At 46.3% G+C, this 144,179-nt stretch overlaps 1 protein-coding gene across 4 annotated transcripts; it reads right to left on the bottom strand.

Annotated features, from left to right (window-relative positions):
- Nucleotides 1-32,474: 32,474 nt before the first annotated feature.
- Nucleotides 32,475-115,134, bottom strand: MIIP (migration and invasion inhibitory protein). Of its 4 annotated transcripts, XM_085609930.1 has the most exons (11): nucleotides 115,024-115,098; nucleotides 95,130-95,203; nucleotides 94,005-94,208; nucleotides 63,297-63,848; nucleotides 60,507-60,609; nucleotides 59,977-60,088; nucleotides 57,773-57,837; nucleotides 54,221-54,347; nucleotides 35,799-35,895; nucleotides 33,820-33,936; nucleotides 32,475-33,432 (listed from the first exon to the last, which is right to left on the bottom strand). In XM_085609930.1, exons 3-11 carry the CDS (start codon nucleotides 94,191-94,193, stop codon nucleotides 33,301-33,303), a joined length of 1,494 nt encoding a protein of 497 aa, XP_085466056.1. In that variant the 5' UTR covers nucleotides 94,194-94,208; nucleotides 95,130-95,203; nucleotides 115,024-115,098; the 3' UTR covers nucleotides 32,475-33,300. The 4 variants fall into 4 exon arrangements, with proteins under 4 accessions (XP_085466056.1, XP_085466055.1, XP_085466058.1 ...); XM_085609929.1 differs by lacking the exon at nucleotides 95,130-95,203 and having other exon boundaries at nucleotides 115,024-115,134; XM_085609932.1 differs by lacking the exon at nucleotides 95,130-95,203 and having other exon boundaries at nucleotides 114,968-115,046.
- Between the last annotated feature and the right edge of the window lie 29,045 nt (nucleotides 115,135-144,179).

The following is a 144,179-nucleotide window of genomic DNA, read 5'->3' as shown; positions in this document are numbered from 1 at the left end:
TTAGGGGTCACTGCAGGGAATAAGATCATAATAGGAGGGGTGAGAACGGCCATGGATTTAGGAGAAGACTCCCTTCTTATAACATAATTTTTCCCTCCCTGCCTTCTAGGACACATGATATGAGTGTAGTATGGAGCAGTAGGAGGGGAGACATACCCATGTTTTTGGATCTGAGCAACAGATCTCTGGGGTAGATGGAATCTCCCTGCTTGCATGCACCAATCTTCAAACCGTACAGGAGCCTTCCTCAAACCTAAATTTTGCTGGGACCATATTAAGAGGGCAGCCTACGTGTGGCTTTCTTTTACAGTAATATCCCATTAGGATTTGACAATGTAATAGTATTTGTAATGGAATTAGATACCGGAAAAGAAGATAGTGCCTTTTCAATTGCTGCAAGCTGAAGATTTTACCATACAAATCAATAAACAAGGGTTCAATCACTTGAGTAACAATAGATGTAACTGTTAATATGGAAATCGATGCGTTCATTGAAAAAAATAAACTGGCGTCCTTATTAATAGAATCGCCCGTTCTGAGCTCCACATGTATATCGACGTGCAAATATGTAGTCAGGCAAGCCATGAGACCTAGGCTTGGGATTACTAACTGATGGGATGCTTTCTGCATCACTTATAGAAGCAGCAAAACACCATTGCTGATTATTTTTGTGCAGGAAGATGTCCCTTTCTGCACAACAACAATGATGCCTGCGCTAGTGCTTGGCTGCTTTTTTTGCAGCGGCGCAGGGGTAAGTACTTGAATGCACCATATTGTTGTAAATATGGTGCAGTCCTGTACTTAGAAAATGAGACCGCTCTGTGCAGCAAAATTGCTTCCAGCACCATGCTGCACCATTTTCTTGTAAAAATGCCACTAGGAACCCCAAACAAATAAAAATAATTAATACGTTTTGCCAAGAGTGGAATCCACAGTCAAAGGCACATGCCTTTCCCTGGCCTAAGGAGGGAACATTTGACACAAAAATAATTGAACACACTGAAACACATATAAACACCAAATAGGGGGGACAGAAGAGATACAAAAGAGAATTACAGTTATGGGCCATCTTCGAAGGGGTTCAAATCGATACACCCACAATGCCGATAGCGGGTAAGGCGTCGGCACCTCTCCCAACAAATGCAATGATGAACGCACTCACATCAGCTCCCCCTGCATAAGGATATTCAAACCCAATAATAGTAGAAGCCGAAGGGCCCCCACTGGAAGAAGGTCAGTTAGATCTAAGCCAAGAAAACCAAAAGGAAGTGAGCCCATGCACCACTAGCGAAGCCCAAGTTCCTAGGGAAGGTCCCCAAAAGCTCTACTTCCCATCCATCACGCTCAACCCGCAGCTCCTCAAAGTTATGTTATGTTATGTTATTTAGGATTTCTATAGCGCACGGCTACTCCATTGGAGTGTCCCGGCGCTTTTTATTGGCAGCTTGAAAACATAAAATCATAACACAGAAAGACAAAAGAAAGACAGCAAAACTAAGGAAGAAAGCATGCTAAGAGGCAAAGAGCCAAGTTTTAAGGCCCTTCCTAAAGGTCAGCAAATGAGACGTGCTACGTACAGACAATGGCAAAGCATTCCAAAGCTAAGTTAAAATACACATTCCCAAAGGTTCAGGCGAGCGTAAACATGTCAGCAAAGTTTGTGGCAGTTCTCGATAGCGACTCAGCAAGTTCAGGAGATGAAGGGAGCGCCAGTCCCCCGGGAACCGATGACAAGGGTGAGGCTACAGGTTTTGCCAGGTAGTCGAGGAGGAAACAGAGAGCGAATTTGAGGGTGAAGACAGTCTAGCGAAAGCAGTGCATAGTTCTGAGCAAAAGGGACAAGCCAGACGGGGCGAGGAAGAGAGGCGTAAACGGAGGACCGAGAAAGAAAAGGTACGCAACCAGAAGTTAGAGCGATAGTTCAGGACAGCGCACTCTTCTCATGAGGAAAGCTGGGCCAGGTACAGGACACAGCATTGGGAAGAGTCGGAAGTAGATGAAAGGCTACTAGCAGTGCTCAGAGCCAAAACGTTCAGTCATCAGAGGAGAGATGCTGACCAAGAGATAAAGGAACAAGGCAACCTGGTGCTTACCCACCTGCGATGCAGGAAAAACTAAATGGCACCTGTGTGTGCACACGAGGAAAGTGGTGACGAGGATATGCGTTACTCCTCATAGGTGCATGACAAAGATAAACTAACCCTGAAGGAGAAAATAGCTAAAAAGGAGGGCACAACTTTCATGCAAACTTTTTGCAACTTATTAGCAGACTGGACTGAGGAGTGGGACCAATATGAGGTCTTGGTTGAGGGGACCCGTTTGAGCCAGAAAATATGGCAATAGCAGAGGATTGCATCAGACATGAAGGAGGAAACCGTAGTTGGGACTTCCTCCACATGTTGCAATGCCTCGAAGGATAGGAACACTATGTTGAGGAGAAGTCCATAGAGTCAACTAGAATGAGAATGTGCCATCTACTACAGAAGGGTGTGACGGGATTGTATACATGCCATGGGCCCAAATGGACAAGGAGGGGTTGAGAACAAATTTACTGTCATTGTTGGATGGGGCAGAGAAATGGATTACAAGCTTCGAAAAAAACACCACAGAGCAGCCTAATTGGGGAACAGACTAACACGGTGTTCACCCAAGCTTGCCCTCCAGCAATCCCGCTAACAAATACTCAGCATGATGGGGTCATGTTTAATATGCAGAGGCACCGAATCAGGATCGCCTGGAGGGTAATATCCCCTGACTGCCCAGATGTAGGAGGGCTTATGGCAGAGACCATGAAGCCAGATGAAAGCATAAACTATTTCCTGACTACAATGAGAGAGACATGGGGCCAAGAAACCGGACAGCCATTGACCGATATGTGCCAACATGTCACATTATTCTACAATATTCTGAAGAAAGGGTTACCGACCGATATACAAAGCGGGCTGGACAGTGTAGCTGGGTTAGATACCAAACCCTGGCATGAGATGCAAGCTCATATACTCCACTACCATAAGGAAAAGCAAAAAAAAGCAAAGAGAGAATCAGGAGCAGACTCATAGAGACACAGAAAAATTGGTTCAGCATAAGTTGAAATAGACTGCCCTCGAGGGGGCAGTGATGGGCACAACCATGCAGACGACACCAGTCACATTGGTGGCTCTACTAAAAAACTTTATAGGGCTCCAAACAGGTAATCCAGGAGCACGAACAGATTATGGTAGTGGAGGCCAGGGAGGCTAGTCGCATTAAGAAATGAGAGAGTGCTAGCATTGCCATAGCCAAAGTCACCTGGTAGAGAGATGCCGGACAAAGGCATACCATGAGCAGCAAAAGCAGGAGAGGTTAGAGAGCCAGGGCTAGCCGTCATACAACCCCCCGACCATACTTCTCAGTACCAAGCACATGGTAATCAGAGCGTAGCTTATACACAGTCGCAGGGAGATCCCCAGGTCACCACAAAACCGCAGCAGCGATCAAGCAATTGGGTGAACATGTGGCAGCCGCACCCACAGACAAGGAACCCAGTCCAACAGGGACCGGGGCCACAACCCCAGCATGGAGGGTTTACAGTGTGGGGAGGTAGTGCTTTCATGCAATCACAAAGCCAAAATCTACAGTAAAATAGGCCCCCTCAGTAAATACAGATAGAAAGTAATAATAACCCCAACGACCTAACCTCTGGCAGTTCACCTCCGATAATAAAGACAAACAGCATCCCCCTTCCTCCTTCTCAGAAAGGACTACAGACAACATTAGGGATCCAAGAAGTTTTCACTTGCTTCCAGGAATTCAGGGTTTCCGTAGCCTGTGTCAATCAGGTGTTCACACTGAGTTCGGCATCGACTATGAATCCGTGGGAGCACAGAATAATCTGGTTGCCTAAAGCACCTAAAGCAACTAGGCCACACTCTGCTACTGATCCCCCAGGGCAGAGTTCATTGGTCACACCCCACGGGCAGGGCAGTCTGACGAGGGGGCGGGAAAGAAACTATTTTAGGTCCTGCAGTCAAAGTTTAATGGGACGCATTCCAATCACCAAGCCATAAGGTCAGCATTCTTCCGAGCATCATACCCAAGCTTAACAATCCCTTCATGACCTGTAGTCCTTACAGCAAAACTCCCAAATGCACTAGAAGCCTCCGACTCCATGGAGGCCTCCCTTTTCGGTCATGAACAAAGCCATTCCTGATGGCAGGAACCAATGTTCTTCTTGCGCCTAGGATGGTAAGATCCAAAAACTTAACAGCCTACACACGCAAGAGTCAATAAGCCTAGAAGCCTTAGCGTGGGGTGACCAGACGTCCCAGATTCACCCAGAAAGATGCTGTTTTTTGGTTATCTATCCCAGTGAATTTTGGTCAGTAAAAACACTTATCACAGTTTTTGGAGAGACCCCACTGGACTAGCCTTTAGGAGTTTCAGTGCAGGAATAGGTGCCAGTCTTTTTTTTATAATCGGTGTAATAGCCATAGTTAGTTTTCCCTTAGTGCACAAGGGTCTGCGATTCGCTCCATTGGTGAGCACTGCCTTCATGTCATCCTGTTCCCCTGTGCAACGAGAAATTGTAGTCCTGCTCCTATGTTTGTGAAATGTCCCGATTTTTCGGTTTAAGAAATCTGGTCACCCTCCCTCGGCATAATAATGAGCTTGAGACTCCAGTGGAGGTTCTCTCAAACTTTGAAGGTGGGTGTGATCAGAGGGAGAGGGGGTGCCAGGGACGGAGGCTTCTGAGCCTCTAGCCAAGCTCCACATGGCACGCACGGCACCGGGTGCTCCCCTTCCAGGTTCACCTCCATTCCAAGCATAGTCCACTCATGAACCCCCCAACTTAGCAGGCACCATCTAAGAAACAGTTGACCCTGACTGCCAGCTCCATAGGGGGCGGTACAGGGGAGGAGGGAAGAACCACAGAGCAGCATCTCACTCTCTCCCCAAGGGGAAAGGGAAACAATGGAGGATGCAACTCAAGGAAACGACCACATTTAAAAGGAAAAAATGCCCAAAAATGTGCCCAAAAAGAAGATTCAACATAAAAAGGTGGGGTCTAAGTCAGCCAAAGCCAGGTAAACTGAGGTTACAAGGGAGGGCCACGTTGTATACCACGTGCCGGGAACAGGGAGATGCACAAGCATAAACAAAGGTTCATGGGGCATGTGACAAGCACCAGCAACACCAACGGCAACAGGACCCCTCTTCCCACCTTTTCACACGCATATAGTAATCGCATAAGGACTGAACTACACAATTTATAGCAAGAGCAAATGGGGGTAACGTCATAAATAGGCAGCCTCCAGAAGGAAAATGGCCTCAGGAAAGGGGCCATACAGCCACCAAGCGCTTAGATACGCACTGAGCGTGATGCCTCTGATAAAATGAATTTCACCCATAGAATTTCTGCTAAAAGGCAATTTGATCCCTCCCTGTACTCATGAGACAATTTCATAAACATACCTAAACTGTTCTGGTCACTCAGAACCAAAATACCGGAGCAGGTCCAAAAACGTCAGAGTAGGATTTGGGGGGAGGGCTCAACAGCTTATAAAAATAAGATCTGCCTATGTAATAATAATCACCCTTACTCCCCAAAATGACTAAAAACTTATCCAACAGTGGTCACCTCCCGGTACCTCACTAGCAACTCCCATTACTGCACAGCGCCGTTTAACATAGCACATGTTATCAGCACATGACCACAGTTGGCTCTCAAGTATCAGCCAGGACATGTTATGTCTGCTCATTAATCCCATATCTGTAAGGCACAGATAGGCTTTACCTGTCCCAAGAGAAAGCAAAATGCCTTATTCACCATGAAGGATAAGGGTCAAGATCCTACCCAACAAGATAGAACCACACAGGGTAATTGTAAACTTGACCCGATACAACACCATTCCACAGTGCTATACCTTTTCTCTGAACCCACTGATATCCAACTGAGCTGGACAAGATGCATAGGAAGGGCACCACAAGGGGAGATACCACTTGGCTCCAAGATTTCCTGGAGAAGAGATTTTTGGAGGTAGCAAACTCCCCAACTCAGGGCATAAACATCTCCGCTCCAGCATCCATCTGTGGACCGAGAGTGGCTCTTGGTATTTCTGGGGCAGTCTTTTTAAACAGCAAGGGGTTTCCCGACATGGAATTCCTGTGTAGGGCCATCCAACTGGGGGATACAAAGGGGAATGGATCGTATAGGGGAGGGTTTAATGAAAGTATGACTAACCCATGTAAGGAAATCTGGGTAACCAAGGTGGGTGGATACACTTGGTTAGGAGGGAAAAGATAGCCCTTGATTGTATGGAAACTTGCACTGTATTCCTTATGTTTCAGAGGAAAAGGAATGCTTCTGATGGGCACGAATGCTAACTGCGCAGTGATCTTATATATTACGAATATGCACTGGGGCAACTGCATACAGATGGATTATTATTGGCAGTGAGGCGAGCAGGTTATACTGAACTGGAGAGGATTGTGTTCCTTGGTCACCATGCACACCCTGACCCTAATTATTCCTAGAGAACAGCTAACAGATTTGTACCAGCACCAGTTAAAGAGAAAGACCACCTTGCTGCAACAAGCTCGTAAAAGGAGAGCAGAGGACCATTATGGCGGGGCGCAGTTTAAAGTAATTCCTGAAACATTTAGACTGTTCACAGAAGCACAGCTGGGGGCATGGGGTTCGATACCCTTCTTCACACTGCTTACAAAAGCTAACACCTGCTGGCTACAGATTACCTGGTGGGAAATGCTCAAAATGATGAACCGCACTAAGCTCAGCCTCAATTCGATCAATGAAGAAATGCAAGCCATCCGCCTCATGGTAATGCAGCACTGATATGTACTGGACCGAATGATCGCAATGGAGAGAGGGGTCTGTGCCAAGATCAGCACCGCCTGCTACACATTCATTACAGGGAATGACATGGACAATGGAACACTGATGCTTGCCATTTCAAGCACTGCATAATTTATAAAGAAGCATGCGTGAAGAGGGACATTCCCCTGAGCAGGAATGGTTTATGAATTGGTTCTCCTGGCTCCCACGATGGATATCTGGTTTATGTAAATCCCAGTTGCAAGTTATCATTGTGTTTTTATTGATATGCGGGGTTATACATTTGGGGATCGCCTGCTGTAAAAATGCAGTCCTCAAACTGGGTAGAATGCAAGTAATTAGGAAAGATGTCATAGTTAGAAAAGAGCATAGGGAACAAAAGGTCCAAATAAAATAACTGTACAAATGCACGAGTTAGATAGCGTAGTTGAACAATCAACTAGAGGGGGGAAATGTTAATATGGAGATCGATGCATTCATTTATAAAAATGAACATTTATCCTTATTAATAGAATCGCCCGTTCTGAACTCCACATGCAGCTCAACGTGCAAATATGTAGTCAGGCAGGCCCTGAGACCAAAACCTGGGATTATGAGTCACAGGTGGGTGGGTGCATAGCTGGCAGGCAAATAATTGGGCAGGTAACTCTTGCTCAATCTCACAGATAGGTGCAGTGACATTACAGTGGTCATGGGAGAAAGCCCCAAGAAAGCACATATAGCCGGAATGGGTACGCACACTCCTAAAAACACCATAAAGTCAGGTGCCACATGAGTTAGGAACATACAGGTAATGAGGACCTAGCACACGTAGTGATCACGCACTCTCCATGCCGCACATCTGGACACATTTCCCACTGGCCACATTCTGTCCACATGAGGTCGAGACCCACCTGTAGTAACCATTTGACCATTAATTTATGACTCCAAAGGCAGCAACCAACATTCCACACCATATGTGGTACGCCAGAAATTATGACCTGGTATGTTTTTGTATAAAAGAAGGACACAAACCAAATGTAAATTGAGACAGTCCTCAGACCTCTTGCCTGTAACTGTTCTCCTGGCCATAATGTTTAATTAAACAAATGGATCCTGTTTTGCCAAACGCCTCTTGTCTTTTGTTTTTTTTAAAGGAATTCTAACCTGAGCAACGTAACAATAGACATAACTCTTCCATACCCCTCCCAGCACTACAAGAATATACTTGAGGACAATTCCTGCTTGCTCTACTTGATTGTACGTTTCTTGTGAGCTGGTGGCTGAGAAGCAAAGGATCGGTCCACATTTGGTTGATGAACCACTGCAGAAACTGTTTCCGAATGACGTTCCCCAGGTACATTGAGTCCTTCACAGTGTTCTCGTCATTCAATGAGGAGCTGGGGACCAATTTTCCTTGTGGTTTCCCATGAGGTACGTCCCACAGGCCTTTCATTAGGCCAAGTTCCTCCTCAACATTAATACTTTGAGTCATTAAGACCTCCACATCAGATGTCAAAAAGGACATGACGGACGAATTCTGGCGACTACCTTTTAGTAACAGACGCTGTGGGGACCAAGAGCGCCTTGAGTAGCACCAGCTGGAAACAACCTGTCTCCTCCAGCAGGTCAAGCGCCCAAAAGAATTGTAGGTATTTGAGTCCGTGCAGCCACACACTCGTAATGTATGTTAATTTTGTGTGCTTGAGAGTGTCGATGAGAGCAAAAGAGTGTGAGAATCAAGGAGTGAGTGTGAGACTCAGTGTGAATAAATGCAAATGTGAGGGTAAGGGAATGAGTAAAGCAATGTGAATGAGTTAGAATGAGTGAGATGGAGATTGCGGGAGGGAGCGTAGTGAGTTGGGGTACAGCTATTAATGATGCAGCAGGGGCAGTTACATCAGGGCCCTGAGGGACGGGGAGGCTACAGAAACCTATTTATTAAAAGCAGAGCACCTGTACCCCAGGAGTTCAAATCGGACCCTCTATTCACCAGTAGTTGTGAGTGTCAGTGATTGTGAAAGAGTGAGTGTGCATTAGTGCATTTGTGAGTGACAGTGAGAATCAGTAAATGTGAGTGTATGGGTACATTTGCGAGCGAGTGAGTGAGTGGGTGGGTGGGTGGGCATGGATTTGAATCAGAATAAGTAAGAGAGAGAGGGTGAGTTTAGGTGGACAGCGAGAGAATGAGACAGTATGAGTCGGAGTGAGCATGAGTGAGTAAGAGTGTGTTTGTTAGCATGTTTATTTTTGTAAGTCTGATGCTGGTCATGGCATACTTGAGAGAATATTTGGCTTATTGGGACACTCAAGATAACATGCTGTTGCTGGCATAGTAAAGGTAATCCTTGTCATTAGGGAGGACAACTGTTGAAAAACGTAGGCCCTGAGATAATGGTGGTCAGTGCTTCGTTAGTAAAAAAAAAAACAATAAAACAAAAAACCGTTTACACCACTCACTGACTGTGCAAGGGCTGCCAATGACAGCACCAACACAACTATTAACCATTGGACTCCTACAAGTGTGATAATTCAGACTATTCCAGGTCCCAAAGTTATAAGAATGGCTTGGGTGGCAGGTTATCAGTCTTTTTAATGTATATTGAAACAATTAACAATTGTTCTTGTGCTCATCCCTAAATTAGACAGACGGCGCCACCATGTGGCAGACTGTCATCAATGCTGGTGCTGAGAACTAGAAATACTGGCTCAAATTAAGCACTGCAAGTTCTAATTCGTGCCATAAGGTGACACCTATGGCAAAATTATGGTGCTGGCATACTGGAGGTAATACATGACAACCATGGCACAATGGGTTTTCTGGTTTGGAGAAGCAAACCTTGAGAAAATGCTGGCTCTAACATACTGGGGGGGGATTTTTGACATATGGATCAAACAAGGTACATGGGAGACATCAATGGCAAAAGTCTGGTACTGACATTGTAAGAAATTCTTATAATATGTGGGTACCCATGACAAAATTCTGGCATTGGCACATTGAATGTAATTCTTAACACATAGTGGCCACACAGGGCAAATGTTGAAAACAATGAGGTGAACCCGTGGCAAGTATTAAGCTCCACACTTTCAGGGTTAACCAGCTACCTGCCACTCCAGTTCAGTGATCTGTGTACTGCATGCGCCTGCATAACAGTGAGACCTCATCTCCTGAAGCATTTTTCACACGACACAAGTGACCAGCCTTCTCTCACTGTCATTGTTTTTTCGCATGGCTGGTCACCATCACTCCTGTACTGGCGCGAGGCAGCCTCACTTTGCTGCCAGCACAAATTTACGAACTTGACATGGCGGTGTATTGAAGCACGCCTCTCCTCCAGTTACTGAAGAGTCACAACAGGAAGCATGAACTTCTTAAGGGGCTGACGCGTTTCCTGCCTCCTCACCAGAGCGGTTATTGACACGTACCATGTACTAGATAGCTGTGATGATATAAAGATATCAGCAATTATTAGCAAGCGCTTCCCGTTGGATGTTTGTAGCTATCTGTAATTCTGTTGTTGTATAAGCTTTATTTGGATAGCTTGCGTCAAAAAAAGCTATAAAACACCATTCTGAATAAGAAATAAAATAAAAAGTACAATCGTATCAATGGCATATTTCAGTCAGGTATATACAATCAGTCTCTCCAAATATCCTGCTGCTGCCAAAGTACAGCGTGCTGTTCAGCAAATAGAGCTATAAATGTCGTAATTATACAACATGACAGAATAAAAACATACATAAAATAATTCTGTACTGATATTAATCGGCTAGTAAATTAGTTTATGCTGTGCAATTTCAATTGGAAAATCACTGATTTGCACACTATACTGGGGCAACAATAGTTTAAACACTCGCACCGCACACTGTTCATTGATGTATAATCGAAACACACCAGCAGTGTGACATGTTAGTTGAACCTGTTGCTCTATTCCATAGTTTCGTAGCTGGTTATTTTTTTTCTCATTTGTTTTTTTGATCTTTTCTCGGATACAGTTTCCATTCTCGAGATGCAAAATGTTGCACCACCAGCACCATTCTTGCAGGATCCAGAGAATGAGCCAATCCAGGGCAGCATTTGATTTAGATCCTGCACTGCCTATCTGGGAGCAATATATGGTCAAAGGTGTAAAGTTGTGAGCTCTAGGCCCACATGCTTAAAGTAATAAACGACACAGACACATTATTCATGTGGTTGCAACTGGCCCAGGGCACAAGCGCCCGGTTTAGCTGACTGATGACGCCTGCGATGGATGGATGTGGGGTGGGTGTTAAGACAGCCTCTGGCGAGGGGCTGTGTCTCTACGTGTTCAGCAGGACTCCACATTCCTCCCAAAATCCAAATGAAAAAGGACAAATCCAACCTATATGAATAAAACAAACAAACTTGATACCACACAGTCCATCAGACTCTAGAGTCAAATCAGCAGGAAGGCGTTGGAGGTATGGATTGATGATGCTGGCTGCATAGGACACCTTGCCTCACCTTCATAATTCAGCCTGTGTGAGAAAGGACACAAACGCTGGTTCAAAGAAGTCCAAAAGCCTTCTGACAGCACGCCAGCTGAAGTCATGTCCACAGAATGAAAGTTAGTCTGCTCTGCTTATGCTCCAGGTGGTTCGTAGTTGGTGTCAACTGTTCAAGATAGAGTGCGTCATCAGTGCTGTCAGAGTCAATCACTGTAGACAGTCCTGTCATGCTTCTTACAGTTGAAGTTTCTGCTGTAAGGCATTTCTACCTCCTGGAATCCGTAGATGAGGCAGTGTCTAGTCCAACTCTCTTGCTTTGGTGACCCCTTGGATTGTTTGCCATGGCACTGTGTGTGGTCTGCTCTGGGGCTACGCGTGTACCACGTCTGGGCTGCTGCAAAACCACAGAGGAGCATCTCCCCAGTCGTTCGTGCAATCTCAGGAGTATATGGGTCCTGGTGAAGACATGCTCTCGCTACCACGATCAGGGTGAGCAGGTGGTCGCTTGTTGACTGATTCTTTAGGTGGCCATTGGAACTTCTTGCCTGTTGGTATAATGACTGTATTGGAATCCACTTTAGTTGTTTGATACTCCATGAGTGGCAGTGATGTTGCACTAGACAGGTGCTGGCATTATGGTGTTTCCAGTTGTGGGGTGAACCTGTGCGATCTAGAGCCATGACTTACCTTGATGGTTGAAGGCATTCCTTCTTGGGTCGTTGAGTAGCTTAAATTGATGGTGGCTGGGTGCATGCATTCTTTCTTTGTGGAAGCATCTGCAATCTTTTGCCTGGATGTTTTGGGTTACTGAGCCATCTGTTTCTGGAAGTATAGGCTGGGAAGTGTGGGGGCAGAAATTCGGTTAATGCTTGCTTGTGGCTTACTCTCAGTTGTCCCACTGTGCTGTTGCAAGGTCGTCCTCATTTCACCTCGTTGGCTTGCTGCTGAGACGGATACGCTGGGATGTGTGGAGCAGAGACTAGGTTCCCACGTGCGTGTGGCTTATTCTCGGTTCTCCGCTGAGCTATCGTCAGGTCATCCTTGTTTCAGCACGGTGGCTTGCTGCTTATGTGTCTGATTGCACTCCGTCAGCAGTTCGAGTCTTCTTGAACATGCCTTTTCAGGCCTGGCCTCTCTTAATCTTCCCTCTTGGGCTTGATTGGTCGGCAGGTTTTCCAGTTTGACCTGGTAGGCCACACATACACTTTCTCCTCGGTACTTCGTTATGCACCTTCATCGGGACCAAGCAGGTGAGACTTCTAGTCACTTGAGTCTCTTCCGCTTCTGGGTGCAGTGACATGCACCCTCTTCAGAGCCGGCTAAAAGGGCCTCTCATGGTCGACTTGCTCTGTGTTCCAGCCACCGGCCTCAGGTGTTGGGCTCAAGCTTGCTCATGAGCAGGGAAGCAGGGAAGTCACTTATCCCGTTCTCCTTTTCTTCTTGAGTGCAGAGTGGCATCCAGTCAAGTGTCGTGTGTCCATCTTTCAGGACCTTCTTGGAGTTCCCACTCCATGGGTAGAAGTGTGCAGATGGCCCTCTGCCTTAAAAGTATTCCTGCTGCCTGACCTTGTTCTTCTCTCGATTGGTGTGGCATCATTCCACGTGTCACACATTCTATCCTCAGGGACTTTCTCTGAGCTCCTTCTCCGTGGCGTTCCCTCTTCTGGGACCTTCTCCCGCATGCAGTAGGGAGCGGTGGTTCTGAACCACTTTCTTTGGTAGGAGCAAGACTAACGTCTTGAGAAGTAGCTCCCATCTGGCATGGTTGATGTGGTGTGGCACTGAGTGCCTTGAGGTTGCAGGATTATGTGGTCCTAGTGTCTAGACCAGTCTCTGCATCATGTGCTTCTGTCCACCTTCTGGTCCGGCCTCTCTTTCTTTCAACTTCTCCTGCTTGGGGCTGTGTCCATGTGGCAGGATTGGACAAACAATGTGGTGGCTTTGAGGTATGTAGACTTAGTCCATAGATGCCAAGTTTCCAAGGTCCATGCGTGATGTGCTACTTCAGTCTAATGCTTTTTTTCTTTGAATTGTGGAACCTGTAGTCCGGTTTTATAATGGAATGACATGACTACAAGTCCCAGAATTCAAAGAAAAAAAAAACACATCATACATGGACTTGGGAAACTTGGCAGGGCTGTTAGTCTCTTTAGTAGGTGGCACCGTTTGGATTCTACCTCTTGCTCTAGGTGTCCTCCTGTGATGTTGCCTCTCCTTTGTCGCAGGGAGGCCAGGGTTGGAGTGCTCCCCTCCTTTTACTGCTCATCACATCTACTCCGGTTTCCTTTTGGGTCCTTGTCATCCCCTGCTGTGCCACACCTCTGGTGTCCTTATGTCTAATGCTGCAGTTCCTTGGTAGCTAGCATTTTTCATTGTGAGCGTGTCGCGGTGGGAACCTTGCAGCGTGACTGTAAATCGCCACTATATGGATGATACCATGTGTTTTCATCCTAACAGGAGGGTTGCAGGATACTGCATGGGAATGATCCAGGACCTGGACAGGATCCATTCAATTCAGTCAATAAAACTCGCTCTGCTATGAACCTGACAAAAGGGCTGCGTCCGCTCCTCTGCAACAGTGTCTCACACAGGTAAGAGCGGTGGGGTGGGGTGGGAGAGGGGCGGGGCGGAAGTCGACAGATGACGGGATAAGTAATATTAAATCAATAAAACCACTTACTTTGCGCGCGGCAAGCGCAAAGTAAATGGTTTTATTTATTTATTTAATATTGCTTACCTCATCGTCTGTCGACTTCCACCACCCCCAACCCGGCACACCACTCTTACCAGTGCGAGCCACCACTGCTCGACAGCGCTGCTTCTTTTGTTGTACTTGCATTTTATCTCCCAGTTTCCTCCTGGCTAGGTGCTGTCTGACCAAATACCAGTGCGTGTTTATTTCAATTTCATGGCATGACACAGAGGGTAACATTGTGCAATTCTCCTTTATCGCCAGCTCACGCAGCAACAATTGAAGAAATGTAGAACTTCAATAACATTCTAACAACTTATAAAATCCAACAACACGTAGCATTCTCCCGTCTCTGTTGCTGCAGCTCACAGGTAAGTACACTTTCTTTAGCCTTCCTTGTTGTTAACATTATATGCTAATTTATTTATGTACTGAGCTTACACCCCACCCCCTACCTCTAATACCTCTCCTTAACCCTCTTTTATTTTGCATTCCAACCCTTAGATTAGGGTGGGTTATGGGAGGTAAACTAGGAGAGGGTGGATAGTGTCCTCTTTCTTAGCGTAATTGTGTCAGCTCAGACCAGGGGTGCCTCCCACCCCAGGACCAGAGGTCACACAGGGTCTCTTTTGGCCCCTTCAGGCCCCAATTGACTGAATAGAGCACTTCGTCTCCTCTACCGAGTCTGACCTCACGCTTTTCCTCAGGCCTGTAGTCCGAGCTCGCAGGCCTTTAAAAACAAGCATTGACATAGCAAATAGGTCTCGCATTTGGGACCTTATAAGTGTTTAGCCATGCAACAGTTGCATAACTAAATACTTGTAAGGTCCCAAATGCGAGACCTATGGGTGGCCACGAAAGTGAAAGTAATTGCGGTAAAACGCGGCGCGCGCGCCCGCGCACTTGCACTGTAGCTCTAGGCTGGCCTGGTAGCACTTTTTGGAGCCCTCTCAATAAGTCTCGCCAGACCAGCGCATGCGCTGGGTCAGGCGAGACCTAACAAACAAGTCCAGTCCCGCTGCTACTGCAACGGGACCTAACGCAGCGTTTTTGCACGAATCGGACTCCGGAAGAGATCGGCTCACAGACACAAACATCTAGTGGCCAACCAACGCGCAGAGCAACGCAGCGCATCTCGCCGGCCTAGTAAATTATGAAAGCAAGGACGACGAGACTAATCAGCGAAGGCAGCAAACACTAAAGATCACTTGCTGATTCAAAAAAGAAAAAAAAAAATAATACAACTACATTACCTCACGTGCTGGTCCCAAGGTAATTATTCAGCATCTTCCCCACATGCAGCACAGCGCTAATAACGATTTTTTTAAAAAGAAGAGACAAGAAATAGATATCAGAAACAAAGGAAGGACTTTGGAGGAAAGGCCCTGAGAGACACTCAGCGGCTATCCTAAGACATTGGGAATATAACACTAAGAAGACTACAACTGATATTTAAATAGATTGGGAAGCCAAATGAATTCTGGCAGTTGTAGTCAGACCGACTGACAGAAATTATTTCTTTAGAAAGAATTCAACAGCACTGACAGCTACTTACTTACCAGCATGTCCCTCGACCCCTCAGTGAGGAGGATGGAGGATAGGATGGATGGGTTGATAAAGCCATTAATAAAGTAATTGTGTCATTAGATAACACTATTAATAAAATATACTGAAAGTCCTTTCACAAGGATGCTGGGCAACTGCCAGCTCAATACACCCTGAAGGGGCAGACTGGGCAAATAAGGCCCCAAGGAAACGGAGCGCTGGGGAGAATACAACAAAAGGGCTAAAAAATAAAAAAATAAAATAAAAGAATCGAAACACTTCAACCTAATGACTTCACGCATTGGCGGTAACTCAGTGGGTGCCTCTAGAACTCCAGATGGGCACCAGAACGGCCCAACAACTATACCCATTGAGAGCGACAATAATTCAGAGGACGAAATTGACCTGTCCTACTCATCTGACTTACATGCGGACAGTTAAGATATCGAACAGGAGCATATCGATAGCAATGATGAGGCATCAAAGGCCTCTGGGTCAAAGATGGGCATTATGGACCCATTTGGAAAAAGCATGTTTGACCCACTCCTGATCAAACACCCCTTATGTGCAGAATGGACCCCTGTACAGCATATTGCAGAGTATCTCTCCTTTTTGCTTCGCAAAGAAATATCCAAAGTCATATCACACCTGAGATTTGAATGTCCACACCCCTCCTTACCAGACAGTTAGGGGATACAAAATATAATTCACTGGTACCCCAATACAGAGAAGAATGCCTCTGGAAATGGTTTTCTCTCACAAGGACTCAATACTAGTATCACAGGAAGTAGAAGAACTATTAACGAAAGGTGCAATTCAAGAAGGAACACAATGTGGGTTCCTAAGCAATATCTTCTGATTAGAAAAGAAAGACAAATGGTTAAGACCAGTGATGAACCTAAAAGAACTTAACAAATGGGTGGTTTACCACCACTTTAAAATGGAAGGAGTACACCTTCTAAGAGACGTGTTAAGGAAAGGGGACTGTCTAACCAGTCTAGATCTCAAAGATTCATCTCTTACGATCCCAATTTGGCCACCACAACAACAATTCCTCCAATTCACCTGGGGAGGAAAGGTTTGGCAGTTCTGCAGCATCCCATTCTGTTTATCCTCAGCCCCCCGGTGCATCGCCAAAGTTCTTCGCCCCGTAGCGAGATTGCTCAGGTCACCTTAAAATGGCCTAGTCCAAGGAAATAGTATCACTTCACACAGACCTTACCATAAAGCTGTTAGAATACTTAGGCTTTATCATAAACAAGAAAAAGTCCTGCACAATTCCAACCCAGGAAACACAGTTCCTAGGCTTTGTTATAAACACAACACAAGCAGAATTAAGATTTCCTGGGGAAATGTTAGGAAAACTCTGCAAAGAATTGAGAAAAATATTAGGGAAAAAAGAATTCCATCGAAGAGCCCTAGCAAGGATTGTAGGTCTCCTATCCTCAACGATCCAAGCTATCTACCCAGGTCCCTTATACTAATGAGCTCTTCAAAGGTTCAAAGCCAAAGCTTTAAGACCAGACCAATCCTATTACCAAATAATAACCTGGACTCGGATTCAAGGAAAGAAATACGCCAGTGAAGCATGGAATGGGATACGATTTTCGGGGATGAACAGGAGATAGTGATAGACTCAGATGCGAGCTTAGAAGGATTGGGGGCGAAATGCTGCAACTTAACAACAGGGGGCCGCTGGACAGAACAAGAGAAGGAGATACATATCAACTGTTTGGAATTACTGGCAGGCTCCTTTGCAATTCGCTGCTTCACCAAAGTCATGCTACGAATGGACAAAGTATCTGCAGTCAGATATGTCAACAAGATGGGGTCCCTAACTCCAAAGGTCTGACGGATTTAGCCAAATTCTTCTAGGGTACTGCCTGAACAAAGGCATCTCCGTAGTAGCAGAACACATTCAGGGCCTGAGTAATAGAGTCGCGGATTGGTTCTCCAGGAATTTCAAAGATTCCAGCAATTGGAAGTTACACAAGGGTATTTTCTATACCATCCAGTCAATGTGGGGACCCTTCGATGTAGACCCCTTGCAGACAGATTGAACACTCAATTATCGAAATTCTTCAGCTGGAAACCAGACCTTCAGGCATTGGGGGTGAATGCCTTCCTTCAGAATTGGAAGGGACTAATACTTTATGCTTTCCCTCCATTTGTCATGTTATAGAGACTAGTAGTGCGCAGGAATAAAGAAATTGCATTGGTAATAACACCCCTCTGGAGATCCCAAGCGTGGTTTCCAATACTACTGGAAATGAGTATAGACCTTCCGATCTTAATACCAACATTCAAGGAAATAATACCAGGCCCAGAAGGAGATCCCCACCCTCTGGTAGAACAAGGTCTTCTGACACTGATGGCTTGGAAGATTTCAGAAGACCGTGGCAGATCGCAGGCCTTTCGGCAGATGCTTTCAAACTCATATCAGAGTCTTGGGCACCTGGCACAAGAAAAGCATATAGACTGGTTTGGGAGAAATGGGTTCTTTGGTGTCTTCAACTGAGTTACAATCCCATTTCAACTAATTTAGTACATGTAATAAACGACTTATCCGAACTATTCACATCAGGACTCTCTTACAGAACAGTCAATGTTTATAGGTCAGTGATTGCAGCAGGCTACTGCCTTGTAGAAGGAGTCTCTGTGGGACACAACTTACTGATCAAAATAATTATGCGAAGTATATGGGTCCTAACCCCCCCTTCTTCAAAATATGACGCTCTATGGGACCGAAGAGATGTTCTGGAAGTTCTATGAGGTTGGGGTGAAAATTCTAACTTATCCCTAAAACAAATATCCTACAAACTCACAGTTTTACTCCGCCTGGTATCTTTTAGATGAACCTCAGACGTAAAGGCCTTAGACATTAGCAGAAGTGCCTACCAACCCGAAGGGGTTTGCTTTTACTTAAAAAGAAGAACCAAGACAATGTTAACCTCTATTTTTTACCCCTTTTTTCCCTCAGAATAGAAGACTTTGCGTGGTGAAATGCTTGCTGGAATATGAGAGAAAGACTGCGAGCCGGAGAGGAAACACAGATCAAATGCTATTATCCTATAGATCACATCATAAGGCAGTCTCATCCCCACTTTAGCCAGATGGGTTAAAGAGGTAATGAAAGAAGCAGGTATAGACACTACTATATTTAGTGCACATTCCCTTAGGAGCGACTCAGCATCCAAAGCTTTCTTTCTAGGGGGGAGTCTTTAGACCTATTGCAAGCGCTATTGATAATGTATTAAATGCACTTTAAACTTGTATGTTAGCCTCCATCTCATGCCATGAAATTTAGATTTTTCACAGCCTGATGGGCAGAAAATCTGGATTTTATTAAAGAAATGGAGGCTAAGATTATCCCACCACTGGAAACCCTCCCTAGTGGAGTAAAGATTACTGACTGTATTTCAATTTTGATTTTCAGATTAGAAAAAGCTGCGCTTGAAAATCCAGATTTTCAGCCCATCAGGCTGTGAAAAATCGAAATTCTCTGCTCAGTGGTGGTGTTCACTGGGTATCAGGGCTGCAAATGTCCTCTGCCCACTCTCTGTGCATGCTCAAAATGACTAATGCGGTGCTTCTTTGCTGTGCTGGGCTTCTGAGCAGGGCCTTGCAGTGTTTAGAGGGCCGCCTGAAGGAACAGTATTACACTGCTGCCCTCTAGTGGTGCTCTTTTGGTACTGCAGGGTGTGTTTACATTTCATGTCCTGACAGGAAGCTAGCATTATTTTATTGCTACTCCATGCAGCCAATTCAAAGCCGCCCGTCACCAAATCTAAAACTCTAGCATTAGAACCAATAAGACAGTCTATATAAACTCTAGCCCAGCAGCCATCTTCCTCTTTTGTTTGCTGATCCATGTCAGTTAAGTATCCACATTCGTTATTCAAGTTTGTGGATTGTAATGCTTTATATTTAAATATAGTAGTTTGTAGAAAATTGTTTGCTTAGATTCCTTTATTTAGTAGTTAATGTCCCAATTTACAGGACTTTTTTTCCTTTCTAGGTTAAAGATCTTGATAGATGTATTTTACATGTCTGGTAACATTTAGTACCGTTAACATTTTTTATTGTGATCTACTGGGCTGTGAACCACTTATTTGCCATCAGTTTGAGCTTGGGCTGACAGTCTGAGTAGGCGGAAAACGGCCTACAGCGTGAGGAGTCTGAAATTGGCATTGCACTGAAGTGCTATGCGTGCTTGAGCGCAAGCCGGTTCTGCATTATTATCGTGCAGGGCTGCTGATTTGCAGCTGGCAAGGCATGCGCAGTAATGTTAGCATGCATTGTATGCGTGATGATGCAACTGCGTCACATCATGGGCAGCCATATTGTTCCAGGCAAAGAATTGGAAGGCAATTGAAGTCTACAGTGGCCATTTTAGTAAATCGTACTGCGCATTTTTGTTTGTTGTCAGCATTCCTAAAGATTTTAGAGAGACGTACAGTGCGGTACACTTCCTCAGGAATGTTTACGTTTTTTTTCTGGTGAGAAGTACTTTTAAAAAAACAGAAAGGTGTTTTTTGATTAAGTTATCATATATATTAAAATAAAATATATGAGTAAAGAAGGTGAGACTTCTGGATAATTTACTCAGGAAAACTCAATTAAGAGGATGGTACAGAAAGAAGTGAAGGCTGAGTTAAGGAAGTACTAGAATCAATTTTAAGGAGAAAAAGGAAAGGGAAGGGCATGTGAGATAAGGAGTTTTGGTCACTAGATGTGGAAGATTTTACTAACAAAAAAGGGTCGGGTAAAAAAAAGATGAAGAGAAAGAATATTTTAAAAGATACAAATGATGGTGTTATCTTGGCAGAGAGGTGGTCTAAGCATCACAGAAGAAGAGGATGTCCAACGCCGCACAATGGATGGAGTCCCTTGCAGCAAAATAGAGCTTCAGGCAAGACCTAATGATGGGGATTCTCACAGTCAAGATGGGGCTAGTTTAGATGAATTTGTGTTTGACACTTATGGGAATTATTGTTGGTATCTGGACTATGATAGGGAAATAGAGAAAATGCAAAAGGAAAAAGGCATTGTAAGAGATTCTCAGAGTGTTGAGATGTTTAGCCCAGATGTGATCAGGCACTCAAGGAGTACTGACTGATGGCCTCTGGCTCAAGTGCCTGAATTTATAAAGTTATGGATCAGAAGGCCCTTAGAAAAGGAGACAAAGGGTGTTGATAAGGGCGGCATGCTCTCGTCTAGTTATTGATAAAAAGGCGTGTGTAACACAAGATCTAAACCCAGTTCTTATTAGTTTTTTGTTTAAGTTAGGGAGACCCTAGAAAGAGTTTAGAAAGGGCACTTAAACAGTGCCAGGATAGACTGCTTGATTCATAGGTCCTTTCACAAGGATCATGGACATAGTGGAGGAAGCTAAGTCTAAGCCCATATCAGTGGGTATACATTTCTTAAGGGGTTGATCTCAGAAAGCGGTTTGTTTCCTTGGAAATGCAACGCTGCTTTGATGGCGGAGAGAAGAAAGGCTATCCTTATGTGCATTAGCCCAAAGCTAGGGGATTTCACAAAGAAAGAGCCAAATGTGGATCCTAAGGGACTTCTCTTTGGAGATGGCCTGGTGAAAAGTGTTGGAAAGTATGTTGCTACTTTTACAAGTCTGGATAGAGCCCAGAATTCCCTGAAAAGTGTGTCTGGGGTGGGACTTGTTTTTGACACAGCCAGAGTAAGGGGATCTTTCTCTGGCCGAACATATGGCAGGTCTCATTATCGGTCTCAAGAACGTGCCTACAGCAGGTCCCATTATCAGTCTCAAGTATGTGCATCATAGAGAGGATTCTAGTCCGCTACCAGCTCTATACTCAAAGAGGAAGGGTTAGCAGCGGTCACCAGCCAAGAGGAAGAGCTCTTTTCTTCAAAGCAAACCAGGGTAAGTATGAGGATGTGTTATGGTTCTTTCGTAGATAAAACCGGAGGGTGAATAAAGTATTTTGTGTACAATTGAAGAGTTTTGACAAATGATCAATGGGACTTGGACTCAGTCAAGGGTAAGGTAATAGAGTTCAGGGAGACACTAGTCCAGACTTAAGAACCATTGGAGATGGTGTTTCAAGTAGATCAACAAGAGTTGGTGGAATAAGAGGTTCAAGAAATGTTGAAAAAAGGTGTCAGATAGAGTGCCAGAGGAGGAGTTGACATTTGTGAGCACAATATTTTTGGTCAGAAAAAGGACAAAGGTTAGCATCCTATAATATATTTAAGAAACTTACATTTGTTTCTGGTGTACAGACATTTCAAGATGGAGGGCATCCATCTTCTAAGAGATATTTTGTAGAGAAGCAATCGGATGGTCAAGCTGGATTTAAAAAATGCTTACTTTCTATTCCGATAGCGGAAGGCAGTTGCAGGTATCACCAGTTCAGGTGGTTACTAGACCTATATCAGTTCATCGGTCTTCTTTTTGGACTAGCATCAGTTCTTTGATGTTTTACAAATATTCCGAGACCAGTTGCTGCAGCAATTCTCAGAGAGGAGAATTCGAATGTTTATGTACCTGGATGATTTTTTGATCATGTCTCAGGATCAGGAGGAATTGAAGACACAACTTCAATTGGTGTTAGATCTGTTGGAATCTGAGATTCTTTGTCAACATGTAGAATCGGTACTGGTTCCTTGCCAGGAAGTAGACTTCCTTGGGTTTCAGGTAAACATGGTGCTTGCAGTTTTAAGTTTACCGAAGAAAAAAGTAGGGAAGATAAAGACGGAAGTCAAACATGTCTTGAAGAGACAGTTTGTTACATTAAGGACTTTAGCACGGATTATAGGATAGTTTTGGCCTTCTTACAGAGCCTTTCAGATGTTGAAGGCGGAAGCCTATGAAAGGGTTTGTGTCATTGAAATCAGGTAAATATTACATTGGAAGTACAGGAGGAATGGAATTGGTGTCTAAACAATTTGGACACCTGGAATGCCTGAGCAATATTTGGAATATGTCCTAATTATATATATATTTGAGCCTTTTTGGTTGGGGAGCATGTTTGAATGAACAGTAGACAGGTGGCCGATGGTCAAGGGAAAAGAGTTGGGAACACAGACGGATTGGAGATGAGCAGTTTTTTGTACTGAAAACATTTGGAAAAACTATAAAGAATTGCAATGTTTTATTGAAAATGGACAATATTTCAGCAGTAAGTTATATAAATCGATTGGGTGGCAGCAAGTCCAAGAATCTGAATACAGATAAAGCGATTTGGAATTTTTGTTTGGAACACAGGAAAGGTTTGCAGGCGGAGTATTTTTCAGGCTTCCTTTTTCTGCAGGAACATCATCAGTTAGTTGAACAGGCAGTGGGGTCGTGGGGAGCAGCCTACAGTCTCCTCCTTAGACCAGTTTTCCTGAGGGCTATTCCCTTGAGTATTGGTTTGTTGACTAGAATGAGTGAGCCCTGTAGTGGCTGGCTGGCTGTGAGCGCTGCACAGCTTTCCTGGTTCACAAGTGCAGTCAGCTTGAGGGCTGTCTATAGGGTGCGACTGCCTTCCTCTGTCTCATCTGGGCTGGTTGTACCCCGCGACGCCTATCCTGCCCCAAACCTTTCACCTGCAGTAGCCTCACTGGCTCCTGCATATGCCGGGCGGATTTCTCACATTAACCCATTGGTAGCAGTCTTGGTGCTGGTGTAATGGATTCTTAACCCTTCTGGAGGCTGCTTTTCAGCCATTGTATAGCAGATCTTAATACAGAAGAACTTCCATCTGGACAAAGTCAATTTCTGCACCGCTTGGCCTCTTTTTGCCCCAGAGAACTCCACAAACTTCTGATCATATACCCAATTGTCTTTGGTGTGATCAGTGTAAAAGATAAGTGCTCATTTGGTGTCCAAATGATGGAGTATCTCCTCCTCTTCCAAGGGGTGAAGTGGGGCAAGAATCATCAAAAGAGAGATGGGCTGCCCAAGTTAAAAGGAAGTTACATATTTTTTTTAAATGCTGCTCTAGTCATCCACACCAGTTTGTCTGGAAAGGTGGTGGTGTACGGCAGCTGGACTAAATAAGCTCATTCATGTGAAGTGATTAAGTTACTGCGAAGAGAAAGAATGTCCACAGGATCAGGAGACGTAGGGAAAAAAAGCAGTGCAATGGCTCAAAAGGAGTACAACTAAGGAAAGTAAGGACCAAATTAGGATTCCACTGTGACATTACAAAAGGTTTTGATGGAAACAAACACAACCTTTCAGAAAATACACCACAACAGCTCATTTGAAGAAAGAACAAACAGTAACATAACCTATAATTTAGATTGGAACAATTCTGTGCTATAGGTGTCATACCAAGTTACAAACGTGTCCCAATGTCCACTGTAAACATGTTTTGTAGAAGGATACCTTGCTGCCAGTATGACATCCACTACTTCAGCAATAAACTGCTGCCACTCAATCTCCTTCCATGGAGGTGTAGTATGTGCAGGCCCGGGTGAAAGACTCTGCCCTGCTGCTGCAACAGAAGCTCCTGCCAAAGGCATGTTCGGAGGACAGATAGGTCATGCCAAAAGGTTTCAGCTGCCACATTCTCCAAGCCTCATTCGGAGCCACTATGATGACTTGGGCTTGGTTGTTCTTGATCTTCTTCAGAACTTGCAGCAGGAGTGGTAGTGGCTGGCAGGCATACAGTATTTACATGGTCCAATCTAGGGGTAATGCATCTCCAAGAAAGCCTGCTTAGGAATGTCAGTGAGCAAAAGTGTTCACACTGCTTGTTGTTGCAGGTGGCGAAGAGATTGAGGCAGGGCTACCCTCATTGCTGAAAGAGGCCCTGCGCCACCTTTGGGTTGAACTGCAATTTGTGATCCACTAGGCATCACCAGCTGAGTTTGCCAGCCTGGCAATTAAAGATCATGCCAGGTGGTGGACTATTCATCCCAGTCCAGAGGTATGGGTCTTCTTTGTACAGAGCCCATGTCCCCGCCACACCCTGATTGTTGCAATACCACATCGCGGTAGTGTTGTCCGTGAGGACCTGAACCAGCCTCCCCTTGGACAGCAGGAAGGCTTTCAATGGCAAGCGAATAGCCTGTAACTTCAACAGGTTAATGTGGAGTCAGGTCTCTGATCGCCACCTCTCCCAGGAAAACTCCACCACCAAGAAGTGACCAGTCTGTCACTACCGCCAGCTCTGCATGAGGTGGGGAGAGGGTCAGTCTCTGATCCAACAGTGGTTGAGCAGCCATGACGAACATCAAGTTCCAATCTCCTAGACAGGAACTAAACAATGGCTCCTTTATAAAAAAAAAAAAAAAAGCATGAAATTCTTGCTGCAGATTCAACAAGTGGTCCTCTGAAAGCTGTATTGATGTACGGGGAATGGACAGTGGGGTTGAAATTAATGGCAGGGCATAGCCCCATTCAACTATGGGAGAGAGGATGTGGTTTAACAGCTAGGGTGGTCAAACTCAAATCTGGGGAACAGAGTTCGAGTCTCGGCACGGACGCGCAACATCCTGTGATTCTGGGAAAAATCACCTAATATTCCTGTGCCTATCAAAAATGTATGTGTCCCCATGGAACGCAACTGGTGCTGGTGTAATGCGCTATCATACCAGATACCTTTGGGTCGAGTATGCGCTATATAAAACTCCATAAAAAAAAAAAAACTATCTGCAGATCCCACCGGTCGGTCGGATGTTATGGCCTGCCACCCATGAAGAAAAGGAGTGATCCTGCCTCTCACAGGGTGATAATGTGCCACTACAGATAAATTAAAGAAGCTTGGAGGATGTTGCTGGAGAGGGTGAAGACTTGGGAGTTCTTTGCCGCTGCTGGCTTAGATGCAGTCTGTCAGATCCCCTATTCCGTAAGGACTGGGGTTCCTGTTGTTGAGGTGGTTGGTCTTGATACTGTACGAAGGCGAAGCACCTAGTTAAGTCTTCGAAAGGGGCGAAATTGATGAGGATACTGCCTTGCAGTTGTGGAAAGACTGAAGGAGTGTGCAATAGCTCTGCTCTCTTTAAAGTGGTAGAGGGCTGAGTCGGCCTTCTCCCGAACGAGGCGAGACCCATCAAAAGGCATATACATGAGTGACACATGAATGTTACCAGAAAAGCCTGTGGGTCTCATCAACACACGGCGTCAGAGCACCACACTAGTGCTAACCCCTCTGCCTGAGTGGTCGGTCATGTCCAGACTGGATAACACATTTGGCTTCAACCTGACAATCTTGAGTAGTCTGCCCCAAACTGAAGCGAAATTCCTCCAGGACCTGGTAAGATCCCAGGAATTGATTCCATATTGCATGGGAGTGCCATCCCAGCAAACAGCTAGTGTTGGCTGACCTGAGTGTGAGGATAGTGGAAGACACCTTCTCTTTTCAAATGCCTCAATTATTTTGAACTCCGAGGGGTGGGAGGGTGGCATGGGAAAAATAAATTGGGATTAACCTTGCTGTTGGAGGCTGTACCACTAAGCTCTTCGAAATAGGTTGTTGAGTAAAAAAAAGCAGGGTCACCAGGAGTGGGTCTGTGCCGATGTGCCACCTGTCAGTTTACTGGTGGACAAGAACAGGGTTTGGTCCAAGTGACCATGACAGTCTTGGTAGGGGCCTTGGCAGTAGAGGTTCATATGAGGATTGTCCAGAACACAGCGCTTCCATGAGGACACTGGTTTTACCTCAACTGAAGGCAATTATACATTCAATAAGCATGGTGGAAGAAGCAGACCCTTCCATAAAGGCACCAGGGTGGTGGACACCAGCCTCATGTAAGGGGAAGCATCCCAATCACTGGCCTCTTATATGTCCATATAAAATTAATCATATTCATATTGAAAAATGTGTCAACATCATCACCAAAAACTGGTTGGCTCTGACCAGAGTCTGATCCAAAAAGCTGCTCAAGCACAGGAGCACAGCTCGTAGGCAAAGGCACAGACTCCTAATCAGAATGTATGAGGGCGAGCACTTAGGAAATTAACTTGTGTGCAGCTTCACCTGACGCAGAGACATATTTGGCTAAGAGTGGGAAGAGCGATGGGCTAGACATCCTCCTCTGGCATCAATGGGATTGATGCTACAGTAACCAAGGCACTGGGTCTGGTGTGTGAACCGAGTCCAAAGTCAGAACTAAACCCTAAGTGGGTTCAGGCGACTTAGCCAGCAACAAGGATAGAGCCACCGAGGTGTAACCCAGTTAGAGGTCTCCACGAATCCATGGGGCTCGAAGGCACCCCAGGGGGAGTGTGCCGAAAATGCAGTGCATGGCCTTTTTTAATGCCTGTCTGTTATGGTGTTGCAGATGCACCTGGAAGTTTGGGGTACATTGGAATCAGCTGCAGAATCTGCTCCTCAGTAGAGGACAAGGAGCATGATTTGGGGGTACACTTGGACTTCTTGTGTTTTTTTATTGACTTGGCATCACACAAAGACTTAGAACACAACAGTGAGTAGGAACGGATCTGTGCCCTTGACTTCAAGTGGGAGAGGCATTTTCACAACTTCAGCCAGTGGCCAGCGATGTACTTCTCGACTTTGCGGTATCAGATCCTGTTCGGATGCATCAAGGCACCCTTACTGCATGACTTGGAGTTGAAGCCTGACCCCAAACAGCCATATACTTGGTGATGATCTGTCACAACCATGTGTTTGAGAAAATCCCGACCGGGCATAATTCTGCTGTGTTAGGAGGGGGCATATTCCTGTGAACACTGGAAAGAATTTAGAGAACAAAGTTAAGCAGCTTACGAGAAAAAGTAGAAGCAAGCTCTGGATCCACATGCAAAGGCACAAAGAATGGAACTGACATCAGCATGCTTGAGAGGCTCCTAAATGAGGCTCTAGTGGACTAGAAAAGAGTTGAACCGGAGTCGCAGGACTCCACCTACTGGTGGCTATACTGTAATATCTTCCAGAACTAGTCTGGTGCCAGGGGATGTTCTAAAGGTGAGGAATCTTTGGTTAGAAGTATTCTTCAGAAAGTGCTGTTGCCACCCGGTATAAACATTGTAGCTTTTGAAGAAAGCAGGATAGACTTCGATGATTACTTCAATGTAAAGATTACCATCAAAGAATATGAAATCACAGAAACATTTTATGTAGCAAGGGCATAAACGTGATAGGATGGTGGCATCAAGCTGAATTTCATATGGCATAAAGGCCAGGGCAAACAGACAAATTGTCCTTAGTATTTAATGTCAAGTTGGGTTTGGTTAAGAGTTGGAAAAACCAACTGTGCAGCATCCCTTCGAGCGCGAGGGATGATTGGACAAGACAGAATAATGGCATGCTGGATGCTTGAGTACTGTATAATTGAACTAGTTAATGCCATAAAATGGCTTTCTCGAATAGTTTTGGTTTTAAAGAGTTCAGGAAAGATACACAAGTGCAATCACCTTAGGAGTGTGCATCAAGCCATTGGGGTTGAGTTTCCCTTTGCCAAGATTGGAGGGCCTCTAATGTGATATAGGTCAGCCAAATGGTACACCAAGCTTAGTCTACGGACAGCACATCACCTAGCTTTTAGGCACCCGACTGTATTAATCACAGGTGCATCAAACATGGTGATATCAGTATTGCCATATGCTATTTGGCCTGATCTCTGCCGCTTCTGTGTTTCAGTCATCACTAACATGTTCAAAGGTATAAAGAACGTAAAGATCTTGCAGGATGACATTCTAGTTTTTTAGTTATGATGTGCAAGACCACAAAATGACCCTCAACAAAAAGATGAAAGTCTTGTTTGATAATAGAGACAGAGAACGAAAAGTATGGGTTTAGAGTGCAAGATTTTCAGTATTTTGTGAGTTGACAAGAGGTGTTAAGCTATAACAGAGTCTAGTTGAGAGCATGCTTAATGTACCTCTGTCCAGGGATAAGGAGCAATTGTGATCCTTTATTAGATTGTGTGAATTTTTCCCAAAGTGTTTTAAGGACTTCTCAGTGCGGTGTGGACGTAGTGTGATGAGAGAACAGAATTTATTGTGGAAATTGCATTGAGGACTTAGACCGGCAGAATATAGTTGTTGAAAAGGAGATGATGGCCTGTGTGTTAAAAAATTCCGTTTATTTATGGGGAAGGCTATTTGTTTTGAGGACAGACAATCATCCTTTAGTTGATTTGCTGTCTGGTCAGAAAATGAACAAATCCACAGTGAGACTATCCAGGCTTTCCACAAAATTATTAGTTTAATTTTAAGGAAAGTCATTTTAAGGAAGTATACGTTCGTGTTGAACATAATACAAAGACCAGTTGGTGATCTAGATTAGGACCTGTCTGAGGAATTGGAAGAGTGTGTCTTTGCAGAAGTGGGTGTAACTGCAGTTGGGTGAAATTACATTTAAATGGTAAAGAAAAATAGAAAGAGATGGTGATATACAAATATTGAAATTAGTGGTGAAGAAATGGCCAAGGAAAAGACAAACGAGAGCAGCAACTTTTTTGAAAAGTAGCAGATGAAGTGTTTGAAATTGGCGGATTGATGTTTCGAAGTGAAACATTAGTTCCTTTGATGGTCATATGAAGGGACATTGTTGATGTTGTACATGGTGATCATGTTGGAGCTACTCTAAGAGATACATTTGAGAGGACTATTGGTGTCTTAAGATGGGTTCCTATGTGGAAAGGAAGAAGGCGGAGTGTTTCCTGTGTTGTGACATCTAGGGCTACACCACAGGTAACTGGTTCGATGTCCTGAAGCAGGAAATGAGATAGGGTTGGATTTTCTTGGGCCATTTCAGATCCTGCTCTTGTGTTTAAGGTAGGTTGCTGTGGTAAATAATTATCAACTATTCTTCAAAAACTGATTTTTGAGCAAACCCACCATCAAGTTTTCGAAACATATCTTTGAAAGCAATTAAATTCATGATATTATTCAGACAGATAATCAGGGTGACCAGAATTTTAAAGTCAAAAACAGGGACATTTCCCAAAAATAGAAGGACTAAAATTTTACTTCAACTGAGTGCACAGAATGACAGTGCTCCTTAGCATAGAATTACAGAACAGGCAGTTAAAACATAAATACAATGCTGTTTTAAACCCAGTAGCATGCCTGTTAATTAAGGTACTTTCTTATAACAGCTGCTAAATATCCCTGCTTTGCAAAACATAAAAAGGTACCTCCCACTGTTTTCAGCCAACCCGCTCTTAAAACCAGGACAGAAGCTTAATTTCCTGAAATCTGCCGGGACAGCTGGGGGAAAACCAGGACTAACCGGGTAAATCCGGCACGCCTGGTCACCCTACAGATAATGGAATTCAGCTCCATTCAAATGTCTTGATTGCTTGTGGAGTTAGAAGACTGTTATATAGGCCACAAATCAATAACATATTATTAGCGAGATTAAACAGAGCTTTAGTAGAATTTATTCTGATAACTAACAGCTGTGGAGAGGACACTGCTGCAGCCATCAAGGAAGTGGAACTGTTATGAACCTACATAACGACTGCCCACTTGGCTACAAACATCTACATTTGAATTGAGGGAAAACACTGTGAGCAGAAGTCCAATTTAAAAAAGTTTTGAGAGTTAGTATGAAGAGAGTGAAAAGAAGCATGCCAGTAGAGAGGTATTTTAGAGTTGGAAATTGGGTGAAGAGCAAGGAACCCCTTGTTAAGAAAATACATTCTCCAAGTTCTGGAATCTTGTACACGTGTGAAGTATGTCGTTTTGTGGTGAGAACTGATGGTGAGCAGAGCTGGCATGCTGGGATAGTAGCACAATGCAATGAGCCACTATGACAAGGAAGCACTTGCCAGCCGCCATCTCAATACGTACAGCAACAAGATATTGGCTCAATGTTGAGTGTTGGGTCAGGTGCCAATTGGTCTTAAGCCCAGTGATATAAACCGCAGACAGTCAAATTATTTGGAGGCGTATTTATTGCAGTGCTAGTTTCTGACCCTGTCTAGTCAAACCAAACACTGTTGTTAAATATTCAAAGTATGTTTTTTCCTTGCAACTTTATAAAATTGGATTTGCAGTAGTTTCTCAGTTGTAATATTAAGAGTTGTGAATATTACCTGATATTCGTACTTCCAGCATAACGCTCATATGTCACTGATCTTTTTTTCCTTGAATCGAGATATGTTCTATGCGTCATTGTCTCATGTAACTGATCTGTGACCTTCTTTGGGTACCTTGTAGGCTGGTACGTTGATGCAACTTTGGCTGCAGGCTGGTAGGTCGGCTGTTGTCTGTGTCCCCAAATAAACTTACAGTTGAAACTCCTGAAAGTGACTTTGGATTGAAAATTAAAGGCTACTTTCTTTTTTTCCCTCAAACCCACTCTCCATGCTCCACCCACATTGGAGTCCTTATTGTCAGTGAACAAGAGGAGTAGGTAGGAGAAAGGCATCTATTTAATAACCCACAGAGCCACTGGAATGGTGTGATTCTGCGGCTGCAGCATTGTTGGCATAATTAAGGATTTGCCACACTTCCCACGCAATCTATCTGCTGCAGAATTTAAAGATTTTAACAAAAAACAAAAAAAGTTCTAGCTTAAATGGATCAAAAGATACTAAAAACAAGTGATGCTGTGCAGTGATAGGTCCTTTGGAAAGGTTATCAAGTCACCTTTCTATTGCCGACTGCTGTATTTAGGTATTACTGGCACTGTTGAGGTCAAACCTTTGCACAGCGTTAACCAGCTTACAAAAGGTATCTTAATGACACAAAAGTGACGCATTACTCTAAATAATTTGCCTTTTACCGTTATGTAATTTAGTCAGCCCAGCTGCATTCATTTTATTCTCCCTTGCTGCTGAATTCCTGTGGCCCTCACACATGTACATGGAGCCTTCAGGAGCTGGGACCATCCAGCAACTGCCAGGCAGTCTGGAACCTCCCTCACACTACATTCTACGCGATGCCAGCAATGCATGGTATCTACACAGTACTAAAACATCCAAGTCTCGATGAACAGTACAAAATAACATTATTGAACTCTTCAAACAAGCATAAACTGTCAGTACATACTAGAAAAACACTTCCATTGCCTTAGCATCAAATAATAGGTTGCTCTCAGAGAACAGACAAGACATTACACATCGTCCTCAAACACACAGGAAGCACACTATACACCAACAACATATCACCCATTTTATCGATCTCTTTCTTGTGAGCTTCACTCAGTGGAATAGCGCTTCCATTTGCAGCAAGCATAGTCAACAGTAACCATCTCCTTGTACAGATGAGAATATGCCAATACCCTGAAACACATGAAGCTACACTGCACAGCCACACTTTCTCAATTCCACATAACACGTTACACACCCACAAGCAACAGAAATTATTTCCCACGATGGGATTTAATTATATGTATCTATGTATTTTCATATATATTTAGTGGGAGCGTGGCTAGATACCAACGGTGTGCAGTGCCTCAATTAGGAATGTACACATTTGCATTTCACAACGGCATTATATTTCACATGTTATCAGTTGTATTTCATTACATTTCTTACACTTTTAGACACCAGGAGTGATTCGCCTAAATTTGTACAATTTACAGTTCAGTGTTGGAGCTGTGATTGGAGCCCAGGTCAGCAGCATAGCCACTACACCACATCCACATATGTGGCAGTCGGATGTTCTCAAAGATGGAGGATCTGTGGCAGACAGAGGATGTCACCGCTGTCTTTGCTAGATCTAGTGACCGCTTCTTACACCACTCAATAGATCTAGTCCTTTTTCAAACTGCCTCTCTCAATATCACCAGTGATTTTCCTCACGGCTAATCGCGCTTGAAACAAGTACACCGGTGTCTCTGTACCCTCTGCCGATCTATGGGGTGGGCAGGGGGTTCCCATCACCAGTGTAACAAAGTACCAACCATACACGTGTATATAAATGAGTTTCTTGTTTTCCAACAAAGCAGATAAGGTGATACTTATGGCCCCACCATAGGTAGGAAGCTCTTGCTTCACATTCATTCGTCAATTGGCCCCTATACTGTCAGTGCACAATGAATAAACACAATTTACCTTCAAACTTGTGAATACTTCTAATTTCTTACATATTTTATTGTAAAAATACACACATAAATTAACCATCTGTTTCTTTAGATTAAAAATAAACTCACATAAAACCACCCACCACTCTCACCCCAACAGTAGAACAAGGTTTCAGATATTGGCTGCAAAGTGATTTACAGCAAAGCAGAGAAATGCAACCTCAATCATCTCCTCTGTCTAGAGTGGCCCCATCTGCTCAGCCACCAGCTACATTTCACACTGCCAGTTTCCTCATTTACCTTCATGACTCCCTGCCACGATGGTCCAAGACTCGAACTAGACTAAAAAGATAACTTGTCCCCTGGTGAAACTGAATCCAAGCACTCCAACTGCAATCCTAAACAATCCTGATGTGAACTGCTTTCTCAACTGCCCCTTTCCTTTACCATTCCTGAAAACACACAGACGATGCCTTGTATCGCGAATAGCCCGGACAAGTCACTGTCGATTTTTCCAAGTGATTGGTCAATTGTCAGTTTGACTGCATGAGGTGTATTATTACATTTGGCCCCTAATTTATCTCCCTCAGCTCCTAATGATGACTCCAGCTTAAAATATAATTCAAGGCTGCATAATTACAACAGTGAAGCTGCTAGAGGTAAACAGAGGACTACAATAGAGGGGGAGAACAGAACAGTAACACAGAGTGCCGTGTCCAGGTTATTAACATTGCTAATAATTCTTTGTGTCCAATCTGTATCCCAGGTTATGGTGCAATAGTTCAGATGCTACGGCTGTTACTGTTTCAGAGGTTACTACACTTCTGTTTACTTTATGAAGATTCAAGTTATCCACAGAAGTTTCAGTCAACTTAGGCCACTGCGGAATCCAACATAGGGAGAAGTCCAGACCTTGCTGCCCTGCTTAACTGGAAATATGCAGAACGGGACAAATTCAAAAGATGATCTGACTTGGAACTGCCGGATACCCGCGACACCAAGTCCTAGAAAGGGAAAAAAGACATCTTTAACTCCACGTAGTGTTGGGGAAAAAAAAGTCCCCCCCATCTCATGAACAGGACAACATGTCACCCTTGCTGCGCAGTACTGCACTCCTCAATATTTTGAAAAAAGAACATACGACAGGGTGTAGGTGAAATGATTCATTGTGTCGCATGTTTAGGTCATTGGTTCATGGACATTTTGAACATCCATCAACATGTCATTTCATGCCTTTCAGTTGCCCCTCTCTCTGGCAGACCACTGAAGAGACATTTTCGACTCTCATTCATTTTGCGGGTTAACCTACACTTGCAAGGTCATCTGAGAGAGCCCTCCCCAACTAGCCCAACATACAAGGTTCAACAAAAGAAGAAATGCCAGAAACTTACTGGGTTAGAGAAAGTAGTGTGATCCACAGCTTTGGGTTCCACTGAAGACCGCAGGTCCAGACCAGTGACCGCAAGCTCACTGGAAGGGACAGTGTTTTCCCAGCCAGCCAAGCAATGCTACTGACACAGCAGGGAGCAGGGGAAGGAGTATACAAGTTACAAATGAGAATGTTGACAAAAGTATAGTAAAAACTAAAGAAAAAACATGCTCACAGATCACACAATGCCACTGTTTCGCACCTGGAGAACACTCTGGGGACATTTTTTATACACCTTCCTTCCCTCAATCCATGCTGCCTGCCTGCTGCTAGATATCATGGGATTTACCGGGTTCCAACCCACATGGCTATAGGAGCAACAGTCACACCACCAAATCAGATGTAATCACTTTCCGGGTGTTTGGCTCCCAATTAATGGAAGTTCATGGATAAGAAGTTTGCGTGTAATCATTTTAATCAGAAATGTTACACAACAGTCACAGTGAGTGGTGCATAAGAACATGTACAAATGGCAGAAGCTGAGCAATTGGGAGGGAGGAGAAAGACAGTATGAGACATTGCATTTGATAGGTCGAAGACAATCCGAAGATCAAAATGCATCAAGTCAGTGCTGGGGTTTATGATGCTCGTGCCTACATGAGTTGGACCATCGCCTTAGCTTTGTTCATTCAGATGGGAAACAGGTAGCATTTTGGATTCCTTTCGAAGAGGGGCCATGGCCACCTGTCCTGAAACAACTAACACAAAGAATAACAGATACTTGGTCAACATGTATTTTCCACACCTTTACTGTACTCTTCCTTCCACATTTTCCTATTCATTCAGCCAGCATGAAATGCCACCCTGGGCTACTGGGAGAATTTCACACTTGCTGTAATAAATTGGGAACCGTCACACCGCGTGTGTGGCAATGGCGTTAAGCACCCTTGCACCAATGTTAATCCAGGTCACACAGCCTGTGTGACAATAACTAAGCACTCTTGCACCAATATTAATCCATGTCACACCACTTGTGCGACAGTGACTTTAAGCACTCTTGTACCAATGTTAATCCAGGTCACACCACTTGTGTAACAGTGACTTTAAGCACCCGTGCACCAATGTTAATCCATGTCACACCGCTTGTGCGACAGTGACTTTAAGCACTCTTGTACCAATGTTAAACCAGGTCACACCACTTGTGTAACAGTGACTTTAAGCACCCGTGCACCAATGTTAATCCATGTCACACAGCCTGTGTGACAATAACTAAGCACTCTTGCACCAATATTAATCCATGTCACACCGCTTGTGCGACAGTGACTTTAAGCACTCTTGTACCAATGTTAATCCAGGTCACACCACTTGTGTAACAGTGACTTTAAGCACCCGTGCACCAATGTTAATCCAGGTCACACAGCCTGTGTGACAATAACGAAGCACTCTTGCACCAATATTAATCCATGTCACACCGCTTGTGCGACAGTGACTTTAAGCACTCTTGTACCAATGTTAATCCAGGTCACACCACTTGTGTAACAGTGACTTTAAGCACCCGTGCACCAATGTTAATCCATGTCACACCGCTTGTGCGACAATAACTAATTACTCTTGCACCAATATTAATCCATGTCACACCGCTTGTGCGACAGTGACTTTAAGCACTCTTGTACCAATGTTAATCCAGGTCACACCACTTGTGTAACAGTGACTTTAAGCACCCGTGCACCAATGTTAATCCAGGTCACACAGCCTGTGTGACAATAACGAAGCACTCTTGCACCAATATTAATCCATGTCACACTGCTTGTGCGACAGTGACTTTAAGCACTCTTGTACCAATGTTAATCCAGGTCACACAGCCTGTGTGACAATAACTAAGCACTCTTGCACCAATATTAATCCATGTCACACCGCTTGTGCGACTGTGACTTTATGCACCCTTGTACCAATGTTAATCCCATTCTTTGTCTTCACACCTCAGAAAAAATGGTAACTTACAGAGGGAAGGGCCAGGCTGTCCGAGGGGTCGAAGCTTCTGCGACGATGAATCTTATATTTATGTGGGGGAAGCAGGGTCGACCTGGGAATGCTGACTCTGCAAAGAAACCAACAATAGTTCATTTTATTCTATTCACACCCATTTTACCTACCTGACTCAGGAAAGCAATACATTCCTGTGGTGGGAAAAGAAAATCACACACGGGGACTGTTACAAAGAGCAACATCTAAGTTAATGCGCCCTCTCTGCGGTTTAACAGAAGGCCCAGTACAAAAAGTGTTGAAAACTTTAATTGGCAAGGTTGGGGACAAAGCAACTGACCAAGTGAAAAGTCATCTAGGTAAGGTAAAGGAAGAATTCCCAGTTTTCATTGATAGCCCAATAAAAGAAATAGATGTGCAAAACCTGGGTGTATCAACCTCGAGTCGATGGCACCAAGTACAATGCGGTCTTTAAACAGGAGGATGCAACCCTTCTTGCTCCCTTCTCTTCGCTTCAGTTGGTCCCTCTACGCGCCACTCCAGTGCCCTTTCTATCCCAGCTAACTGCGGTCTGTGTTCGTAAAAATAAAAAGGCGGTATAGTAAACCCAACATGCCATTGTTTGGGTTGTTGATGGCAAGTTCTGATGAGAAGAGGAACCACCTAAATGAAACAGAAGCTGCATGCATGCCTGCTTATTCTGTGGTGGACTACTTTTCTTAACTACACTATATGCTTAAAGTGCAAACTACAGTTTCTGTCAACCGTTCAGCCTCTATTTTGCCTGGTAAGAGTGGTTGTTTAGGACATCTGAATTGCTTTAAAAGTACGCCAACAACAAATTGCCAGGACACGCTGGTATCATGGGGTGAAATATTTGTCTAGTGAAGGGATGCTTTGCTCACAAATATTTTTAATTCCATTCTTGATACTGTTAATTTTAAGCACCTTGCAACAGAGCCGTTTTTACCACATATTCTGGAAAGGAAATTTGGAGGCGGGATCCAACTTATTACCAGCCTTTCTCCCTTACCGATAACATAACTAAATATTTTTGGAAATTAGGAAGCTGCATACTTGGGTTAAAGCTAAGGATCGCAGGATGGATGTGAAATATGGGTTGTGCGATGTCTGGGGAATCTTCAAAGAATGAATGCTTATCTGCTGTGCTCCAAGTAGGTTTTTATGTGGCCGACTACTTATTGGACACATAGGAAGAGATTGGTTCAATCCTCTTATTATTATAGTTGGCCGGCATGGAAACTCTTAGCGGTCATTAGATGCTACAGACATGGCAAATGTATAGAGATCTTTGAATCTGTAAGTGAAGATAGGCAGGGATGCATCTTGGAAACAATTCACATTTAATGGATACATCAACTATGGATGCTGAATTAACAACTGCCTATAAAGATAGTCCCAAAGCAGGTGTTCTGCTCCTACATGAAGATAATGCAGGGCCTCTTTCTTTAGAACCGAGCCTTGTGCAACAACTGCAGACATCTTGCGCCTTATCACAAAGTGAGCACGGTAAGTGCTAACTTGAAACCAGTGTACTGCCACAGGTTTGTCTGACTGGTGCATTAAATAGTTGAAGTGATAGAGCAGTGCTACTTTACCATCTTAAACAGTGGTAAATGGCTGTCAGTCACTGGAACTTTCAAGGCAAGTGGTGGAAATATAACCGCATGTTAGCATATCAAAAATAAACATAACAGTACACAAAAACATACAGAAAGCAAGATAATTAAAACATACGGTTGTATGATAGAGGTACGCATGGCTAAACCGCGTGTGCCTCTACCACGCAGGCTAAACCACAAATGCATCTAACCACGCATTCCTTTACCACACATGCCTTTACCAAGTCATTTCATGGTAAAGGGGTATGCGTGGCTAAGGTCGCCACACTCCTTCCCCCGCCCTTAGCTGCAAACTCCCTACCTGCCCCCCCCCCACCCTAAGGTCCAAATACCCCGACCCCCTCCCAACCGCCACGCTGTCCCTAACCCTTAACAAAAACTACCCAACCCCCTCCAATTCCCCTGTGCTGTCCCTGAAACTAACCCAACCCCTTCCACTGCCCTTAGGCATAAAACCCAAACCCCTATTTTAAAAAACGACCCGAACCCCCACCCCTAAAAACTACCCCACCCTCCGCATTGCCCTAACAACTACCCATTACCCCTACTCATTCTCCCCCCCCTTACCAGAGGCCTAAAGAACAAGTTACTTACCTTCGCTAACACTTTTTCTGGTGGATACAGTATCTGCCTGTGGATTCCTCACCTTTTGTATTATCCCATTGCGCAGCATTCCATGGAAACCTTTCTCCTCAGCTCTCCCACGTCTACGAGGACTTCACAATGGAACGGCTCCTCACGCAACTCCACGTGACATCATCAGAGTCATAAGACCTCGTCGGCGTGCTGATGTCAGTTCCACCCTTTTTTTCCCGTGCGTGCGAGGCGAACGGGTGAACAGACAACATTTTCACAAGTATACAACACAGTTAAAACTGGAAATTCCTCATTTATAGACATTTCTAGAGCCAAGCATCACATGACTCCAACAATAAATCACACAAGATATACTTTGATTATTTTCTGGTATAAGCAGACAGGCAATGGGGAGGCGGGTGGGCGAGTGAGGAATCCACAGACAGATACTTTATCCACCAGAAAAAGAGTTACCGAAGGTAAGTAACTTGTTCTTCTGATGGATACATCAGCCTGTGGATTCCTAACCTTTTGAATAAAATCTTCAAGCAGTTCCACTCCCGGAGGAGGGTGCCTGCCTACACCATACCAAAAAATCCTGAAACACCGTCCCTCCTCACTTCCGAATCCAAGCAATAGTAGTTCGCAAAAGTGTGGAGGGAGGCCCAAGTTGCCACCTTGCATATGTCTACCACAGGGACACCTCTAGCTAAAGCCGAAGAAGACGACATGGCTCTGGTAAAATGAGCTTGAATACCTTCAGGAGGCTCCTTCTTGGCCAAGGTGTAGCAGATCTCGATACAGAGGATGATCCACCTGGACAGCATTCTTTTGTGGATAGCCTTGCCCTTCATCTTGCCAACCCTGAAGTCCTTGGTTCTGTCCAGGTAGAAGCCCTCTTGGGGTCCAGGCAATGAAGTCTCTCCTCCGTCCTCCTTAAAAGGGGGAGGGAAAGGGTAGAAAGTGGGTACGGTGATGGACTGCACTAGGTGGAAAGGAGTGACCACCTTAGGCAGGAAAGCAGCTCTCGTCCTAAGAACCATCTTACCCGCATGGAATGACGTAAAAGGAGGCTTGGAGCTAAGAGCCTGCAACTCACTCACCCTCCTAGCAGAAGTGATTGCAACCAAAAATACAGTTTTAAATGCTAGGAACATTAAGGGACAACTATGTAATGGTTAAAGGGTGAACCCATCAAGAAAGGGAGACAAATTCAAATCCCACCGAGTCACGATAAAAGGAATGTGAGGAAACCTATTTGTGAGACCCTTAATGAATCTCATAACTATGGGAGATTTAAACAACGAGGGTTGATCTGGTAAGCAGAGAAAAGCCGACAAGTAGCCCTTAACAGTATCTATGCACAACCCTGTGGTGCTAGGGAAAAGAGAAACTCAGAATATCAGACAAATAGGCCTGCAAAGGATCAATCTCTCTCCACACCATCTAAAAAAACTTGGCCCACCTACCAGAATAGACAGATTTGGTGGAGTGTCTCCTGGCCGATAAAATAACATCCACCACATCCAGTGGGAGAGCTCAGGTTACCCGTTCAATTTCCAAGCATGAAGGTGCAGACTCTGGAGGTGGGGGTGTAGAACCTGCCACTGCAAGAGGACATCTGCCCTGAGAGGGAGACAGAGTGGAGGATGCGATGAGAGGTAAAGGAGGTCAGTGTAACACATCCTTCACGGTCAATCCGCAGCGATCAATATGGCTTGGGCTTGGTCTTGGCAAATCTTTCTCAGAACCCAAGGAATCAAGGGTATGGGAGGAAACGCGTAAAGAAGCTGTGAGCCCCAATCTAACTGAAACACGTCCCCCAACACTCTCCGCATCGGATACTGGAGACTGCAGAACGACAAGCAGTGTGCATTCTTGTGAGTGGCAAACAGGTCCAACTGAGGAAACCCACACATCCTGAAAATGTGCAGGACCACTTCTGGATGGAGACACCACTCGTGATCGACCGAATACTGCCGACTGAGACTGTCCGCATGCACGTTCAGTTCTTTGGCCAGATGATTCGCGATTACGCAAATCTGATGGCCCTGAGCCAAGGACTAGAGTCGCAGAGCCTCTCTGCAAAGAAGATACGACCAAACTGGGAGGAGTAGGATGATGTACCAAATCGCGGAAGTGTTGTCAGTCAGTACCTAAATCGACAGACCGCGGAGGGAGGGAAGAAAGGCCTTGAGAGACAAACGTATCGCCCACAATTCCAGAAGATTTATATGAAACAATCTTTCCTCTGGAAACCGAAGGCCTTTGACCTTCACATCCCCCAGATGAGCTCCCCACCCAACCAATTTGAGGCATCTGTTATCACTGCGGCCACCGGAGAGGGAGGATGAAATGGCTTCCCCTGAGACAAGTTACCTGGAACACCCCACCATAACAGCTCTGCTGCAGTGTTTATGGAGATCCTGACCACCTCTTCGAGATCTCCGTTGTGTTGCAACCACTGCCTGCGGAGGCACCACTGGAGGGCCCTCATGTGCCAACGTGCATGTTTGACCAACAGTATTCAGGAAGCGCACAGACCGAGAAGGTGCAAGACCTTCAGGACTGGAACAGCTGCTCCATTCTGAAATCATAGCCGGATGTCTTGAATCCTCTGTAGAGGCGAGAAGGCATAACTTACAGTAGTGTCCAGTACTGCCCCTATGAACAGGTTGTGCTGAGGAGGAACCAGGTGAGATTTGGGTACATTTATCGAAAACCCCAAGCTGAACAACAGTTGTGTTGTTACATTCAAATGATGCAGCACCAACTCTGGCAACTTCGCTTTGAGCAGCCAGTTGTCCAGATAGGGAAACACAGGAATCCCTGACCATCTGAGATGTGCTGCCACCACTGCCATCACCTTTGTGAAGGCTTGAGGTGCGGAAGTAAGGCCAAACGGAAGGACCGCCAACTGTTTTACAGTGGGGTCTCAACACTAACAAAGATACTTACGATGCAACTTCAGGATGGGAATGTGAAAATACGCATCCTGCAAATCAATCGATACCATCCAGTCTTCCTTCTGCAGCACAAGAAGAACTTGAGCCAGGGTCAACATTTTGAATTTCTCCTGTTTGAGGTAAAAATTCTAAACCTTGATGTCTAGGTTTGGCCTCAAGCGACTGTCCTCTTTGGGAATCAGGAAGTACCGGGAGTAGCATGCTTGACCCCTTTCCTGCTCCCAAACCACCCCTATCGCACATTTTTGCAGTAATGATAGGACCTCCTGCTGGAGAAGGAGCTCTTCCGAGCATGAACCCTGACGAGGAGGGAAAGGAGGGAGAAACTCCTGGAAGGGTAGGGCGTACCCATTCTCCACGTTGTTCAACACCCAGAGATCTGTAGTAACAGACCTGCAATGTTGTAGAAAATGGGAACACATGTCCTACCATGGGACAAGCATGCTGTAGGAGCTAGAGCTGCTTCCCTGAAGCACCAGTTGGGGGGGGGGGGGGGGGGGGGGACTGAAGAGGAGGAGGAGGAGGAAACTTGCTGTCATGCTGCACCCCGCAGACGACCTCTGCCCTTTCCCCTGTAAGATCTGTACAAGGGATTTGCCTGCTATTGCTGCTGTCTGGTACGAAAGGACAAGTTCCTCCCAAAGCCACGAAACTTGCGATATTGTACAAAACCCCTGGGCTGAGATTGAAGTCCGAAAGACCTTGCTGTGGCTCTACTGTCTTTAAAGTGCTGCAACGCAGAGTCCGCTGTCACCCCAAAGAGGCGAGATCCATCAAATGGCAGATCTAACAAAGTGGCTTGGACACCAGGAGACAATCCTGTACCCCGCAACCAAGCATGCCTCCTGGTAGCCATAGACGATCCCATGGCCCTGGCAACCGAATCAGCAGTGTCCAGACCAGACTGTATGACATGGCGGGCTGCAGCTTGGGCATCCGTCAGTACCTCTGAGTAATGCCCTTGAACTTCCTGAGGCAGTTCTGGAAGCACCTCCCTGGCATAATGGGGTGGATGTAGCGACCCAAAAGGCATGTGGCATTTGTTGACTTGAGGGCCAAACTGCCTGAAGAGAACACCTTCGCAGATTGCTCCATGCATTTCGACTCCCTATCTGCAGGTGTAGATAGGAAGTAACCTGCAGACTGCCTCGAGGAGCACAAAGCTTGGACAACCAAGCTTTTCGGCTAAAGATGGGTGGACAGGAAAACAGGATCCCCGGAGCCACCTTGTACCACCATACCACAGTCCTAGACATCACTGGAGCAGACATAGGCTTCTGCCAAACATCAAGAATGGGCTCTGTCAAAGCCTCGTTAAAAGGTAGTAAAAGCTCTGAGATAGAGAAAGAACACCTCCGTCAGGATATTCAACTTTAATTCTGCTGTGGGAAAGGGGAATTCCAGCAGATCCGCTGACTTCCTGGTCACATGAACTGAAATGGGGTAACCTGGTGTTCCTCAGAACCTGGGTGTTTGCAAAATGTACTACAAATGGTTCTGTCGGGTGGTCAATTTCTTAGCATTAAATCATAAATATATAACATGAAACACACAAAAGCGAGTTTTTCAAAGAGTAGTACATTATAATTTATTTTTGTATACACGTTCATATTTGGGAAAACAATTACGTGACTCAGTGGTGAATAAGTGACAGAGTGGCAAAGTGAGTAAAATATATACAGTGTGAGCTTTTAAAAATTTATAAGATGTATGTATCAATTAACATCCGTCTCAATACAAATGTATCTCCAAAGGCCCTCATTTTAGGCCATTGACGCCTGTTCCGAGGGTGAAGGCTCGGAGAGAGGCACAGAGATTACCAGAAGAGGAAGCATACCAGGTAGAGCATGGAGAGGAAGGGGAGTTTGTGGATCCTGATCCGGATTTCGAAGGTTTGCAGCTCTCATCTCAGCTTGTTGCTTCTTGGCCTTGGCCATGAATAATTTGGCTTCCCTCTCCTTCAGCACTTTGGGATTCATGCGCCTGCACGAAGGGTACTCCTCGACATTGTGGTCTGGCGAAAGACACCATAAACTGTCTTCATGGGGGTCAGTGATAGACATCTGGCCACCACATCCCCTGCATGGCTTGAAATCCTGGATACTACAAAGTCATGACAATTTGCAACAAAGAAACTCCTAGAAATGGAGATCCTTGAGGAAAACTGTTAAGCGTCGACAGCACGGAAAAAAGGGCACGGACGTCAGCACACTGATGAGATGATCTTATGGCTCCAATGATGTTACACGGAGTCACATGCAGAGCCATTCTATTGTGACGTCCTCGTCGACGTAGGAGAGCGGAGAACAAACGTTTCAGTGGAATGCTGCGCATTGGGATAATTTAAAAGGTGAGGAATCCACAGGCAGATGTATCCATCAGAAAAACACCATAGCTTGTGCAGCCCCTCATGATGTTATCTTTGTAGCTGGTTTTGTGTTTCTGTGCCATCGACAAATTACAAGTTAGGAGCATGGCAAGTGGCACAATTTATGGCATGTGTTGTGTACGCTGATAACTACAACTGGCAAATTACAGTGGTTTTTTGCATTTGAGCCTGAACCATAACTCTCAATTAATTTATTTAGGAAATTTCTGTTTTTTTTATGCTGTACCTAATTGCCAACCCCCACTGTGCACAACCTTTGGCCCTTGTCCAACCTCTTGCAAATTTTCCACCCCTTCTGAGAATAGCCTTTGTCTGTGAACAGCAGGGGTTGGGAGCAGGACCTGGTCTGCGAACAGACTGTGCACCTGATCCGCTACAACCATACACTGCTCCGCTGCACACACTTTTTGGCCATGCCTGGCACAGGTTAGTTAGCACCCAACACATCATAAGCGTGCAACTCCCCCTGCCCCCCTGCACAGGGCAAAAGGCTTGTAACCAAGCACTGTGCCTGTTAGAACCGGCGGTCTCTAGTTGGCAGAGGTATACACTTCTGACAAATAGGGACCCACCAACTCTAGTCAGGGCAAGGGGATTACACACTCAAGATAACCCCTGCTACCCCCTTGGTAGCTTGGCAGAGCAGACAAGCTTATCTCAGAGGCAGTGTGTTAAGCATTTATGACCACATACAGTAATAAAGTGAATACACTACAAATGGACACAACACAGGAGTTATTATAAAAATAGTATTTTTATATAAGGCTTAGCACAAGACCAAATAACGACAAAAACATACCACAATCTTAATAAATACTCTTTGGAAGGAAAAATAATAGTTCAGGTAAAGTTTCTTCATAGGAAATAGTTTTTTAGCAACAAAAGTAAGTATTCTTCTTAAAACACAGTTCTTGGCAACAATGTAACCCCCACAGGAGTCACACAACGTCGAGTTTACGATATTCCCAAGGTTCGGCGTCGACTGCGAGGAGCACTACGTCGAGCCTGGAGTTGCAACAGAACCCACAAACACAGTACCTTTGGAAATGAAGAAAAAGATGATCCACGGCGTCGAGATGTCGGCGCCGAGGTCGGCGTCGATCGCGCCTCGGATTCGGGTCGATCCGCAGCGGCGTCGAGAGGTGTCGGGCCGGAGTAGCGCTCACGGCGTCGAGTCGATGCGATCAGCAGCGGCGTCGAGACGGGGTCGCTTAGAGCTGGAGCCGATACTCACTACTCAGCGGCGTCGATACCGGCGTCAAGACAGGGTCACTTGGAAATGGAGCCGATACTCACTACTCCTGGCGTCGCTACCGACGTCGATCGGGCCCGGCGTCGAAGGCTCGGAACACTGGAGCCGTTACTCACGATGTCGAGCTGGATTCGGCGGCGTCGGCGACGTCGAGACTGCAGATTTCCCCTGTGCACTGGAAATAACACTTTTCAGCAACCAGCAATTCAGCAGAGGGTGAAGTCCTTTGGTCCTGTGACTTCAACAGGAGGCTGGCACTCTTCCAGCCCTTGGAGATTTTCTAGCAAGCTTTGGAGAGTACACACCAAGTTCCTCTCTCCTTGTTCCTTGGCAAAAATAAAGAAGCAGCTTCAGGTTCCCCCCAGCAAACAGCACACTGGCAGAAGGGGGGGGCAAGTCCTTAGATCAGCAGGCTTCTTGTCCTTGGTAGAGGTTTCCTTGTCAGTAGTGATCTGAGTTCTTGGTTCAGGGGTCCTTCTCTTATACCCCTTTTCTGCTTTGTTCCCTTTGTCCAAGCAGGGAAATTCCCCCCATCCTGGGTTTGTTGTGGGTGTTGCCAGGCAGAGGCACCTGGCCTATTCACTGAGCAGGGCAGGGTCCTCAGCCGCCCAGCCGGAGGCGGAGCCAGTATTGTCACTGGCAGGAGCAGGGCTATCAGTCGCCCGGCAGGAGGTGGAACCAGCATTGTGTCAGGCAGGGCAGGCTATCAGGGACTACTCTTCCCCCACTCTAAGTGTAGATGCCTCATTCACCCCACACCGACTCATTCAGACCTCTGGAGCCACCCAGCCCCTGACACACACACACCAAACCAGCAGAGACCGGTGGATAGTTGGACAAGAAAATAGCCACTTTCTAAAAGGGCTATTTTCAAACACAGAACTTAAAAACCATCCATCCTAAAGGGTGTGTTATTAAATTCTGAGTTCAGGTATACTAAACTCGGCCTGCTACCATGCTCCCCGAGTCAGATAGATTATAATGGAGTTAATAATCAGTCTGCCCAGTCTGGCCTATTGGAGGCAGGTAGCCCTTCAATAGTGAAAAACGAAAATGGCTGTAATTCACTATTAGGTCATGCCACACACATCAGGGCATGACCTACCTTTTACCCACAATGCACCCAGCCCTAGGGCCTACCATAGAGGTGTCTGAAATGTGGCAAAGTGAAGGTTTTAGAGACTGGCAAGTAGGTTTCCTTGCCAAGTTGACATGGCAGTCAGGGACTGCACACAGGCTCTGCGATGGCAGGCCTGAGACACATTTTACACGCTGCTTCTGTGGGTGGCACAACCAGTGCTGCAAGCCCACCAGCAGCAGTTAACTTACATGCCCTTGGCACACGCGGTGCACTAGACTAGGGTCTGAACAGTAAGTCAACCACCAATCATGGTAACACCAATCAATGCATCAATTTAACATAGGGAGCACTTGCACTGTGGCACTGATCAGCAGTGGCACAGTGCCCAAAGCAATATTCCAGCAAAAAAATCGTAAGCAGAGGAGGCAAACGGAAAAAAATGGAGGAGAGACTCATGCCAATGATGCCAGGTCTAACACGTGTCCCCTCCAGCTGAAATGTGGGGAGAACTACCCTTCACCCAGGGAGTCCTCATCACTAAGGCGGAAAAATCTGGACAGACCATCAGCATTGGCGTGATCTGTACCAGGGCGGTGTTCCACCGTAAAGTCCATCCCCTGTAGGGAAATGGACCACCTCAACAGCTTTGGGTTTTCACCCCTAATCTGCATTAACCACCTGAGGGGCCTGTGGTCTGTCTGAACCCGGAAGCGAGTCCCAAACAGGTAGGGTCTTAGCTTCTTCAGCGCCCAGACCACAGCAAATGCCTCACGCTCTATCGCACTCCACCTTTGTTCCCTGGGAAGTAACCTCCGGCTGATGAAGGCTACAGGTAAGTCTCGGCCCTCCTCATTCATCTGTGCTAGAACAGCCCCCACACCATGCTCTGAAGCGTCTGTCTGGACAATGAACTCTTTTGTAAAATTGGGTGCCTGGAGGACCGGTGCTGTACACATTGCAGTTTTCAGGGCGTCAAAGGCTTTCTGACAGGCGTCAGTCCAGATCACAAGTCTCGGCTGCTTCCTGGAAGTCAGCGAGGTCAAGGGGTGCACAATGTTCCCATACCCCTTGACAAACCTCCTGTAGTAACCCGTGAGACCCAAGAAGGCTCTCACCTGAGTCTGGATTTTGGGCGGTTCCCAAGCCAGGATGGTATCTATCTTGGGTTGCAGGGGGGCCACCTTGCCGCTCCCTACTTGGTGCCAAGTACACCACTGAACCCTGCCCAATCTGGCACTTACTGGCCATGATTGTGAGGCCTGCTCTGTGCAGGGCCAACAACACTCCCTGGAGGTGGCGCAAGTGTTCCTCCCAGCTGGCGCTGAACACTGCTATGTCGTCCAGGTAGGTGGCGCTGAAATCCTCCAGTCCAGCCAATACCTGGTTGACCAACCTCTGGAATGTGGCAGGGGCATTCTTCATCCCAAAGGGCATAACCCGGAACTGGTAGTGCCCATTTGGTGTGGAGAATGCAGACCTCTCTTTTGCCCCATCGGTCAGGGCGATCTGCCAGTACCCAGACGTTAGATCAAACGTACTAAGGTACCGGGCAGCCCCTAACCGATCTATGAGCTCATCAGCTCTGGGGATGGGGTGCGCGTCAGTCTTGGTGAACGCATGGAGTCCTCGGTAATCCACACAGAACCGAAGTTCTGGTGAAGCACCAGGCGCTGCAGCCTTTGGGACCAAGACCACCGGGCTGGCCCAAGGACTGCTGGAGGACTCAACCACCCCTAAGGCAAACATCTTGGAGACCTCCTCCTTGATGTATGCTCTGACTTTGTCAGTCACCCTGTAGGCCTTGTGCCTCACAGGAGTGCTGTCCCCGGTGTCCACATCGTGGACACACCACTGAGTGACACCAGGGATTAAGGAGAACAGATCAGAGAATTGTCCCAGCAGATGGCGACAATCTTGCTGCTGCTCAAGGGTCAGTGTGTCAGCGAGGACAACACCATCCACTGACCCATCTTGCTCTTTTGCACACAGGAGGTCAGGAAGAGGCTCACTCTCCTCCTCCATTCCAGCATCTGTGGCTAGGAGCATGCCCACTTCGGACCTTTCTAAGTGGGGCTTTAACCGGTTGACATGCAGGACCCGCAAGGGGTTCCTGGGAGACTTCAAGTCCACCAAGTAGGTGACATCGCTCTTTTTCTCCACAACCTCAAATGGTCCAGTCCACCTGTCCTTGAGCGCACAAGGTTCTACAGAGGCCATGACCCAAACTTTCTGACCAGGTTGAAGCTCAACCAGAGTGGCATTCTGGTCGTACCACCGCTTCATCTCTTCCTGGCTGGCCTCCAGATTTGCCTGAGCAAGATCTCTGAAGCGCCGAGTCTGGTTCCTAAAGGCCAGCATGTAACTGTATACATCCTGGGGAGGTTTCCTGGGAGATTGCTCCCAGCCTTCTTTGACCAGACTCAAAGGCCCTCTTACCGGGTGTCCATACAAGAGCTCAAAGGGGCTGAACCCAAGAGACTTTTGTGGCACCTCACGGTAAGCAAACAGCAGGCATGGCAAGAGGACGTCCCATTTACGCCTCATTGGTTCTTCAATACCCATAATCATGCCTTTTAGGGTCCGGTTGAATCTCTCAACCAGCCCATTACCTTGAGGGTGGTAAGGAGTGGTAAACTTGTAGGTTACCCCACACTCCTTCCACAGAGACTTCATATCCTTCCACAGAGACTTCATATAATTAGAAATGAAGTTGGTGCCCCGGTCTGACACCACCTCTCTGGGGAACTCCATGCGGGAGAAAACACCCATCAGTGCCCGTCCCACCACGGGGGACGTCACTGTGCGGAGAGGGATGGCTTCCGGGTACCGGGTGGCATGGTCCACCAAGACCAGGATAAACCTGTTGCCCATGGCTGTCTTGGGGTCCAGTGGCCCCACAATGTCAATCCCCACTCGCTCAAAGGGGGTACTGACTACGGGAAAAGGTTGGAGGGGAGCCTTCTGCTTCCGCCCACTTTTCCCACTTGCCTGGCAAGTTTGGCAGGTCCTACAATGGATGTCTGAATCCTTTCTCATCTGGGGCCAATAAAAATGGGTGACAAGCCTGTCATAGGTCTTGTCCTGCCCCAGATGTCCAGCTAACGGAACGTCATGAGCCAACCCCAGTAGGAAGGCTCTGAAGCGCTGGGGTACCACCAGCACACGGGCTGACCCAGGCTCAGCAGCCTTAGGCTCGCTATACAGGAGGTCGTTCTCCCAGTAAATCCAATGTGATCCTGACTGATCACCTGTTGTTTGGGCTGAGGCCTGCTGCCTCATACCCACAAGAGAAGGGCACACTTTCTGTTCAGCACAAAATTCCTCCCTGGAGGGACCACCATCCTGCTGCCAATGGGTCAGCTCGGGCAGGTCTCCCAGTTCAGCCACTTGTTCCCCTGTAGGTTCCAGGGCATCCCCCTCAGTGTCTGCTCCCTCCTGGACCGTGGGAACGATGGGGGGACGGTTTCCCGCGCCCCCTGCCTCTTCTCTTTATGGTTGGGTCCTGGGCCATACTTTCAGGCTCCAGGACCCCATCAACACCCTTACTAGCTGACATGGACCGGGTTGTCGCACACACCCACTCCGGCAGACCCAACATTTCCAGATGCGCTTTTCACTCCACCTTAGCCCAAGGGGAGTCCTCCAAATCATTGCCCAGGAGACAATCAACAGGCATGGCGGGCCTCACAGCAACCTGAAGAGTACCTGAGACCCCCCCCCCCCCCCCACTCAAAAGGAACTTGAGCTACCTCACACTTACTCTGTGAGTTGTCAGCAGCTACAACGGGGTAGAATGCATGAGGGACCACCTGCTCTCTGGACACCAAATGACACTTGACAGCTGTCACACTTGCTCCGGTTTCTGAGAGCTTCCACCCTATGGCCATTAATGGTCACCCACTGCCTATATTTCTTAGTGTTACTAGGCAGAGGGGTTGGAGGGACCATCTCCACGTCTCCTAAAGAGACCAGGGACATTTCTGCGGGACTCCACCCATCTTGCTCCCTCCCAGGGCTACATTCGCTACCTGACGGGGGGGGGGGGGGGGGGGGGGCGCACGCGGCGGTGCATTCGAATCCTTCATGGGACACTGGAGATCATAATAACGGTGTCCCACCTGCTTACAAACGAAGCAGGTCATTGGGCCCCTGGGAACAGGTTTACCTGTCGGGACCTCTGGCTTCTTTACAGGGGGAGGCTGGGAACCCTTCCCTTGGGGATTACTTTGGGGCCCTTTCCGAAACTCCCTCTGTTTACCCCTGTCCCCCCCACTCTTCTGCTGGGAACCCTGCCCACCTTTGGATGAGTCTCCCACTGGACCCTTGTGGACCCTGGTACTGACCCAGCGGTCCGCCTCCTCAGCTGGGTCCGCCTCCTCAGCAAGTTTTCTAGGGTTAAATATCTTGCTATCAATAAGGTGCTGGTGTAGCTCTGGAAAACAGTTATTAGACAAGTGCTCCCATGCAAACAAATCATAAAGAGCATCATAACTATCCACCTTGCTACCCTTTACCCAACCATCCATGGCTCTGCAAAAGAAGGACACATATTCAACCCACGTAGTACCAGGCAACTTCTTACATTCTCTAAAGGCTTGTCGGTACTTTTCTGGAGTTAAGCCATATCTCAACAATAAAGCATCTTTCATATGAGTATAAGACATCCTATCCTCAGCAGGCATGCCCAACAAGGTATCTCTCCCTTCATTGGCAAAGCGGCACCACAACCCCGCGCCCCAATCTTTCTCAGGGACCCGGTGGGCCAACAATGCTAACTCATATGCTTTAAACCATTGACCAATATCCTCATTTCTACTGTAATCTTTTATCTCATCTTTGGGAAAATAAAACCTACTTTCTGCAGGCACAGATGGAGTGCTGCCACCAGAGGGATTCAACTCTAAACTCTTAGTTTTAAGCTCCATCTCCCTCACCATCTTCTCACGTTCAAACGCTAATTTCTCTCTTTCAAAATCTAAACTTTTGCTCTCCATTTCAGCTTCTCTCTTGCTTCTTGCATTCTCTAATTCCAACTGCCCTCCTAATTTAAGTTTTGCCATCTCTAACTTGTACTCCCTCTCCTTCTCCCTGTCTTCCAACTCTTCAGGATAAAGGCTCTTAGAGGAAACACTGCTGCCGGGAGATGCCACGTGCCCATTCATGGGCTCTTCTACTTCCTCTTCCTCTTCCGGTACCACCCCCGGATCAGAGGGATTTCTGGCCTCTAACCAGGCCTTCAGTGCTTTGAGGAAGTCGTCTCTCAATCTGAGACCTGTGGTAGGAACTTTAAACTGCTTGCAATATTGCTGTAGCTCCTTTAACTTGTACTTATTTATCAATTTCTTATCAAATTCCTCCACAACAATAAGAGAAGGGGTAACAGCTCCGGCATCCTCCATGGTCAAAACTGGCAGTGTTTAAAAAAATAAGCTCCAGGAAAGCGGAGAACAAAAATAGAAGATCCTACCAAAACAGATTGTGGCTGCGCTATGGTCTGCTTTCACTATGTAGCGTACACTAATCACTGCACATGAGTCATAAATGCAAAGTTCAATCCTCACCGCTGACCACCAATGTTAGAACCGGCGGTCTCTAGTTTGCAGAGGTATACACTTCTGACAAATAGGAACCCACCAACTCTAGTCAGGGCAAGGGGATTACACACTCAGACAACCCTTGCTACCCCCTTGGTAGCTTGGCAGAGCAGACAGGATTATCTCAGAGGCAGTGTGTTAAGCATTTATGACCACATACAGTAATAAAGTGAATACACTACAAATGGACACAACACAGAAGTTATTATAAAAATAGTATTTTTATATAAGGCTTAGCACAAGACCAAATAACGACAAAAATATACCACAATCTTAATAAATACTCTTTGGAAGGAAAAATAATAGTTCAGGTAAAGTTTCTTCTTAGGAAATAGTTCTTTAGCAACAAAAGTAAGTATTCTTCTTAAAACACAGTTCTTGGCAACAATGTGACCCCCACAGGAGTCACACGACATCGAGTTTACGATATGCCCAAAGTTCGGCGTCGGCCGCGAGGAGCGCTACGTCGAGCCTGGAGTTGCAACAGAACCCACAAACACAGTACCTTTGGAAATGAACAAAACGATGATCCACGGCGTCGAGATGTCGGCGTCGATCGTGCCTCGGATTCGGGTCGATCCGCAGCGGTGTAGAGAGTTGTCGGGCCGGAGTAGCGCTCACGGCGTCGAGTCAATGCGATCAGCAGCGGCGTCGAGACGGGGTCGCTTAGAGCTGGAGCCGATACTCACTACTCAGCGGCGTCGATACCGGTGTCAAGACAGGGTCACTTGGAGCTGGAGCCGATACTCACTACCCCTGGCGTCGCTACTGGCGTCGATCGGGCCCGGCGGCCGGCGTCAAAGGCTCCGAACACTGGAGCCGTTACTCACGATGTTGAGCTGGATTCGGCGGCGTCGGTGACGTCGAGACTGCAGATTTCCCCTATGCACTGGAAATAACACTTTCCAGCAACCAGCAATTCAGCAGAGGGTGAAGTCCTTTGGCCCTGTGACTTCAACAGGAGGCTGGCACTCTTCCAGCCCTTGGAGATTTTCTAGCAAGCTTTTGAGAGTACACACCAAGTTCCTCTCTCCTTGTTCCTTGGCAAAAATAAAGAAGCAGCTTAAGGTTCCCCCCAGCAAACACCGCACTGGCAGAAGGGGGAGGCAAGTCCTTAGATCAGCAGGCTTCTTGTCCTTGGTAGAGGTTTCCTTGTCAGAAGTGATCTGAGTTCTTGGTTCAGGGGTCCTTCTCTTATACCCCTTTTCTGCTTTGTTCCCTTTGTCCAAGCAGGGAAATTCCCCCCCATCCTGGGTTTGTTGTGGGTGTTGCCAGGCAGAGGCACCTGGCCTATTCACTGAGCAGGGCAGGGTCCTCAGCCGCCCAGCCGGAGGCGGAGCCAGTATTGTCACTGGCAGGAGCAGGGCTATCAGTCGCCCGGCAGGAGGTGGAGCCAGCATTGTGTCAGGCAGGGCAGGCTATCAGGGACTACTCTTCCCCCACTCTAAGTGTAGATGCCTCATTCACCCCACACCGACTCATTCAGACCTCTGGAGCCACCCAGCCCCTGACACACACACCAAACCAGCAGAGACCGGTGGATAGTTGGACAAGAAAATAGCCACTTTCTAAAAGGGCTATTTTCAAACACAGAACTTAAAAACCATCCATCCTAAAGGGTGTGTTATTAAATTCTGAGTTCAGGGATACTAAACTCGACCTGCTACCATGCTCCCTGAGTCAGATAGATTATAATGGAGTTAATAATCAGTCTGCCCAGTCTGGCCTATTGGAGGCAGGTAGCCCTTCAACAGTGAAAAACGAAAATGGCTGTAATTCACTATTAGGTCATGCCACACACATCAGGTCATGATCTACCTTTTACCCACAATGCACCCAGCCCTAGGGTCTACCATAGAGGTGTCTGAAATGTGGCAAAGTGAAGGTTTTAGAGACTGGCAAGTTGGTTTCCTTGCCAAGTCGACATGGCAATCAGGGACTGCACACAGGCTCTGCGATGGCAGGCCTGAGACACATTTTACACGCTGCTTCTGTGGGTGGCACAACCAGTGCTGCAAGCCCACCAGCAGCAGTTAACTTACATGCCCTTGGCACACGCGGTGCACTAGACTAGGGTCTGAACAGTAAGTCAACCACCAATCATGGTAACACCAATCAATGCATCAATTTAACATAGGGAGCACTTGCACTGTGGCACTGATCAGCAGTGGCACAGTGCCCAAAGCAATATTCCAGCAAAAACATCGTAAGCAGAGGAGGCAAACGGAAAAAAATGGAGGAGAGACTCATGCCAATGATGCCAGGTCTAACAGTGCCCAACACATCTGCAGCCATGTGCAGCAGGGGAGGAGCATATGCCTGCACCCAAAATGCTGTGGGCGCCCTACCCGCTTCGCCCATGGGCCAAACTAAATAAATAAAATGAGCCCCTCTCTAGCCAGCTACGTTTGAGCAAAATTTTAAATGGAATTGACATGAGTTACGATTCATGACTTGCAATTTAAAACGCGAGTACAAAAGTGTTAACCTTTTCAAGTCCACATGAACATTTTCTTAAAGGCTAATTTCTGAAAAATTATTGAGCGTATTTACATCAAACCAAATCTATTCAGTAGTCTTGGCTGAGAGCCTGAGCAAAAATTCCTATAGGAGCCAACGCCCTTTAAAAAAAAATTCACCTCCACAGATCTGCACAAAAATTGGCATGCCAGAACTCAGAGAACCCTCCTCTGTGATCTGCTAGATTCTATGGAAATCTGTCTAGGATGTTTAAAATAGTAGACAAATTGAAAAATGACTTTACAATGGAAATGGCACTTGAACCATAATGAAACAGTGGCGAAGAACCCTGTGAATACACACATGCATATACATACATAAACAAACACACACAAAGGTTAGGTCAACTATTTTATACACGCTAAAGAGTTTACATGTCCAGCCAGTCCAGAATTAAACTGCCACTCAGCTACACATACCTTACATAAGCTGGCTCTTCTATGCTGCTGGATTGTTTGGGTCTTCGAGTTTTGCAAACAGGACAAGCTGCTGCTGGATCCAATGGGACCGGGAATAAACGCTGGTTGACCCTATAGCAATAAACGCCTGGCACATCGGGTAAGAAAAATGATTACCCTCCATTCCAATATGAAAACAAACTCTCCAAAGATTCTTACCATTCACAAACAATCACAGTTATCGCTTCTAAGTAAAGGATGGTTTAACGTTTTAAAACACTTCTAAGCAGGTTGAAAACAGCATGTCTAACTGACTGACCAGAATTCAGTGGCCAGATGTACGACCATGTTTTGCGGCCACAAACGGAAAATCGGCCCATTTGCGACCACAAAAAAGAGTCCTGGCATGTACAAACACTATTTTGCAACACGGTGACTCGCAAAATAGCGTTTGCGACTCTCGCTATTAGGAAGGGGCGTCCCTTCCTAATAGTGAGTCACAATGGAATGTACCATTGGTTTGCGACTGCATTTATGGCCGCAAAACACTCGCAGTTTACCACCTACTTCAAGTAGGTGGTAAGCCACTCGCAAACGGGAAGGGGCCCCCAGGGGACCCCTTCCCCTTTGTGAAAGGAAGCGAAAATATTTTTTAAGAGCAGGCAGTGGTCTCAGAGAACACTGCCTGCACTTAAAAAATGAAACAGAAACGTTTCATTTTAAATGCAGCCCGTTTTCCTTATAGGAAAATTGGTTGCATTTTTAAAAAACTGCGTTATTTAAAAAGCAGTCACAAATAAGTTGGTGGTCTGCTGACGCCAGCAGGCCACCATCCCTGGGAGTGCTAGCCATTCCTAATGGGGGGTCGTAAATTGCACCTACCTCATGAATATTAATGAGGCATGCAGTTTGCGACCCGATTAGGAAACGCACACAGTGTCTGAGACACTGTGGCACATTCCAATTTGCGAGTCGCAAAATTACGCAATTGGCGACTCGCAAATTGGTAGGGTCGTACATCTGGCCCCAGATGTTTAGTGGAATACGTTAGAGGTTTTCTTTTTCTCTAAAGAAAAGCTTCATTTTTAGAGCTGCTTTTTTTTCAGGCTTTTCAATTCAGGTCTGATTAAAGATATACAATCAGAAGAAAACCTGCGCACTCAATGTACTCCAATTTATAAATAGTTAAACAAAATTCCACTGGTTAGGGTACTCATGGGTATCCCCCTCTGCTCATATAGAAAACTGCATACGTTCCCTTAAGCACTCCTTCAGGTACTGCGAGGAGTCTCCACTCTTAATCAATATTATTGTAGTTTCATTCCATCTGTCTTAATAATCAGAGTTTAAATTTTCATAAATCATTTTAATAGCATTTCATTTCCAAAGGGTGACAAATTTTCACATGTGTAACTACTTCATTTGTTAAATTCCATCATTAACAAATGGCATTACAATCCTGTCCTCCCTCGATAAAATACACTGAGATTTTAGGCCTGGGAGGCCTTTCGTCAGGGGTAAAGTGTACTAAAATCAGAAGAAAATAATAACACCATTAAATATCTTGTATGGGGTATATTTAATCAGTAATTTTCAGTTGTAAGCTGAGATTAGCACATAACAAATCATCAAAATCCACACTTTATATCAAAAGCACATGATTATTTCTTGAATATCAGCATTATTTCTAAATCATCAATTTAAATCAATCTGACACAAATAATCATGTACTTAAATCAAGTGCTATCCTACAACCTAAGGTATGTGTCCATAAAGGTTGCCTACTATCCAAATAGATACTGCAAAATACAAAGACATCCTAGGGTCTAAACATGTATCAATAGTATACATAAATCAAACAATACTCCTTATATAAAGAATGTGTGTGAATAAACATATAAGTTTATGAAATCATCCAAGGGCAGATCCCTTGATTTCATAAACTCATATGTTTGTTCACACACATTCTTTATACAAGGAGTATTGTTTGATTTATGTATACTATTGATACATGTTTAGACCCTAGGATTTCTTTGTATTATCTCTTAGGGGAAATAATCCTTAGTGGTCTTTAAAAAAAAAATTCCCTTGGACCCTCCACCTTGAACTACATTGTTTTTGAGTACTATCCAAATAGCCATATGAATATATATGCTTATTTTCATATCGGTAACTTTAAAATAATCAATAATGAAGCGTTCTTAAAACACAGTACTCATGAAACATTGTGTTAGTACCCCGGTCCGTCTTCACAAGTGCCAGACTATTAGAGATGTAAACCCATATAAAAAAAACATGCAGTTACCAATATGAAAATAAGCATATATTCCAGCTGTGTGGATATTAGGCAATTTGTAGGGAGAGGTACCTTGGGTTGTAGGATAGCACTTGATTTAAGTACATATTGATGTGTGCCTGATTGATAGAAATTGATGATTAGAAATTATGCTGAGATGCAAGAAATTAGCATTTGCTTTAGTATAAAATGTGAATTGATTAATTAATGTATGTGCTAAACTTATGATTGGAAATTATTGCTGAAACGTACCACATTCAAGATAATTGTGTTTTTGTCCTCTTCTGATTTTAGTACACGGCCCCCCTAATAAAAGGTCTCTCAGGCCCGAAATGTATTGGGGATCGGGGTAAGCACAGGATTGTAAAGCCATTTGCTAAGGATGGAACTTAAGGAATGAAGTGGTTGCATATCTGGACGTTTGTCACACTGTGGAAATTAAATACTAACAAAACGAATGATTCATGAAAATTTGAACTTTTTGGTCATTAAGATGGTTGAAATGAAACTACAATAATAATATTGATTAAGAGTGGAGACTCCTCGCAGTACCTGAAGGAGTGCTTAAGTGAATGTATGTAGTTTTCTATATGAGCAGAGGGCGATACCCATGAGTACACTAACCAGGGGAATTTTGATTAACTATTTATAAATTGGAGTACATTGAGTGCGCAGGTTTTCTTCTAATTGTATATCTTTAATCAGACCTGAATTGAAAAGCCTGAAAAAAAAGCAGCTCTAAAAATGAAGCTTTTCTTTAGAGAAAAAGAAAACCTCTAACGTATTCCACTAAACATCTGGGGCCAGATGTACGACCCTACCAAAATTGGAGTGCATTGATGAGTGCGCAGGTTTTCTTCAATTCTATACATCCCTCCTTCCCCAACATCACTTTGTCAAACTCCTGTCTGCATTTACAATTCAAAACAATCTAACTATACTTCAGTGTCCAGCTCAGGAAACCCCATTTAGGAACCTTGTCCTTCAAAGGATAACTTCCAAGTGAGAATGTCTTCATGTCTAACCTGAACCTGCTCAGCAGAAACTGGCAGCCTGTGCATCTCATTGTCTCCATGCGAACAACATGTATCTGCAGAATACACAATCAATGTGGCGTTCCTAAGAAATGCTCCTCACCAACTCATGCAGAATACACTCCTGTTTACCAAATTCATAAACCTAGGTAATCCCAAGTGAAACGGTTCATTCAACCCTGCAAAAGACATGCAAATTATACAGCTGTGGTGAATTGAATTTAATGAATAATCACTTCTTACATTCATGTGGCTCAAGAGAAATTTCTTTGTCCTCCTCTTCAGAAGAAATATTCAGGACCTGTGAACTACAGAAGGAACAAGAAAATAAGACAGCGACAACAGCAAAAAACAGATCTCAAATGATTCAAGGAATGTACATCGATAGATTAAGTTCTGCTTAATACCACAAAGGGTAGTTGTGACACCAGAGGATTTTAATCTGATTTAACTTTTATACAGCGCACAAATGCCCTAGGGCATCTAGGCGCTTATACCAGCAAGTCCAGTAAGGTGCCGAAGGAACTGTATAAGATCTAGTTAATTGGCAAAGAGACAGGTTTGTAATGATTTCCTGAATGCTAACAGCGTAGGTCTGTTCTTTATACTGATTGGAAGTGAGTTCCATGTTTTGACCGTCCCCAACAGAAAGCTTCTTCCACCCCATCGGGTTTTCTTGACCCGGGGGGTTTGTAAGAGTTTATTGTAAGCGGATCTTAGATTTCTGTAAGGCGCATAGCAGATCAAGTGTTTCTTCAGAAATTAAGGACCAACGCCATGCAGGGTCTTAAACGCTAGGCATAGGGATTTGAACTTGATCCTCTTTTCCACTGGGAGCCAGTGCAGAGTTCTAAGAAAGTGGGAGACTGGCTGGGACCTGGGTATGTCCAGTAGTAGTCGGGTTGCGGCATTTAGGAGGCGCTGTAGGTTCTGCAGTAGCTGTGTTTAGATACTCATGTACAGGGCATTGCGATAATCCAGTCTGGACAGCGCTAGGGCTGTTACCAGTGTTTTCAGTGAATCGGGCGTGATAAAAGGACAGACCTTCCGGACAGTTTTTAGGATGAAGAAGATAGAAGTGAGTGTATTGATCTGGTTCTTAAAAGTCAGTTTGACATCGAAGATGAAACCTACGTTTTTTGCCTTTTTCACTGGAACGGGAAATTCTCCTAAACAAGGCGGCCACCATCTGGGTGACCAGAGGGAGGTATCAGCACCCAAGAGTAGGACCTCTGTTTTTCCGCCATTAAGTTTTCCACTGGTTTCGCTGTGTCATGCAGCTGTTAAAGCGATCCACTGTTTCTTCGACATTGCTTGACACAGAGACCACAAGCTGGTCGTCATTGGCGTATGATACAACTGAGAAGTCATGGCGTCCGATTATTTTGCACAAAGAGTTGCTCCGATTTATTGCCAATGAAAAACAGGACTTACCTTTTGGGATTTTTCATTGTTTTTATGCGAACTGATCAGGTCATAAACTTACTTGCTCCAGTGTCTTAACATTATCCCATAAAAATGTTTTCATACAAAATATCTGCTTTATGCAGACATCTGAAGGAAAATACTCAGTCACAAACAGACAAACTGGATAGATGTTTATATTATCAAAAGAAAAAAAATCTTAGGGCCTGATTACGAGTCTGGGGGTCTTCCGACTGCCAGACTCATGATGGTGCAGGAGTGGCGGTCCACAGTACTGCCAATTACGACTTACAAAGTCGTATCAGCGGTGGACTGGCTGCTGCGCCAGGGAACAGTCATTCCCAGGCAGTGGCACAGGAGCGCCACAACACAATATGCTGAGCAGGGACTGGCGCATTCCCACTCAGGATATTTTGAGCTCTTGCACCGCCAGCCTTTTCATGGCAGGGCTAAGTCATGAAAAGGCTGGCGGTGCAAGAACAAATTAGGCCCTACAGGACCCCCACATCCCCCACTCCATGGGGACACATTCAGGGGGGCATAAAATGTGCCGTGTCTGTATTCCCCCCGGTTCCAGCATCGCGTGGACATCGCCGTCCATGCCGTGTTGGAACATTTTGGCTGTTCCCATTGTGGTGCCTGTTTTCAGGGCACTGCCATGGGAAAGGTAAAAAAAACTGCTGACCGTATTACGAGTTGCACATTTGCAACTTGTAATACGGTCGGCGGTGCTTGTGCGACTTTGGTACAGCGAAGGCAGCATTGCACCGCTGCACCACAGTCGTAAAGAGTCTCTTAGCCAGAACTACCTCGAGAGAGCAAAGGAGCCTCGAGATGAAGACTGATGCAAAGGATTATTGTCAAAGTGGCTAACAAATTAAATGGGGCATCACTGAAATTGAAAGAGCTGTAAAAAGACATGCATTCATTTCAGCATAACGCATATGAAGCTTATGTCATAATACAATTTAACTTCAGACAGTATTTCAGCATTATTTGCAACAAACTGATCTGTCACTTACTCCACGTAACGTGCATGGATACATTCTTCTTTGTTCACTCTTCTGAACTCGTTGAGCTCTGAGAAGTACTGCTCTGATTTCTCAGCCACAGAGAAGTCTGTTTCCAACAATCCTAGAAAAGCATGTGTAAATGAGCCATGAGTGTTTGGGCTGGAGCTCGAGAAAAGGTAAGAATTTCTATGGAAAGCATAGGAATCTCATGCAAGAATCAAGAGATACAGAAGCCAAGATTTATTAAAGCCCCTCGGGGAGAGGATGTAGCCTTACGGCTAGAGCGGTCAACCTCGAAGCTGGGGAACCGGGTTAGAGTCTCGGCAATGACGCTCAGCATTCTGTTATTCTGGGCAAATCCCTTAATCTCCCTGTATCTAACAAAAATGAATGTGTCCATCTGTAACAAAACTGGTGCTCATGTAAAGCGCTCTGATACCAGATTTCTTGGGTCTAGTTTGCGCTATATAATACTAAAATATATATATATATATATATATATTTTTTTAAACACACATAGAAAGGACACAAGAACTTACCTGCAATCCAGTCATAGCCCAGGAGAGTGTGATCAGCCCAGGGGCCTTGATTCACTGGGGAAGGCTCAAGATTAGACTTAAACATCACACGACCAGCCCCTTTCTGGATGGAAGGAAACAGAGAATTTTATTCATTGAACATGTTTCTAAAGTGCACATGCACCTATGGACAACCAAGAGGAAATAAATAGAATGTGTAAGAAACAACCCAGAACTAGGTAACTACTGGAGAATAACTAAAGGTTCACAGAAAAGTGAGCAGTAGAAGGAGTAACAGATGGGGAAGATGGTATAGAGTTGTGGAAGTTCAAGGAGTTCAAACAAACTGAAGGAATGCTCTGCAAGAAGCAGATACACTCATTTCAGTTCCAGGGTGACCTCTCCTGTGATCAAGAGGGCTCAAACATAGCAAAACCAAAATACAGAGGTTTTAGGTGTTTTCTGAATGAAAAGGCGTTAGAATGAGTCTGGCGTTTGTTGGCAGGGAATTCCAAGCTGCTATTGCTGCGCCAGAGAAGAAGGTTGTCTTTATGCTAGGAACATCATTTCTGAAGAAATTCCTAATTTGAATATTCATTTGACCTCCTGAGACAGATAGGAAAGCAGAGATATGACAGGATGTCGTATGCAAGACCTTATAAGTGAGGCGGCACAGTTTAAAGCATATCTTTGCATAAGATGGGTGAAATATGATCAAATGTACCTGTCCGCAGAATGTGTAGGGCTTTTAGAGGGCCAGGTTTGAATGGAGAACCCCCTGCTAGTGTAGATTTGCCAAAGGCCAGATGAGAGATCACCAAGGCTTGGGTAGCTGTTTTCAGTTGGCCACTGGGGAGGATTTCATTTTTTGACTGTGGAGAAAGACTTTGGCACTTTTGTCCATGTTGTTAATGTGGGCTATGAAAAGAAGAGAAAGCTCTAGTGTGAAACCAACAAATGTCACAGTTGGTGTGAGAGCAGGAGTGAATCCTTGAAATGTTCCATTAGATAGGAGTTTAGTGTGCATGTCCATAATGAGGGAAAAGTGGATCATTTCAGTTTTATATGGATTTAGTAACAGGAGGTTTGAAGACACCCAGCTTTGTAACGTGATCAGGCATGCTCTAAGTAGACTGATGCCCTTGATGGTGGAGGTTTTTAGGCACATTTTCATGCCATACAGGTATTATTGGAGAGATGACCCAGACAGGCTAAGTAGGTCACTCAGCAGCTCCAGGTAAGTATGAAGAGGGTAGGTGAGGGGATTGAACTTTGAGGTACTCCACTTTTCAGTCCCAATTATTTGGAAGTGAAGTTTTAGATCCTTACTACTCGACATCAATTTAAGAAAGATGCAAATTAGCGTACGACAAGGCCCTGGACGCCACTACGGTATTCTAGTGTGTGTTCAGATATTACATGGTCCATGATGTTGAAAGTAAGCAACAGATCCAAAAGGACGAAAAGGTAGGATACAGCACCATCCATGAAGCAGCTGTAACTTTCATAGTAGCCATTTCTGTGCGGTCTCCTATATGCAAGCCAGATTGGAATAGAGTAAGTAGCTGTGCATTTGACAGTAAAATACTTAGGCTTTGGGGGTGGTGGAAGAGCCAATGTAATATTAAAAGAGAGAAGGTTGATGGGTCTATGTGGGGAAAGAAAAGTGCCCGAAGATGGACATGACAGCATGAAAGGGCCTGAAGAAATGGGTTTCTGTGTGTAGTGTTGAAGGAGATCAAGTAAACATGCTGCATGCAGGATGAGGGCAGACGTACAATTCAGTTATTTTCCCTTATCAGTCAAACCTCCAGACAAGACTAAGAAGGAGGCCATTTCTTTCCCCTTTTATCCCAATATGCTCTTCAGACCTGGGTCCAATGTCCTAGAGACAGATGCAGAGTAAGATAATTTGCTGTTATCTAGTACAACTTATCCAGAGATGCTTAAAAAAGCCAACTCAGTAATTAACATGGGAAGGCTATGCTTGCAGCCACAGGAAAACAACCAGGAAAAATCTGATAACATTCAGGTAACAGGATCCCATGACTGCACTGAGGTGAATATAACCTTGCACAATACCATGAATGGAGTCATGCAGTAGTAAAGGAATCATAAGCACTGCAGGAAGGGTGCACAGGCTTGCATTGGAAGCTTCTATCCCAGCTCCAATCTCAAGACGAAATACGGACCTCGAGCGAAATACAAAGAAGTGGACATGAACACCACTTCCGTGCCTGCCTTCTACCACAGTATTTCAGGGACCCTGCTACTGGAGATTAACTCCATTATAATACAAACTGTATGAAATTACTTCAGTGTGGAACACAAAGTTCTCGTTTGGCAGTGCTGGATAAAGTAAGTAGCACACCTTCAGATTGTTTACTTCAGTGTTTTATACATACCCTGATGCATCATCATGAAGTGCGTCTTGTATTACCATTTTCGCCCTGATACACGCAATTGATTTCATTGGTTCTCTCTCAAACTAGCATGCCACAAGTCTGAGTGGTTTCAAAGAACTTTAAATCTAGTACGGTCTAGCTGTCTCTAACAGTCCAAAGTGATTAGCAAGACTTGGCATAATAGTCTCTTAACAGAGGCAGCTTGGCTTGCTGTGGTTCTAATCTTTAGCACTATATCTTCACAGCTTTGGCATTTAAGCAGGCCTCGGTTCTGATCTTGGTCTTACAGGGCTCAGGACTGGTGGGCTAGACATACCTGGCATTCTAATGCATTAGCTCTGCTCCAACAATATTATGACAGTTGTGACCTGGGCAGATCTGCGGTTCTCGCATATGACCCTCTCACCTTGGCATCCAAACTGCGAGACATGTTTAGGATCGACTTGGGTTTATGCATCTCCTTAATAGCGTGTTCCTTTTGTCTGTTGTTCCCCTCATCCAGTAAACGTTCTTCGTAGTGTATCGGCTCTGGTTGTAACCTCTTGTCAACTGCACCAGTTGAAGGAAATTTCTGGATGGAAGATTTGGCTTCCAAATCCACCGATGCTGTATTTTTAATGGGCTCATCCATTTCTCTCCTGCCTCGCTGAACAAGGCTCACAGGGATCGCTTGTCTCTCTGTGTGCATGCGGTCTTCAATTCGTGCTTGGTATTTGCATATCTTCTGTTGCTCGGGCTCTCTTTGTTGGGAGAAGACAACTTCCCCCCTCCGATCTTTACAAACGTATGAACAACTGCCCTTTTGCCTTTTCTGAGGTGACGACAGGGCAGCTCTGGCAACAGCAGTTTCTCCATAGGGCACCAATTTCACCAAACTGGGCTGGTCCACCTTCATATTCAAAGTTTGTTGATTCTTGCCATTTTCAGAAACAGGCAGGTAAGGTATTTTATGGTTAATCTGAAAATAACAAACAGATTTGCACCACATGAAATCCAACTCACACCACAACTGTTTAAATGAACAAGTTATAATGTTGTTATCAACACTAGTACTCTATAGTTTTTCTTCATGGCATACCAGATGTGGCTAGATAAGCAATGGTACAGCATACAAATTACAGAGACAATTTGGTATACTTGAAAACAGATAAACCTATGTTTTGTTAGGAAACTGAATGCTCGCTTGTAAGGGCTGGTAACACCACAGGTAGCAATTTTATCCCAGTGTACAAAAAGTCCTTGTTAGTCTCAAATAAATCGTTTTTCCAGTTTACGAAAAGAAGCATATTTCAGAGACATAACCTACAAGGGGGGTGGGCGGGGTAGGAGTTGGTGATAAAAAGACAGCACCTTAAAAGAGTTTAAAGTAGAGATGGGAAGGGAGGGGGTTAAACAGGTGAGTAGTTATGTTCAAAGGGAAGAATGAAGTTCTAGGAAACAGAGATTCAAGATGCAACTATGAATGCACAACATGCCATACAGGCATTTTACAGGAGACTGTATGACACGGGAGTTAAGACGGGCAGGTTGCTTGCCTGGCTCAGCAAGAAAAATTAGATAGCATGTGGGTGACACAGATACGGGAGGAGGACGGAAAGATCCGCGTTACCCCAGTGGAAATAGCTAACGCTTTTGCGGATTATTACGAGGCCTTTTATACACAGCGCGCCTTGGCTGACACTACGCACATACGGGATTATCTGCAGAAGATACAGCTCCCCAAACTAGAGGAAGAGGACCTACAATCCCTAGACAGTAAGATTACGAAAGAGGAAATCATGACGGCCATTGGCCAGTTAAAAATTGGGAAGGCTCCTGGACCAAACGGGCTCCCCACGGAATTATTCAAGCAACATGCGACTCTTTTCCCCGCACCTCCTCCAGCTCTACCTGGAGGCACACAGGGTGGGGAACCTCCCCAGGGACTTGAGGGCTGCCACAATAGTGGTAATCCCCAAGAAAGACCGACCCCCAGACCATTGTAGCTCTTATCGTCCGATCTCACTGATTAACTTAGAGACCAAAATACTTGCCAGGGTGCTAGCAAACAGGCTCACAGGGGTTCTCTCTGGTCTTAGTCACAAAGACCAGTCGGGCTTCAAACCCAAAAGGTCGACAAGGCTTAATCTGAGACGGTTGCATAACTGGCTAGAAGTGGTGTGTAAGAGGGATGACCCACAATTTGCAGGGGTGGGGAAATCATATCGCCCGACGCCCGAACCAAGTAGATTTTTATAATGGGCAAGAAGATTTATTGTCTATTTTGCCCGACGGACAAGTAGACATTAAATCACTAAAGATATTTGAGCTGTGTGCATTCCGGGGCTCGCAGCCAATTAGAAATGCGGTCAGAAAGCTTTTGGAGGCCATTGAATGGCTGGAAGCCCATGACTGGGCTCTATCTAGCCAGTGATTGGCGGGGGGAAGTCTTTCGCTAAACGTCAGTGTTCTAGTGCGGATTCCGTCACTGGTGCAGCCCACCTGCTCTTGGAACCCAGCTGCCGAACGTGCAAGGGCAGGCCCCGAGGCAGGAGACACTTTTTCCACTGCCAGGTCACAGCGCTGTGGGCCGAATAGTCTCTGTGCCGCGGATTGCTGCGTGGCTCGATCGCCCTGTCCCGTGGGATCCGTCCAAGGCAGGTCACTGATCTTAGGTGCGCTGCTGCGCACTTCCTGGAATTGGGAGCAACAAGTCGGCGTCTCACAGTATGCCTCCCCAGCAGGTGAGTCCTTCTGATAATGGGTTTTGCAGTAGTCCGAGCTTTAAGAAAATAATATTAACCGTGATTCTGCATGTAATGGTCTGGATTCAGTGAGCGTGGGGGCAGGGTTAAATGTGTGCCATGTTAACAATTTACAATAAGGCGGGAACCTCTCCTTTTGCAATCTAGCAATGGAACCAGTACAGCGCGAAAACACGATGAAAGGAAGCTTAATATAGAGAGACATTGACCTTTACTTTGTGTCTGCTTTTATGGACGAGGTCACATTTGGGGCACGGAGCGAACGATAATACTTTAAACACCTGGCAGGCTTACAGAAAATGAAGCCTTGAAAGATTATGCGTGCCGCTGTTAATAGAAACATCTTTTAAATTGCATTGTTGTCTTGTTGTTAAACAAATCAAGCTATAGTCGAATAAAGGAAACACCACATAATGCAGAAGGCAGAAAGTATCCTCGTAATCCAGGCAATGCTATGTGTGCAGCGTATTTCACGCTGTTCACTGAGATGTGGGCCTCTCTTGCCGTCTAAAATGTTTCACTGTCCACATTTTTGCCCAAGATGAGATCTCCTTTACCAATACCCTCCCCCACAGTCTTTTTTTGCCTTTTCCTTATTCCGTTACCTCCCCCTCGGCTCCACGGCTTCTCGCTTAATTAGTGCCCACACTGTATTTTTAATCTTGCCAGTGCTGCAGAGGAAAAGCCTCCCATCCATGTCAATTTTTATAGGCGTAATCCTGTCAAGAAACGGGGTTTTCCACACATTTAGGGCTCATTTCTGTTAGCCTGTACCTTTTTTTGGTTGCATTTCTCGTCTCCTGTACCTACTGTAAACAGCCCTCACCATGCACAGTTCTCTAGCAGTTTGTGCTAAATAAGCAAAGCCATTGCTAATGAAGTGATAGGGAAGGTCTAATTTATGCGGCAGGGAAGGTCTAAATTATGCAGCAGGGTTGACTAACTTAGGTGGCCACAAAAATGAGAATTATGTAGCATAATTCAGCAAATTTTCGTTGACAGGATTACTTCATTATTTTGACATCTGTACACCTTAACACTGTATAAATGTTTTGCCTCATTACTTTCAGATTAAGACCCAAATACAGCAATAGCAATGTAAAGCAGAAATTATCAAAATATAAATTTGTAGTTATTACAATCATGTTTTATTCACAACTGAGTGAAAATATACAGTGTTCCAACCTCAGAATTGTATGCAACCGTTGTAGTGATGCATTTTTAAAGCAGAAATTATCAAAATATAAATTTGTAGTAGTTACAATCATGTTTTATTCACAACTGAGTGAAAATATACAGTGTTCCAACCTCAGAATTTTATGCAACCGTTGTAGTGATGCATTTTTGTGGCACAGTTACGTCAGCAGTAAAACCGAGCCCATACCAGATCTAAGGAAAAGTGACTCTTCCGCATGTGTGAATATTCGTCCTATGTGGACACAAAGGTTTGTTTTTCTTTCCCTACATGATTATTTTGCCAATGGGTGTTTTTCCTGTGTGTCTGTCTTTGTGCCTTCTTTATGCATGTGCCCATTTTCAAATATCCAAGTTAGTATCATCCCTTGGACCCTCATGATGCTCAGCTTCTGAAATAAAGAGACTGATTGCACAAGTTGGTGCAGCGTTAAAACTGTGTCTTTCACCAGGCTTCCCAATACTCGTATATCAGCTTCCTGCAACAGAATTATAGGATTTCCCAGAAGATAACACACACATTTCAGTGGGGAGCTGGGGACATTGGAAGGAGAGAGACAAGTGGCAGAGAAATTGGATTTTAAAGAAAAAACTGACTACTTTACAAATCTCAGTGAGACAAACTTGCACATCTATTGCTGATCTGTACCCCTTCATGTTAGAGAAGCTTACTCTGCTGGTGCCATTACTAACCAGTACTGTACACAAGAGAAGCCTGTACTGCTACTGCCAGTGTTGCATATGTTCTTTGTGTGGTAGAAGAATGTGGAGATGTAGCAGTGAGTGCACAATAATATAATCACACCACACCTGCCCAGGAGTGTAAAAGGAGAGATTGATTTAACTGCCCATTACTTTCTCTTGTGTATTTGTACTTGTGGATACTGCTTCAGTGAACTAAACACCTCTGCTATGTGATTTTTGCTGACCCATGAACAGTTCATAAGCTCTGCCAAGAAGCGGTTATTCCCATCCACACGCTTAGGATTGAGAACACCCTTTTGCCCTACAGGTTCATATTCCGGCACAGTCTATGCCAAATACACTTCAAGAAATGTAGTCAATTACCAGCCTGCACTCTGCCTTTAGGTACTAATTCTCTAAATGTGTCACATGCATACTGTTTACTAATTGAGTGCAGTGCACACTGGCACATATGCTGTACATCCAGCCAGTACAACAGTTGAATTTAAGGGTGTATGACCATGCACTGCACAATTGGACTTGCATTTGAAGTATACATTGCACAGTATGTTGCACTGATTGCTGTGCAGGTTCTCTCCTTACTGACCCACCTCGGTGATTTATGGAATAGGTGGGGCAAGCAGATATTTTCCCAGGACAAGTAGATTTCTGTAACATTTTGTCCATTGGCCAAGTAGATTTTTGTAAAATTTCCACACCCCTGGCCACATTTCATTTTGTCCCTTGATGCCGAGAAGGCATTCGACACGGTACACTGGCCCTTTCTCATGTCTGTACTAGAGAAGTTTGGCTTCGGACCAGTGTTCCGGCAGTGGATCACAGTCCTCTGCCACGGGCCTGTGGCACGGGTCAGAGTCAATGGGGTGTTATCAAGGGAATTTCCTATAGGCAGGGGCACGCGCCAGGGCTGTCCTTTATCCCCTCTGCTCTTTGCCTTGGTACTGGAACCAATCGCTTGTGTGATCTGTACGCACCCAGAAATAACAGGCTTTCAGATGGATGGGGTGACAGAGTCCAACGAGCGCATATCCTTATATGCGGATGATATATTGTTGTATGCGATGCATCCGGATACCACGCTCCCAAGTATTATGGGGAGTTGGGAACTCTGCGGCGCACAGGCGGGTTATAAGATTAACTGGGGAAAATCCTGCTTATATCAGACGGGTGGGGGTGACGGGTACACCATGGGTCCAAGTCAGCTTCAGATGACTCGAGAGGGCATTAAGTATTTAAGTATTTATGTAACAACGAACGCGAAGCTAGCACTGGATCACAATTTGTACAGGGTGCTGCGAGATTTTAGTGAGGACGTGGAGAGATGGAGGTCCCTGCCACTGACCCTGCTAGGCAAGGCGGCCCTATACAAAATGATAGTGCTCCCCAAATTCCTTTACATGCTACAAAACACTTACCAGTTGATACCAGTGGAGGTGTTCAATAGAATTGACGAAGTACTACGGACGTTCCTCTGGGACGGACGGGCGCCGAGGGTAGCATTGGCGACGTTGCAGCGTAATCAACCTAATGGCGGCATCTCCTTGCCGGACCTTCGGCGTATTATTGGGCAGCCCATCTAATAGCAGTGAATGACTGGGAGCATATAGTGACTGGGAGCATATAGAGAGGGATCACCCCACATAGGCTTTAGAGCTAGCACAATTCATTAACCATCCGTACACACATTACATATAAGGGGAGGGGGGGGCTACACAGCTCGTCACGGCAAAGCGGATCGTCCTAGTAGCATGGAAACAGGCGGAAAGACAGATGAAATGGGGCGGAAGGATTACTAGGGAAAACCCGTTATGGGTGGGAAGTCGCCTGCCAGAAATTAGGAAGCTGAGAGGCTTTAGGAAATGGGACCTGTTGGGCATTTCACAACTTAAGACATACTACACCATAAGGAGTTAGTCACTTTTTCACGTCTACAGACGGAATATGACATGAACTCGACTCAATACTACAAATATTTACAATTGAAACATGCCTGGCGGGCGTAGGGCTTAGACACTGAAGATATCCCCGAATACGCACCCTTAGAGGGACGACTCTTGATGGGAGAGATAACAGAAAAAGCAGTCTCCTGGACGTATAGAACAATCAAACAACAAACCAGATACATTACAGAAGCTGCGAAGGAGATGGGAATCGGAGATGGGGGGAGATGGATGATTTGGACTGGGAGATGGCACTGATGCATCCCCGCGAAATAGCCATCAGATCGCGCCTCAGGCTAATTTAATACAAATATTTAAACAGGGCATACTACGATAGAGCGCGGTTGCACCACTTTGGAAGGGCTGAAAGATGCTTGCGTTGTCTAGGGTCGGAAGGTACATTTTATCATACGGTTTGGGAGTGCTCCGAGATTCAAAGGTATTGGATGACTCTGATGTGGGAGATGGAGTGTCCTGGGGGCGGAGATCCCACTCACCCCCTCGTTTGTCCTATTGGGAATATCCACAGATATTGACCTCCCTGAGCCTGGGTTGGTCCTGCTGCAGCTGGGGTTGGTGGTCGCAAAACTGGACATAGCCAGGAAATGGAGGGGCTGCAGAGGGACCATCTCTTGTTTAGTGGAGGAAGAGCATGGACATGTATATGCTAGGTGAGAAGGCACGGGGCTTCCCCAAAAGGTTTTGGAAAATATGGAAGCCTTGGCTTGCACACTATGGACTCTCACTCTCTGACTCACAATGATTACAGAAGGTTATGTGGTTGGAGGGGTGGGACGGGATACGCAATAATGCTCCGACACATGATAGCATTGTTTGATTCCTGATTGGACAAGCTGCTGCTTATTGGAAAATGCTTATGTGTCTAATTGGTATTCATTGTTGTTGTTTTGGAATGAGAGAAAATGTCAATAAAAATATTCAGAAAAAAAGAAAAAAAAAACAACTATGAAAGGGCTGCTTGGAGTGAAAAGCAGAAGTTGCAAGCCTGATAGCTAGTATTTTAGGACCTTGGAAAAACACACAAGAGAACCTTAAGAGTGACTTGTGCTTTGTAAAGAGAAAACTGCAAGCAGCAACGGCACTATAAATTACTTAGTAGGAATATAAATTCCTATATGTACAGTATATTTTATGATTAATATATTGGTTTGGATAATGCTTAACACGGATGCATTTGTACTATTTTCTATATACTGTAAATGATCATCCAATTTAATGGTACTCAATTTATCGATCTCAAATGGATGAAAGCCCGAATTGGCACTGCACACACAGACAACAACTACCCAGCAAGTGTGCCATTTTTCCAGCTACACAAGTCTGAAATGAAAAATTTAAGAAATACCAAGTATTGCACAACTGGAGGGTTAGCCTTTCTTAGATCTAGCACAGGCCTTTGACTCATGTTGGTAGAAAGTACCTCTGCACTAGAATGAACAGTCAGAGCCTAGCTAAACAGGTTTTACAGTGTGTGCAGAGCCAGCCCAAAGATACATCATCACTGGTCAGGCTTGACACAGGAAGCATCAAAACAGAGTAAGTCTGATGCAACATGGGGGTATATGTCAAGAGTGATTCTGTAGCACCACACTGTCATTCCTTTCTGATCATTTCGGATTTCAGTGTAAACTCAATCAATCAGGACTCCTGTAAAGTGCGACTACCAACCCGTTAGGGTCTCAACTCACATACGGGAGATGGGAGCTATCAATAATTTTTAATACCTTTGATGCAGCAGAAAAGGACTACAGAAAATTATAGTAATAAATATACACTTGCAAATTCACTCTCTTGGACAAAGTGAATGCTCGACATCGGATCATTCCAAGACCTTTACATTTCGGAAACTGTGACCGATGCATGTGCTCCGAGATAAGCCAATCTCTCCTATTCCTGGAGAAAGTGAACAGAGGTAAGCATTCTTCGATATGCCCTCTGTGAATACCAGTAAGTTCTCCATTCAAGGATGTGCATACAGTGCAAAGTGTTGCATACTTGGACTATGTGAATATGGGTAGGTCTTCCATACATGGAGTGCAAGAAAAGTGGCAGGCCCATACCATAGACTATGGGAACAGGGAATTCCCCGTGTTTGTCTTACACATTAAACTCTCCTCTAGTTCCCCCTCACACCACACTATTCCGTCTTTAACTCGAATAGCAATGTAAGCTACTCCCCCATCCAAAACAAACTCTGCAGTCTCTCTATTTCCCCTCCCACTATGCTCACATTGACTCTTCTCCTAGACCACATTAACCTCAGTCACATAATTCAGTCTTCTCATCCCTTCTGTACACCCCCCGACCCCTCTGGCCTCAAACCAAGATGCGACTTGCTTACAGAGAACTGCCACCCCTCTCCACACATACTTCTGTTCGGCCTCAATGCTGTAGAACAATGTTATGTTTATAGTCTAAACAATATTGTTAAAATAACAATGTTTAAATAGAAAGCTTGAAATTGTGTTTCTTTACATTGAAAGTGCAAATAGTATAAAGCAATTAGTTTGAATTTAAGGGTTTAACGGCCCTGCACACTAGATTCCCTTAATTCCAATCTGTCTTCCCATTCTTTTTCATCTCCACCAACCTTTTCAGCAATGTGAGTTGTCTTTTAAATGAAAGTCCTACGTGTTTTTATTAAAGTTTGTTTTCAAACGTCAATAACAATCTAACTGTATTTCAGATTAATTTGTTTCGACTGATTAACATGTTTTACTCGCAATCTGATTTGAACTCCCCACTCATTACCCCTTTAAAGCCAAAGGTCACACAATCTCGAATTAAAACCAATCTCAACCATCCTCCTTGCTGCTCTATTTATTGTCTTGTTGGAGACTAACTTTTCAAGGTAACTTTCTTTCGGAGGTCCACAGTCATCTTGCTCAATCCTCTCAACAGTATTAAAGGCAATTGACAGTCCAATCATGCTATATATCCTCTCATCCGTCTGCAGGGCACTGCACAGACCTAGGTCTCCTCACTCTGTCCTTCTCATTCTCCTGGTCATTATCTTGAGCTACACCCTTAGAAGTGAGAATGTATCTTCTAAGCTCGGTTTTTGTCTGCACCTTTTCTCCTACTACACTACCTGCATCAGTGAAAACTTCTCATTTGCCTACTCCTACCACTCATGTGTCAATACTGGGATCAATTCGTTCTCATCCTTCAACCTGCAGCATCCTCCACCACCCTGGGTCACAGATTGTTAACAGTTATCAGACATTAGAAGGCTCTCTGCTTTTGAGCACAAAGCTTACACAAGAAAACTGGCCCGTGTTATTTGCCCATTCTATCATTATAAATGCTCACCATACACATTCTAATGAACAAGTTACTTACCTTCGGTAACAATATATCTGTAAGAAACATTAGTAGTGATAGATCCCTTATCTTAGAATTACCCACAGGAGTCAGACTGGATCCGGAAAGTTTTCGTCAGCGGTACCCCTGCGCGTCAGTAGGTGGCGTCGTGCGGCTCCACATCCGTCGTCGTGGTCGCCAAGATGACGTCGCGGGCGCTACTTAGATGTCGCCCACGCGCGCTGAAAGGGATGACCTTAACCCTAGAAATCAGTTCGCAGAACGGGGCGGATGGGTGGGGCATTAAGGAATCTATCACTACGAAGGTTTCTTACAGAAATATTGTTACCGAAGGTAAGTAACTTGTTCATCTGAAAGAAACACATAGTGATAGATTCCTTACCTTAGAATAGATAACCCAGCAATACCAACCCCGGTGGTGGGTCTGCGAACCAAGATCACACCAGGAAGTCCCGGAGAACAGAACGGCCAAAGCAGCCGTCTCTCTCGGACTTAGCTGTCCAGGCAGTAATGCTTAGTAAACGTGTGCAGCGAGGCCCACGTGGCTGCCTGACAAATGTCTTTATGCGCCTGCGGCTGAGTTCGTCCGCCTTGGCATTCAGAGAACCTGCCAGGTGTTGAACTACCAGGAAACCGCCCTGATGTTCCAGCCATGTCCAGAGGCGCAGAGCCTCCTGACATAGGGTTCACGACCCCACCCCGCCTTGCTTGTTGCAGTACCACATGGCGGTGGCGTGGTCTGTGAACACCTGCACTACTCTCCCCTTGAAAGAGGGAAGGAATGCCTTCAGTGCAAGTCGGATCGCCCGAAGCTCCAGAAGGTTGATATGGAGCTTGGACTCCGCCGGAGACCAGAGGCCTCTGATCTCCGCTTCTCCCATGTGGCTGCCCCATCCCAGGAGGGAGGCATCCGTCACCACTGTAAACTCTGGTTGGGGAAGGGAGAGGGATCTGCCGTTGACCCAATGTCGGTTCGTGAGCCACCACTGCAACTGTCATGTAGTGCCCTCCGAGATCTGGACGTGATCGGATAGGTTCCCCTGATGCTGCGCCCACTGGAACTTCAGGTCCCACTGCAGAGCCCACATATGCCATCTAGCATAATTGATAAGCAGGAGGCCATGAGGAACAGCAGCCTCAGGGTCACCCTGACCGACACCCGGGACAAGAGCTGAAAGATCGGAATCAGAGCCCGAATATCCCGGACTCGCTGTTCGGGAGGATAGACACGAAACTGCGCAGATAGACACGAAACTGCGCAGTGTCCAGAACCGATCCGATGAAGAGGATCTTCTGAGAGGGAATCCGGTGCAACTTCGGGACGTTGATGGAGAACCCCAGCAAATGCAGGAGGTCGGTCGTAGTCTGGAGGTGGGAGAAGACTGTCTGGGGCGAGCCCGCCTTCAACAACCAGTCGTCGAGATAGAGGAAGACTGAAACCCCTGATCTGCGCAGATGAGCTGCGACCACCGCCATCACCTTCGTGAACACCCGAGGGGCGCTGGTAAGGCCTAAAGGGAGCATGGTGAACTGAAAGTGCTCGTGCCCTACCATGAACCGCAGGTAGCGTCGGTGGGCCTGCAGGACTAGGATGTGGAAGTAAGAATCCTGCAAGTCCTGCGCCACCATCCAGTCTTGTGGATCAAGAGCGCACAAGACCTGAGCCAAAGTGAGCATCTTGAACTTCTCTTGATAGGATGCAGGCCCTTGTCCTTCTTCGGCACCAGAAAGTATTGGGAATAACAACCACAACCTACTTCTGGCATCGGAACGCGCTCGATGGCCCCCTTGGCCAAGAGGGCCGCAACTTCCTGCTGAAGAAGCACCAAGTGATTCCCCCGACATGCGGTGGTACCGAGGCGGCATGGCTGGAGGAATAGTCTCAAAGGGGAGGGGGTAGCCCCTTCGGACTATATCTAAAACCCACCTGTCCGATGTGATGGTGCGCCAGTGGAGCAGGTGATGGCGAAGCCTGTCGCCCACTGGCGTTTGATGGGACTGACCGGCCGGGGTGGAAGTGGACTGACCCGCTGTTAGACCTGTCAGCCCTTTGGGTGGTCCCTCCTCATCATTATTTATTTTGTCCCACTTTTGCCTCAAACCCTGTTAGAATTTTTCCTTTTTGGGAACCACCAGACTTTTTAGTGTTGATGCAGATTCAGGGAGCCATTTTATCTACCCCTGGAACTTCTGTCTGAGGGCCTGTAACACAAAATGGTGGCCACCCATTGTCACCTGTGACATCACTGGAACCTACCAGCACCTTCCAGAACATTCCAGAACCCTGTGACAGTGTGAGGCAGGTTTAGAATGTTGGGAAGCTAAGTCAGGGTTGGCAGTTGGAGCTGGCAGTTGGCACCTGACTGGTGAAGGGAGAGCAGCAGAAACCTGAAGGAGGAAGGAGTGAGGCAGCAGGGGTGGAAACTTGTGCCTGGAGTGGGGTCCATAAACCCACCCTTGATACTAGTCCCTACTGACTGAGCCCAGCCTGGAGCCCTGTGTGGGAGAAAGCAAGAGAAAACCATCTTAAGGACCTGGACAGCAGGAACAGGCCTTAAAAGTAAAGAACAGCAAATTCCTGACCTGGTTACTGGTAACTTCTTGAAGTCCGACGTCGAGAAGCCTGGAGACCTGGAGCCCGAGGTGGAGAAGCGGCGCTGACTGGAAAGCAGACGTCGTACCCGGAGCCGCCAGAGGTCGAGAGAGGGCGCCGACGGAGGTCGTGGAGAGTACCAGAGGTCGAGGAGGAAGTCACCCGAGGTCGAGTGTGCGGCGTCGACGGGGGAGTGAAGTCCGCCCTCCGGAGTCGCCGGAGACCGAGGTGAAGCGTGCCGGAGGTCGGGAGTGGAGATCGCACTCCGGAGTCGCCGGAACCTGAAGAGAATCGTGCCGGAGGTAGGGAGTGGAGGTCGCACTCCGGGGTCGCCGGAACCTGAGGAAAGGAGCACCGGAGGTCGGGAGTGGAGATCGCACTCCGGAGCCTCCGGAAGTCGACATCGAGCCAAGGCCGCCGACATCGAACCGGAACCGCCTACCGGCGTCGTCAAGAACTGTCATTGCGCCGAGGCCGTCGACATCGAACCGGAGCCGCCTCACGGCGTCGACACGACTCCAGCGGCATCGGAGCTTCATAAAAAGGGCAGTAAGTGGAATAGAGGGCGCCTAAGGCTCTGTGAAGCCCTAAGAAACCATCCTAGAGGCTAGAGAGGTGCTGGAACCAGTTTGATAGTGCCAGGGGTGAGCTGAGACTAATACAGAGGGGTTGTGTAGTGTGGGAGAGCCAGATCTCTAGATTCCCCCTTGATCTACCTCAGTTTAGGCCTCAGCCTTGTCCAAGCCAAGTAGTACACCCCTCAGGTCATCCAAAACTCTACAAGCTGGGATTGGGTCAAATCATCCCATAGTACCTCAGGAATGTGAACTGATTTTCAAGTGTCACTGTTGGCTTTTATTATTTATTGAGAGCACTGTATTTATTGTATTAATCCTATTTATTACCTCACAGTATTTATTGCCTTACAGTATTTAATGTTTCACAGTATTTATTGTCACACAGTATTTATTGTCTCGCAGTATTTATTGCATCGTAATATTTAATTGCCTTTTATGTAATGCACTTATATTTATGCCTTGATTATTTATGATCTACCTTATTTATTGAATCGTTGAAGTATTATTTATTTGACTTACCCTACCACAGGAAAAGCCTTGTGTACTGTGATTGTATTATTATTTATTGAATCAGCAACTAAGAGAAAAGAAGATAGAGATATATTTTCAGTATAATTTTTAAGGTGTAGTGTCGTTTTTGGAACGGATGCACGCATGGTTATTGTGTGGGTATGACGTATGCTTAGCACGGTGCCTGATCCCTGACCACTCGAGCCAAGCTACCACAGTGTGTCTGGGAGAACACACCACCACCCTTCCGGTGTGTGGGAGTGGTTTTCTAACATAATTGGTGTTCAGTGGTGGGATAGAGCTGTGCCTACGTATACTCGACAATAACTGTGGGTAGTCCATAGGCCTACACCGGGAGTTTTCTCCAAGCGGCCTTCCTAATTGTGAGTTTTTGTTTTTTCCAAATTTACTCTGGTAGTGGGAGGAGGTATTATAAAAGGTACCCCCCTGCATAGCTTCTGCAAATAACTGTCCTCTGACCTGAGTGGGCAAAATGGAGTTTGTGCTAGAAGACCTGGAAACCTATACTGTGGCCCAACTCAGGGAGTTTTGTCAGCGGGAGGGGGTGTATTGTCGCCCAGGAGCAAAGAAGGGTGCACTCCAAACCAGCTTAAGGGCTTGGGGGGAGGCACGACGAGAAAGCAAGGCTGAGGAGGAGGACAGGGATAGAGAGCCCGACAGTGAGGGAGCTGGTTTGTACCAACCTGAGGTGGGGAACCTGTTAGCGGGGCCCAGGACACTTTCTAGGAAGGGCAGCAGTGCCTCTAGCGGTGGCTTGTCTGAAGTGGAGTTAACAGACCGGAGGGAGAAAAGACAGCTCACATGGGACTTAGCAAGGCTGGAGAAAGAGAAGGAGGAACAGAGGATGGCTCATGAGCTAAGGCTGAAAGAGATAGATCTTCAGATCCTACGAGCCGGGGCACACCCTATTCCTAATGGTGGCAGCGAAGAAAGAGAGTTCACCAGGGAACCCAAACCCTAGTTGCCGAAGGACCTAGTGGCTAGCTATGGTGTGGGCGACGATATTGCCAAGTGGCTAGCGGCCTATGAGGTCTCATTAAGGGCCCATGGGGTTCCAGAGAAGTACTGGGGAGGGGGATTGTACAGGTACATGCCTCCAGCTGGTAGGGATGCATTATTGGCCCTAGAGCAGGATGAGCAGACCCACTACCCCACCATGAAAGTGGCGCTCATACGAAAGTTTGGACTAACACCCGAGAAATACAGACAGAAGTTCCGGGGTAGCCACAAACTGGGTACACAGAATTGGGTGGACTTCCTGGATTATGCAAAGAAGGCATTAGAGGGTTGGATTCAGGGCAGTGAAGTGAGGAACTACGAGGGGTTGTTTGATTTAGTATTGAAGGAACACCTGCTCGAAAAATGTTTCCCTGAACTGTGTCAACACCTGGTGGATAGCAAGCTGACCAATCCCCGGAAGCTTGCTGAGGAGGCGGACATTTGGGCTAGTACCCGGGTGTCCACAAGGGGGACTGGAGGGGATACTCAAAAGGCCGGACAGGGCGCCCCCCAGAAGAAAGAGGGAGGGGAAAAGAAAAAGGAGTTCTCCAGAGGCCCCCAAAATAATTTCCAAGGTAAGGGAACAGGATTCACCCCTAGGGCTAACCCACCCAGAAACCCTAATCCTGGCCAGAGTCAGCAGCCAAGGGTTGTCCATTGCTTCGAGTGCGGTGGCGTTGGACACTATAAGGGAGATGCGAAGTGCCCAAAACGACCACCCCCTCCCATTGGAGGAAAGACCCCCGGAGTAGCTAGTGTAGTGCTCGGGGAGGAGATGCCTTTAATTAAGGGAAGGGAGTGGGCGGGTGTCACTTTAGTGTCCCTGGGAGAACGGGAGATGGTTCCTAAGATCCAGGTGCCCGCAAATACCGCAAAGTATGGGCAGTGGGTCACCATCAACGGCCAAAGAGGGGAGGCTCTGAGAGACACAGGAGCCAGTATGACTATGGTACGTAGCCAACTGGTGTCTCCAGAGCAGGTAATTCCCGATGTACTCCACCCAGCCGCGATGGCTGACGGCAGAACAGGCCACTATCCGGTGGCCGAAGTTCCCTTTGAATGGGAGGGGGTTGCAGGTTCACTTCGAGTTGCCGTAAGCCCTGCCGTGCCAGTCGATTGTCTACTGGGGAATGACATGGAGCACAATGCTTGGAAAGAGGTGGAATACCGGACTCACACTGAGATGCTGGGTACACCTGACTGGGCCTGTGTGAGCACAAGGTCCGCGACTACCCGGAGAGGGAGTTCGTTTCGGCTGGAGCCTGGAACAAAGGCCCAGCCAGCTGCCAGTCAAGGGAAGAACCGAGGACAGGAGGAGCCTGCCTCGGCGTCTGCCCCCCGTAGGACGGATAGGCCACCGGAGGTGGTGGACCAGGAGTCTGCGGTGGGGGATGTCACCGAACTGGAGGACCTACCCATCCCGGCCGAGTGGCACGTGGAGGGAGGCCCGTCCAGGGAGGAATTCTGCCAGGGCCAGAGGGAGTGCCCTACCCTTGAGGGACTGAGGCGACAGGCCGAAGCCCAGGCAGCAGGGAACGTTGAAGGGAACTACAGTGTTTACTGGGAGGATGGCCTCCTCTACAGTGAACCCAAGGCACCCCTACATGGATCGTCACGAGCCTTGGTAGTCCCTCAACGTTATCGAGCCTTCCTTCTGGAGTTGGCTCACGAGATCCCATTGGCAGAACACCTGGGGCAAGACAAGACCTTCGCCCGTCTTGTCCCCCACTTTTATTGGCCTCAAATGAAAGTGTCGTCCGATACCTACTGCCGGACATGTGTGTCTTGCCAAGCCAGTGGGAAAACAGGGGTGAAGCTGAAAGCTCCCCTGGAACCACTTCCCGTCGTTAGCACCCCCTTTGAAAGGGTGGGCATCGACATTGTGGGTCCGTTAGATCCACCTACTACAGCTGGTCACAGGTTTATCCTGGTTCTGGTGGATCATGCCACACGGTACCCAGAGGCAATACCTCGGAGGACCATAACAGCACCTGTTGTGGCTAGGGCCCTGATGGGAATCTTTACCCGAGTGGGTTTTCCCAAGGAAGGTGTGTCCGACAGGGGGACCAACTTCATGTCAGCGTACATGCGGGCCATGTGGAAGGAGTGTGGAGTGACCTACCGGTTCACAACTCCTTACCACCCCCAGACCAATGGTCTGGTGGAGAGGTTTAACAAAACCTTGAAAGGCATGATCAGAAGTCTGCCTGAAAGCCTGCGGAGGAAATGGGACGTCCTCCTACCCTGTCTATTGTTTTCCTACAGGGAAGTGCCACAGAAGGGAGCGGGCTTCAGCCCCTTCGAGCTTTTGTATGGGCACCCTGTATGTGGACCTCTCAACCTGGTGAGAGACGGATGGGAAAGAACTCCCAGAAAGCTTCCCCAGGATGTGGTGAGCTACATGCTGGCCTTCCGGAGCCAAATGGCTAAGTTGTGGAAGCAAGCTTCTGACAACTTGGAGGCCAGCCAAGCAGTAATGAAGGCGTGGTATGACCACAACGCTCACCCGGTGGAGTTGGAGCCTGGCCAGAAGGTGTGGGTGATCGAACCAGGAGAGCTTAGCGCCCTCCAGGATCGCTGGTCAGGACCCTTTGAGGTATTGGAGAAGAAGGGTAAGGCTACCTACTTGGTGGATCTTAAGACCCCTCGTCAGTCCCTACGGGTGCTGCACGCCAACCGCCTCAAACCCCACCACGAGAGGCCCGAAGTCATCTTGATGATGGTGACTGACGGAGCAGAGGACGCGGAAAGCGAGCCTCTCCCCGATTTGTTTGCGTCTCAAGAGAAGGATGGGTCGGTGGAGGGAGTGATTCTCTCCCCATCTCTAACTCCTGAACAGCAAGAGGACTGCCGCCAGGTCCTGGGACAGTACTCTTCGTTGTTCTCCCTTGTTCCGGGTAGGACTCCCCTGTGCGTCCATGACGTGGACACAGGAGACAGCCCACCTGTGAAGTCCAAGATCTACCGGATGTCAGACAAGGTGATGGCCAGCATTAACGGTGAAGTCACTAAGATGCTGGAGCTAGGAGTGATCGAACCTTCTAGCAGCCCCTGGTCCAGTCCGGTGGTGTTAGTACCAAAAGCCGCACCACCGGGTGCCCAACCGGAACTGAGGTTCTGTGTGGACTACCGGGGACTGAATTCAGTAACCAAAACTGATGCTCATCCGATCCCTAGGGCGGATGAATTGATTGACCGGCTGGGAGCTGCCCAATATCTAAGTACCTTTGACCTTACTTCTGGGTACTGGCAGATCTCTTTGACTGATGGAGCAAGGGAAAGGTCAGCCTTCTCCACGCCCAATGGCCACTACCAGTTCTGTGTGATGACCTTTGGGCTCAAGAACGCACCTGCCACGTTTCAGCGCCTGGTAAACCAGATCCTCACCGGAATGGAGAGTTTCTCTGCTGCTTATCTGGATGACATAGCCGTCTTCAGTAACAGCTGGGAGGATCACTTGCGTCACCTGCAAGCTGTTCTCCAGGCCCTGAGACAAGCTGGATTGACGATCAAGGCCAGCAAGTGCCAGATCGGGCAGGGGTCGGTAGTGTACCTCGGACACTTGGTGGGTAGGGGAGCGGTGCAACCCCTCCAGGCGAAGATCGAGGCCATCATGGCCTGGGAACCCCCCAAGACTCAGACTGAGGTCCGAGCATTTTTGGGCCTCACCGGATACTACCGCCGCTTCGTGAAGGGGTACGGTACCATCGTGGCCCCCCTCACGGAGCTTACGTCCAAGAAGCAACCTCGACGGGTAGTCTGGACGGAGGCGTGTCAGCAGGCCTTCGTCAAGCTGAAGAAAGCCATGTGCGAGGCCCCGGTCTTAAGGGCCCCAGACTTTTCCAAGAAGTTCATTGTCCAGACAGATGCATCAGAACATGGCATTGGGGCAGTATTATCGCAACTCAATGAAGAGGGTCTGGATCAACCCGTAGTCTTCCTATCCCGGAGACTACTTCCCAGGGAACAGAAGTGGAGTGCAATAGATCGTGAAGCCTTTGCAGTGGTATGGGCTCTGAAGAAGTTGCGGCCATACCTGTTTGGCTCGCACTTCCTAGTTCAGACCGACCACAGACCCCTTCGTTGGCTGATGCAGATGAAGGGGGAGAATCCCGAGTTGTTGAGGTGGTCTATCTCCCTACAGGGAATGGACTTTCAGGTGGAACATCGGCCTTGAGTGGACCACGCCAATGCAGACGGTCTCTCAAGGTATTTCCGCCTTAGTGATGAGAACTCCCAAGGGGTTGGGTAGCTCTCCCCACTTTCAGCTGGGGGGGACGCGTGTTAGACCTGTCAGCCCTTTGGGTGGTCCCTCCTCATCATTATTTATTTTGTCCCACTTTTGCCTCAAACCCTGTTAGAATTTTTCCTTTTTGGGAACCACCAGACTTTTTAGTGTTGATGCAGATTCAGGGAGCCATTTTATCTACCCCTGGAACTTCTGTCTGAGGGCCTGTAACACAAAATGGTGGCCACCCATTGTCACCTGTGACATCACTGGAACCTACCAGCACCTTCCAGAACATTCCAGAACCCTGTGACAGTGTGAGGCAGGTTTAGAATGTTGGGAAGCTAAGTCAGGGTTGGCAGTTGGAGCTGGCAGTTGGCACCTGACTGGTGAAGGGAGAGCAGCAGAAACTTGAAGGAGGAAGGAGTGAGGCAGCAGGGGTGGAAACTTGTGCCTGGAGTGGGGTCCATAAACCCACCCTTGATACTAGTCCCTACTGACTGAGCCCAGCCTGGAGCCCTGTGTGGGAGAAAGCAAGAGAAAACCATCTTAAGGACCTGGACAGCAGGAACAGGCCTTAAAAGTAAAGAACAGCAAGTTCCTGACCTGGTTACTGGTAACTTCTTGAAGTCCGACGTCGAGAAGCCTGGAGACCTGGAGCCCGAGGTGGAGAAGCGGCGCTGACTGGAAAGCAGACGTCGTACCCGGAGCCGCCAGAGGTCGAGAGAGGGCGCCGACGGAGGTCGTGGAGAGTACCAGAGGTCGAGGAGGAAGTCACCCGAGGTCGAGTGTGCGGCGTCGACGGAGGAGTGAAGTCCGCCCTCCGGAGTCGCCGGAGACCGAGGTGAAGCGTGCCGGAGGTCGGGAGTGGAGGTCGCACTCCGGGGTCGCCGGAACCTGAGGAAAGGAGCACCGGAGGTCGGGAGTGGAGATCGCACTCCGGAGCCGCCGGAAGTCGACATCGAGCCAAGGCCGCCCGACGTCATCGAACCGGAGCCGCCCGGAGGTCGACATCGAGCCGAGGCCGCCGACATCGAACCGGAACCGCCTACCGGCGTCGTCAAGAACTTTCATTGCGCCGAGGCCGCCGACATCGAACCGGAGCCGCCTCACGGCGTCGACACGACTCCAGCGGCATCGGAGCTTCATAAAAAGGGCAGTAAGTGGAATAGAGGGCGCCTAAGGCCCTGTGAAGCCCTAAGAGACCATCCTAGAGGCTAGAGAGGTGCTGGAACCAGTTTGAGTGTGCCAGGGGTGAGCTGAGACTAATACAGAGGGGTTGTGTAGTGTAGGAGAGCCAGATCTCTAGATTCCCCCTTGATCTACCTCCGTTTAGGCCTCAGCCTTGTCCAAGCCAAGTAGTACACCCCTCAGGTCATCCAAAACTCTACAAGCTGGGATTGGGTCAAATCATCCCATAGTACCTCAGGAATGTGAACTGATTTTCAAGTGTCACTGTTGGCTTTTATTATTTATTGAGAGCACTGTATTTATTGTATTAATCCTATTTATTACCTCACAGTATTTATTGCCTTACAGTATTTAATGTTTCACAGTATTTATTGTCACACAGTATTTATTGTCTCGCAGTATTTATTGCCTCGTAATATTTAATTGCCTTTTATGTAATGCACTTATATTTATGCCTTGATTATTTATGATCTACCTTATTTATTGAATCGTTGAAGTATTATTTATTTGACTTACCCTACCACAGGAAAAGCCTTGTGTACTGTGATTGTATTATTATTTATTGACTCAGCAACTAAGAGAAAAGAAGATAAAGAGATATTTTCAGTATAATTTTTAAGGTGTAGTGTCGTTTTTGGAACGGATGCACGCATGGTTATTGTGTGGGTATGACGTATGCTTAGCACGGTGCCTGATCCCTGACCACTCGAGCCAAGCTACCACAGTGTGTCTGGGAGAACACACCACCACCCTTCCGGTGTGTGGGAGTGGTTTTCTAACATAATTGGTGTTCAGTGGTGGGATAGAGCTGTGCCTACGTATACTCTACAATAACTGTGGGTAGTCCATAGGCCTACACCGGGAGTTTTCTCCAAGCGGCCTTCCTAATTGTGAGTTTTTGTTTTTTCCAAATTTACTCTGGTGGTGGGAGGAGGTATTATAAAAGGTACCCCCCTGCATAGCTTCTGCAAATAACTGTCCTCTGACCTGAGTGGGCAAAATGGAGTTTGTGCTAGAAGACCTGGAAACCTATACTGTGGCCCAACTCAGGGAGTTTTGTCAGCGGGAGGGGGTGTATTGTCGCCCAGGAGCAAAGAAGGGTGCACTCCAAACCAGCTTAAGGGCTTGGGGGGAGGCACGACGAGAAAGCAAGGCTGAGGAGGAGGACAGGGATAGAGAGCCCGACAGTGAGGGAGCTGGTTTGTACCAACCTGAGGTGGGGAACCTGTTAGCGGGGCCCAGGACACTTTCTAGGAAGGGCAGCAGTGCCTCTAGCGGTGGCTTGTCTGAAGTGGAGTTAACAGACCGGAGGGAGAAAAGACAGCTCACATGGGACTTAGCAAGGCTGGAGAAAGAGAAGGAGGAACAGAGGATGGCTCATGAGCTAAGGCTGAAAGAGATAGATCTTCAGATCCTACGAGCCGGGGCACACCCTATTCCTAATGGTGGCAGCGAAGAAAGAGAGTTCACCAGGGAACCCAAACCCTAGTTGCCGAAGGACCTAGTGGCTAGCTATGGTGTGGGCGACGATATTGCCAAGTGGCTAGCGGCCTATGAGGTCTCATTAAGGGCCCATGGGGTTCCAGAGAAGTACTGGGGAGGGGGATTGTACAGGTACATGCCTCCAGCTGGTAGGGATGCATTATTGGCCCTAGAGCAGGATGAGCAGACCCACTACCCCACCATGAAAGTGGCGCTCATACGAAAGTTTGGACTAACACCCGAGAAATACAGACAGAAGTTCCGGGGTAGCCACAAACTGGGTACACAGAATTGGGTGGACTTCCTGGATTATGCAAAGAAGGCATTAGAGGGTTGGATTCAGGGCAGTGAAGTGAGGAACTACGAGGGGTTGTTTGATTTAGTATTGAAGGAACACCTGCTCGAAAAATGTTTCCCTGAACTGTGTCAACACCTGGTGGATAGCAAGCTGACCAATCCCCGGAAGCTTGCTGAGGAGGCGGACATTTGGGCTAGTACCCGGGTGTCCACAAGGGGGACTGGAGGGGATACTCAAAAGGCCAGACAGGGCGCCCCCCAGAAGAAAGAGGGAGGGGAAAAGAAAAAGGAGTTCTCCAGAGGCCCCCAAAATAATTTCCAAGGTAAGGGAACAGGATTCACCCCTAGGGCTAACCCACCCAGAAACCCTAATCCTGGCCAGAGTCAGCAGCCAAGGGTTGTCCATTGCTTCGAGTGCGGTGGCGTTGGACACTATAAGGGAGATGCGAAGTGCCCAAAACGACCACCCCCTCCCATTGGAGGAAAGACCCCCGGAGTAGCTAGTGTAGTGCTCGGGGAGGAGATGCCTTTAATTAAGGGAAGGGAGTGGGCGGGTGTCACTTTAGTGTCCCTGGGAGAACGGGAGATGGTTCCTAAGATCCAGGTGCCCGCAAATACCGCAAAGTATGGGCAGTGGGTCACCATCAACGGCCAAAGAGGGGAGGCTCTGAGAGACACAGGAGCCAGTATGACTATGGTACGTAGCCAACGGGTGTCTCCAGAGCAGGTAATTCCCGATGTACTCCACCCAGCCGCGATGGCTGACGGCAGAACAGGCCACTATCCGGTGGCCGAAGTTCCCTTTGAATGGGAGGGGGTTGCAGGTTCACTTCGAGTTGCCGTAAGCCCTGCCGTGCCAGTCGATTGTCTACTGGGGAATGACATGGAGCACAATGCTTGGAAAGAGGTGGAATACCGGACTCACACTGAGATGCTGGGTACACCTGACTGGGCCTGTGTGAGCACAAGGTCCGCGACTACCCGGAGAGGGAGTTCGTTTCGGCTGGAGCCTGGAACAAAGGCCCAGCCAGCTGCCAGTCAAGGGAAGAACCGAGGACAGGAGGAGCCTGCCTCGGCGTCCGCCCCCCGTAGGACGGATAGGCCACCGGAGGTGGTGGACCAGGAGTCTGCGGTGGGGGATGTCACCGAACTGGAGGACCTACCCATCCCGGCCGAGTGGCACGTGGAGGGAGGCCCGTCCAGGGAGGAATTCTGCCAGGGCCAGAGGGAGTGCCCTACCCTTGAGGGACTGAGGCGACAGGCCGAAGCCCAGGCAGCAGGGAACGTTGAAGGGAACTACAGTGTTTACTGGGAGGATGGCCTCCTCTACAGTGAACCCAAGGCACCCCTACATGGATCGTCACGAGCCTTGGTAGTCCCTCAACGTTATCGAGCCTTCCTTCTGGAGTTGGCTCACGAGATCCCATTGGCAGAACACCTGGGGCAAGACAAGACCTTCGCCCGTCTTGTCCCCCACTTTTATTGGCCTCAAATGAAAGTGTCGTCCGATACCTACTGCCGGACATGTGTGTCTTGCCAAGCCAGTGGGAAAATAGGGGTGAAGCTGAAAGCTCCCCTGGAACCACTTCCCGTCGTTAGCACCCCCTTTGAAAGGGTGGGCATCGACATTGTGGGTCCGTTAGATCCACCTACTACAGCTGGTCACAGGTTTATCCTGGTTCTGGTGGATCATGCCACACGGTACCCAGAGGCAATACCTCGGAGGACCATAACAGCACCTGTTGTGGCTAGGGCCCTGATGGGAATCTTTACCCGAGTGGGTTTTCCCAAGGAAGGTGTGTCCGACAGGGGGACCAACTTCATGTCAGCGTACATGCGGGCCATGTGGAAGGAGTGTGGAGTGACCTACCGGTTCACAACTCCTTACCACCCCCAGACCAATGGTCTGGTGGAGAGGTTTAACAAAACCTTGAAAGGCATGATCAGAAGTCTGCCTGAAAGCCTGCGGAGGAAATGGGACGTCCTCCTACCCTGTCTATTGTTTTCCTACAGGGAAGTGCCACAGAAGGGAGCGGGCTTCAGCCCCTTCGAGCTTTTGTATGGGCACCCTGTATGTGGACCTCTCAACCTGGTGAGAGACGGATGGGAAAGAACTCCCAGAAAGCTTCCCCAGGATGTGGTGAGCTACATGCTGGCCTTCCGGAGCCAAATGGCTAAGTTGTGGAAGCAAGCTTCTGACAACTTGGAGGCCAGCCAAGCAGTAATGAAGGCGTGGTATGACCACAACGCTCACCCGGTGGAGTTGGAGCCTGGCCAGAAGGTGTGGGTGATCGAACCAGGAGAGCTTAGCGCCCTCCAGGATCGCTGGTCAGGACCCTTTGAGGTATTGGAGAAGAAGGGTAAGGCTACCTACTTGGTGGATCTTAAGACCCCTCGTCAGCCCCTACGGGTGCTGCACGCCAACCGCCTCAAACCCCACCACGAGAGGCCCGAAGTCATCTTGATGATGGTGACTGACGGAGCAGAGGACGCGGAAAGCGAGCCTCTCCCCGATTTGTTTGCGTCTCAAGAGAAGGATGGGTCGGTGGAGGGAGTGATTCTCTCCCCATCTCTAACTCCTGAACAGCAAGAGGACTGCCGCCAGGTCCTGGGACAGTACTCTTCGTTGTTCTCCCTTGTTCCGGGTAGGACTCCCCTGTGCGTCCATGACGTGGACACAGGAGACAGCCCACCTGTGAAGTCCAAGATCTACCGGATGTCAGACAAGGTGATGGCCAGCATTAACGGTGAAGTCACTAAGATGCTGGAGCTAGGAGTGATCGAACCTTCTAGCAGCCCCTGGTCCAGTCCGGTGGTGTTAGTACCAAAAGCCGCACCACCGGGTGCCCAACCGGAACTGAGGTTCTGTGTGGACTACCGGGGACTGAATTCAGTAACCAAAACTGATGCTCATCCGATCCCTAGGGCGGATGAATTGATTGACCGGCTGGGAGCTGCCCAATATCTAAGTACCTTTGACCTTACTTCTGGGTACTGGCAGATCTCTTTGACTGATGGAGCAAGGGAAAGGTCAGCCTTCTCCACGCCCAATGGCCACTACCAGTTCTGTGTGATGACCTTTGGGCTCAAGAACGCACCTGCCACGTTTCAGCGCCTGGTAAACCAGATCCTCACCGGAATGGAGAGTTTCTCTGCTGCTTATCTGGATGACATAGCCGTCTTCAGTAACAGCTGGGAGGATCACTTGCGTCACCTGCAAGCTGTTCTCCAGGCCCTGAGACAAGCTGGATTGACGATCAAGGCCAGCAAGTGCCAGATCGGGCAGGGGTCGGTAGTGTACCTCGGACACTTGGTGGGTAGGGGAGCGGTGCAACCCCTCCAGGCGAAGATCGAGGCCATCATGGCCTGGGAACCCCCCCAAGACTCAGACTGAGGTCCGAGCATTTTTGGGCCTCACCGGATACTACCGCCGCTTCGTGAAGGGGTACGGTACCATCGTGGCCCCCCTCACGGAGCTTACGTCCAAGAAGCAACCTCGACGGGTAGTCTGGACAGAGGCGTGTCAGCAGGCCTTCGTCAAGCTGAAGAAAGCCATGTGCGAGGCCCCGGTCTTAAGGGCCCCAGACTTTTCCAAGAAGTTCATTGTCCAGACAGATGCATCAGAACATGGCATTGGGGCAGTATTATCGCAACTCAATGAAGAGGGTCTGGATCAACCCGTGGTCTTCCTATCCCGGAGACTACTTCCCAGGGAACAGAAGTGGAGTGCAATAGATCGTGAAGCCTTTGCAGTGGTATGGGCTCTGAAGAAGTTGCGGCCATACCTGTTTGGCTCGCACTTCCTAGTTCAGACCGACCACAGACCCCTTCGTTGGCTGATGCAGATGAAGGGGGAGAATCCCAAGTTGTTGAGGTGGTCTATCTCCCTACAGGGAATGGACTTTCAGGTGGAACATCGGCCTGGAGTGGACCACGCCAATGCAGACGGTCTCTCAAGGTATTTCCGCCTTAGTGATGAGAACTCCCAAGGGGTTGGGTAGCTCTCCCCACTTTCAGCTGGGGGGGACGCGTGTTAGACCTGTCAGCCCTTTGGGTGGTCCCTCCTCATCATTATTTATTTTGTCCCACTTTTGCCTCAAACCCTGTTAGAATTTTTCCTTTTTGGGAACCACCAGACTTTTTAGTGTTGATGCAGATTCAGGAAGCCATTTTATCTACCCCTGGAACTTCTGTCTGAGGGCCTGTAACACAAAATGGTGGCCACCCATTGTCACCTGTGACATCACTGGAACCTACCAGCACCTTCCAGAACATTCCAGAACCCTGTGACAGTGTGAGGCAGGTTTAGAATGTTGGGAAGCTAAGTCAGGGTTGGCAGTTGGAGCTGGCAGTTGGCACCTGACTGGTGAAGGGAGAGCAGCAGAAACTTGAAGGAGGAAGGAGTGAGGCAGCAGGGGTGGAAACTTGTGCCTGGAGTGGGGTCCATAAACCCACCCTTGATACTAGTCCCTACTGACTGAGCCCAGCCTGGAGCCCTGTGTGGGAGAAAGCAAGAGAAAACCATCTTAAGGACCTGGACAGCAGGAACAGGCCTTAAAAGTAAAGAACAGCAAGTTCCTGACCTGGTTACTGGTAACTTCTTGAAGTCCGACGTCGAGAAGCCTGGAGACCTGGAGCCCGAGGTGGAGAAGCGGCGCTGACTGGAAAGCAGACGTCGTACCCGGAGCCGCCAGAGGTCGAGAGAGGGCGCCGACGGAGGTCGTGGAGAGTACCAGAGGTCGAGGAGGAAGTCACCCGAGGTCGAGTGTGTGGCGTCGACGGAGGAGTGAAGTCCGCCCTCCGGAGTCGCCGGAGACCGAGGTGAAGCGTGCCGGAGGTCGGGAGTGGAGGTCGCACTCCGGGGTCGCCGGAACCTGAGGAAAGGAGCACCGGAGGTCGGGAGTGGAGATCGCACTCCGGAGCCGCCGGAAGTCGACATCGAGCCAAGGCCGCCCGACGTCATCGAACCGGAGCCGCCCGGAGGTCGACATCGAGCCGAGGCCGCCGACATCGAACCGGAACCGCCTACCGGCGTCGTCAAGAACTTTCATTGCGCCGAGGCCGCCGACATCGAACCGGAGCCGCCTCACGGCGTCGACACGACTCCAGCGGCATCGGAGCTTCATAAAAAGGGCAGTAAGTGGAATAGAGGGCGCCTAAGGCCCTGTGAAGCCCTAAGAGACCATCCTAGAGGCTAGAGAGGTGCTGGAACCAGTTTGATAGTGCCAGGGGTGAGCTGAGACTAATACAGAGGGGTTGTGTAGTGTAGGAGAGCCAGATCTCTAGATTCCCCCTTGATCTACCTCCGTTTAGGCCTCAGCCTTGTCCAAGCCAAGTAGTACACCCCTCAGGTCATCCAAAACTCTACAAGCTGGGATTGGGTCAAATCATCCCATAGTACCTCAGGAATGTGAACTGATTTTCAAGTGTCACTGTTGGCTTTTATTATTTATTGAGAGCACTGTATTTATTGTATTAATCCTATTTATTACCTCACAGTATTTATTGCCTTACAGTATTTAATGTTTCACAGTATTTATTGTCACACAGTATTTATTGTCTCGCAGTATTTATTGCCTCGTAATATTTAATTGCCTTTTATGTAATGCACTTATATTTATGCCTTGATTATTTATGATCTACCTTATTTATTGAATCGTTGAAGTATTATTTATTTGACTTACCCTACCACAGGAAAAGCCTTGTGTACTGTGATTGTATTATTATTTATTGAATCAGCAACTAAGAGAAAAGAAGATAAAGAGATATATTTTCAGTATAATTTTTAAGGTGTAGTGTCGTTTTTGGAACGGATGCACGCATGGTTATTGTGTGGGTATGACGTATGCTTAGCACGGTGCCTGATCCCTGACCACTCGAGCCAAGCTACCACAGTGTGTCTGGGAGAACACACCGCCACCCTTCCGGTGTGTGGGAGTGGTTTTCTAACACCCGCCTGCTGGCCCCTTTGTCCGTCACAGCAGAACCCGCGGCCGCGCTGGGATTTTTGCTGCGCAGGCTTGTGGCTCTGTTGCGAACGCTGCGGGGCGCCCCTTCCGGTGCCACGAAAGGAGCGAAAAGCAGCAGGTGCAGAAGGGCGGTCTGCAGAGAGCCCTAAGGACTTGGCCTTAGCCCGTGAGTCCTTAAACCGTTCCAGCGTGCTGCCTGCATTGTCGCCGAAGAGGAGACAGCCATCAAAGGGCATGTCCATAAGTGTGCTTTGGACATCCCCCGAAAATCTAGTTGTCCTCAACCAGGTGTGGCATCTGACCGCCACCATCGTTGCAATCGACCTGCCCAGTGAGTCGGCGGTGTCTAGGTCACATCGAATCATGAACTTAGTTGCGTCTCTCCCCTCTGCAACAGCCTGGGAGAGAGCTGGCCGGGCATCCTTCGGACACGGAGGCAGCACTTGCGCCACCGTATCCCACAGAGAGTGGGAGTAACGGCTCAAGAGGCATGCGGTGTTCACGAACCGCAGTGCAGAACTGGCGGATGAAAAAAATCTTCTTTCCGAACTGATCCAGTTTCTTGGATTCCCTATCAGGTGGTGCGGAAGGGAAGGCGGTTGGGGGAAGCAGAGGCTTGGACAACCAAGCTCTCAGGGGTGGGGTGTTGGGAGAGGAAAATGGGGTCACCCAGAGCCAGGCGATGGCGTTGGGCCACGTTCTTATCCACAGGAACCCCTGTGGTGGGCCTGGACCAGGTGCCCAAAAGAACGTCGGAAAGTGCTTCGTTGAAGGGCAGCAGCGGCTCCGCAGATGTAGCTGCTGGCTGAAGCACCTCTGTCAGGAGGTTAGTCCTGACGGCCACAGTAGGGAGCACAAGATGTAGAGCTTCGCCCGCCCTACGCAACACCACAGCATAACTCCTCCTCCGTAGCCATGTTAGGAGGAGACAGCATGCCATGGTCTGGTGAGGTATCCAGACCACTGGCTTCCCCCAACTCCTCTGCCCAGCCCTGCTCAGACTCACAATCAGCTGCGAGAGAGTCCTCAGACCCCTCGCAGTCTTCCCCTTCTTCCTTAGGCCGTTCCTCAGGCCGTTTCACAGGCCTAAAATAAGGAGCAGGGACATGGGATAAAAATCCCCGAGCAACATCGAGAATGGCATCGATCGACGCCGCCCGACGCCGCGTGAACCGGGGCCGACGTCGTCCCGAGGAGCGGGCGACGTCGGAAGTGGTGCCGGTGGGATTGACGTCTGTGGAGGATTTACATGGTCAACCGGCGTCAACCCGGATCCATGGGAGTCCTGCGGCGCTGGGGCGATGGAACGCAAGGACCTGCAGTCGGGACCGCGGGACCCGAAGGCCCAAAGAGGCGAGCCATGGCCAATAGGAACTCCTGTATCTGGGCCGGAGTCACAGACGGACCCGGAAAGGGCGGGTAGGCCGACACCACAGGCTCCGCCGGAGCCGCGGGGGAGGCACCACCCGCACCCTCAACCACATCGCGCGACCGGTGAGGGAAAGTCGGAGAACGATGATGTTTCTTCAACTTCTTGTGCTTCGCCTTACCTGACCCCAAGTGCGAAGACTTGGATCCCGAAGATCGATGATGACAACTCCGCACACGGTCCCTCGACCACCCATGGGACCGGGACATCGAACGGCACGGAGCCGACTGCCGTGCCTCCAGCAGCTTTCGGGACCGTTCCCGCAAAGACTTCGGTGCCATGGCCCAGCAGTGGGGGCATGACTTGGGGTCGTGGTCCCGCCCCAGGCAGAAAAGACACACTCAGTACGGAACCGACACCGACATCATGCGGCGACAGTCCTTGCAGGACTTAAAACCGGGCATCCTAACTGCACCAGGAGTCGAAGACTTTATTTTTTCATCGAGACAAAAAGCCTGTCAAAAAATGACTAGGAGTACCTGCTCTTCCCGGATCTGCGCTTGCTGGCGCGGAAAATGAAAGAACTGACGTCAGCGCGCGCGGGCAGCGTCTAAGTAGCGCCCGCGACGTCATCTCGGCGACCACGACGGATGCGGAGCCGCTCGACGCCACCTACCGACACGCTGGGGTATTGCTGACAAGAACTTTCTGGATCCAGTCTGATGCCTGGGAGGAATTCTAAGGTAAGGAATCGATCACTATGTGTTTCTTTCAGATACCCTCTGTCAGGAAACTTGGCCCCTAGCATAAGGGCTGGTCTCCTGTACAAAAGGTCAGCAAGGTTATTCAGAAACTCAACCCCCAGCTCCTTCCACACTGCTACATCCATGATAGTCTCCTAGACTACGAGTACACTGTACTACTATAACAGCCTGGTCTGCCTTCTACTGTATTCTTTTGATCTTCCTACAAAATCACCAACTTTGTTACAAGAACACGCTTCATCCACCCAAGAGGAACCAACACATCCCCTCCTACCACCAACTTAGTGGGCCATCCGCCAAAGACAGAGTACCACTAAACATTCTTAGCTCGGTTCTCAGGTCTTCAACTCCCTACCTCTACAGAAAGGTCTCACAAGCAGCACTGGAATTGGTAATCTTATCACCGTTCACCAACCCATCCAATGTTTCATTCCAGTTATGATCTTTCCAAGCTTGTTTTATTTCTTCATTTGGAATATCCTCTTCAGCAAACTTCAACCAAATACTCACTTCCCACATTCAACTTTATCCTTCACTTCAGTACCTCCACATAGCTTCACCAGCACCTTCCTCTTTATAACAACAAGCTATGTATGATACGGTACATATATTTGCAATTCTGTGTTTAGTTTATTACAGTGTTTTTTTTACAATCTTCACGAATCATCTGCAACCCATTTTTTTGTTGCCACTTCACAACCTATATTGTTACGGACCACCATCTTCCAATGTCAGGAGTTTCTTTTCTGAAAGCCTCTAACTAAACATATAAACAGTGAAAATAGAGTCAAGTCCTCATTACCTAGGCTGTGTAAGAGATAATCCTTATTATCCATTCTGTGTAAATAGAAACAGGCCCTCCAGACACAAACTGCAGCTAGGTCCACCACAAATGTGAATAAGTGGCAGTCATTCATTCCTAAACTGTAAATAGGGGTGGACCCCGATAAAGATGGTTTTAAAAGAAGCACAGGGCTGGGTATTGTCACGGTCTGCATAGGTAACACGTGACCAATAAAACTGTGGACTGCATTAATAATGCCAGAGTCTACCACAACTGGATGGAGTAAATCGCACATTGTCCTATGCTCCCCAAAAATCGTGCTGACGTTTCCGAAGTAGGCTCCGACAATAGGTACCTGTTGCCCAATATTTAGCATTTTAAGTAAGGACTGTCATCAATACCTGGGATCTAGGAGTAAGTACAGGCATACTCAAACCAGAGTTGTGGCTGAGGGAACAGGGCAGCTGAGAGTCCGGTATCACACTCTGCAAAGGGACAAGATCTCTGAACTCCGCCTGTTTTTCCTTCAGACACTCCAGAAGAGCTTGGTTTGTTCTTCTAAGGCTTTCCATGTCCTTGGTGACCAACATCGTTCACGCCTGGCCCTTTAAAAAAAAGAAAGAAAAAGATGAAAAATAAGCAATGCAGATGGTGACTGTACTACCACCATGCACTGACATGACCAATACTAAATTCTGATCCATCCCCCACAAAGATTGTTCAAAAGCTTTAACTCTTCATTAACACATCACCTCTCCACAATGCGACTGCACTCATAAAGTAACAAATTGTGACATGATCACAAAAATATCTGCAACCCAGCTGTATCTACCAAGTTCCCCAGCAAGCATTACAACCTCCCTGAGCTACACCGTACCCCAAAATGTTAACACCCTAAAATATACTTCTTTTCGGACTCCCACAGTTCACTGAATCGGAGACAATGTTAAACCACAGTTTCATGAGGCAAAGTGCCCCTGAGCTAATGCACCCCAAACATCAATTAGCGTAGTAAACCAGTTTAATAAGTAATGTGGCCCATTTAATAATGGAGTTCTAGGTCAATTCAAAGATGAAGGGTTTTATTACAAAATACAAAAATGAGATCTATAGAGTCCATGACAAAGGCTATCAAATGCAAAGTTAAGCAGAGAATATAAAATAAGAAATTATTCTAAGGCCCATATGAGCATCAACATCAGAAAGAATTTGGCCAGCATCCCTAGTAGAACAGGAAAGTCTTCTAAAATCTGTCTAACCTCAGAATCAAGGGTTCTTATACACAATTCTTGGATAGCATATTAGTAAAACTTGAATATCATTGTGGTGTGAGTAAGAGTACAATTCTTTGGCAAATCAGAACACAAGAATACTACACACCAAAAAAAGTGCACATCTATTGTAACCAATACTCTCCGATAACACCCCTTCCCAACATAAACATCCCACAATGACAGCTTCCCACCAATAAAGTTTTGCCCCAAAAAATAAACGAAAGGCTGGTGACCAGCGCCAGACCCACTTACTTTGCCTGTGCTTGTTTATCGCGTACGAACATCAAACCTATTGATTTTGCCAGGTGCTTCAGAAGTTTCTACCACTGTGTGAAAAAACAAGAAAAGATGTGCCTAGGCTCACTTTCAATAATGAGCCCTCTCCATTCATGATTCAGTAGCTCTAAGCAGGAGACTAGAGAGCTGTTTTAAACAAGGGGCATTTATTTATACATTTTGTCACAGGGGCTTCTTTGAAAAATACTCCATAGCTGGCATTCCAAAACCAAAGTTTGTATAGCCCCTGGTGATGGTGACTCATGTAATGTTAAATGTTGCACTGACATTAACCCTAAAGTCTTCAGGACATTTAGGAAAAACGTGTTCAGGACTATGGCATACAGATGGTTTGCAAGCATGATGTGGTGTGCAATTAATACATTGATTGCACTGGTTTCAAGGGAACACTATAAAAGCATGATGTTATGTTTAGGGTGCATTTAATAAAGTGTTACCAGTAGGTTTTTGAATTCTATGTTGGAATTATGCCGTGGAATCTCTTGATAAGGATTCCGGATTCAAGTCAGTTGTTGGCTGGATCTGGAAGATGACAAATTCATAAATCGCAGCCAACTAACTTTTTTTTATTCACAGATAGTCACATGAAATTGGCAACTAGTGGAGTGGACTTCGGGATCTGCTTTATTTAAGAACAGCACATTTCATAGCGACAGCTTGGATTTGAACCGGCTGGGTGAGATTTGTCACCTAGTCTTTTTGTGCTTACTGCAACTTTGGTGAGAGCATTTTTGGGGGGTTTTCTTTGCATCGTGGGAGACATATCCCTGTCAATCTGTTAAACGCAACAAAATGATGGACGGAGTGCTGAAACTTTTCAACCCCCAGTCACAGATCTGGGTTTAATCGATCGTTCATATGAAAATCAGTCTTGACCCTATCCCGCATGGGAAAAGTCCTCCCTGGACCAGAAACAAGCATCCTGGGTCCGGTTTCAGGGTATTACCCTTCATCAGCCAGGGCATCTTGAATCCAGTGGCACAGTGAGCAAGGGACCCATGTCTGGGCATGCCCTTGGTCACTTAGGGCAAACCTAGCATTTTCACCCTATCAATCTGTTGCCCGCTAGCCTTGAGCTTTCAAGCCAACTGTTGGCCTGGGGCATTCATGCTTGAACAGGCATCTCGGCAGACAAATTCAGTGCTGCTCAATGGCCTCTGACACGTTTTCTCGATCCTGCACTCTTATTAAAAAACGAACGCTCAAGGGGATTAATTGCTGGGCAGGCTTAAGTGGAATTTGACTGTGATCAAGAGACATTTTCACATACTCAGTGTGAAGTTACTTCGATATACTATTGCTCGATTGTGCTGTGTCTGCTCCACGCAAGTATCTCTATTACCAGCCTCTCTCTACAAGAGCATTTTCTTCACCTTTTGGATTTCCTTGCACTGCATGTCATATGATTTTCCTTCACTTCTGGATGCTTATGTAGAACATAGGTGTAAACCTTCTTCTGACTGGGCAGTACTTCCCTGTTGTTCCTCATTGGATGATTTAACCTTTGTTTGGATTAGTTTACTTATGGATGACTTATTAAGCTTCCTTTTTAGCTGAACCAGGCACCCAGAACCTTAAATGGAATCAGTGGTTCATGTCATTTGATAGCCATTTCATTGCAATAGATGGTACTAACTCTGACCCTCTGGACAAGCTTGCTCTATTATACAATTGCCTGGGTTCAGAGGGTCAAAGCATTTGTGATAAATTATCTGTGCTTACTTCTCCAGTGACAATTTAATGGGCCGTTTATGTAGATGCCATTAATAGATTACAAAACCACTTCAAGAATGACACCAGTATTATCATTGTGAGAGACAATTCCAACACAAATCTATTGATGGGGTTCTTTTGCAGAAAACAGGGGTCAACGTGCGAGTTTGATGGGAATTTAGATAATTATTTTAGAAACCAGTTGGTGGCCAACTGTTTTGATATGAGAATCCAAGAGAAGCTGCTCTACTGCACAAATCCCAAGCCTGGGAGAAACATTGGAAATAGCATGGGATGTTGAGAGGTCTATATTGGCCTTCAAGGAGTTAGGGAAATTCAAACTAGTGTCTTAGGTTGACAAAATTAATATTGTTGATTTGAAATACAAGACCAGTTAATCGTCACGGTATTCGCATTTCGACTCAAAAAAAGTTGACAGATTTATTGTGTCTTCAACCACTGCCTGTTATATACATGGATCTAAATCTAATTTGGCAAATTCTAAAAGTTGACCTGAAATAAGCAAAACCTCCATGAAATGCAAGAAAACAGGACATTTTTCTGGAGTTTATTAGGGTGCTCAAATAAAGTAGTTTTAGTGACTAAACGTGTGTTACATGTGGACAAAAGTGCTGCAGGGGGTGATGTTGCTAGCAGAGCAGTATTGTCTATCAAGATGGTGAATCAGTTATCTGCTAATGGGAAGCATGGGGACCCTACATGCATGATAATGATTATAGATGTTGAAGTTGTAGTCACGTTTGGATTCAGGGTCTCTAGTCACCATTATAACTGCTGATTTATATTTCAAGTAGTGTATCACACTGACCGTTAACCATCTGACATACATACTGTGACGTTTGGGGGATTCAACTTGGACGTGATCGGTTATTTTCTAGAGCTATCAAGAACAGAGTGATACACACCAAACTGTAAGTTGCTAGGAGAAGGTATAACAATATGTTGGAGAGACTAAGAGGTGATTAGGATGGGGTGAAGGCCAGGAAGGGCTTGTACTATATCACTTGTTGATGTGGGATCCTGACAACCCACACGCTTAGATCGGCTTTTGGAATATTATATGCCTGTGTTTGAGGACAAACTTGGTATAGTGAACGTGTATGAACATAAAATTATCTTGAAGCCTCATGCCATTCCAGTAATAATTCTCAGTGCGCAATGACCCTTTGAGTATCAGAGAGGAATTGAAGGAGCATCTGGACATACTTTGCCAGGAAAAAGTCATTGGAAGTGTAGATTCCGCGCAATGGATTTTCCCCATTGTTTTGGCTATAGAGGGAAAGAGATTTAGGGTTGTGTGTTAATCTTAGGCAATTGAATAAAAACATCCACGTTGATTGTTTTCCCTTATCCAAAATTCACAAAATGTTAGCGATCTGGGGGAGGCCAAGGATTTCTCTTCCATAGACTTGACATCTGCTTACCATCAAGTCAAGTGGAACTTAGTTAGGAATACAGATCTTTAGCTACTTTTAATATGCCTTTCCACCCTTCAGGTTCCTTCGCATGCCGTTAGGCCTTGTTTCAGCTGCGTCCGCTTTCCAAAATGAATGTTCAACTTGTTTGGGAGCATGGAAAATGACAATATACTTATATTTTCTGACACAGAAGAGAAAGATTTGACAGTGTTATGAGATGTTCTAAATATTTTGCAAGACATCAGGAATGATGTAGATTGTGCGGTGACTGTGGATGCTTGTGGTGTTGGCTTAGGAGCAGTGGTCAGCCTGGTGATTGGCAATAAAGAGAACACCACTGCGTTTGCTTGTAGATGTTTGTCAAGGAAGAACATAACTAAAGCACAATAGAAAGAGAAGTACTGGCCTGTGTGTGAGTGTCTAATGATTTCTCCACAGGTCTATGTGGTAGGAAAATTTCTTTAGTAACAGATCAGAAGCCTTCAGTATATTGGTTTAAAGAATGCAATTGTGGTAAAGCCAGTACTAGATTGGTTAGACTTATCAACAAGATATGATTTTAATTTCTGTGTGAGATATATCCCGGGAGAAAATAAACTTGAGAGCACACATTTTGTCAATGATGTCTTGTGGGGGAGATTTCAGATTAATCTGGTCTGGATGAAGAGGTGGAATGTGCTACTTTGCTGGACAGGGTTACATTTTTGAGAATTAGATTTCAGCCCAAGAGTGGGCATGCATTTCCAACATGATGGATGTTTAAAATCTTTGAAAAATGTATTTCCAAAGGATGGCTCAAAGAGAACAATTTACAAAGTGTTTTGCATAATTGTTTCAAAGGGAAAGATGATTTGTCCATTCAAAATTACTTGCTTCTGAAAAGGAGTTGTTTGATCCACCCAATGGAATTAAGATGAAGACTAGTAACATTTGCTCATCAGGGTCATGTGGGTAAAACTGGGACAAAGAAAGGACCTCATGCATATTATTGGTGGCCAAGTATGGACACGGAAATTGATGCCCGTTTTGGTTTGTAGGGAGTGTAGAGATGCAGACAAATCCCCTAGAAAGTACAATGTTCCTCTATCTACTGTGGAGTTTTCAAAGTTGCTATGGGAAAAGCAGTGGGTGGGTTGTACTGGGTCTATGGAGGGACTTCATGAGAATTTGAGGTATGCTTTTGTCACGGTAGGTTACCATACCAAGTGGGCGGAGTACAAGTTTATGAGAGAACCTATGACGAATGCGGTCATTGATTATTTGAGGGATTTGTTTTGGACAGAAGGAATCACCAAGTGGATCGTGACTGATAATGGTGTAAAGGTTCAACTCATTGGCCATGCAATATTTTCTTACGCCTTATGGTATCAGGCATTTGTCTGTAGCCTGGTATAGTAGTATGGTCGCGAGAGTGTACCAAAAGTTAAAAGAAAATATTCAACTGACTACATCGTCTGGTTTGAATTTGTTCAACGTTGTGTCAAAGAGACTTTGGGTTTATCACAACACTCCCCATTCTATCACAGGGATTGCGACGTTTGTCTTGATTAAAAGGTAGGTACTGGTCTAATGAGCTGTCTCCTGATTGGGATTTGGAGAGGACGCATACTGATGGTCGTGTGGCTGTCGTGATTGAGGTACGTCAGACAGTAGAAGCAAGTAGAGATTTGATGATTCACATAAAGTAGGAAATATTTTGAAAATTAATAGACTACCAGGTTTAAAATAGGAAAATCTAAATTTTTATCCCATTACACATATGATGAAGGTTTCCAAATAAGCTATTTTAGTTGAAAATTATAAGTGGTGAAGCAATAAGATTTCAATTTTGGTCAAAGGTGAGATGGACTTGAACAGGTCCAATGAAGGGAGTGAGCGTGGTAAAAAATGTGGTTTCTCTGCGTCAGATGACTTGTGGGTAGACAACTTTGATGCCATTGAAAGACTGGGTGATGGAAGGCACTATAGGTATGGGTGGTAACTCCTGTGGTGAGGATCATATGTTGGAAGGTGATGTGGGTTTGTGCTGAAGGTCCCGATAGTGGGGTGGAGGTTTCTTTTTCTTATATATTTTTTTTTTCTCCTCATTCGCCTCCGACCCCAGTTAACTTGAAATCAGAAGGTCGCCACTGTTACTCTGTTAAGAGAAATAGGCCTTTGGGGTAAACCTTCCGCCCTTTTTTCTCCCCAACCAACCAGTGGCATACCGACTTCCTCCGAGTTACTGACCTCTCGTTGTTATTGAGAGGGTGACCGCGCTCTCTACAAATTTCTTGAAACCGATGACTGATGCTGGTGGCCTACCATTGATCGAAGGCTAGGGCCCCTAGGGTAGTAGCACAGACCAGCACATTCTGAGAGCTTCCCTGAGGCTTAATCATAGGACAAAAAATAGTGGTGAATTGAAAATAAAAATAAAATCGAACCGAAGTCCAATTCAACAGGCAGTCCCAAATGAATCTTTTCTTAGAGTTCTTCAATCTGGCCAGGTCTGTTTTTGATGTTTTATACAGGGCAGATAGCCAGTCTGAGTGTGTGGGCGGTGTAGTCTCAACCCATCTCTTACATATTTCCCGTCTGGCCAATAGTATAGCAAAAAACAAAAAGCCTCTATTGCAGCTAGTGATATCACCTGATATACCAAAGATAATAAGCTTAAGAGAAATCTGTATTGGATGGCCCAAAATAGATGTTAAGGAGTCTCCAACACCCTCCCAAAATGCAGAAAGAGACGGGCACTCCCAAAACATATGTACATCCGGGACACACTCCAGATTACATTTTTTACATCTAGCAGGCAAATCATTGGACATTTTAGTGAGCCTTGCAGGGGAGAGATAGGCTCTATGTGTGGTGAAATAGTGGTTCCGCCTCAGCCAAGCTGGTTTAACAACTGAAAAAAAGGTGTCATAAGACCTTTGCCACAAGTCCACGAGGTCTATCCCTGTGAAGAATTCTCCCCACAGCTCTCCAGCTAACCCAAAATCACCATCAATAGCTTCTTCAATTGCCCAATAGAAGAACAAGATCTCCTTTCCTGCTAGTCTGTTAACCAGATGTTCTTCCAAAGGGTTCCCCAACCCTATTGGATTTTTTTAAATCCTGGGACCAGCTTTTTAGCTGCAAATATTTAAATTTAGACATACCGTCCACTAGTTTATCATTTAATTCTGCCCAAGGTAAAAGTATTCCATCTACCCCTAGGTCTCCCCATGTTAATTACCCAGCTGTTTTTAGGGGGACAGCCAACAAATCTTTAAGACAGTTAGGAGTTCCTGGACTATCCCACAGAGGAGCTAGCCTTGAGTAGTATTCGAGGCCCGTAAGTTTTTTAATCCTGGACCAATTCTGAGCTGCACCACTTAGGACTTTCAGTCTGACCTTCTTTTAAAAAAAATTGTCCCCATATTTGAATAGAAAGCCCTCACATGGAAGCCCCGATTGTTGTAGCATAGCTAAAAACATTTTGCCTCTTCCTGAAGAATCTGGGGATTTTAGCAGCATTCTAGAGTGCACAAGCTGAAAGGCCCAAGCATAATACTGTATATCAGGAAGAGTGAGACCCCCTTTCTCCCTTCTTCGTCTTAATTTTTTCCACGATATTCTGGTGGATTTATAGGCCCACACAAACCCATTGATAGCCTGCTGGAACTTATCTAACAATGATTTTTCAAAGTTAAGTGGAATAGTATTGAACAAAAAGGTTACTTTGGGTAAGATTATCATTTTTAACAGATTCACTCTTCCCAAGATGGATAACGGAAGATGGACCCACCCTTTCATAAATTTTTGACTCTCTTTTAAGATATTCTCAAAGTTTACTTTAGTTATCTTGTCTATCTCTGGGACAATTTTAATTCCCAAGTAACATAACACGCTTTTGGTTTGGTATCGAGACTCAGGCAGATTCCAGGTCATTATCTCCGTTTTATCTGCGTTGATCTCATAACCAGAGATATGACCGAAATCTCGTGCTAGATTAATGACCTGGGGAAAGGAAGATTCCAAATCAGAGGAAAGCACAAGAATATGGTTAGCATACAGGGCTACCTTCCTCTCCCATGAACCGCTCTTAATGATGAGATAGCTGCCTCATCTCTAAAATGCTGAGCAAACGGCTCTATATACAGATCAAAAAGAAGCGGGGAGAGGGGGCAGCCCTGTCTAGTTCCTCTTTTGATTTTAAACGACCTAGTCACTCTACCATTTACCACCAACCTTGCTGAAGGCTCACTATATATGACGCGAATAGTTTGACAAAATCTTGGGCCAAGATTGAACTTCTCAAGAACTGCCGTGAGATATTTCCAGTTGACTGTCAAAAGCCTTGGTTGCGTCTAGCGTCATTGCCGCCAGGGGGAGAGAAAAATTAGATGCAAAATCTATTGCACCAATAAAATCATGAGTAAGGTCGCAGAGACACCTACCTTTTACAAAACCCTTTTGGTCAATGTGCAATAGATCCCCCACTACTGCCCCCAGTCTATCTGCCAATATTTTTGAAAATACCTTGTAATCTGAATTTAACAAGGAAATGGGTCTATATGACCCACATTTTGTAGGGGGTTTATCAGTTTTCAGAATCAAGTTAATATTTGCTTCTCCCCATGTGGTGGGTGGTTGAAATCCGTCCATTAGAATTGTATTGAACACCTCAGACATGGCAGGAATTATTGCATCCCCTAGTTTTTTATAGAGTTCAGCGGGAAGGACATCTGGCCCTGCCGCTTTACCCTTTTTACATTCTGAGTGCCTTCCTAACTTCTTGATGCGTTATTTCAACCTCTAAGTTGTCACGCTGAGTTACTCCTAATGTAGTTAGCTGAATTGGTTTTAACCAGTCTTGAATGGACATTCTATCTGGATAGATTTCCTCAATCATACACCTCTTCAAAATAAGCATGGAAGGCTTCACCTATTTCATCTTCCCTGCCTACTAACGATCTAGTGTGTACATTCTCCATTTGTTTAATATGATTTCGGACTATCTGATTTGGCTTTCAGGGCCAATAATCTCCCAGCCCCTTCTCCATATTCAAAGTGGGCGAGCTTGCTCACCTCCCACCTATTGGCAATCCTGGTCTGAATTATGTTATCCAGTAAAGCTTTTGAGGATTCCAGATCTGCCACTAGTGTCTGACAGAGTTTTTGTTCCTGGTCCATTACTTTATTGATCTTCCCCTCCTGCATCTTCATTTGGCGCTCAATGAATGCGATCTCCTCCCTATATTGTCTATTCTTATAAACGGTTTTATTTGTAATTAGGCCTCTCAGAAAAGACTTCAGGGCATCCCACACAACCATAATGTCTGCCGAACCTATATTAATATCCAAAAAAGAGGTCGTCTCCTGGATTCAATATCCGGTTACGGCATCATCTAAAAGGAGAGTACGGTCAAAGGTCCATACCTTCTGCTGTTCTTTCCCAACCAGATCTAAATCTAACCAAACTGCTGCATGGTCCGATAGATGGGGGAGTCAAATAATCAATCTTCTTAATATTACTTCGTAAATCATTACTAATTAAAACATAATCAATTCGCGATTTTTGTCTATATTTTTTATTATAGAATGATACTCCCAACTGAGAGCCGGATCTCCCCCTCCATATATCACATATGGCGTATTGCTTCATCATTATTCTCAAATATGCCCTGGATTTGGAAGGGATATTAGCCCTACTTTTTGGCAATTTATCCATTTTTGGATTCAACACTATATTGAAATCTCCTGCGAGGATGATGGTATCAGGAAACTCCAGGAGATTTACAAAAATAGTTTTTAATGTAGAGGGGTCATCATGGTTAGGGCCATAATACCCTACTACTGTGATAAGTATATTTTCCACAGAGATCTTAACTATGACCCACCTGTCGCTTGTGTGTTCTGACTTCCTGAAGGGTCGCATTTGCTTGTCTTTTTTATTAAGATAGCCACACCTCTGATGTTAGTTGTCTGGCATGAGGAGACACAATGCTCCACCCACCTAAGCTAATCTCTTTTTTTGAGAGGTGGGTTTCTTGTAAAATGATTATTTGTGCAGGTGAATCTCTTAGATAACTGGAAAATTTTCTCCCTCCTACTTTTAACTCGCAGACCGTTCACATTCCACGATAAACACTGGAATGTCCTCATGGGGGATTAAGGAGTTGGATTTTAACTTTACCCCGTCCTGCAGAGTTCCGACGCCAAACCAAAAATAGAGAAAAATGGACCTCAACTGAGATGCAAGGCGAATGAGTTTTTTCTTCTTTACCCTCCTGCCCCCCCACCCGTGCCCCCCCTTTCCCACCCCTAACACCCACACACTCTTCCCTGGAGAACCCTACCCCCATTTACCTGAACAAGTCTAGATTTTACCGGCCGGTATGCTCTGACCTACTCCAGTTTAACTTTTTAAACTATTATCAGGGCTGTGTATATAAATTCATGTCGAAAGAAAAAAAAAGGGGCCTGTAAGTGTAAATGTCAGTATAAACAAATATATATATATATATATATATATATATATATATATATTCACTGAAAAAACCATAGGTTTCACACGTTATAGTTAGCGGAAATTTTACTGATAAAAAACCAATGAAATTCCCCCGTTATAGTTAGTGCAGGCAACTATAACTCACGCGACCGCAATCCTCTGCTGATGCCAATACTGTATTTAGACACTTATTTGCCCATGTCTTCTTCCATAAATTTTTAGCTATACATATATTACAAATATTTTTTTTTCATAAAGACACATATGTCATCAGCAGAAGATTGCGGTCGCGTGAGTTATAGTTGCCTGCACTAACTATAACGGGGGAATTTCATTGGTTTTTTATCAGTAAAATTTCCGCTAACTATAACATGTGTGAAACCTATGGTTTTTTCAGTGAATTTGCAAGGTTTTTTAAATGCTAATTCCTAACTATAACGTGTGTGAAACCTATGGTTTTTTCAGTGAATTTGTACGGTTTTTTAAATGCTAAGTTACTTTACGCCATTCGTGGCGTGCGCGCCCACTTAACGCAGTTCGTTCCATGCGCGCACGGTGCGCTTCGCGCACCGCGCGCGCACAGTGAGCACGCGGTGCGCTTTGCGCACCGCGCGCCCACTTTACGCAGTTAGTGCCGTGCACGCACGGTGGGCACGCGGTGCGCTACGCGCACCCACGTTACGCTAGATGGGCCATGTACGCACGATGCGCTTCGCGCACCGTGCGCACATGGAGGACATATGATGCACTTCGTTTTGAAAGGTAATATTTTAATTTTTCATACCTCTTATAAGCCATGCACAAATGGTGCCCTTCGGGCACCATTTGCACACGGGGTGGTGAGAGTGTGGATAATTTTTTTTTTTATATATTTTTTTACCGTACGCGTACGGTAAGCGTAACCGGCGAAATTAGCGAAAAAATAAAAATTCCGTTTTTGGCCTTGGGGGATCTTTGGGGACTCCCTCAACATGGCTAGGTGTTTTGGAGCTGTCCAAACAGCCCCTTTACATGTTTTTGTGCTTTGTATTTTAATCCAACTCTCAGTGCGAGAGAGAAAATGGCGGCCGCCGCTTCCTGGTTTCGGCCGATTCGAATGTTTACTAAGATCTAAGAGCCAATCAGAATCGCGCTCGCGCACGCCACCGTACGCGTACGGTAAGCGTACCGTAAGCGCACCGTAAGCTGGCTCAGATATATATATTGATTTAAAGGCTATTTTCTCAGAATCTACTGAACAGATTTACACCAAACCTACAAAAGGCACTTCCTTGACCTGAGGACTACCTCTCTGCCAAATTTCTAGTAATTCTGTTCAGCCGTTCGGGCTGTAGCTGTGTCTAAAGGTCCTATGGAAAAATGCATGGGAAAAACGCGTTTTGGGACCCCCCTTTTATCTCAGCCCCCGCTTGACGAATCCCCCCGAGACTTTCAGGGTAGGAGCGGAGCGTAGCGCCCCACCTATTTTGAAAAATTCGCGAGGATTCGTTGACCGGCGCCAAAGTTATTCAAAATAGAATGTTGCGGATTTCCTATGGAAACGTGGTCCTAACTATAACTACCTACTGGCGACCGCCAGTAGGTAATATATATATATATATATATATATATATATATATATATATATAGCTGTCGCTCGCTGAGTGGAACGATTTTATTGATGGCCAAGATATATGCTTCTTCCAAGAGACTTGGAGCCTGACCCCCTTATACAAGTCTGGGTTTTGTAATTTTTTTATTCCAGCATTAAAATCAGTGAAAGGCCGTCCAGCGGAGGAGTTGCACATTTGGTTGAGTATTTCGTTAAACTGGTCTGCAACTACCATCACCACCCCTTCCGACAATATTTTACATCTGTCGGTGAAAGGGCTTAATAAAGTACCCAGCTTGGAAATATTTAACGTTTATGAAAGAGGGACTGCTGGGGCCCAACTCTCGTCGACTATAGCCACCTTAGAGAGAGAAATATGTAATATCAACTCCAATTCAGTGGTTATCGTTGCTGGGGATTTCAATTGCACCTTTGAGCCTCTTTGTTCCGAGGATCTTTTGGGCACTGGCGAGCAAGGTGCTAACTTTGCTATCCCCCCCACTTAGTTTAACCCCAATCAAGAAGTGGACGCAAAGGGCTATCCAATTGTGTGCACTCACATTGGAACATAACCTTAGAGCTGTTAACGGTAGATCTCGCTCTGATTTATGTGATGCTAACACCTAGAACAGACCCAGTTGTCCGTCTAGGATAGATTATATTCGGTTAGATATTCGTCTTTGGTATGCTTTAGAGGATATGGAAATCCTACCATCTCAGGATAGTGATCACAATCCTCTTTGCATGTCATTAAGTAACAATTGGTCAGTGGCCAAAGTCGGCATTACAACAGAACTGAGCACAAAAGAGGTTGTGCCTACTCATTGCAATCGTCGCCTAAAGTGGCACAGGGTCTCCCAGGATGAAGACACATTGCGCAAAATAAGAGCTATGGTAGAGCATCTGTCTCTGGAACTTGTCCCACTCCATGAGCCCCTCATGGGTGTGCAGACTTCTCCCCTTATTAAAATCTATGCAGATTTTATAGAAAAAATGAGTTTGCTTTTTACTATATCAGAGCCTGGCCCATTTAATTTACGTCCCAAGGCGTCAAAACTATGGTACTCAGGCACTTGCAGGGAGAAGAGACAAATGTTATCTACGGCTCTACAAAGCAAAAATGCGCCCCTAATTAGAGCTGCCAGGAAAGACTATGCCAGGTCAATAGAGCAAGCTAAGCGTTCTTGGGAAGAGGTACATTGGCAGGAGCTTACACGTGCTTCCTGTCTCAAGGATGCTACGTTGTTTTGGGGCCTCATTGATAAAGGTAGCCGTATGGGTGATGATCCAATTCCTAACCACATTACGGCGCAACAGTGGCATCTGCACTTTTCTAGCTTATATAGCGAGCCCACTGATCATCCCCACTCAAAGGGTGTTAAGTCCTCTCTAATATCTGAGGTCTCTACTACAAACGACTCTCTTGTATCCGTCAGTGCACCCGACCCCTTTAAGCTCAATGAGGTTATCCTAGCCATCACAGGATTACCATCTGGAAAGGCAGCAGGCCCTGACGGCATTCCTGGCGATCTCCTTCTCCACAATCCCAAACCTTGGGCTATTATTATTCAGTATTTGCTGAATCTAATCGCCAGAGGCCATCCTGTCCCTGATTCATGGAAAGGCGCCGAAGTGGTTCCTATATTCAAGAAGGGAAATAGAGAGGATCCTGCCAACTATAGGCCGATAAGTCTAATTGACATAATACAGAAGGTGGTTGGCAGGATGCTCTTGATGAGGGTCAGGTCTTGGATGGATGAGGTCAATGTTCTCTCACATTTCCAGGCAGGTTTTAGACTTGGGGTGGGCACGATGGACCAGGTCTTACGGTTCTTTATGATCTATTGGAAAGTGGTCACTATCGGGAAAGGCAGTTTATATCTGGCCTTCATAGATCTTAAGACAGCATTTGACCTGGTTCCTCGCTCCAAGCTTTGGTCGGTTTTGTCGGACCTGGGATTCCCCCCTCTGATCCTTAACATTATTGGGCGCCTCCATGACGGGAATTATGCAAAAATCAGGTGGGGCAATCAAGGCAAGTTGACTGACAGGGTGCCAGTTGTTAGGGGGGTCCGCCAGGGCTGTGTGTTGGCCCCAACCTTGTTCTCGTTTTTTATAAATGGGGTGGTCGACCATTTGAGAGAGAGGTTCCAACTGATGCTCCTGTCCTGGCAGGGGAAAGAATACCTACCCTTCTTTTTGCCGATGACACCCTTTTGATGTCCAATAGCCCTAGTGGGCTTCAAAAATTACTAGATGGGTTCAGCCAGTTTTGTGATGCAAGGGGTCTTGCAATTAACACCTCTAAAACAAAGCTAATGACTCTAGCCCCATCTAAACGTTTTAGGAATGGCCTTTCACTCAAGGGTTTGCCTCTTGAGATTGTTGATTCCTTTGACTATTTGGGCATCAGGGTCACCAAGGCAATGCATTGGAAGGAACATCTAGCCAAAATACTCCTTAACCACAAAAGGGTAGTGGGAGCTATTTTATGAAAGCAGCGGCTTTCCTTTAGCAGACCAATAGCAGCTGCCCTTAAGGTATACGATGGGAAGGCTTTACCTTCAGCCCTTTATGGGGCGGAGCTGTGGGGGCTCGAGAACACCAGTGATCTGGAGAAATCCGAGAATCATTTTTTGAGAGGTCTGGCCTCACTACCATCTTCTACCCCCTTGCTTCCGCTCCGTTTGGATCTGGGGCAGCGTTCTATTAGAGACTTAGCAAGGATACGACCACTGCTTTTTGGGGTGCGCTTGAGACGCACCCGAGAGTTGGCTAGTTATGCTGACGTCCTGTCAGAATTAATAATCCTAAACTCTGGCAACAAGATTAAATGGATCTCCAAACTAAGACGGTTGGTCTTTGATATTGGGCAAGGCGAGGCCTGGCTTAATCAAACTCCCCCGGAAAAACAAATTATTAAAAAAGCTTATTGGGTCTGGGTGAAGGGAGAGGAAGTCAGGAATTCTAATCGCGGCAGACTCACAGATCAGTTCCTGGAGCATAAGGTGGCGCCCAAATATGAGCAATATCTGGACTTCATCCTGTGTCCAAGAGACAGGATGCTATACATGATGCTCAGGTTTGGGTCCCTCCCGATAAATGCATTGAGGGCGAGCTGGAATTGCCAGCTTCCCATTTCATCTAAATGCCTGGGCTGTTCTGCTCCAACAGAATCTGTACCCCATTTTCTCTTTGCCTGCCCGGCTTATAGGGCGGCTAGGAGGAAGTGGCTCAGGCCCATTTGTAGGAATATGGGATTCGCTAATTTTAGGGTGGCACATCGTTCCATGTTGTCCGATACCTCTTCCCTGGTAATGGTGTGTGGGGTAGCCAAATTTATAGGGTGTGCTTGGCTGATTTGTAGTAAATTGATCAAATGTCTGGAGTCTGGCCTCTGAGATTTAGATGCATTCGTTGCATGTTTTGTAGATGTCCTTTTAGGGTCTTTTAACTTGTATATACAATGGTTTTATAGTTTTTTTTAACTTTTTATGTTGTATCATGAATGATGTCTTGTTACGTGCATACTTTTATGATATTTTATATCGAATAAAGTTATTCACTACAATATATATTATATATATATATACACACGCACCTTTTTTTTTCCCTCTCTTTTTTTTCCTTCTCTTCCTTACCACACGAGGAGATGCTGAGAAGGTTATTTTAGATTCTCTAGGAGCTCCTCTGCTTCCTGCACTGATTTTACAGAATACATTTTATTATTAAACATAATTTTTAACTGTGCGGGAAACTTTAGTTGGGCAGTTGCCCCCAGTCTCTTAAAATCCTCCATTCGTTTACCCAACTCTCACTGTCTATCCAAAGTAGTACGTGAGAGATCTGACCTTATTTCAAAGGAAAAAGAAGAGTCTCTTGATTTTAAGGTCTTAAATTTAAGAGCTGCTGTTAATATTTTCTCTTTCAGAGAGAAGGTCAAAAAGTTAATTAGAATTTTCCTGGGTTTGATCCGATTAGGATGTCTTCTGAAAGGATCCCTATGAATTCGTTGAATGTCCTTTTTTAATTCGTCCTCTGATTCTTCAATTTGTATCGTGTCAAAGAGGGGTCAAGAGAGGAGCAACAATTGGGCGAGGGGCCAAACATGGGGGCAGAGGCCATGGTCGAAAGCAGGGAAGGATCTGTATCCATGCTCGACGAAGAAGACGGCTTTACTGACCCTGCCAACTCAGAAACCTCTCTTAAAGCTTCTCCCTGCTTAACCACATCCAACACTTGGGGGAGAACTCTAAAATACGACCTTAATGAAGGTGTTATTCTAATTTTGGCATCTGCCGGTATACCTCTTCCTTGAGGTCTTAGTGTCCTTTCCTTTATATCCCTGAGAATTCTCCCCAATGCCTCCTTTTTTATCCACAGGTGTTTTATTTATCTCTTTCTTCCCCTCAAGATTCTCCTGAACATTAGGCTCTTGAGTCTCTGTGTCTTGGGCTGCCCACCGCTTCCTGCCCCTTTTAGTTGTTTTATTATTTTTTTATCCTTGGAAAACTTCTCTATTGCCTTATCTTTTTCCACCTGTAGATTACTACGAGGCAGATTACTACTAGGCAGGAGGGGCGGTGTAGATAGTGTGGAGGACGTCGCCGGCAATACACCATGCCTTACTGTACCAAAACGCCCCCTCCGGCTCCCCTGTCTCAAACAGTACGGTGGGGAGGACTTACCAGGTTTAATGGAACCCCGGGCCCCAATACCTCACAATCCTGGCGCTTTTCTTCGCTGGCAGTCCAAGTTTGTCCACCTTCCTCCACAGTAATGGCGATAGCGTCTTTCTCTGCTCTCGCTACCTCTTCCTTCTCCAGCGTGAGTACAGCGGCTGCAGCCGCCTTCCCTGTGCTGACGCTGCCCCCGCACTGCCGCCGCAGGAGCGACCGCCACGTAGGAGCCCGCGTGCCACAAGCCCCCGGCCTCTCCTCCACTCGAATGCAGCCCAGAAGCAGCGCGGGAGATCCAACGGAAACCGGGACTCGCAGCGCATCTCAACACGCCCCAAAACACCTCAGGTAATAAAAAAAGATTCCAAAATGCTTTTTTCTAAATAATTGGTAAAGAAAAGACTAGCTGACTCGTCTTAGTGCCCAGCATAATGCATATGTCCTGGAGCAGAGGAGCTACCAGCGCCGGCTACGACCGCTCAACTCACGGCCGCCATGTTCTCCCGTGGGGTGGAGGTTTTGACTCTTCTCGGAAGGAGTCTCTTCTGCCATTATCATGGAGGGGCTTACTAGACTTGTTGGTGCTCCCAAACTTTTAAACAGATTGAGTTTTATTTTGATGGGTTGGGTGACTGAGGTGCATTATGCCTTATAGTACCTGATGTTTAACTTATTTATTTTTCTTCACATGCTCTTGTGTAACCCTTTACTGTTACCATTGTTATTTCATGATTGTTTAGTGGTGGGGGTTTTAGTTAAGGGGAGGCGAATTATGTTTAAGGTGCATTTTATCAGGTGTTATCACTTTACGTTTTTGAGTTTTATGCTGAATTTGTGTAGTGGCATCTCTTGATGAGGCTTCCAGATTCCAGTCAGTTCGATCTGGAGGGACGTGGTGTGCTGTTCTTTCTTGACGTTTTGGTAATAAATCAAGGGATCACAGCCAACCAACTTCTCCTAATCATTGCCACAAATGTTATCTAATTTTTAAGATAGCAGTTATTGATTTTTGAAGAATTGTAAATGCTAGTAATTGCCAAATTGTATAGGCCAACAATATATGGTGTATGCAGGGTGATTGGAGGTTCTCTGTTCTGTATATCTTGTGTCACTTCCCAACTACATAGTGAAAACAAGGCTCAGTTTTTTCCCCCCCAATGTTATAATTTTACATATCATTACAAAATGTATTTCAACCTTCAATTCATAATCGTGTTTTTGTGACAATTCCGGAGTATTACATGCACCGATAAGGTGCATGCTAGGTTACTTTTCTTCTCATGAAGTGAAGCGTTTGCTTGAGATAGAGATCTGAACGTGCAAAGATTCCAACCTTTGCCTAAAATTGTTCATTTAGGCAGTGATATATCTTAGACCTATTCAAGGAAACCAAAAGGAAAAACACAATGGAATAGAACACAAAGCATTGTCTGGTTGGGGGTGTTATCGAAAGCTCTGCTATAAAGGTCAGTCGACTATGCATTTAGCTATTACAGAGGTCCTTTAATGAATTTGGCCTATACTAGCCGTCAACATAATATCAGCATAGATCTGTGCTGAAATTAATTTCAAAGTATACTGAAAGATCTGTGTGCATGCCTAAGTGAAGAATGTCTTTGGATTTTTCCTATGTGTTTAAAAGAGTAGGTCTGGCTGGCGGAAATTGTTCACTTAAAATCATGCTTGTTGCCTAATGCACAACACCCTCCTTTAGGCATACTAAGCCAGAAGTATGCAGTCATTTGCAGAAATATGTAATATCTGTTGATTGTGTTAAAGGGCAGTTTTTCTATACTTTCCTAGTTTTGATACCCTTTGCCACCTATGCCACCAACTGCGATGATATAGTCTGGATCATTACTGTCACATATATCTACAAGAAGACAAAGGGAACTGGGTGCCGTGTGTGAAATTATAGACGTTATTGATTGGTTCTTGTACAAAAACGGGTTATTAATTAGGGTGAAGAGAAGTATACCCCAAGGAATAAGTTCACAAACTTGTCAATTTAAACACACTGTTTCAACTATTTAAACCTGGGGTCAAACCCTGGTAGCTATGGCACAGAGCAGACAAGCTTAACTTAGGCAAAGTAAGCAATGTATTCAGCACTAACAATATAAAAAGTCAAAACACAAGACAATAAAAATCCCACAGCCAATTTGAAAAAAAGTAAAAAAAAAGACCTCAAAACCAGCACTCCACTTATCTTGCAGACGAAGTCACCATCTCTGGTGTTTCTCGGCACACAGAACACCATCAGACTGTAAACTAAGAAGTAAGGAAATGAAAAACACAAGGGAGCAGGCCTTTTCCAACTAAGCACCCAGATCTGCAACAACATCCCCATATCCATGAGAACTGCTCCAACACGTCTCAAATTTAGGAAAGAGTTAAGGACTTTCCTTTTTTTTTTTTAAAGGCTCGCCTCTTTAAAGAACACTACATCACAATGCATTAACCATCCACAACCCAACTACCTCTCCTGTCATTTGTTGATTTTATCCTCGTCTTTAACCATGTACAGCACTCCGCTCCCTTTTGGATAGGTTTGCGCTATATAAATACCAAATCCATAGTGCTGGAAAGTCAGGGGAATTGTGCCGGATCCCGGAAGCTATTTCTGGTCAGGATCTAGGATCCCGTTGACCCGGAGAAAAATGCAGAATTTGTCCTTGTGTCATTTTCCAAGGTGGCTTTCTTATTTATACTGCCAGCTGGAGCCAAAACAAAGGCCTGATCAACAGCCCTCCTTTTGTTTGACTATAATACTGGATGGGCGCTCTCTCGAGACTAGCCCCTAGACACCAAAGCAATGGAAGAAAACAAAGGCGCACAGCATGTTATCACTTCACAAGTACTTATGAGAAACTATGATTTGGAGGCAGCTTTTTAACTTCGTTCAACTCCATATGTAAGAGATCTGCTTCCACCGTAAGATTGCAAGATTAACTTCCTGCCTGTAGGAGCAATTACACAAATATTGATGTGAATGGCACCTTTTTTTATTTATTTATTATTATTTTACAGCGCTATTCATCCCAGTGTAGGGTGTAGTCCAAACTGTGACTGAACAAACCATAAAACTCCCCCAGAACTATGTTAACGCTATTATAATCTAAAAATTTCTGGGCACACAATGATCTCTGTAGCAAGTGTCTTTACCCTGTAAGATATTTTACAATAGAGCCTCTTTGTGACCAATTAGGTAATCTAGAACAGATTTACTGTCGCTTATGCCCTTGATGCCAATCTCTTTGCAGACTATGTTTTTTAACTGAATCTATAAGTTGACTGTCAGAATCTGGCTTTCAAGCTCCGTGACTACACTCCCTTTCCTGTGGCACACCCTAACCCCACTTTATGAGTACCCGGAGTAAAGTAGTTTTCCAATTCCAGCACTGCATACACATACATAATAGCAGCGTGTGCGTCGCTTATAAAACGCACCTTTTCCTGTAGCGCATCAAAATAACTCAAATGTCAAAACGACACCCTTTACCAACATATCTGCATTGCTCGCAGGGTACGATCCCCGATTCCGGGCCTTCATATACACGAGTTCCTCTTGAAACCCCGTGTCACACAGAAGAACCACCCTTTAATATGCATGCATTGCTCCTTTATCCTGTGGACCCCCAAGCATAACTGCATTCGTCCTTGAACGTTGTAATATAAGGATCCCGCCCAGCATGAAGGCACTACTGCTCACACCTGAAACTTTGTCACAGGGTCACCCCCATGATCGTAAACTAGATCGACCACCCCCACCCCCACCCCCACAGAACTTCAGCTGCACGTCTCTTTGCAACTTAGCCCTCTCCCCTCGATAAACACCCAATATGCGACCTAGATCGCTGCAAACGAAGTAACTGTATCCTGTAATCTACCTTGCACACATTCAACTTCCAACGCTACATCTTGTCATCAGACTCACTGCCCTCACCTAGACTTGTTCTCCAACTGTTCCCAGAGTTCTGAAATGAGATGTCCATGTGTCTGCGCTCCGATTGGTGGATCCATTTACCCGGCATGCACAGCGGTAACGGACAACTGAAAGAGAAGCCTATGGTCGCCTAACAAACAATTCGGTCGTTAAGGGGCGGGGCCATTCCGCAAGCTTCTGAGCGTTGTATTGGTTAAAAAATTACGAGGAAAACGAAGTTTAACGCGCCAAAGCCAATCGAGCGAGCAGGAGAATACCGAATTTCCGACAGAGGCGGAAACGGCACAGACCTAGATCTGCTAAAGAGAGTGAACGGTCGCAGAGCAGGGATGCACCAATGTGGTCATCTTACAAAGGAGCCTTTGGTAGTTGCCGTACTAGAATCAATTTAAGGAAATTTATCAAGATCGAAATAGACTCTGACTGGTTTTGGACCTGGCGAAGGGCAGTATGTACCGCGACCAGCCTCTTCGCTATGCAGTAATAACAGTCGCGCATTACGCTTGAAATTGCCAACATTCTGTCACCATAAAAATAATTTTTAGGTATCAAAAGAACTAATTAGCCTACCGATGATAATGGAAATGACTGCCCTTGTTTTGACTTAGAAAATACGCATTGGGAAATCCAATAACTCCCCCTTTAAAATAAATTAGCCGATATTTTGGCTTTGCCAGTGCGTGTTGCTGAGCATCCGCAATAAATAAGCACTGGCCAAACTAGCCAATCTTACTTTACTGAGGTGACACATACAAACGTATATGTAATGTTGGCGGGCCCTAGGCCCACATATTGGAATAAATGACCACACAGTGGTATACTGAAACCAGACGCGCAACTAGAGCCAAATTTCGGGGGGGGGGGTCGGGGGGGCTGAATCTTTAAACAGTAGGCAGAGTGGCGCTGATTTCGGGGGTGGGGGGGCTGAATCTAGGCAGATTGGAGCTGCAGGGGCTCTTGGAAGGGGTGAAACAACAGCGAGGCCTCATCAACATGCAAATGGTCTTTTTAAAGACCTGTGAAGTGCTCGGGCGCGGCTTTGTGTCTGCCCGGGAAGCGGTCTCATCCCGGGCTGCCACACACGACGGGGGGGGGGGGGGCTGAAGCCCTTTGAGTTCAATGGGTGTTGCGCGCCTGACTGGAACTGGCCCAGGGCACGTGCGCCCGGCCCCTTTTGCGCAGTCTCGCTGGTGAGATTTAATGATTTAGAGGAGATTTCTCTAGTGGGTTTTAAGCCCCGCCCCTCTTTTCCATTGGCTGGCGTCACCGTTTATGCTAAACGGTGGCCAGCCATTGGAAAAGAGCATCTAGTGACATACACTTTTCTCTTTTAGAGCCGTCCCAGTTGGACTGGCTCGGTTCCTTTACGTTTGTGGTAAAACCTTTTCTTATCTTTATGGGGCCATGTGTTTCAAACATATGGCCCCATAAAGGCAAGAAAGCTTTCCTAAAGGACGAAAGTGAAAGCGGACTGGGGAGCAGTAGGGGCTCTGCAGGCGCCTGTGCGGGAGGGAGGGCGAGTCATCGGAGGGACAAATCACTTGTTTTGTTGGGCGATGCGGGCCTGGAAATTGTTTGCTTTCCCCTCTTTCCAGCAGCCATTGTAGTTGTATGTGCTGCGGTGCAGCCCATCCTGTTAGCCCAGCCCTGGGCCCGCCTAGAGTACCGCCTCCTTCGCCCTCCATTTGGGGGCGGCACACTGTCATTCAGTCCTCTGCCCTAACCGGGGTTGGTCGGTCCGACAAGGATGGCAGGGCTAGGAGAAGAGAGATGAATGGCAGTCAAGCTGGGCAGAGAGGCGGGGAGGTTAGAGGCGTTTCTTACGCTCTCGATTGGCTACTTGGACTGCCGTTCAAGCGTCGACTGTGCTCCACGTTCGGGTTATGCGGACGGCTGCAAAGGTGAGTGAGGCTGTAGCGGCGAGAAACCAACAGACTCAAGAGGAGCGTGAATCATCGGGGGTCAGGTGGTCCTATCTCAGGGAACCACAGAGCCAAAATTAAGACAGCTTTCCGGAGATACGATTATTTCTTACGAGCCCAAAGAGGATGACGGTCGGTTTCTTTAGCGAAGGGAGAAAAGAGGTGGCACGCGCGGCCAGAAGATGTGCACGCGTACAGACAGGAGATGTGCACTCCGTACGCGTGCACATCTCCTGTCCCCGGAGGCTCGCGTTACACAACGCGTGCATCCCGGCTTTCACTTTCCCTCCCCCCATCGGCTCCACGGAGCCAGCTTGTTGTTGATCCGGTCACCCATTTATCTTACTGCAAGTATTTATTCAATTACTGTGAAAAGCAGTGCCTCATCGTGTATGCCGCTGGCATATCGCGGGACTGCTAAGCTTTACTCTACCAAAACCTTTTTGTCACTTAGAAGATCACCACGGTGCTTCGGATCCGGTCTGTTTTGCTTGTGCACAAACAAAGTTCTGGCGCACGCATAACAACCACTTTTCCCAATAGGCATCGCTTAATTTATAGATGCGACGGTTACTGCCCCATCACCAGACACCGTAGTACAACAATAAACACACGTGTGAGCACAAGTTGAAATGCAAACAAGTGAGGCGCAAGGCACAGGCTCACATACGTGCATTCCCATTCGGTTGATCAGCCTTCCAATGTCGATGTAATTATGGTGATTTATCAAATATGGCACTTAATTTGCCACTCTCTCTTCTCTTCCTTTCCGTCTCCCCTTCTGCTACACATATAGCTGCACCCCCCCCCCTTCTTCTTTGTCCATCCGGTCACCCATTTTGCTCTTTACACGCCTATATTTAATCACTGCAATGGGTAGTGACCCATCGTGTGCGACGCTGGCATCTCACTGGACACTGCAGAGCTATACTTTGACAAAACCTTTTTGTCGCGTAGCAGCTCGCCATGGGTCTTCAGATTCGGTATATTTTGCTTCAGCACAAAAAAAGTTCAGGCGCACGCAATAACAACAATTTTTCCCTATAGGCATGGTGGGAAAGGCGGTCCCCAAACGTGGGTTGACAAAAGAAGCGTAACTAGAAATCCTTTCCAAGATGCATGCTCTATGTGATCTTAAAACGCGTGAAATAGTCTGAGTGACACTGTTTGGGCGCCTCTATGAGTTTTGTGTTATTGCACTACCCGCTTCTTTTTCGCCCTCCTCGCTACAATGTCTGCGTGGGACAAGGGCCATATTGCGCGTTTTGGTCTAGCTGGTCCGACTTATGCTGCCAGCCTTTTGACTTTGTCAATGCATGTTGGTTTTTGTAAAACTTTGTTTGGGACTAACAGTTACCTTAACCTCTTTCCATGGCGCCCTACTGAAAACAAATGCTCTTTTCATCCGGTTATAGCAGTTGTGTAAGGCTAAATGACGAGACTTAATATAACAGCCAGGATAATGTGCTGCATAGCTAAATACTTTTAAGATCCTAAAGGTGAGACCATTGCATTGCAAATGCTTGTTAACAGGGTCACCTGACCGGTGACGCCTGTGGTGGGTGGGTGTAAGGTGTGGGTTAGCACTAGGCAAACACTAGAATGTGTCCAACCGGACACTACATCCCTCCCAAACTTTAATGAAAAGAAACAAACAAAAGTCCAACCTGTAAGAAAACAAATAAACAATACACAGCACCAAATGAGCCTCGTAGGCCATTAGACAGGCAGCGCTGGAGCTTTGGACTGCAGGGTCCAGATGATTTTGTCCGCCATGGCGATGTATTTCAGAACGGCCTGGCCTCGCAGTGTTGGAGTCTATTTACAAAGTTCAAGTATCGGTGCATCTGGAGTGATGGTGGAGTCCACTCTGGAGATCTCACAGGCGCTCAGGTTCCGGTGGATGACAAACCTGCAGCTGTTGGGGATGATCTCGGTGTGTAAGGCCTTTCCTTGGAGGCGACGTGCTTGATGGTCTTCCTCGCTCCTGACAGCCGAGCAACTTCAGACTTGCCTCTCTCTTCTGGACTCCTCTCTCACTGGAGCCTCCTGGAGGGCCTTCCTGCCGGGCTGCCATGGGACCGGACTGTGCAGGCTTCGTGTAAGCCACGCAAAGGTGTCGCTGAGGAACTGCCAACAGGACTCGCAGCCAAAGTCGCTCATGTAGCCGCAGAGGGTGGTGTCTCCGTCTAGATGTTCGCGCTGTCAGGACTCAGGTTCTGTGCCTTCCTCTGATGGTCTTTGGGTGACCAGTCTAAGACTGTGACCTTCATGCTTCCCATGCCTGTCGTGAAGCTGCTGCCAACGCATCTCTCCTATTCGGATTTCCCTCTCACAGGAACTCCGTTGAGGCCCTTGCCCCTGGATTGCCACGTGACCGCGTGGGCTAAGCGAGCCTTTGCATAGACAGTGCTGAGGGGTCGCTGTGGAACTCCCAACAGGGCCACGGCCAAGTCTTGTGTAACCCCAAGGGTGGATATTCCAATGTTCGGGTATGCTCAACTTCGGCAGGCTTCAGGTTGACGGTGGCACACAGAAGGCTCCTGGGTGGCTCACCTCGTTGAACTCCGGTTGTCTGGAGTGTGGGGATCCATTCTGGTGGTGCGATGCTCCTTAGTGATGATGCACCTGGATGACGATGACAAAACAGTGATTTTCCTTCAGTTGGGCTAACAGGCAGCGATCTATGGTCTTGGGTGACCTTGCGGAGTGAGGAGGACTAGAGGGACTTCGCAGCCCATGTCTTCGTCTTGCTGAGGCTGTTTTTCACCCGTGGCATCTGCGGTGAGGAGCAGGGATGCCGTATGCCTTGGACTGCCGATGCTTGTGACTGGACGGTCGCGCTGGGAAGCGTTGCAGAGAGACGCGGTTCGCGCTGGCTGCGGCTTACATTTGGTTCTCCCATTGGGCTGTCTCCAGGGACGTCGGTCCGGCTGGGTGCGCTCATCTAGTGTTGGTATGAGTCCTCTGTCATGTCGCTCTGCTCCTTTTTCTCCTGCGCGCTTGTGGTGGTTGTCTGCCCTGTGGCATTGTGCCACTGTTCTTCCTTCCTTCGCGGAGTAGCGTCCTGACACTCTCTTCGCCTCCTTCCGACCAGTTCCTCACTTGGATGTGGCGTCCTGCCACATGTCTCATGTTTGCGCCACATGGACACCTCGCTGCTCGCTTCAAGTTCTTGGGACGGTCTTCACTCTTCTGCAGACCTGTCTCAGGTCTGTCCTGTCAGTAGGACTTGCTTCTTCCTCTTGGGGGCCTTACACGGGCACCATCCCCTCCTAAGGGAATTTGCGATGCTCCTCTTCTCGTCACTCAAAACCTTCGTGCTTGCGCCTCGAGGCTGCGCCGTCGTGGCACTTGATCCTGCCTCCCTTCGGGCACGTGTGGTGGAGTTGGTCACTTCGAGTGACGTGCTCCATGCTGGCGGTGCGACCGTGGCATTCGGGCAGTGTCGCCTGACGTCAGAACGTACGTCGTGGTGGCGGCTTGCCACGTGGGGTGTCCGACCCTCCTCTTGCCTGTCTGGGGCCACTGGCAGCTCCGTCTTGTGGCAGTATGTGGGAGGACACTCTGTGCTGTCTTCTGCCCACTGCAGGGCTTCGCTGGCATGGTGATGTAAAGGATCTCCCTTCCGTCTTCAGCAGTGCACTTCTCTGTGGAGAGGTTTCTCTCTCCTGGCTGGCAGTGGTGGCTCTTCATCACTGGGATAGGTGGCGCGCTCTTCTCACTTGCGGTGGCGTAAGACAGCCACTGGGGGTTGCATGTTTAGTGCGCGTCTTTCTTTCGCCCATCGTGGGCTGGTAACTTAGCTTTCCTGCTTGGGTTTATCTTGGTGCTTGGTGGCTCTCTGAAGGGTTCCTGGTCCTTCTCCCCTTTGAACGAACAAAACAGACAACAGGAGTTGGGTGGCACTCTGTTGGCCAGTCTCTAGTTCCTTTTTTTTCTGTGGCGCTCCCTAATCCTGACTGAGGCAGCTTTTGACTTCGTGGGGCTGAGACAGGTCGTGCAGAGCTAGGAATGCCCTGCGAGTCTTTGGTCAGCGCTTAGACCCTGGCTGCTTCCTTCACTAGCAAGCAGTGTTGTGCTGTGCTGGTGCGAGGGTTGAGCAGGGCAGCATTTTCCTGGGACTGTCTCACTTTGACACCTGGGTGGCCCTCTCAGGCTGTTCTCGTGATCAGGGTTGGAGGCGGCATGTTTTCTTTTGTTGGCCACGTGTGAGGCCGATTTGTGTGCCAAGTTATTTTTTTTAATGATGGGGTAGTCTTCACGGTGCTGCTGGCAGTGTCCTTTAAGCTGGTACAGTGACTACCAGTGGTCACTAGGTGGCAGGGCAGCCGCATGTTTTCCAGTCTTCGGCTCTTGCAGGCAGGCTGTCTCGGGGACCTTTGTAGTGGCCGCTTCTACTTGCAGGCGGGTGGTTGCACAGGTGTCAGCAGGTAGGTGAGACAGTGTCATGGGCATCGCGGGTCTCACGTCACTTGTCTTTTTTTTTCTCAGTGCGGTAATTGTAATGGCCACTAGGTGGCGCTGCAGGCACTTCCCCGGAGGCCCGGCACTTCGCAGATGCTGTGGACCGCTTGGTTATCTTTTGGTGTTGGAGGTCTTGTGGCTCACGCAGGCATGGTGCAGGAAGGTGCTGAAGAGGCAGGAGGGCACTGCTGCGGTAAGTTAGGGCTGCACGCTGGTGCGGACTCACTCTCCCTACGGTGCCTCTCGGGGTTGGAGTGCGTAGCAGTAGATTGCCGCTGGTGCCACTGATGCCTCGTTTCATTGCCCCCATGCACTCGCGGACATTATTGCCGCTCTCTTGCAGTCTCATTCTGCCAGGCTGTGCAGGACACGAGCCTCACGCGGGCGTGGCCGGGTCTCTGTGTGCTAGCCGGCCACACACACGTTCTTCCTGCGGGCAGGGCACTGGTGCCTACAGCTGCTCTCGATGCCTTCACACCGCTGTGGGCCCTTCACGCTAGACAGCACGTCCTCCTCCCATCTCCCAGTAAAATGTTTACTTTCTGTTCCGGCTGGCAGGGAGAGAGGGTGCAGCACGCAGGCTTCAGCTCTGGTCACTATGACCCTCCCTCCCCCTCCCCCCCCCCACTCAGTTCATGCGCGGGGTGGGGCAGGGGTCTCTGCGTTGAAGCTTCGTAGCTTCGCTACGGGACAGTGTTCACTTTTCTCCTCATATGCTGGGTGGGCTTCCGCTTCAGATGGGGCCTTAGCCGGCCGGTGGCGGAGGCCAGCCACGGCTCCCTTTTCTTGCCCCACAGCGGCTCACCTGCTCCCCCCTACTGGTCGGGCATAACTCGGCCTCATGGCAGTCTGCGGTGGCAGCCCGCCTCACAGCAGTCCGGCCTCGCACGCCTCTTCGTCTGCCATCGTGGGGTTTACTTCGTGCCGGATGGCACCACAGCAGACTCTTCGATGCGGGGTGGGCTCCCGCTGGGCTCTTTCACCCCCGGGGCTCTTCACACGCCCCGCGGGCTATCGTGCACGTCCGGTGCTTCCTCACAAGGGGTGCCCTAGACACAGGCAACACTCCCCCTTTTCCCAATCTGCTTGGCGGCTGCACACACGGGACAGCCCCCTCGTCATCAATGTAATGTTGGCGGGCCCTAGGCCCACATCCCACATATTGGAATAAATGACCACACAGATACGGGTAGTGGTATACTGGAACTGGCCCAGGGCACGTGCGCCCGGCCCCTTTAATTAACAGGGTCACCTAACCGGTGATGCCTGTGGTGGGTGGGTGTAAGGTGTAGGTTAGCACTAGGCAAACACTAGAACGTGTCCAGCTGGACACTACAGTATAAATGTGTAGTGTCTTAATACTAAGAGCGCCAGGACCCCGTGGTTCTGGGCGAACTCAATACAAAAATTATCTAACCATTTGGGGTGGTGTTAAGGTGTGGTTATTAATGGTTAGGGAGATAATGAGAAGTTGAGCTGAATGTTGTACACTGATGAATAAAGATGTCACTTACAGCTCTGTGTGTCGGGCTCATTTTACATGCTCAGGGACTGGGGAGGACACCTTCAGCATGCCCCTAGGAATTCTGCACTGACTAAAACACAAACAAGGAACAGGACATTGTGAAACATTTAGGAGGATCAGGTAGGGTTGCCATCTTCCCCAAAGAAAAATATGGCCTATTATTTATGTTTTAAGATGCTGTAAAGGCCTAGATGTTTTACTTAAATAAGACTCCTCAAGACCTGGCTCTTCGAGCAGTAGCGGCACCTCCCCCCCCCAACCCCTCCCCCCCCCCGCCCCTCAGCGCCTTGAGACCCCCACGGGTAAGTAGTGCGCTTTATAAGTACATTGGCTGATTGATTGATCTATACTCATTATTTCCAGGTCAATCCTGCGTTAGCGCATGCCCTCTCGCTTGTGAGACTTTTGTGTTCAATAGTGGGCTTGGAACCAGCTCATTGCTTACCATACGTTGGCATCATTGCCATGGTTCTTTGCTGCCTTCTAATTGGGTGGCGCTTACCATGCATCACTTCTTGTTCTTTCTGATGGCCCATGGACCAGACCTAGATTAATTTTCTATGATTAGTGAGTGCTCCTCTGCTTTCCTTCACTGCTCATGCTGTGATTCAGGTACTATTTCTACAGAAGGGAAGGCCTGGTGTGTGGGCAAGTCAGTGGAAGATGTTCTCTGTAGCTAAAAAGCTGATCTCCGGCATGGGGCATCTCCAGAGGTTCCAACGCTGCGGCAAAATATTTGCTTTTTGGTCAATGGGATGAGGGAGAGAGTGAATTTTTATTTTTTTAAGCATTATTTATTTCTGCATTTCCTGACCCATACTTTTATATTGTGTACCACTGAGTAAATTGTTAGGATTATTGGTTTACATTTTTAATCTGATTACTTAATCAAACTTGGTGCTGATTATTTGGGCTACATGTCTGAGTACAGTAAAAAGGCTGCATTGCCATGCTTTGCTAAAATGCACCGCATCCATCTTGTTAGTTCTTAAATGTCACAGTCATTCCCATCAAACCTTTACACTTGGGTGTTCCAAATAGCTTATATGTCTCTCGACTCCTGGGCTACACACCCGGCCTCATCTGCCGCAATAGGTGTAAGTTTCCATGGCATTCTGCCTTCTCCCCTGCCTTGAATGTGAAATCTGTGCCAGGTGGTGATATAGCTGACTTTGCACCTCCATATCCCGCTTACTCTCCATGTCTGTGAATGAGATATACACAATCCACTGCTCATAACTCGGTGCTCAATGCACCTGTCTGCTCTCCGTGCCTATATCAGTTACATGCCAAAAATTCACCGCTCATAGCTCCTTGCTCAACCCACTGCCGTCTTTCTGTGCCTGCCTCAAATACATACATATTGCTCAATGCGCCATGTCTGTCCTGTATGTCTTTCAGATACATATCCTGTTCATAGCTCCACCCTGTGACAGATGGATAGAACATTCCACTGTTCAGAATTCACTGTTCACTCTCCATGCCTGTGTCAAAAAGATACACAGCACCATGCTCAATGCACCACATCTGTGTCTCAGTCCTAGTACTGGGTGTTCTGAAGGGGGCGTTGTTAACACAGTAATGGACGAGGCCCGATAGGTAGCACTTGCACATCCATCCTTTTGACTAATGTGTGACTATGAAGGAGGTGTCCCCCACATTTGCATGAAGTCATTAGTTGAATTTTGCTACGGTTAAGCTGATACAGTAGAGGGACTAGTAGGGACACAGTTTCTACCCTTGTGGAATGGTTTGAATGCACACCATAGCTTGATTACCCTGAAGAAGACCCCAGACCTTGTTAGGCTTTAAGTGTGATCGAAACATGTTGGTAATGGAATTAATGCAGGTAAGGTGATCCACTGTAACTCACTAGTTGACCGCGATTCTTCTAATGTTTTTAGCCATACCAGAGGTACTCGCAAAATAGAGGAATTTCCAGAGTATACCTTTAGGTGTATTTTAAAACCCTTCTCTTCTTATCCATAAAAAACAGGACCAAGTGCCTTGTCCTGAAAACAGAGTTATAAGAACTCCCACGGGGAGTCTAGCTTCCCTCGGTCAAGTCCGCAAGGGCGGCATTGTTCCTACCCTGGTGTTAGAGGTCGTCAAATGATGAAGCATGCCTCAATAAGTTGAGGGCGAGACGACCTCTCAAAATCTATTGATGACCCACCCGCTGAAAAAAAACAAAAATAATACTGAGTCTGTAGTGACTTAGGATGCCTCTAGTGTTCCTTGTTGTGTAACACTCAAACATTACCAGTTGTTCACACACTCTTTCTTTTTACAACCTGTTACACTGGTCTGCCTATGTGCGACTTAGTGCAAGGCGTCAGTACATGTACTGTCTGCTGTTGCTCCGTCCGCTACCAGGCCCCGTTCGTGTTGCTTCTTCTCCTACCCTCCCAGTCATGTTGCTTCTTCCCTTCTAACATCCTGTTGTTCCTTCAGCTCTCTGTGATTCTTATTTCCCTACTACCCGCCCCGATCTATGTTTATTATTCACCTTATCCCATGTATCGTATTCCTCCCTGCCCCAACGACCGTGTTTCATATCCTAACCACCCTTCCACCCCTCCCCTAGACAAAAAGGGAAGAAAATAAAGCACTATGATGCGGGCAGCACTGACCGCTTCATAGCACTTTTTTAAACCATCCCTTTAGCTAACACCCGCCCTCCCATTCACCACCCCCACCTAACCTTCTGTTGTTGCTTATGATTTCATGCTCAGGAGACTGTGTAATATGAATGTATACGTTTATTGTGCGTGTTGAACAAATTGCCGTTGGTGGTCCCTCTACGGCCAGGAAACAACCGACGCAAAGAATCCACCTCTGTCACTACCTGCAATCACTCATGTTCTAGAGTGATGTAACACATTATGTTAAAGACACACTCCCTCCATTTAATACATCCAATGTATAACCCAGGCTCACTACTTCCTCCACAAAAAGTACATTTTTATTTTTTAAGCGTGAGGCCTGCATCAGTAATTTTGTCTAACACTTCTTTCAGAACCACATTGTGTTTCCTCTCCTTTGTATCTCCAAACACCAACACATCACTCCCTCCATGTAATACACCCCCAAGTACTACATTGTCCCCTCCCATTCTCCCCCAGACCCATCAAATTTGAAAAGCCAACAGCTTGCCCAAGGGTCAGACCTATTGGCTTTGCCAATGCTTGTTAGCATGGCAGTCATAGATCATTATTAAGGCAGCTCTAGAAGACATTAAGTGCTTTCTTAATATATAATTTTTTTAAAGTATGTACAAACAACAGTAAAATTAGCAGCTTTAGGTGATTTTGCTAATCAAAAAGACAAGTCATGCCGGTAGAAAAAAAGAGCTAGATGGCAACTCTAGGCTCCGGTAATCATTTTGTGGTTGCATAGGATGCTTACATGTTCATTTTTGAAAAAAATCAACATGATGGACAAAATCAGAAGTCAATTTATGGGTTTAGTTAATCTAGGGAACTTTTTTTTTCTTTTAGACAGTGTGGTATGGAGTAGTGGAATATGTATGATGGACAGAATATAGAATGCTGTAAATGTGTGAATGCTGAATTGGGGTGGAATGTAGAACATTAGTTGTGCTGATATTTCAAATGAAGAGGCAGTTGCTGAGAAGATAGTGCAGAGAAAAGCGATACCATTTATTGCTTTTATCATGTAACTTGAATAAACAGTTCCTGCAACTTAAGTGAGTGTGAACCTACCTTTGAGACAATGGCAATGAGTGGGCGAAGCAACAAGACTAGCAATCATCATGCTACAGTGTAACTATAATGTTCCTTGATTTCCTTTGTGTGGGTACCATGGATCTCCTCAGCATTCTGTCCGCTGACTATACCATTAGCAGGATTTTGCTGGCTACTCTGCCATTTCCTGCAAACAAGCCATTCCCATTCCCTGGTCGGATCACTTTCTTGTTGAATTTATGATTGAACAGAAACAGTGCCCGAAACTTTCTGCCTCTCTCACCAATCCCAGTAACCAAAGAAACTGGAAAAATTTAGACATTAGTACTTTGAACCTAACTCTGAACAATACTATGCCTACGATCACGAGTTTAAAAGACGACAGGGTCATCCACAATTAGCTAACTTCTGCCATTGATGAATGCCTTCCTCTGTCCAACAAAAAGAATAAAAAGGGCCACCATCGTCCCCCAGCTCCATGGTTCTCAGAAACACTTAAAACAGAAAAAACTAAATGTAAAAACTTAGAAAGACAATGGCGAAAAAACTATGAGCCAGGAAAAAAATCATCTTACAAATTAGTTCTCCATAACTATCACCTAATGTGTAATACCGCTCGGGCCGACTACACCAACCAGATTATTTCACAATCACAAAACTGCCCCAAGGTGTTGTTTGGAGTGGTAAAGGAGCTCTCGGGTGACACTTGCCAACCCAAGCCCCCTGGCCTTAACTCTAAACAATGCAATGATTTGGCGACTTTTTTCGTGGATAAAATCGACAAAATCTACTCCGAATTCCACAATCATTCCAATGTCACTCCAAAACCTCAATCCACCTACTCCACACCTCCTCACACCGCACAGGAAATAGCCCAAGCAAATAGTACCTATTTGCTTAATGAATGGTCTCCCCTGGACATTGCTTCTTTTCATAATATTCTTACAAGCATTAAGTCTGGCTCCCCGCAGGATCCTATCCCCCCCTGCTGTACTCCAAAAACTGGATCTCCCCATACTCCTCTCTATCATGCAGCTCCTTAATATATCACTCCTGGAAGCTTGTGTTCCTGCAACCTGGAAGCATGCAATGGTCCTCCTGTGGTAAATAAAATATCACGCTGTCATAATTTTTCAGATATCAATAAGATCATGCATAAAGCAAGAGGCTGAGTCTGTGGTATCAGATTCATAAAGGGCTTTATTCCAATAACTCGAGTCAATGGGAGAATATTTCCATCACCAAAAAGGATCTGGACGGGGCTGAAAAGTATTCTCAATATTCTCAAAACATTATTCACAGAGTACAGTATATATACATTTCTCAATTGTACGTAAGCAAGAGAGCAAGAGAGAATGAGATAAGAGCAAAAGGGGCGTGTAAGTAGGCGTGAAGGTGGGCGTCCATGTGGGCGTCCACTTGATGATAATGGGTAAATTGTCATGTGTGGGTGGATACCTGGAGATGATTTCGCAATGTCAGCAGAAATACTTGGCAGAGATGCGCGCGCAGCAGCATGACGTGTGATAGACGTGCAACTAGAGGGAGAAAGGGACTTGACATTTAGCTCTACATGTGGAGACAAAAGTCTGGGGTTATGTCAACCTAATCCCAAATCATATCTAATATCCTATGTTTAAAGAACTGTGTTATCCACAAGGGAAGGGCTCTCGGACAAAATCTATTCTATACTGACTGAGTGCGTGTACAAGCGTCTAAGTGTCTATATGAGATGCAAGGGGCAGAAACTTTCCATGGTAACAGGGCTATGAATTACTTGCATGAAGACAGAGAAGCCGGGCCTTTTGCTTGGTAACTGGAAGAATGTTTACTTAAACTACTAGGCAGGAATGCATCGGCTGAGGGGGAAGCAGATAATTCGAAGGTGAAATACAGTTTCTTGGCAGGCAGGCAAAACTGGCCGAGGCAGGCACCGTTAGCCGCACAGGGAGTAGGACAAAGTTCATGGATACAGATGCGAGCTCAAGCTGAAGCTGTCAGAGGCAGAGAGCAGGGAAAGGCTTGAGGACAGAATCGGGCCTACTCGCCTGAACTGTAAAAATGGAGTAACTGAGCCATATAAAGTCGGTGGCCTTTCATACTTAGGAAGCGAATATCCAGCCCATTCATGGCGGATCTGACAGAGGACATGTTGACGGTGGACGCACATGTGTTTGCGTCATCAAAACTGGAACTGGAGGGAACATACATGTACTTGTGACATGCACATAGAACCGTTGGGGTCCAAGATAGGGGACATAACTGACCAGGAAAATCCACATTTCCACATTCCCTCCTTGTCCCCTACTTGCCCTTCAAGAGATATCAATCTTCATCAATCCATTGATCTGTTCATATAGCATCATTTGTTCTTTCTTCTTCTTCCGTGATCTTGAATGAAATCTTGGTGGTGGAATACACGATGTGGCACACAGACCACAGATCGCTGGTCCACATTGTAGACATAGACAGCAACTGAATAGTATGAGAAGGCCAATACCTAGGAAGGATAAAACTCTCCATCCCCAGGCTGATATCACACTCCAAAACCAACTGGACCAAGTCCAAGTGCCTGGGTTCTGGTGTATCTGGTTTACAATCTTATGAAGGTGAGTTATGGCTTTATATACAGATGGCGAATTTTCTGGTATGAAAAATGCAACAGCTTGATTTGATGACCCTACAAGCTCCGCCCCTATCGGCCAGGATAACGTCAAGGACAAGACTATTTGAAGCACAACAATCCGCATAGCAGACTGCTCTTCTGTTAAATTGCCTAAGGCGGAAATAGTTTCGTTCACTACTGCTTCAAGGGTTCTGGTTACTCTACGTATCAGCTTACTATTGGTAACTGTACCTATATAGGGAAAGAAACCTTTATTGAAATCTGTGTATTTTTCCCATGCTGTTTCAGTGTAATCGACAATTGGGAGATCTCTCTTCTGTCTATTGTGTACTAAATGAGTATTTCTATGAGAATCAGGAGGAGCTAGGAAAACAGGTGGTAGGAGGAATGCTATGTAACAGGTACCATCCCAATCTAGAGGTAGGCGTATATATGCGGTCTGGCCACATATAAAGTAGGAATGACGAGAAGCTCTAAATGTAGACTTGCCTTGATCACTGAATTTTATTACAGTGGTGCATTTACTATGGCCCATGTGTATGGAGCCATTCTTTCTTATACATAATTCCCCTTTTACTGGGAATACGGACATGGCGGGCAATATAGGTGTAGCTTCACATTCAACGTTCAGGATCATGAGGTTAAGTGTAAAATTACCTAATCCATATACTTCATTTCTTAGATCAGTTCCTGTTCTTTTTGGAAAGTCCCTCCTTGTTAGGGTAGCAGACTTTAAGCAAAACTAAGTTCAGGTTTCCCCATACCCAGTTGTCTTGATAAACTGCGGAATTCGAATCTAGGGAATTAATCAAACTAAACCATGCTCCACAGGAGCCATTGTGTGTGAACGGATAGAGAATAAAGGGGCAAAACTCCCTTATAGTTCTGATAGGGGGGGAGTCGGCCACAGACCCAGCAGTCTGTAGCATTGCTAGTCTGATATGAATGGTGCAGCATCTGAATAAAGGTATTGTTGCGTAAGGCAAGTCGATATGATAGCTCATAGGATGGCAGATCACTAAATGTGTGCTTTATGGTATCATTAGTGGAGGAGTATAAGAGTGAGGCAATAGGAGGAAAAATAGCATGTAGTATTAAGCTGATACATATTATCGTGATGTACATAAGAGATTGAAAAATTACAGTCACTATACATCTATTTGCTTCTTATCTAGCTCTCTTATTTTTGCTTTATGTTATTGTCCAAGATCTTATGCGAGCCAGAATACATGTTCAACCGCTTCACCACCTAGTGGACTTAATTGATCAAACGGGTTCTGACTTCTTGGATCACAATTTAGCTTTGTGGAAACTTCTGGGCATTCTCCTCTAGAAAATGTTGTTCAAAATCCAAAATCCAAGTTCAAAGTTTTTTTTCCTTTGTAAAAGAGTGGTGAAGGTGCAATCATCCTTTCCGCCTTTTGACTTTAACGGCCGTCCCCGTGGTCCAGAGCGCTGACTTTGGCGCCTTCCATCCAGGAGCGATGGAGTATTCTTTGACCTGGGTGTTGTCAGGGAAGGCGGCAGCAACCTGCGAACAACAAGAGAGTAGTGCAGACATCAAGGAAGCCAGGTAATCTGTCAGCATGTTACTGTCAACATAAGTAATCTTTTAGGCATTGTAGTGCCCACATATTTTGGTGGTCTACCAAAGACCACTTCATAGGGAGATAAGCCTGTTCTAGAATGAGCTACCATTCGCATGTAAAAGAGGGCAACCGGCAGGGCTACCATCCAGTCTATACCTTTGTCTGCGCAAAATTTTAATGTCTGATTATGTCTTTCTACAAGGCCTGCTGCTTCAGGATGTCGCACACAATGGAATTTCCAGGTATACCCTAACAGAAGGGACACCTGCTTCATTAGTACCAGGACATATTTGTAACCTCTACATCTGTTTATTTGGATATAATCCATTTGGAGCACTTCAAAAGGGTGGTCAGGTGGATGGAATCCACCTTGTTCCATCGGAATGCCTTTACCTGGATTGAATTGGCAACAGATCATACATGTTCTGACCTTTTGTTTCGCTGCTGCACGCAGGTGCTTGTTGAACCATATATTCTGTAAGCTATCTATCATTGCTTTCTCTCCTAAGTGTGCAGGACTATGTGCGGTATTTATAATCACTTGTACCATGGTATCAGGAAGAAACCATGTGGATTTGCCCTTATTCATCCAACCCTGATCAGTCAGTACCCCTCCTTGTTCCGACCATTTCTTTAATTCGTCCATAGTAGCATGTGTCTGTATGTCTTGTACATCCTTGGAAGGATCCCTAACTGTCATGGCTTTGGACACTTATTGAACCTGTAACTTTGTCATGTCTAGTGGGGTCTGAGCTGTCTGTTTAGCAGTTCGGTCTGCCAGATCATTGCCTTGGGAAATGGTATCTGTGGCTCTAGTATGTGCTTTACATTTTTAGGATAGCTATGGCTGTTAGTAAATGTATTGCTTCCAGTAGGGCTTGAATAAGGGGGCCATGCTGTATCTTGGCCCCATGAGAGGTCAAGAAACCTCTTTCTCTCCACAAAATCGGTGTAAATGTTTACTCTCAGGTGCTTAGCTCTTATGCACGCTTGTGTCAGGGCGATGAGCTCTGCTGCTTGTGCTGACAATATGTCTATTCTTTTAGTCTCTATTATTACAGTATCAGCAGTCACTGCATATGCTGCTACTAATTCTCCCGCCCCTGTCCTCATGCATGAGCCGTCAACATATAGTGTTAGGTCGGGGTCTGGGAGTGCAACATCTGTCAAGTCTTGTCTTGGTTTAGTCACGGTATGTATTACTCATAGCCTGTCAGTCTAGCTACAGTCAGGTGTCGTGTTTGTGTCCGGTTCAAGAGAACCTCTACTGCGTGTGGTACTTGTACTGTCAGAGGGTGGCCCAGCACTATCAAGTCACTTTGTCTTATGGCTAAGGCCGTTGCTGCAACTGATTTTAGGCACGCAGGCAAAGCCTGTGCTACTGGGTCTAATGTACTAGAAAAATAAGCACAGGGCTCGTGTTTTCCTGCATGATCTTGTGTTAGGACAGATAGTGCTGTTCCATCCCGCTCTGTCACAAAAAACATAAACGATTTGTTGTAATCAGGGTTTGCTAAAACTGGTGCTTGGCATAAAACTCTCTTTAATTCTTCAAATGCCACAGTGTGTTCTTGAGGACTTTAGTCTTTTTGTGTCTTGGGCTGTGAAAAACCAGAAATCAATTGAATACGTTCCGGTGCCCACAACTAATTCCCCTGAAAGATCACAATAAAACATGAGAAAAAGGGGAAAACACCATACCTATTTCCTTGGCTTAATTTCTAAGGGGGCTTAATTTCTTAAGGGGCTAGCGGGAAGCGAACCTCCTCAGGGGCCAGCAGAAAACCAATATTCTCCTCCTTCCCCCCCCTTTTTGACAGGAGGAAATCTGAAACAGATTTCACTGCTGTCAAACACTATCAAACCCTGTGTCTTGTCAACACTATTAATCCCTGTGTGTAGCTACTGGGCGTAAGCAAAATTATAGGAGATACACAGCGTATGTGAAACGGCGAGAAATCCTTCAAATTAATGTACAAACCTCATTGTGTTAGCTCATAAGCTGGCCAAATGACATCTCATATGCAAATGTCCCTATTACATGAACATACACCAACCTGAAGTCAATATTAATGCTAGGAGGCCCTAATAGGAATGCTAAATTACCTAAATATTCGGAAAACCAAGTTTAAGAACAGTTGTTAATGTTGATAATTAATAATTTATCTGCTAAAGAAATCAGTCATTGTGCAATAATTTCCACCTATACAATAAATAGCCTAATTCAAAAACAAGTCAACTTTTGGGGCCACCACTCACAAGAATGAGCTTACTAAAGCAAACTTTAAAAAGGAAATTCTGTCAGATATTTTCTCATTACCCTAAATACCGGGCCTCATTTGTCACTCTGTGGTGGCAGTCCTTATTTAAAACAGGCCTTCAAGAGTTAAGATGCGAGTGCACAGATCATAAGTGTTCCTTAATGTCCAATCTGGAAACATATGACCGAGGCTGCCTGTCTATAAGAGAAAGGCAGTCATGTGAAAAATATTTTAGTCTTGCATAATTTTTCCTTTTATTTCATTCATCTCCAACACCAATTAGACATACACTGATAACGTTTTGTCTGCTATTTTGACAGCATGATAAAGGTAATACCACGTCTGTGAAATTTAGTAATTGTGAACAAGTTCCAGCCAAGCGCTGTGCAAAGATCGCCGTCGTCATGACTATCTCTGTACTTGCACAGGAGAACTTGGTATTAAACGCTAAACAGACTGGTCAATACAACACAAAAACAAAACATATATAAAATACATATGCCAAGCCATCAGTATACCAGGCACAGAAAGCATAGACAATTACACTAACATATATAAATGAGCAGCGATGCGCAATTACAGTACCTACAGCTCAGATGCGAACATTCTGGCCTGCTTAATTTGTCAGGTTTATAATCAATAACTGATTTACCTGCCCTATACACCTCCATCTGACAGTGGGTCATCCCAATGATGACCGCGTCAAGTCTGACACACAGGATCAGCAATAATAATCAAAAAATGACGAACACACGAACCTGTCTCTTTTTTTTTTTTTTTTTTTTTTTTTATAAAAATGAGCTATGCATCTTTGTACACAATGTACCCTTATGTCCTAGTCGAAGATGCATCTCACATCTTTCCTCACAGACCCGTAACCACTGGATCATTTATCCAATGCAACTGGTGGCAGCTTGTGGCCACAATTCAAAAATGTCTGAATTTGAAAATCGTTTTTATATAGGCACATAGCCCTTAAAATTCCAAACAAGAGCAACATTTTACTTTCTGACCAGAAGCAATATAACAATTGCTAAAAAATAAAACAAATCTTCTCCATAGACATTTCCTCGGGGCACTTGTTTTGCACAGAATAGAACAAGGGAATCTTTCTCGACGTACATTTCTCAGCTGCCCTGTCTTATCAGAGAAGTTAAAAATAGCCCCTCAGCGCGGCCTGAGCCTGGGCTGCCAGCCATCTTTTTTTTTTTTTCCTACTCCTGGCCCCAAGGCTCTCCAGCTGCAGGCATTACACAGATGCGATGTCAGAGAAGCCTTCTAAGCAGTGCCCTGTTCTGCTCCTCTCATCGGCCCCCACCTACACTGGCTACAAGGTCAGAATCTGTCTCCGATTTCTGTATCACATTCTGCTCTACACAGCCCCCACCTTCTCCCCACTCTGAAGCTGTCAAAGACAAAAAGACTACTCAATTCCATAAAAACTGCAATAATTCGCTCAATTGAAAAATTATTTTTACATACAATTTGCACTCAGGGGGTCATAATCTTACCGACTTGACCCAGCACATTGGCTCACTGGACCACCAAGAACACAAACCTGTATTCATGAACAATTTGCAAATTCGAAATACCCACAATTCTTTTTTCAAGCTAAACTTTTCACTAATTATTTTTCCGTTAACACATTGTACATTAGGGGTGTCATCAAAACACAGGAGTTGCTCCTTCTCTAGCTGCACCCCTCTCAATTTCCTTTTGACAACGTAGTCAAATGTTGGACCATGTAAACACCAGCTATGCGCTGTTCATCTGGTGGGTGGCTCAAGAACCTTTGGGCTACTATGTAATTAATATATGTATTATAACTGGTCTTTCTGCTGGGGCCACTCTTGCTAGGTCCTCTGAAAGGACGGGATAAATACCAGCAACGTCAGTATTTCTTTTTCTGTCAGCCTACGCTCATTTTACCAGCTCTAATTCCTCCTGTAACATCTCATCCTTGGCTTTTCCAGACACCAGTCCACTTCTCTCTGCTTCGTGAAACACTTACTCTGACCTTCTATGTGACGCCTTGCGCCAAAAACTCAATGGCATCCTTCCAAGCTGGTCTACATTTTCTCTTTCATAAGAGTGTTTCGTTGTCCGTCTACTTGTTCTGCTTTTACTCAGATACCTTCCTCAACTAATACGCTTTCTCGGGCTTTGTCTGAATCCTCCCTACTTTTTCTCTATTTTTCTGAGCGCTTACTCTGTGCGTCTATGCTATTCTTTACGCCATAATTCAACAGCGTCTGTCTGTGACTGTCTAGCTTTCCTCTTCCACAACTCTTCTTCGACTTTCATGATACATTCGGCATCCCAGGTCCCAGCTACGGGCCATCTCTGACTTTCTGGTAACTCTTTGGTGTAGTCCACCCATAGATCAAGGAATAATATGGCGTCTAAGCCATGCTTGCGATACATAAAGTGCCCTGGAGTGTCCCTAGGAGGAATAGGAACTGCTTCTTCAAGCACCCCTTTTCTAGTAGTAATCTGTCTGAACTTCGGAGAGAGCGGCATATTGACAACTGATCTGACACCTGGTCTTGAACACACTTAATACAAAAAGCACAATAATGAACAATCATTCATACCACAATATGCAGGACATTTTAACACATTAAACATTGAACATAAAACATTTTAACCTTTAAAAATGACCAACAATGATGACAGTCTGCATAACTAATCACCAAGCAGAATTCTTGACAATAACTAGATACTTCGGAATACTTGATATACTGCTAAACAGTACATATACACTGCTAAACAGTGCAGACCGGATTTGTGTACCCAAATCCGTCTTGACCGGCACAACCTATGTGCGCGTCAACACGCCTCCCCGGCGATGGTACTCACCGGGTAGCTCCTTGAAACGGAAGGCCTCGGAGAATGGACTGGACTCGACGACTGCGGACATCGGACCCTCTGGACATCGGGACTTCGAAAACCTGGTGGGCCTCTGTATACCTCGGACACAGCTCTCTCGCAGGTGGGCTCTGGGTAGACAATCTGCGTTCCTCACCGCCTCGTATGGATGCCTGGTCGCAGTCTGTCCCCTTCATTGGCCTGAGGGAGTTGGCGGGAAAACCCGCGACGTGCGCGCTTGAAGTCCATCACGGCCATGGAAGGGGGCAAAACTGGACCTTCATCTCCGGCGTGTGGGGAAAGAGATTAAACTGTTCGGGCGCCATTCTGTGGTAAATAAAATATCACGCTGTCATAATTTTTCAGATATCAATAAGATCATGCATAAAGCAAGAGGCTGAGTCTGTGGTATCAGATTCATAAAGGGCTTTATTCCAATAACTCGAGTCAAAGGGAGAATATTTCCATCACCAAAAAGGATCTGGACGGGGCTGAAAAGTATTCTCAATATTCTCAAAACATTATTCACAGAGTACAGTATATATACATTTCTCAATTGTACGTAAGCAAGAGAGCAAGAGAGAATGAGATAAGAGCAAAAGGGGCGTGTAAGTAGGCGTGAAGGTGGGCGTCCATGTGGGCGTCCACTTGATGATAATGGGTAAATTGTCATGTGTGGGTGGATACCTGGAGATGATTTCGCAATGTCAGCAGAAATACTTGGCAGAGATGCGCGCGCAGCAGCATGACGTGTGATAGACGTGCAACTAGAGGGAGAAAGGGACTTGACATTTAGCTCTACATGTGGAGACAAAAGTCTGGGGTTATGTCAACCTAATCCCAAATCATATCTAATATCCTATGTTTAAAGAACTGTGTTATCCACAAGGGAAGGGCTCTCGGACAAAATCTATTCTATACTGACTGAGTGCGTGTACAAGCGTCTAAGTGTCTATATGAGATGCAAGGGGCAGAAACTTTCCATGGTAACAGGGCTATGAATTACTTGCATGAAGACAGAGAAGCCGGGCCTTTTGCTTGGTAACTGGAAGAATGTTTACTTAAACTACTAGGCAGGAATGCATCGGCTGAGGGGGAAGCAGATAATTCGAAGGTGAAATACAGTTTCTTGGCAGGCAGGCAAAACTGGCCGAGGCAGGCACCGTTAGCCGCACAGGGAGTAGGACAAAGTTCATGGATACAGATGCGAGCTCAAGCTGAAGCTGTCAGAGGCAGAGAGCAGGGAAAGGCTTGAGGACAGAATCGGGCCTACTCGCCTGAACTGTAAAAATGGAGTAACTGAGCCATATAAAGTCGGTGGCCTTTCATACTTAGGAAGCGAATATCCAGCCCATTCATGGCGGATCTGACAGAGGACATGTTGACGGTGGACGCACATGTGTTTGCGTCATCAAAACTGGAACTGGAGGGAACATACATGTACTTGTGACATGCACATAGAACCGTTGGGGTCCAAGATAGGGGACATAACTGACCAGGAAAATCCACATTTCCACACTCCCCTTACTAAAAAAAGCCAACTCCAACCCTGAGTGTCTCTCTAACTTCCGCCCTATTTCTCTGCTTCCCATTTTTTCTATAATTTTGGAAAAACACGTCAATCTCCAACTGACCAAGTTTGTTGAAGCCGAAAAGATTCTACATCATTCTCAATCGGGTTTCCGTGCCGGTTTTTCAACAGAGTCGACCTTACTGGGTGTGACCGAAAACATCCGTCAACTAATCGATAAAGGAGAAACGGTAGCACTTATCCTGCTGGATTTAAGTGCAGCATTCGATACCGTTTCCCACTCCTCTCCTAAAAATCCTCAACACAAAGGGCATCAGCGGCAAGGCTCTCATGTGGCTGTCCAGCTTTCTATCCAATAGGGCTTTTCAGGTCTTCTCCTCTACAGCTCATTCCTGGACTCAAATATCTTTGTATGGAGTCCCCCAGGGCTCCATTCTCAGTCCATTACTTTTCAACATATATGTTAGTCCTTTGGCCATGATAGTAGAACAAGCAGGTCTGACTATTTACTCCTATGCTGATGATACCCAGCTTATCTTTTCACTTTCCCCTAAGGAAACCTCTAACCCACCCTCTCTGCAAGCAGGGTTATTAAAGATAGCCGATTGGATGCACGCTAACAAACTTAAGTTAAATGGAGGAAAAACCGAACTCCTCATCTTTGGAAATAAAAAATCGCTCTGGGGCCCCCAACATTGGCCCTCTGAGATGGGTGACCTCCCCCTCCCATCCCAATCAGCACGCAACCTCGGCATCGTCATTGATGATCAACTGACTATGAAGCAGCAGGTGATTAAAGTAGCTTCAACTTGCTTTGCTATTTTAAAGTGGCTTCGGAAAATCCTGTGGATGCTTCCAGCGACCACCCAAAGAACTGTCGTCCTGGCTCTGGTAATTCCCAGACTGGACTACGGAAACGTGCTCTATTTGGGTGCAGGCAAGGAAGTGCTCCGCAGACTTCAGGTGGTCCAGAATTCCGCGGCTAGACTGCTCTGCCAACTTCCCAGAACAGCCCCAACCTCTGGTGCACTCCGAGAACTCCACTGGCTGAGAATCGACAATCGTACCAAATTTAAAGCCCTTTGTTACATGCACAGAATAAACATGGGCTCAGCTCCCCACTATCTTAGCGCAGCGGTCCGACACTACCGCCCCTCACGCTCACTCCGATCCTCGAATCAATTATAATTCCAGGTGCCTAGAATCAAACGAGCCAAAATGGGGGGACGATCCTTTGCTTTCTTAGCTCCTTCGCTCTGGAACTCTCTTCCTACTCACCTACGTCATGAAAAGCAGTATCTTAAATTTCGCAAGGATCTAAAGACATGGCTTTTTAATCAGTAATCCTGTTTATACTTTTATGGCCCTGCCTCTGTCCTGCAGTGTCCCAGGCGGCGGGAAACCTCCGGGTAGCTGTGCGCCATATAAATCTAATTTAATAATAATAATACTCTAGGGTGGCTATATTACATTTTGAAGCGTATGCGAATGCTGAATTTGACCTCACACACCACATTAATGGCCTGAGGTCTCCAGCGCATAAGGACACTGGCTTCTCATGCACGGCACCATGATGCACAAGGAAGCGTGATGTCAGTGGCCTAGACATGGAGTTGTGGTGTGTGCCCTACAAGCCTACAAAAGCCAGATTGGTGGACCCCAAGATTCTTGAAATTTGTAACATCTGGGATGTCGATGGGCATTGTGTACAAGTCCTACCTGCTGTGGAAAAAGGGCCAACCGATGCCAAGTGTTATGTTGTTGCTTGACCAATATTTGAGGTGTACAGTACCCTGGCAACTATTAATTCATGCCAGCAGCACATAGTGGTGCATTGACATGGGAAATTTATAGGAAAATCAAGTCACAAATTTACTTAGAGGAACAATGCCACATTGTATATTGAGAACTTGTGGACAGTACATTTATTGTGAGTGTTTGCCTGCATGGTAATTGCTAAACAGTCCATCTTTATGATCACTTGCCTTTATAATTTGGCGTAGGAAGCTGGCTCTTTATGTGATATAGCAATAAGTTGATATACCGTGTAAAAAGTCCAGAGGTTCCCTTATGAGTGAAAAGGGGCTTGATATGCAATTCCAAAGTGCCTTATTAGGGTGTAGTGTGGTCGAGCAGCATTAAGTTTAACACAGAGGAGTGCAAGACATTTGCAAATACTCACGATAATCAATAAATGACTTCACAACTCAATAAGGAGATCCACACTAATTTATAAACATTGCAAGTATCTTTATATATGTTTAGGCATCAGAGAAAAATCGTTCACGTAAGTATGTTTTCAAAGATAACTTCTTTTCACTTTAAGAAGTGGACACTGCAGTTTCTGAGCTCTGCAATGTCATCCTATGGAAGGAAGAACAAGTTCTCCAAACAGGTACAGTACATCGACTTACAGAACCAATCTCCTGGAATAAGGGTGAGTGGTGGGCAAGGTCCAAGGCAGCACCAGCAGTACACCACCAGCAGCCCGAGGGTGGCTGGGTACAGGGTGCAAATCAGCATGGGAGCCCAATAGGTTTCAATGGGGATTGGTCACTGTAAAAAGAGGCTTCAGGTTCTGGCTAGGAGGCTGGTCGGGTTGACCCAACAGGGGTGTTCAAGCCTTGCAATGCTCAGGACACCTGTAGTCCTCTTCTCCTCAGCCCAGGGACGACGGATGCAGAGGTGTCTTTAGGTGTCAGTTTTCTTACCAGGAGCAATCACGGTCGAGGAGGGCAGCATGTAGAGGCTGCAGGCGATGTTGGTGAGTCCATGAGGGGTGAGACCACGATGGACTTGAGCTCTGGAGGGCTGGGGAACCTTGTTGGCACCGGTGGGCCACTTCAACTCGGGTCGGAGGCAATGGGTGCAGTGGTTGTTTCGGGTGTCGGATTTTGGCGGTTCTGGAGGACTCAGAGTCTTCTTCTTTGGAGTTCTTTGGAACAGGCCTGCTGTCCACGAGAGGTCTTGATCTTTATTGAAGGCAGGCACTCCCCCCCAGCTTTTGGAGGCACTCAGCTGCAGAACAAGTCATCTTTGACTCAGGCCCGACAGAGAACGACTGACAGGACAGAAAGGCTGGGGCCAAGTCTGCTTTTGTGGCTCTTCGTGTCCTTCTTCATAGGTCATCAGGATCCGATTCTCTGGTGCCAGGGACTCCCTTAAATATTGAATTTAGGGGCTTTAGGGGAGAGTAGGGTAGTAGCCAATCTTATGTTATGTAATAAGATTTTATTAAGCACACACATCACCCGAGGGTCTCAAAGCGCTTGCCTATCCCGAAAAACAATAGAGGAGAAGGAATAAAGAGAGCAGGCAGAGGGAAAAGAGATCAGAACAGCCAGGTTTTTAGAGTCTTCCAAAATTTCTATGGTTGGTTCTCCATGCGTAGATGCAGACGGAGTGAGTTCCATAGAGTGGGGGCAAGATACGAAAAAGATCTCCTGCCCTTTCTGGCAATATGAACCTTGAATGGGATAAGAAGATGTTTGTTGGCGGATCTAAGGGTTCTGGTGGGGTTATATACCTGATCATTTTTTTAGCTAGATAGTGTAGTCCATTTCCATGGATGGTTTTAAGGACCTGACATTTGATCTTCAATATTATGCGTTTCCTGAGGGGAAGCCAATGAAGAGCTCTCAAGCTTGGTGTCGAGGGGGAGTTGGAAGGTAGATTTAATACAAGTCTGGCAGCTGTATTTTGAAGGACCTGTAATTTGGTTAGGAGCTCTGCAGTAATGGAGGCCATTAGGGCATTTCCATAGTCTAGCTGACTGATGATTAATCCTTGAACCAGCGGCATCCGAGATGCCAATGGAACCCATTGGAAGATCTTACGAAGACTGCGCATTAATCCATAACAAATGCTCGCCACATGATTGACTTGATCACTCATGGAGAGGTGATTGTCAATCAGCACCCCGAGATTACGAGCTACCGACTTGGGAGATGGACATGGGGCGAGATTGGGAGGCCACCAATCACTCGACCACAAGGTTTGGGCTTTGCCAAAGAGGATGATTTCCGTCTTGTTGGCATTAAGTTGCAAATGATTGGTTTGCATCCAGATGTGTATGTCAGACATACACTTCATGTATCGGAGTTTGGCATCTGTTGGATCTGGGCCCAGCGTGTTGAGTATCGTTGGCATTCGACACAGTGTCAAAGCCATACGATTTAATCACTCTGGCTAAGGGTGCCACGTACAGATTGAAGAGTGAGGGTCTTAGGCTAGAGCCCAGGGGGACACCCTTGTCTACCAATGGGCTACTGACCCTTGGGGCCACTACTCTTCCCCCCCCCCCCCATATGGCCACTTCCTGTGGGAAGTAGGCATAACCTTGTACAGAATTCCTAAGTATGCCATCACAAAGATGGCTACTTTAGAAAAATCGTGTCGACCGTACAGTAGCCCACTGTGGGGGTGGTACTAGCCTGGAGGTGGCACTCCTACCTGACTGAGCTAATTTTCCTGCCGGTCCAGGTTCCCAGAGACTTCCTCTCCTTTGAGGGGAGCCAGATTTGCATTCCAAAGGTGGCAGCTTCCGAAGCTCATCAGCCCAAGGAGGCTAATCAGCAGGTCATCCTGTGGAAGAGGGTATTACACCCTCTTGCCTCACAGGTTTTTGTTTTGGGTCACCTTGGAGCAAAAGTCTCTCACTCTAAGAGATCAGAACAGCGTCTCAGGTGGCAGGCAGGCAGAAACCCTTCAGCAAGGAAACCAGAAACTGGTAGGTATTCTGGGGGCACGTCTGAGATGCTCTCTGAGTTCCTGTATTGGTAAATCTGACACTGGCATCAGTGTAGGTTTACCAATATGAGATGTTTGATCCCAAACATCCATATTTTCAGTGAAATTATCATGTAGCTGGGGAACTTGTTGTCACCAGTGTCCATCTCTTGCTTTACAGTCCCAAATAAAAGAATTCAGCACTCCCCAGCCGAGGCACACAGTAAAGCAAGAAAGCACCTGGACAGGGGGCTCCACCCTCACCAGTGAGGCACATCGAGAGATAAAGGATAAAGCGTGAGGTTTTATAAGTTCAACACTCTCTAACAGAAAGGCTTTCCCAGATGTCAAATGAATCAGATAAATAACATGCAAATGTAAATATACTTATATATATGTTCCAGCAAATAATGAAACACACACAAAATAATCAAGATAAAACAAGCAGATAATTATGGTAAAACACATGCAAATAGTAAACACTTACATGTCAGATAATAACGAAACATTCAGTGAAATGCAAGGGAGCAAAACTTAAATAAATAATGGAAAATTCACAAGTCAAATGCAAGAGAGCAAAACCTAAGCTGATAATAATAATGGAACATTCAATGCAAAAAACAAGCGCTGTCAAATGCAAGTAATCAAATAAAAGAATTAAAACACTATCAAATGAAAGGCCCAAATCTAAAGAGCATGTATACATAGGTTGGAGCATATAAAATATATACACAGAATACATCAGATAATGCCAATGAACAAAAACCAATGAATAAATGAATGTACACAGACAAAAACAAGTATAACGATCTCTCTCTCTCTCTCTCTAAGGGCCATATGTAGGTAAATTACATTTACCGATTCTTAAATACCGAATTTTACCGATTCGGTATTTATGAATCGGTAAATGTAATGTAGGTAAAAAAAAATACCGATTCGGTAAGTGTCGGTATTTTAGAATCGGTATTTACCGATTCGGTAATGGTAACCTGTATCTCATTGATTCCTATGGGCCAGGAGGCCCATAGGAATCAATGGGAAGCCAGTTACCATTACCGAATCGGTAAATACCGAATCGGTAATGGGGGGAGCTCAATCAAGGGTGGCAGGGTGTCACATTGACACCCTGTTGCACCCCTGATTCCTGCATGTGTGCACATGTGGCACACATACATGCCCTGAGGGCATGTGTGTCTGCCACATTGTACACATCTAAGGGCCAAAAAATGCATTAACTGAGTCATTCGTCATTTACCACCAACTTTCAGTTGGTGGTAAATAACGAATCCCCACACCCACCACACACTCCCCCTACATCTCATTTCTGTATTCGGTATTTACCGAATCGGTAAAATTACCGATTCAGTAATTTTACCGATTCGGTAAATTACCGAATACAGAAATGATCCCCCTACATATCAACAGCCTAAATATCGGTCGGTAACGGTATATTTACCGAAAATCGGCCGTTACCGACCGGTATTGGGCTACCTACATACGGCCCTAAATATATATAGGTTTCAGGGACGCTATAGTTAGTTGGACATTTGACTCATATAAAACCAGAGAAATTTGCCTGTTATAGTTAGTTGAGCTAACTATAACTCGCATGCCCGCAATGCACTGCTGATGTCACATACTACATCACTCATGGCATGGTCAGTGACATCACTGATGACATCTCAAATGACCACTCATGACATCACTCATGACATCATCCAGTGACTGTGTGTTTCTATAAAATGTAAAATATGTTTTATATATATATGCCAAGGTGTATTGAAGAATGAATGCATTTACAAGTGCCTAAAGAAATTATTTCGTATGTGTGTGACTGACCGTATAAGTGAGTGATTGAACGTGTCTTACTGAGTGCATGGGTTAGAGACTAAACTGTGTAAAAGTCTGTATTAGTCTCTCCATTGGTGTGTA

This window comes from Triturus cristatus, chromosome 1_2 (assembly GCF_964204655.1).
Source record: "Triturus cristatus chromosome 1_2, aTriCri1.1, whole genome shotgun sequence".
In the NCBI taxonomy this organism is placed as follows: Eukaryota; Metazoa; Chordata; class Amphibia; order Caudata; family Salamandridae; genus Triturus; species Triturus cristatus.
The sequence above is the reverse complement of the archived record's forward strand: the minus strand, read 5'-3'. Positions and strand labels throughout refer to the sequence as shown.

Excerpts from the sequence above, each read along its gene's own strand:
- MIIP (XM_085609929.1), bottom strand. The coding sequence starts at position 94,193 with ATGTTGGTCACCAAGGACATGGAAAGCCTTAGAAGAACAAACCAAGCT. Across the intron at positions 63,849-94,004 it reads TACTTACTCCTAGATCCCAG|ATTAACCATAAAATACCTTA; the intron begins GTATTGATGACA and ends TGTTATTTTCAG. Across the intron at positions 57,838-59,976 it reads ATCCATGCACGTTACGTGGA|TTCACAGGTCCTGAATATTT; the intron begins GTAAGTGACAGA and ends TTCCTTCTGTAG.